Raw genomic sequence first — 143,367 nt, 5'->3', positions numbered from 1 at the left:
AATAAGAGATGATCCAGCTGAATTCCCCAAGCTGAATTTCTAGCACTGGAAGTCAAAAGAGAAGAAAGAACAGAAGGTTTTGCTGTGTAAATTCAGCAAATGTGGTTTAGAGTTATTTAGAGAAGTTTGTGACTCGAAACAAATCATGCTGTCTACTTTCAAGAGAAAGATTTAATTCTCAGGGTATCTTTTTGTTTTTACTACTAGACCCTGAAGAGAATCAGGTTTTAAAGGTGATACTTTTGCTAACAATTTTGTTGTCTTTATTACACTTAGGGCTTGTTGTTACACTTAAAAAAGAAACAACAAAAAAACCCTAAAAGAATAACACCACACTTCAGATTTCGGTATTTTATGCTGCTAAGTGATCTATGGTTTCAAGGCAATTACGTCACAGGGCTCAGCTTTGCAGTGTGAGCTCAGTACATTAGAAAGAGAGAGCTGGAAACATGCAGAGATCTCTGATTTTACTGGAACTCTTATGTGCTGGGCACACCTAAGATAATTCAGTGCAGTGGAAAAAGAAGGACAAAGATTTGCAAGAATTCAGTGCAGTTGTTTTGATGACTTTGCAGTGTTTCAACAACTTTTTCAACTGCTGTAGGAAATGAGAGCATGTCTTGCTTTTGCTGGGTTGGAATTGCTTGCCTTTGGATAAGATTTGGTGTAGTAACAGAGAATAGGCACTTTCTGTAAAAGGTTCAAAGTGGAGGTATTAGGATCTTTTAAAAGAAATGGCATATTCCTTTTTTTTTTTTTTTTGTATGATTCTATGAAATACTGAGAAAAATTACCCAGCCAGTGTCAACTCAAGCGAAGGGGAAACGAACCATAGTAACTTAGCAAATAAACAGATCAAAGGCATCAGAGAAACACCACAATCTTCATTATTTTCCAGTAACACCAGGCAATTAGTAGATTAATGCAGATACTAATGGTTGTTTGAACTCTCATTAACCTACAAGGGCAGTCATGTGTGGTCTCCTTTCCAGAGCTCAGATAGCATCTGGCATAATTATTTGCTGCATCTTTTTCAGTAACGAGTTGATTGGGGTGGCAGAGACGCTTAATAAGCATCTGTATGGTTTCATCTGCAGGATACAGATATCCAAGTACGCAGGGAGCTGATCTGAGAGCCCAGATGTCCAAGCACCCTGCTGTTCTTGGGGAGGGCAGATTGGTTCTTGTTGAGGGCAAGCCAGAAGTTAAAACACTGAGTTGCTAGCTAGAGATGCCAGAAGCTCTTCAGCGACTGCTGAGGGACCCTCACTCATTTCTGTATTTGACACCGCAGGACGGGGCATTATTTGAGGTGGGAGCAGTTGTTTCCCTCAGACAGTGTGAGCTCTTTACAGTGTGGCAAAATGGAGCTCTGAAACAGAGCTGCTGAGAGCACCTCTGGGAAACTAGAGAGGGACACTGAGCACTGGCACTGCTGTGCCAAAATGAAACTTGAGTTTCATTTTAGTACATTACACGAAAGATAAATTATATAAATTTTTAATATATGGCTCGTAGGACCAGACAACCTGCAGCCTTTCTTTTCTCTCTGTTAGCTTTAACAGGAATGTCTCATGGGTTTACTTAAGTTGCATTTTGGCAGAGCCAGGAGAGCAGGCAGAGCAGTGTATGTGGAGTTTGTGTTTCTCTACATGTTTAGCAAGAACACTAATTTGATACCTAGCCAAGCCAGCCTGCCCATTTGTACTGTTGTGCAAATAACAGACAGGCAGGTTTCTTTCCAATTTGCTCAGGGCAAGCACATTTCTGCCCCTCTTTGTGAAGACAGTGCCTTGGGAAGTCCTTGGGAAACCTTTTGGTGTGTGGCAGCCTAAGTCTCGCCATCCCCCTGGCTCCATAAAGGGGTTGTTCAAGCTACTTGCCATCGAGGCGCTGAGCAGGCTCCCAGGGCAGGTGACAGTCGCCTCAGGAGGTCTGTACACAGAGCTGGTGGGCTCTGTTTTCCCCTGCTGGACTTGCCAGTTCCTCAAAGGACACTGGCTCTACATGGCTCTTCTCCTTGTGTTTGGGTGGAAGGATGGAGAGCATACCCAAGACTCGGAGAAAGCTATTAGTCTAAAGTAGAAAATGTTCTGAGTGTGAGGGGGAAAACCTGAGCCAAACCGCTTTGATGAGACAGACAGAAGTCTATACCTTCGAGTAGCCTCCATTTGTCTCTTGTTTGAATGTGTTTTAGGCAGGCTAAGCTGTGGTGTTGCAGAATAACCCTTGAGTGAAATACCACTGTGAGGTTTGGGGTGATGTCTCTCTGAAGATCAGTTTCAATCTTCCAGCCCATTTCAGCTTCATTTTGTGATCTGGAGGCTACCTTAGGCAGTGAGATGGCTGCTCTTCTCACTTTGAAGTTTCCTGAACACTTGAAATTACTTGATATGACAAACTACTAGAGTGAAATTTATTAGGCTTTCTTTGTGTTTGTTCATCCTCACATGGAAAGCTGTCTGGTTTATATTTTTAACTAATGTATTTAATCATAATGAAAGGATGTTGGACTGACTCTACAGGGCTCATGCCCATCTGTGCTCACTGTGGCCCCTTGTGAGAAGGCTGGAGACTAACTAACAGGGCTTGGATCTAGGCTTAGACCCTCCCTCAGGTGCCTTGCAGCTCATAAATCATGCATCATAAAAGCAGTATTATGAAGGCTATAAAAAGTTCATATATTAGATCCTCTACTTGCTATTAAACCAGTTGAATTTCCTTTTTTTGATGTTGTCATTGTTGAAAGTCTTTTAGAAGGGACTTCTTGGGCAGCAGAACTTTTCAAAAAGTCCAGCATTATTTTGATAGTACTTTTATAGCATTAGAAATGAGTTCTGTGCTCAAGCAGGCCTGGGAAATGAAGATGATATAACTCACCAGGCAAAGGTACAGGAAAAGAATTTGGGGAACAAATCCTGTGTGGTTTTGCCTGCTGGGAGTTTTTGTTTGTTTGTTTTTAATTGGGGGTTGGGTTTTTTTCCCTTTTGTCCAAACTACTTTTATGCTCTTCTGTCTTTCAATTGTGTGAGTCTATAAAATACAGCTTGGGGAATCACACTGATGGTTGAACAAATGCTAACTGTAGGATGTTGGAGTAATCTGCCATTGATGCCTTCAATGAAATGCCTTCAAGAAAAATCAGCCCTCTTCTATGTTGTGGGGTTTGGCCCAGTTGGAGAAGTTTAATTGGATAAAAACAAAATTTTGCTTCGTGAATATTCTCACCTGTGGCCTGAAACGGCCTTGTCCAGAAAAAATAGGGTTAAATACGGCTCCTCTGTAAGGTCCGTGGTTAATTGTGCAATTGTGGTTTTGTTCAATTCACAGAAGAGGACAGAACTGAAAATGTAATTTTTAAAGGCACTGTTTTGGTGTTTCTGGTTAGCACTTGATTTTTTTTGTTGTTTTTTTCCACTAAGACAGTGCTTCTTTGACTTTTTAGTAAAACTGAGGTAGTGGGAGGAGACCTGAGTATGTGAGGGGTTCACATTCAGGTTCCCACCATTTTTCTGTGTATTAACATCAAGAGAGAAGAAACGGCTTCTGTTGCACTGAACCCGTGTATCAGCTCAGGAAGATTTTCGGGTTTTTAAAATGTCAGGTGCTTTTCAGTTTTATTCATCATCAAAATTGCTGTGTATCTTCCCAAGCTGCATAAGGATTTTCATCGCTTTGTCCCGGTGTAAAAATACAACCAACTGGAGATGCTCCAGAGTTAACAGTGAATTTCACACAGGAGCCTATGTATAAAATCCTGATTTAGAAAGAAACGTATTCTTAGCTGCAGGTCAAAGACAGGACTTTAAGTGTATTATTTGAATGCAAGTTCACATTGAAAAGCAGTGAATTGAAAGTAACACCTTGCTCAAAAGACCTGTGCTTTTTTATGCTAAAAAATTGGACTACTGTAACAGCCTGTAAAATCAACACAGCTGGGCTCTCTTCCTTCTTTCTCTTCATTTCATTTTCATTTAATTTCATTTCATTTCTCAAATTACAAGCATGCTTAGAGAGGCTGCTCTCACTTACTTATATAACAGGCAAAATTTAGACAAATGGAATTATATATAAAAACATTTTAGGCCAAAAAAGAAGTGGCCCTGGTGGCAATAAATGGGAAGAAAACAGACCAGTTCAACTTCGAGATCTTGTAGTTTGGGTTTGCAGCCATGTACGACAGGAGCAGACTGAGCCTTGAGATCAGTAGCTCACAGTAGGTCCCACCACTGCCCGTTATTGAAGGCTGATTTTCATAGACTGACTTCTGTTTCCTTCATTGAGACAATGACATCAATTTCTTTCTGTAAGTGAAGTCTCTCCCTGCTTGAGTGTGCTGGGACTCTACCCCTGCCTGAGCACTGACATGAAGGAATTTTGTCTCCCTGATCCTGGCAAATCGAACTCTTCCCCAACCCTTGCAGATGGGAGTCCCCACACACTTTCCATCTCTGCCTCCTGCGTACATGCTCTTATTCCCTTGAATATTAGAATATGACCTTTTCCAAGTGATAAATGAGTTAAAAGTTGAAGGTACTGCTTCATTAATAATCCTAGCCTTGTGTGATGGGTCACAGTTGCTGCTGCTGAGTAATTTTTAGGCAGCTAGTGTAGGTAGAAGAGAATTATATACTGCTGTCAAACTGGGAAATTAAAATGTACTTTCAAATCATACACTTCACTTGTACAGTTTATTTGGTAAAACATGTTCTTTCTCATACGCATATTTTGTATGCAAAGTAATCTGAAAGGTGCAAAGAAGAAAGGTTAACCCATATTGAAAATCTGTAAGTTTCTGAATGATCGAGGCAGTAGCAAATAATGTTTAGAAAATCTACTGTTTTGGAAAACTCTTCCTCTTGCTGCTTTACAGAAAGCAGCGAAGATGATGATAAAAATCTTTCTTTGCCTTAGCTGTGGTCATAGTTTTAGTACTAAGAGGTTTTAAAATGTTAATATATTAGGCCCACTATAAGATATGTGCAGCTGCCTACTTGCACAGTCAATCATTTCTATGGAAATCAATGGACAGCAAATTGTATTTTCAAAACGGTACCCCTTTCTTTCTAATTTCCCACCGAGAGAAGGTAATTTCTTTTCACATTTTGAATAAAGGGACTACCTGTCCCAGAAACTTACCAGCAGACTGGTATTTTCACAGCTGTTTTAGAATGGCAAAGAAAATTATTTCTTTCTGTGAATGTGTTTCTGGCTATGAGCACCAACCACTCCTAGATAAGGGTTCAAGAAATTGTTAGCTTAAATTGCAACAAAGAAACCTTTAGATTCACAGCCGAACTTTGAAATAGCATTAGGGTGGTGACAATCCAGAAGTGCTGATCTGAAGGGTTCAGGCAAGCCCAGAGATGTTTTGAGACAGGTACAGTACAGGCTAAAAGGATTTCTCTAAGGAATGAGCTGGATAGAGCTGGTCCAGTCTTCCAGATGGGAGAAAGGATAATATCAGCCACTCCCTAATCTTCTGTGATGCAGGGCTTGCTTTCTTAATTCCCCTGCTCCAAGAAAGAGCAAGAAGACATGCAGAAGGATTTCATACATGTGTTATGTTATGTCTTTGATAGAAATACACTGATGTAGAAACACAGTTCAATACATTCAGTCTTTCTCTAAATCTCATATTTGAATGGGTTCTTTTGATTTTCATGGGCAAAGCCTGTTTTAAAATTGCAGGAGAAAACCACAATGATTCCTCAGCAAAGGTAATCAGGGAAGTTTTTTGCTCAGGAATTCCTGGTACCCAAGGTACTCCCTTGGATTTCTCTTCTGGGCAGCATGTCCTCCATGAAGGAGCAAAAACTGCTGTCCCTCGTAGTAAGCAGTCTGTAATGTTTACAGGAGGGAGGATTCAGTGCTGTCCCAGGCCGGCCAAGCTGCCCAAAGCAGAGGAGCTCCAACAGTGACCTTCTGCAGAGTCAGACTTTTGGCTGGATTCTGCCTTTTAACTGCCAAGATACCTTCTAAGTTAGAAAGGTTATGAATAGTTATTTCTGTATTTGCTCTTAGCAACACCTTTGTGTTGCATACAGGTAAAACCTTATAAAATGAAGGCCTTGTTGCCTTTGGAAAATCATGGCTCAGGCCTATTACTTCTGCTAGAGAAAGACTGTGGGAAAGAGGCATAGCTGAATTAGAGGTAGAAAAACGTGCTGCATGATTATTGTGTGTTCACCCAGTGGTGTGTGGTGATTGGCTGAATTAAGCTTGTGCTTCAAAACTATGTAAACAGCTAAGAAACTATACAAGATGCTGAGTGGTATTAAAGATAAGCTTTTTGCCTTCTGAATGGAGTTGGTGTGTGTGATTTGTGAGTGTCGCATCTGTCTCAACTGTGACATTTCTGATCACACATGTAAAAGGAAAACTGGTGCAGCTATGACAAAAGCTGATGTTAAATGGCCTTCCTGTGATCTGGTCAGTTTTCCTCTGGCAAGCCTTTCACATTTTGTAGATACCTTCAAGGTTAATGCTTCTTTTGGTGTCAGTCTGTCACTTTGCTAATGCTGGTTCCTTAATCTAACTTTTTCCCCCCACCTCTTTAAAGGGAAGAAAAATATGGAACAGGTTTGCATTCACTGGAAAAACATTGTCCTTCTCCTTATGGCACCATCCCTGCCATGTCAGTGTCCTAGCAAGGGGCATTCTCCCACTGCTGGCAGTCCCATTGCATAGCACAAGGCTTAAACACAGGACACAATGCAATAACCCTTTTCAGGTGTGTTTTCTTACGGAATTCCTTTGCAGCAAAATAGTAGAAGATGGCATCGAGGCAGCAGTTCAGGTTGGCGAATGTCATCGACACCTGGAGGAAGAGGCTGATGGTCTGTTTCAGACTGCAGTCCACGATCACGTGCTGCCTCACCAGGCACTGGAGGCAGATCCCAAGGTGGACTGGTGTGAAGCACACCAAAAACACCACAAGGTTGATGACGATTACTCGTAAGGAGCCACTTTCTTCTACCTTCTTTTTGACTTGACTTTTGTGATTCAGAAGAATCCAGATGGTTTGAGCAGAGCAGAAAACCATCACTGCGAGTGGGATCAGAAATCCAAATATTTCCACAGAAACAATTAATGGGACACTCCACGTCTCGTCTGACATGTTGTGAAAGCATGTAATAAGATCCTTCTTGTGAAACACATATATAGGGGTGCTGCAGATCCAAGCTACTGCCCAGATGAAGCAGCAAATCAAGACAGCACACCTGGGGGACTGGTTAGCTCGACCTTCAAATGGGTGCTTTATGCACCTGTACCTGTCGACAGTGATGCAGACAATGATGAAGATGCTGGTGTAGGTGTTGACATAATAAGGAGCCTGTATGAAGGAGCACAGCAGCCCAGGCACCATGGTGGCAGAGGAGTACAGCTTCAGCGGCAGCGAGAGCAGCAGCAGGACATCTGCGAGCGCCAGGCTGATCATGTACACGGAGGTTTTGGTCTGCTTCCTCCAAAAGCAGCAGAACACAAACAGGGCCACGGTGTTGAGAACCAGCCCGAGGATGAAGGTGGGGATGGAGATCCCCAGCTGCACGGTCCTTGCCAAGCTGTCGATGGCTGTAAAATTGCAATTCTCGCTGTTGTTGGTCATTTCTCCACTGAAATGACAAAGACAGCGTGTTGGAAATGTATAAGGCTCACAGTTAATGATGTGCTAAAGCCAAACCAAGATACTTTCAAACACAGTTCTAGAATTCTTTGGTTTTGAGCTGGACACTTGGTCAGCCTTTGTCTATTACGGAAAGTGAAACCTTTCAAGCACAGAGCTTTCTATTCCCACTTTGAGTGCTTTGATATGTTACAAGGAAGTCTGATTCTCAGGGGAAAGTAGTCAGCATCCACTGATTACCATCCCATATAAGATAATCCCATTCAGATATTGAAGAGACTGACTCCTTCAAACACATATTTTCAAAAATTCTAAGGACTACTGGCTATCTCTAATAATTTGTACAACTGTTGAAATTTCCCTAACACTTATGCTTAGTTTTGTTGCTACACAGAAATGAATGAAATTATTATTCCATATTAAGGCATGTTGATCTGATAGCTGGAATTTTACTCTTATACCTGAATCCCCATGCAGCAGTAGCTTTTTGCTGATGTGCTTTTACTGCACCCACATTTATATGATATTTTCATTTCATACAGTGCTTATATCCAATGCAGTATTTTAAAAGGTCAACTTAAGAAGACTGATCTTTTATCTAGGTGCAAAATGAGTAAGTGTGTTTTTTCACTTATGTTTAACTTTCAGCATTCTTTAAATTTGGGGTTTGCACTTTAAATTTTAACTGATTATCTTAGATAATCCAGCAAAGATTAGCAAATGGAAGCCATGACATCTTCATAATGCAATTCTTAAAAAAAAATTAATTTGTCTTGAATAATTGTTATCACTGTTCTTAAAAATATATGTATGCTTTAACAAACTATGCCTTAAAAGTGCTTTTTTATAACCTCTTTAAATCAAAATCACAAAAAGTCCTAATAAAGCAGAAGAAATTGGTAGTTAAAGTTCCCAGTCCAGTTCAGCCAACCAAGTAGCTCAAAAGAAATTTTAGGAGTAAGTGAAGATGTTTTAAGAAGATTTTGATCAAGAGGAGAATCTTTGCTTTGGAGGATGTAAAGTACAGCTCTTAAGCACTGCCAAATGGAGCCAAATTTTGCTAAAGAAGCCAAAAACCAATTAGTGAAAGTTTTTTTTCTCTTTGTGTGGCTAAAATAAAATATTTAAAATAATAGAGAAACAGAGAACAAATAGATTTGCTAAAAATTAACTGAGGAGATAGATAGCCTTGCATTTTGCTAACTCTTATACTACTAATTTGATGGGAATGCTGACATTGTGCTGGAGGTCAGAGGTGGGATGACTTGTGGGAATCAGTGAGTAATAATTGAAATAACTGTATCTGAACACAGAATGCACTCAGAGCTTAACATGCTCATATTAGTGAAACAGTTATTTTCCTGCTCAGACTACAGAAAGAATAGGCACATAAAGCTGAAGGTCCAGCCCAGTAATTGTTATGAAGTATGGATATTATTAGTGCGGCTGGAAAAAGGTTCAGTCTAGTCTATCTGTTGAAGGAAAGAGTGTCAAATTTGATTAAAGCAATTCTGTAACTGTTGAGTCTAAGCTTCACACAGATTTTTAAAGAAAACTGCTAAATAAGTCTTCGATAGCTCTTACCAGCCACTTATCTTTGATGAAGTACCTGCTTTTTCATATAAGGGAAAGGCTGAGGATTTCAGGCACTTGCATTTTAGCAAAGTGTACTAGAAACAACTGAATAGCACTAGAAAAAACAGGATTTAGAACAAGGGCTGTTCAGTAAGTGGGGAAATGATCGCCTGGAAGCTGATGAGGACTACAGACAGACTGGATGGGGGTTACTAAGGGGATGCACAAATTCACCCAGACTGTCCTTGGCTGTGTTTCCCTCAGTGACCCCACTGTAAGAGTGAGGGTGACCTCTGGGGAGGTGCTGTTGGTCAGGGGCTGGGTACCACTGCTACCTGCAGAGAACTGGACAGAGCCACATGAGCTGGGCTGTCACAGTGTTGTGAACTTAGGAAACAGCAAAAGAAAAGCTGGATGTTATCAGTGGATTTATCAGTCAGAAATGAGAGCAAAGAGGAAACCTTGGTTTGGTCATCAAGATGAGGTTAAATCAATCCATTTGAGCCAGCAATATGTGGCAGCTACTTAGAAAATCATGTGTTTGTGGTATGTGAGAGAATCACACAGAACAGGGAGCTGAGTTGGTGCCATGTGTACAAAGGATCATTGTAGGCAGATGCTGCTGTCACCGGAGGGCAGGACAGGGAAGGGGACACGGGAACACGAGCTTTGGTGTGAGCATGGGCACCCATGCAAGGGCACCCATCTACCTGGGGAAAAAATCAGGCAACATGAAACATTTTGGGGTAGTGACAACACTTGTCAATCCAGCACTTTGCAAATGTATCAGAAAATTGTGCATGATGACTCTTAAAAGCCTCAGGTTTGGTGCTACTGTTATCATATCTCTAGCTCACTGAATGCATTTTCTTTAGAATTCATTGGTACCAAATTGCATGTAACATTACTCCACAAAATTATAAATTTCAAGAAAAGACAACCTTTAAATTGATAATTGTCTGATTGTCAAAAACATGATGGTTTTTATCATTTTAGTCTCTCAAATTTAAAATTTACATCTTGAGTAATCCATGGGAATTGTTTGCAACTGTTCTAGACTAAGTAATGTTTGCTCAGAGTTAAATGAAGAATCATTTTCATTGACAAATAACCTTGTAGTCATTTCGTAAGCATCATCTTTACTGCATTGTCCAAATTATTAGTAAAAATACTGATAATACTCATCCTGAAAGATACTGAACTGTACCAGAGACATCTTTCCTATATAGTAGACACTGATTGGTATCTCGGGGGGTACTCACAAATCATATAGAAGTTTTTTTTTTTTTAGATGATTCATACTGATCATATTTCCTTTGCTTATGAGAATTTCTTTAGTGTGTGAAACCTGTTTCGCCCTCCTACACCCCGTCTCCCATTGCTGACAGTGTCACTGAGGAAGTCAAATTACTTCTATTTCAGTCATTCTCAGATTAATCTGTGCAGATTTTACCTACCACTGAGTTGAGTTCTGCGTGCTTGCAAACAGATTCTTTGGTGGGTGATTCCAATTCTTTCAAATACTAAAGCTGGGATTAGGGATCCAGTTTTCCCAACTCCTTCCTTTCCACCTTCTTAAGAGAGGTACCGCATTTGCTCTTTTCCAGTCTTCTGAGGAAAATTTCTCTGTCCTCAAAAAGTTTTTTGAAGGAATCTCCTGTGGCTTTAGGATTGTTTCAGACAACTCCTAGAAACCAAAAGATAATATAAGAACCCGTGATTTACAGTACTCAAGAGAGTGTGTCTTAGCTGGTCCAGCCTCTGTGTCATCGCTGCTTCATTTGTTTCCAGTTTCTCCTGCTGAGGATTTTCCACTTCCTATGAACTCGTTAAACATTAATTTGGTTTACCCATAGCAGGAGCTTGTGGTTTAGTGAGCAGCAAAGGTGTTCTGACCTAGGAAATGTACAGCAAGGTTTTACAGTAATAGCTCTGCTGTTTTTTTGCAGGTTTTTTGCAGTACAGCAGAATTCACGAATAGTTTCCTCTTTGCAGCTTGGATCTGAGTTCATCTGGCTCTAGTTCACACAAATCTGTATGAGAGCACAGATGAGGGATGTTACATTAAGGGTATTCTTATCCATGAACGCTTCATTAGCAAAACCATGTTTTGTTTATATCTATTTCCTAGAACATTATTCATGGTAGATATAAGTTACTCTCTCGTGGATGTACTTGAGAAGAGTAAGATGGCTTAGTGCGATGATGAGCAGCAGGTCCCACAGCTGCCATATATTTCATCTGTAGCTGGATAATTTCTTACCATTTTTTTCTAAGTATTTTGATTACAACAGAATAGATTTATATTTATCACTAAAGCAGAAATCTTTCTTTCTGCTCTAAGCTAAGCAACACTACATGTTTGATCTTATTGTTTGACCTTTATAAGTAATAATCATCTAACCAGACTAAAAATAGTGTCTACAATCAATGTTGCTATTAAATTGTCAGAAAAATAAAAGTCAATAAGTAAAATAGGAATTACTTTACCTGAGCCCCAGCAAGCAGATCAGCAGCATTGCTTCAGTCCAGGTTGTTCTACAGAGCTTGAGAATGTTGTCTTACAGACCATGCCTTAGAAGTGTTCTAAGCGGCATAACCAACCACATCCTTCTTTTCTTCTCTTTTTTTCTCTTTTTTTTTTTTTCCTTGTCTCAAGATACACTCTGTACTTACTTATATAGGCAAGTGAAGGTGGAAAAAGTGTAAAGATTTGAATCCTCCACTGTTTTCAGTCAGTAGTCAAAATAGGGTGGGGAGCAATTCGTCTCTGAAGTCAGGGGGTTCGGCGTGGCCTTTACCTGCTGTGATGCAGATGAGAGCTTTTGTGAGCTTGTGGTGGCTACCTCCAAATTTCCAATTATTCCTTGATCTGGGGAGGAGCTGGAAAGCGGGAAGTTGTAGGAAAGATTGTAATAAAAATAGGATTTCTTCCCCCAGTTTCTGCTCCATTTGCATACTGGAGATCAGTAGTGAAGTGCTCAGTGGCTTTTGAGAGATACAGCTACTTACACACACGCAGCTGTTAAACTATTTAAGGGGTATGTGCCAGTTTTAGCCAGTTCAGGTGTATGATTCATATCTTCAAGTTGGCAAACAAATGTTTATCTCTGGGAGGACTGAGGTGTATCAAGAAGCAACCTAGTGCCTTACATGTAAATTACACAGTAACCAAAATACACTTTTCTTGAGATGAGCTTCCAAGGCTTTCTGGAACCTCTCTGGCTGAAGTGTGAAACTCACTTGCTAGTGCTGACAGCCCCTCTCCTTACGTGTGGACACACTGCAACCCTTTTGTAGAAAAATACAGGAAGAAATATGGCTCTAAGTGACAGTTTTCAAGCTGCAACCTGGCTTTGGAGGTAATTTTGTCTTTCTATAGAAAAAGTAGCATCAGCTTCGTACCACAGGACTAGGAGAAGAAAAAAATCTGCAATTTTCTTCCTGTCTCATCTAAAAATGGGGTTTGGGAAAAAAAAAAAAAAAGCAGAACCCTAAACAAAGTTTAGGTAAACCTCCTCAGAAAATGGTGAGGCAGAGGAAATGAAAGCAATATGATTCATAGCATTTGGGAAACACATTCTGGAATTGGGAGGTTTCAAGGGCTTTTCAACTTCTGTCTTTTCAGAACTGTGGTCTAGCTCCAGCTCAGCAACAGACTGAAATAAATCTGGAGTCACAGAAAGAAACCTAAGAGTGCAACTACATATTAGCAGAAAAGAAACACCCTACAATTCCGAGTGACTTTTGAACAAGTTATTCTGTGTCATGTTGCACCTGAAATGGTTGAAATGGGTTTGCTTCTTTAATCTTCTCGCCACAGGCATGCTCCAGACTTAGCTTAAAAATGAATTTTAATACTTTGTGCTGCCTTCACTCCCAGCACTAGATTCATTCCTTGTGGCTCTATGAATTTCCCACTCAGTATCACTTGATGCATCAGACCTAGACAAAAAAATCAGCATTTCTGCACACATCAACCCCATGTTTGCTAAGCTGGCAATTTTTTTGTGATACATGTGGGTTCATTGCTCGTAGGTGAGCATGTAATTTGTTGGTATGCACATAAATCTTCCTTTTTCAGGTTGGTCTTTTTGGCCTAAATGAGGACAACTTCCATCTAGAGGATATTTAATGAGAGCAAGTTGTGAATGACTCAGTCCCAGGCTGGCAGATACATTATTGGCTGAGAAATTTGGGCTTGTTTCTCCCCGTCCTTGGTGATTGCTTTTGAAGTTTCTCAGGTGCTATACATGAATATGCTCAGCAGGAATTACTTCAGTGAATCCTTTGTGCTTCAGTGCCTTATCACCCAGCACTGCTGCTTGATAAATGCTGTATTTTGGGCATTCAGGTGGCTGCATGGCTCTGAAGTTTTCAATGGGAAAGAGAAGGCCTTCAGGTTTTTTTTTAAGTAACCACTAAAATGTTCTGAATGTATCTTTTTTGTGCTACCTAGAGACAGGAATCTTAACAACTTTATCTGTTTCCCAGTATTGTGTTCATTTAGCAAATAAATAGTGGCTGGAGGAGCCATAATCCAACCGAAAGGAAGTGTATGACCAAAAAATTCATAATGTTTATGGCAAAGATGAGTAGGGTTTTCTCGCTGGTTGATTGGTTGGTTGGTTGGTTGATTTTTTAATGTTTGCTGAACTTTCTCTACTTTTTATCCTCTTGGTGCCATAAGTTCTGCTCTTGCTAAGTCAGGCACCAGCATTTGTTGTTTTCAAGGAATCAAAATCTCTTTCAGAGGAAACATGTTCATACAGTGCAAAACCACATTCATTTGCATTATACCAGCATGAATTCTTCTGCTCTTTTTAAGTGGAAAATATATCATAGCAGCTTTGAGGTCCAACTTTCACAAATGTCTAAATTACGTGTTTGCTTGTACTCAATGGCCAGAATGGAATGAGTTGGACCTCAGACCTAGAATTAGGATGCTCAAATGTAAATTAATCAAAATTCAAAGGAAGGGTTCAGTGTATTTCCGGGCCATTCTGAATGAATGTGTTATTTGTTCTCCCAGACAGCTCTAAAATATCATCTCAGATAACAAGACTTAATCATCCAGAGTAAAATGAGTCAGGAAAAGACATTGCTCAACAGACAACTAGGAGGTGAATAACAAACTGTCCTTGTGAAGAGTGCTGGGTGCAGTGGGGAATTAGAAAGCTGATGAACTTAGGGGGAATCAGAAACCTGAGTCTAAGATGTCTTTTATGCTGTGCTGTGAATGGTTTCTGATATTTTGGTGTGTTTTTCAAGGTTTCAAAGACTGCATGGCCATAGTGAGTTAAGCTAACAAGTCTTATTCTAAGCAGGCTACCACAGCTTGCTACCCCAAAAGGAATTTGCTGCCTTCTTTTAAGAGGGGAGACCCTGGAGACTTTATCTAACTCCAGCGGAGCAGCAGAAAAGCCCTGGAAAGGAGAACTATGCCAAGAGCTCATGATATTCTCACCTACCTGAAGATGTACTATGATGCTCTTTCTGTCTAAAGAACAAGTAAATAAAAGAACAAGCTTAGTTTTCATTAGTGGCTTAAAAATAGTTGTTTGTACTTGGGTTGGAGTACAGTGTTTTGTTTCTCTGGAAACCTTCCACTTCAGACTAGTGCTCTTTGGGTTGCTCAGTACCCTCTTCCTCATCTTCATAAGCAGTCAAAGCCTGACAAACAGTGAGCTATCTTAACTGTGCAGCTGGGAGCTTTGAATAGCTAAGGTGTTGTGTTTATTCTCATGAAGCCAGCTTTTTGAGTTCAGGAGACTGCAAAACTTAAAACCAGAAAACCTGGGAACTGCTGTATTTTATCGGGAACAGCTGCACTCAGCCTCTTCAAGGTGAGGCAAAGACTTAAAGGCAGCCCAGATGGAGCAAATATAGTATAGTATAGTTTTTTTGGAGCTGGCCAGCTATGAGGGTAGGTTTATTTTTACAATTGAGAAACCTTACAAAGGCTTGTCAGGGTTGTGTGATGAGAAGAAAGGAACTGGGCCGTCTGGTGAACAGCCAGTCTCACTCTTATGTAGCTGAGTGAGCAAAATCAGGGGAGTAACACTTTGAAGTGCAGAATATCTTCAGCTGTGTCTGACTCAGAAGTTCACCATCTGAACACCAAGCATGCAGGATGCCATCTCCTTAGTGACTTCAGATACCCACAGTCTACAGCTGATGTTCTAATTTTCCACAGTTCAGTTTGGTCTTCCACAGCCAAAAAGGCCAGTTAGACATGGACAGTGCCAGTGAGGACATGTTCTTCATGGCCAGTCCATTCCTCCTCTAGGCAGGGTCAGAATAGCTTGTGTGTGGCCAAAAGCAGTTCTGGTTGTGGGCTTAGCAATAGGCTATAAATTTTTCTTGGGTATTTGTAGGAAGGAGCAGCCAGTCAAGCTGCAAGTTCAGCTTTAGTGAAACTGTGTAAGAATAGACACAGAGCTTCCTGCACCCATGAGCTTTGCAGTCTGCCCTCCAAGGTTCACAGCACACCGATCTGTGCCAGCTGGCAGATCAGGGGGCTCTGTGGTTGTTCAGCAGAGCTGGGCTGGTGCTGGTGAAGATACTATGCTCACTGAGCCGTGACACTGCCAGGGGAAATGGTAGGTGTGCACAAAGCCAAGGCTTCAAATGAAACCACCAGTTAATTTCACAATCAACCAGTAGAAGGAACTAATGGTTAGGAGTGGTGTGGATATAAACCCAGCACCTGTGCAGAAGACCACACAGCTCCTAGCAGGCCTCCTGAGCATTCAGGCTTCTGCAGGAGCAGTTAAACAGGCTATTTATCTGCTCTCCCTCACCACTCCAGTGCCAGTGTGTGGTTATTGCACACTATTCTTTTTCCTGACACAGGCAGTGATCAGATCAGTCATGTAATGCTCACCCATCTTCACCATATAAACTCTGATAAGTGATGTTATCTAGATTTTCTCCCATAGAAAACATTTTCTTCTCAGCCTTTGCAGTGCAGTAAGTAATGAAACACAAAAGGAAAATTATTTCCTTTGCATTTTCATTCCACCATGTATTACCTGAGCACTGTAGACTGGACCATCAGTACAAGTTACCAGCCATCACTGCAGGCTGGCACAGAGGGATGCCAGTGCAGGAAAGGAGCAGCAGCTGCAGGGCACTCTTGCGCCTTGCACAGTCATTCCTATACTTCCCACAGACAGCCCGGCACCAGGGGTAGGAGCTGCCTCCTCTGCAGGGTTTATGCACTCTTGATGCTACTACTCTCTGAAAGACTCAGTTCTGTTGAATGGCTTGGTCTGAAAAGGAGCTGACTTGTGTGTAATGAAATGACATTTTTTTTCCTTTTCCTTTAGCTTGTCCTCATCCACCCCTCCTCAGTGTAGGGACTGGCTTTTCTGAAAAGAAAGCCCTACTCACTCAAGCCTATGACTGCAATGGATAAGCGTCAAATGAAGATCACAGATTGGCTTAAAAGGAACATTTTCCAGACCTGAGATGTGCCCTGTTTCATTAATGCATGTCATCTTTGCACTCGGAGCCTTTCCAATTTTAGCTCATGTGCTGCCAAGCACATTTAGTTGTTTTAGGAGTAGTGCACCAATAAGGCACCTTTCAAAGCATGTCTCAAGGATTGCAGAGAAGTTCTGACCCCTCGCAGCATAGCCAAAATGGTTTCTGTCCCAGGGACAAGGCTGTTTGAGCTGCCAGCTGAGGATTGTTTCTCACACTGATTTTGTCTCACCTGGGTGATGGCAGTTACCGCACCCATGGCTCTCCTGTTTGCCTGGCTTGGTTTTCCCTGTGGTTTCTGCAGACAATGGCATTCCTCCACCACAGCCCAAGTGTACTGCTAGGGTGTGCAAGTCGATGTCTCCAGCCTGTGTCCCCTAACACTGAGATGTGAGGGTGTGAGAACTGCTGTCAACATCGCTGCTGTCGTAAGTGTCCAGACAGGTCCCACCAAAGTCCCAGTTTGAACCACAGAGTGACTTATCATGGAGATGCAGTGAGTGTGGCTGAGAAATAGGGGAAAATGGTTCAAGAAAATGCTGGGAGGGATCCCCGCGTCTACTTCAGCGTCGCAGTTTTGAGTGGTGCTGGCGGAGGCACTGCTGCTCGACAGTGCCATCTTTGGGTAGTTCATGCCTATGTTGGGCAGGAGGCATCAGCGTGGAACTGGACTTTTCCTTTGTGGGGTGCTCTCTCCCCCATGTGTATATCTGAAAAAACGTGCGTGTATGCATTTGCGTGCACATCACTATCATAATGACTTATTAGCAGTTGTTACATTGCACATGTGGGTTACAGCATGAGCTTCATTTTGTTCTCATCTCTCCTAATCTGTCCTGGCTGAACGCTTTTTATTTCAGTAAGATAGCCAGCCTTTGAGACCTTGAGAGAGAGAACTTTGTTTTGTGCTGCTGAAGAAAATGTCCTTTTGTGAAGACATGACTTTGTCTGTTCTCCTTTGGAAAGGGCAACTGAGCAAATTTCCTTATTTTTTCCACTGCAGAAGTGGTCTTTGCATTGAAGAGAATTGGCCATCCTTAAATCTGGCATCTGAAAAGAACAGTGATGGGGGTAAGTTCAATCAGTTATAGCTTGTTTCTCCTATGCATGTAGGCTATCTGCCCTTGCTATCAGCATATGATTAATATTTAAAATATAACCAATTTGTCTTGGTCTCAGGATCTTGGGTGCTGCAGAAGGTGGGGATGCTGCAATGTGCTGCCAGCCCAGCTTTCTCCCCAGGGAGAAAAGCACTCTGGCTTGTTTCTCTGAGAGTGGAACTCATCCTCCTTTGTGTGCAGAGAGGTTGTGGTGTTTGAGCCTAATGGTGGTGAGACACTTAATTCCTTCTGATGTGTAATGTTAGTCTAGCTGAGTCAATATGGCTGGCTTTGTTCTGGCAGCCTGGCATGACCCAGTGTCTTCACACACAAGTTTGACGGAGTGACTTTGGAAATAAAAACTGCACTTCATTTGCATATAATCATACCACTTACACTGATAATCTTCTAGCTTTGCACTTCAAGTGTGAGTGCGAGACATTTATTTGAAATGCTGTAAAGTTCTCTTCCCTTTAGCAAAGGTGTATTCCTATAAATAGCTTGTAGAGAAAAGCCACATAACATAAACAGGCTCAAAAAAGCAATTTGCAGGAAAGTGAAAAACCTCGAAGAGATGAAAACCTTTCAAATGAACTACAGCTAGAGTGGTGGAAACTATCACATAATCAGTGCAAACTATTTTTGGTTTGGTTTTTTTTTTTTTTTAAACAAAGAGAAAAGCTAAGATTTTAAAAAAAAGCCTTGAGGGACAGAAGTTTTGCTTACTGAAATATCAGCCTGAGATGACAACTTCTGAGTTTCAATGGACACTGTCTCCAAAAGATCCAGCAATTATTTGAAGCTCAGAGTGGTCCAGCCTGCCTGCAGACATAGGTAATGTGTGTGTGTGTGTGTGTGTGTGTGTGTGTGTCTGTGGCAGCCAGGATGCTCTGCACTTTAAAAATGTGCTTTTATCACTTTGCATCCAGCTGGGGGTGTGCTGATCTGTGCCAGGGGAGGAAGCTGGACACCAGCATGGCTGTCCTCCAGGACTCTTAGCATATGTCACGTAGGGGTCTGTTGTGCTGGAGTGTCATGGGCATGGGGGCCTTGGAGGAGCCAGATAGAGGCCCTGAATGTGTGCAGGCTAGCCAGCTCTCCAGGATGGATTGCCTTCATTTCTTGTGCTAAAAATCAGGATTGTCCTAAGAGACTGAATGCCTCCCCTGTTTGGGGTAGGATGAAGGTGTGTGAGCAGCCTCTGCTAAAAAACCCATTGTGCTGTTATATTAGGCTGCTCTGAATAAACCCCATTTCTGCCTGTGTTGGGTGGGAAGAGTGATTGCTGAGACCAGGGTGGTTGTATAGGGATTGTATCGAGGTGGCCAAGAAATTTGTGAAGGTAGGTTATCGTGTGGGAATTAAATGGTAGGATTGCCTTGAAGTCTTGTGCTTTTGGACTCCTGCCTGACCCCAGGAAACACCTTACACACGTGCACAAGTGTGACGCGTTTTGTTCCTGCAAACAGGGGCTTTGGCTGCGATGCTGGCCTTAGATTTCCTGGGCCAGAGGAAAATCATTTCACTGAGCCTAAATGTCCACTCAGAGAGCATACAGGTAAACAATGACAACTGGCCAGATGAGAATTGGATATTTCTCCAATTCCACCCTAAATCTGCAGTATTCCTCAATCAGCAAGCCTTTACCACCCCAGATCACAGAGAGAGGGTCATCTCCCAGCGTGAAAGAGCCAGGGTTCCCTGCAGGTGTGTAGTGGGTTGATGCTGCCTGGTTGCCAGGCCCCCAGCAAAGCCTCTGCCTCACTCCCCTCTACAGCTGGACAGGGGAGAGAAAAAACAACAAAGGGTTGATGGGTTGAGGTGAGGACTGTGAGAGAGAAATCACTTGCCAGATACCCTCAGGGGCAAAACAGGCTCAAATTAGTGATATTAATTGACTTTATTACTAACAAAACAGAGCAGGATAATGAGAAGAAAAATTAAACCTTAAAACCACCATTGCTCCACCCCTCCCTCCTTCCCAGATCTAATTCCTGCCCCCAGTGATGCAAGGAGACAGGGAATGGGGGTTATGGTCAGTTCATCACCTGTGGCTTCTCCCACTGCTCAGGGAGAGGAGTCCCTCCCCTGCTGCACCATGGGGTCCCTCCCACAGGAGACAGCTCTCCATGAACTTCTCCAACGTGAGTCCATCTCATGAGCAACAGTTCCCTACAAACTGCTGCAACATGAGTCCATCCCATGGGCAACAGTCCCCCCAAAACTGCTGCAGTGTGGGTCACTCTTCCACAGGCTCAGCCCTCCAAGGACAGGCTGCTCCAGCCTGGCAGCCGGGCCCCTCTTGCCACAGGCCTCCCACTGGATCACAGCCTCCTCCAGGCATCCCCTGCTCCAGTGTGGGCTCCTACACAGGCTGCAGGTGGATCTCTGCATCCCTGAGGATCCCCATGGGCTGCGGGTGGATCTCTGCTCCCTGAGGATCTCCATGGGCTGTGGATGGATCTCTGCATCACCATGGATCTCTGCATCCTTGAGGATCTCCATGGGCTGTGGATGGATCTCTGCATCACCATGGATCTCTGCATCCCTGAGGATCTCCATGGGCTGTGGGTGGATCTCTGCATCCCTGAGGATCCCCATGGGCTGCAGGTGGATCTCTGCATCCCTGAGGATCCCCATGGGCTGCAGGTGGATCTCTGCATCCCTGAGGATCCCCATCAGCTGTGGGTGGATTTCTGCATCACCGTGGATCTCTGCATCCCTGAGGATCTCCATGGGCTGCAGGGGCACAGCTGCCTCACCATGGGCTGCACCTTGGGCTGCAGAGGAAACCCAGCTCTGGTGCTTGGAGCACCTCCTGCCCCCCTTCTCCCCTGTCCTCGGTGTCTGCAGAGCTGTTCCTCTCACATGTTCTCACCCCACTCTTCTTTGGCTACAATTACAACTGTACAATAACTTTTTTCTTTCTTCTCAAATCTGCTATCCCAGAGGTGTTACGACCATTTCTAACTGACCCGGCCTTGGCCAGAGGCACGTCTGTCTTTGGAGCTGCCAGGGATTGGCTCTGCCGAACATGGAGGAAACTTCCAGCAGCTGCCCACAGAGGCCACCCCTGTAGCCCCCCTGCTACCAAAGCTTGGCCATGCAAACCCAATACTTCAGCTGGTGAGAGACTCATAACCTGCCAGAGTCCAGTCCCAGCTCAGGCCTTTGCCTCTCCTCCAGAATGGGTGTGGGAGTGTTCCCAGGGCAGTCCCACTGCTCCCACAGGATGCAGCTGCGGTCTGCAGACTGCTGGGATGGAGCTCCAGAGCCCTGCTCAGGGCATTGCTGGAGAGGGCTCAGGGCCTCCTCTGGTGTTAGACAGCAGAGGGCAGCTGTAGCCTGGGGAATGCGTTCATCAGTCCCGTGTTAAACACAAGGGCACGATGTGGTCGCTTCAGCCCTGGCAGAGCTATCCTGTTCTGCATGAGGTGTCGTGTCCCTCTCACCTCGCGCGGGGGTGGGTCAAAGCACCAGCTTTTGCAGCCAGCGGGAGAGGGCTCTGCCTTCATGCTGCCTCTTGTAGATCTCTTACAATGTACAGTCAAGAAATTGGTGGGAAAATATAAGAGCTTTTGCATAGAAAGCTGTAGTATTTCCAGATAGCTGTGTAGGCTGTCCACTAACAGGGGCTAGAGTAATTCATTATGGTATAAAGAAAATAGCTGTAGTTTATGACTGTATGAACAGACTCTTTTAGAATTATATTTCCCTATATTATTATTAATGTAATGAAAAGTGCTCCTCTGTGTGTGGCCACCTAAGACTTACCTCTACATACAGTATGATTAGTTATTTCATGAATGAGAGAGACTACAAGATAGTGGAAGCAAAATTAGTATTTCAAATGGTGTTGACAAGTTGTGTAAATGATTTGGAAAAAAAGGAATTCAGAAAGGCAGAAAGACATGCAAAATTTTACACATATTTAGAAATAGTTGTGGGCACAAATGTGAGATATGGGTGAGCTTGATATGCTGCAGATCTGAAAAAGGGGATCTGCAGCTTAGAACAGATTGTATATGGAGCGTGACTGGAAATGAAATAGAAGATTATGCTGTTGTAGGAAAAATGTCAATGTGATTGTGGGATATCAATTGTTTGAGCTTGTAGAAGAACTATATTCAGTCTTGGGTGCCTCTCAAGAAAGAAAGAAAGAGGAAGAAAGAAAGAAAGACCCAGCTCAATCCAAGAGAGAGCCAAGGAAATGGGTAAGCAGAGCAAGTTACATCTGAAGCACAGAAGTAGCTGAGGGTATTTAGAGCACAGATATTGGGGTGGGGAGGGCACAAATAGGTCTTCAAATACATCAATGGCAGCTATGAAGGGTAAGGCAATAAATAGTCTGCTATATCCACTGCAGACGGGAAAAGAAATAATGGCTTTACACTGCACTTGGAAATACTCTGCCTGGAAATTCAAATAAACCCTTCTAATGCTGAAGATAGATGAAACTAGAAATACCCCTTCCTGTGAGTTGTTATACAAAGCAGGTTAGACAAAATTCTGCCAGCTATAACATGGGAATGTTGAGGTAGCCTTTGGTTAGATGGTCTCTTCCAGCCTTTTCCACAAGTCTGTGCTCTCTGTCAGTCTGTGCAGAAGACTGAAGTGATTATAAACCATCTTGGATAATGTGACAGCTCCGTGTGTTACTGCTGAGGGGGGCAGAGAAGTGTGCTTGCACACTTGGAGTACAGATCAATGTAATCCCAGAGTGGCACAAACCCCTCCCTTGGCATGAGTCCTCCTCATTCTCTACAAGTGGACCATAGCCCTTTACCAGGTGGTAGAACCCTAAATTGCTTTATTCCACACCCACTTTAGCACAGGCTTGTTCCCTGATCTCACCAGTGGCTACAGCTGACTGAAGTCAGGAACTTCCCCATACATCACTGCACCCTATAAAAAGAAATCCAGCAAGAGAGGGCAACAAAAAATGGGGAAAAGAAAAAAGAGATGTGAAAAGAATTAATGTCATTTTCTTCAGATACTTCTTTGCCAAGTATCATCTGGAGGCCAGAGTAAGCTGTGCTGAAGCAGTCCTTTCTGGGTTATTGGCTTATCACCAGGGGTGAAAAAATGCCTATGAGAATTGTTCTTTTTTTAGATTAGCCCTCTGAAGCAGAATGGAAATTCAACATTTCTCGGTTATGGTTAGACCCTGCTTCCCATCCCTTCTCCCATGATAGTGAGCAGAGTGAGAGCATGAGCACAAAGGCATTTCAGAGGAGCTGAATACATTTCAAATGCATCAAAACTGATGCTAATGCAGTTTGCTTCACACTCATGTTTCCTTCCCACCTCCCTTTCATTTAATCCCAACTTGGGTTTCCCTCTTGCCCCAAATCCCTTTTGGCTTTGAGGTGAGCTGAGGTCTCCCAGGCTACCTGCACAAACAACTGTGGGAGGAAAGAAAGTAGCTAAAGGAGGATAAGGAAAAACATTTAGGAAATAAGTTTTTAGGTTATTTTTCTCTTCCAAATGTGTTAGACATACTGTGAATGAGTAATTTTAAAAGTCTTTGTAGACATCCAAGCAAAGGTGTAAGTTCCCAGGGACCCTCCTTTGGGCAGACCAGCAGAAATCTGCCTCAAATACCTTTTCCTTCTAAGGTGCCCTTCTTCCCTTCCTCTCCCAGGCATGCTGGAGTTAGTTTCAGACAGAGGTGAGGTTCCCCTTTAGTGGTTTGACACTTTGTTCAACCCGGCAGTGTAACAGCATAACTCAGGCCTTTTGGAGAGCAATCTTCAGCTTTGGCAGCTCTGGGTGTGTGCAGATGTTTTCCATTCAGAGCAGTAGGCAGCTCAGGATCTACCTGGTGGGCACTGGCTGCACTTTGGCCCCTTTTGCTCTGCCTGGTGTGATGCTGCACCAAGCTCTAGCAGGTGCAGGGATGTGCTGACTATGCTGCAGAAGCCAGATGTGGATAGAGTGGTTAATTTAACGTGTTTCTGTGTGCTCATGGAAAGCAGAAATGTCCCTGGTGGGCCATTTTACATAAAGAAACAGTCTCTGGTTTGGGAGGTTCCTGAACTACAGGCTGCAGTAGCCTGGGAAAGTATCCAGTGGTTTTCCAGCCTGGCACAGCAAGGATGGTGTTCCAGGGTCCAGGGCCCTGCAAACCCAGAGTTGCCTGGGCTCAGGTGCTGTAGACAGCCAGCACTGCAGCAGGGGGACAGGGACAGCATGGGCTCTGCTGGATTTCTGCTTCCTATCAGCCTGAGCACAACTGGAAAAAACCCTTGTGGGGAGGTGACTTGTAGGGTGAGAGGCTGATTTCTATGCAAGGCTCTTCCTCATGAGAAGGCAGTGAGTTCATGCACTTGCAGTCTTTCTCTGGCTGCCCACAACCAGGAGCTCTATGCTGAGAGGGGGGGCCCAGGAGCTCACAGAAGTTGCTAATATGGTGTGGCAGAGTTGAATGTGAGACAAAGGAAGAAGTTCTGGCTACCAGTGAGAGAAGATGATTGAGTTCAAAAGACCCAGAGTGAAATTTCCTCAGACACTTGAAAAGGCAGCTTAGCACAGAGATTAATCACTATATTAAAAAAAAAAAAAAAAAAGCCTACTTTTAGTCTGAAAGTCCCATGTGGAGAATATTAGTAAATCTTCAAGTTCATGTGGAACATCTTAGAATTGGGAGTTCAAGAAAAAGCAGCTTATTTAAAAAAAAAAAAATCTATAGTCAACTACCCATGCTCTCTGCTGACAAATATTAGTCATGGGGAATTCCCAATTTCTCTGGTTTTACAAGCTTAATGCATTGGGAAATAATTGTGTTTTATTTTCCCTGACTGCATGCTGCAGCCACTGCCATGTCTGCCATGTTTCTCCTAGATGTGTACATGCTTTCTGTTCCTCTTATGTCACACCATACTTTTTGTCACCAGCAAGGGGGAAAAGGCAGAAAAAGGAGTTATTTTCTCTTTATTCTGACTGATGCATTATTTAATTTTCCACTGGAGACTGAGGTTTGTGTCCACAATATTTCTCTTCAAACCAGGATTTTAGAAGTTATAAAGGATCACTCATGGAGACTTGTTCTTTAACCATTGCCTTAAAATGAAACCTCAGATATTTTTTCTTTTTTTTGTGACAACTTTCTGGTTGATTGAACTTCCCTAAGTTACTGAAATCTATGGTTTTCTGCTCTTATATGGGTCATTTATTGAGCCAGATGTGCTGGAAACAAACCATTTAGTGGCTTAGTCTTTGCTGATCAGAGGCAGGCTAGAGAAGCAAAAGGTCAGAGGAAGAAGGTTGAAAGGTGGTTCCTCCTTCATTTTGCAGGTTGGTGGTTGGTAATTTGTCAGTGGAAGTTGGTAATAAAATAGGTTAGTGAGGGATGCTGTGCAGAAGCAGGGACTCGGCGCTGCAGGGTGTTTCACTCCCCCATGGCCTGGTTGGAGGGACAGACCTTGAATAATCACTGCTCCATGTGAGGAAGAGGATTGCTGGTTGGGGTCTGTTAACCACTCGCCTTCCTCTCTCTGCTGCTTTTTTTCTCTTCGGCTGAGGGCTGTTTTGTCAAGCTGTGACAGTGAAGGGACTTTGCTGAGCCCCAAAACACTCTGAATTGCCAGTGCCCGCTTGAGCAGAGGGTGATTAATGGTCTTGTGAAACCACACTGACCCTGCACTGAGAGAGGTTAGACTGGTCTGTGTTGTCACTGGGAAGGTGGGTGAGTTTGCACCAGAATAAGCTGTAAATGCTTTAGAGAAAACCAGTGGATCGTCATCAAACCAAGGCCCCAACCACCTATATCAGCATTGCTTAGAAACATCTTTAATAACACAAGGGTGAACACAGGCCTGAGGAAGAGCTCTGGCACTTCCTGCCCTTGTTAATTCACCCTGTAGAGAAGAGAAAGCATGTTTTTACCTTGCATGCCAAAATGCTGCTGTTTGCCAGGCCTGCTGCTTATCCTTCACGATGTCCCTGCCTCGCAGCAGTGCCACAATCTGCAGCATCAGGAGAGCATCTGGTGGATGGGCAGCAAAACCTGCTGCAGGAAGAAAGGGGCTTGCACAGCTCAAGTTCACTGGTGAAAAGAAATGTGTTGTGGTTTCAACTTCTGCCTTGGCAGATTCAGGCTGTCAGCATGCTCACACCTCCATGATGACAGCTGGGGCTGTAGGTGCACAGAGCAGCCTGGAAAGATCCTGACTTTGGTGGTCCTGTTTGTAATAAATCTATTCTGACCATTTCATCTTGGCCTTAGGTTAGGAATGGTTATTCTTAAAAAAGGAAAGGGAGTGTGAGACAGTGCCAAAGAGACAGATAAAAGTTGTGTGCTTCTTGCAGAAAAGTATTTTTTAAGCTTTTGTTTGTTTGCTTGCTTTTAGTGGTTTTTTTGCTTTCTATCAGATAAATTTTGCTGTAGTTGATAACACACCAAAAATGCCTTGGGCAGGGATGACTGATCCATGCTGGGGCAGGATGCTTGGCACTGGTCAGGATAACTCAGTAGCAGCAACCAGTTGTGACCACCAAAATCTGCCTCTGAGTGCTGCAAAAGCTGAGCTGCTTCTGGGATCATTTAAAGAGGATGATGATGACAATAAAAGGGGAAAAAAATCCCCCAGACCTGGAAAGGGTGAGTCCAAATGGCTGATGGAAATAGCCATAGTTTTCTAAGGAACCTCTTGTTTCCCTGTTTAGTGGCCCTATCTCTGCACACCCAAGAATTTGTCATGAGTCACCTTTTCCATAGCCAGTAGGTAGATTAGTTTTCTTACTGTTGAGATTTTTTTGGTTTTGTTTTGTGTTGTTTTGGGTTTTGTTTGTTAGGTGAGCTTTTTGGGTTTTTTTTCTTTTCTTTCTCTTTCTTTCACTTGCATTTATGGAAATTCTTGTGGTGCACATGCTTCCTCACTGGGAACTGCAGGCTGGGTTGGAAATATCACAGGGCTACGGAATTAAACTGGCCCTGCAGACATGGGAACTTCCCTTCCTCCTCCACGGTAGCCTGTCCTCTTTCATTGCCTCATCCTGCTCATGTCCAGCTTTTCCCAAGGGAGGGGGAAGCCACTGTGTCTGCAGCTGGTGGCAGAGGAGGAAGGGTGGTTTTGCTGAGCAACTGGATCCTGTGTGATGGTTTGTTGGTAAGTCCATCTTCTGGCATGTTGTGGTGACATTGGGTGACCCTGGCAAGCACTGGATTTTGATGAAACAGAACAACCTGAGGAAGGAAAGCCTCTGAAAGATAAAACTGCTGCACAGTTCACTCTCTAGAACGTGTCATTACTGAAACAGCAATTTCTAACACTTGGTTTTCCTCTGGACCTTGTTCCCCATTTCTCTCCTCTGAGAGCAATATAAGGCAAAAAGACAGTTTCCAGTTGCAGCAGGATCCTGAGACTGGCTGGGGGTGAAAAGTGGCACTGGGTTGGATGATCCCCATGACAGAGTCTGGAGGAGGAACGGGAGGTAAATGCACACCTGGAGCCAAGGGAGAGCATTTATTGCATCATGGATGGGCCTGAAAGAATACCAGAGCTTTCCTACGCATCCTTCCAGGGAGAAGAGGTTTGTGGGATGGCTCCAGTGCAGATCCAGGAATGAACCATGCAGGGGGAGAGGCCAGACCAGTGCCTGTGCTGGGGCCAGGCCGTGCAGACCAGTACCATTAGAGCCAAAAGCAAGGAGCAAAGTGTGTGTGCTGCACGGGGGAGCTGCGTGTCTCCTGCGACCCCAGCTGAAACCTTTGCACTGTCAGGGCCTTTGCCAGCACTGGGGGGAAAGTCTGAACGGCACAAAAATCAGCTTTTGTGATTTCTTTCTTCTGTCTATGCCATTTGATGTGCTGTGCCTTTGTGCAGCTGGAAACTGAAGAACCTTGGCCAAACCCAGACGTGACTCACACTCTTTAACCTCTGCCTAATGCAGCCCCATGCGAAAGCAGAAGGTCCCTCCTTGCATCACTTTTACAAGGAAAATAAAACTCTTAAAATGTTAAACAGGGAAATGTTTCAAGGGAAGGTAAAGTGAGAAGTGAGCATATGTGTTTATGAGGAAGAGGAAAGTGTTGAAATACACTAGTGAAAATAAGTCAGCCTGGCATTCACTGGCAAAAAAAAGCCCATGTGAATTGATTAAAAAAAAAACCCAAAGCAATCAGAAATGGGTTGGATTTCATAACTGGCTCCAGTATTTTCACTTGAAATCTGCTTCACAATGATCATGTAGATAAATTGTCATCAGAAGCACAGTCCAAACCTGGGCTGAGTCTTTAAATGCAAATTCTGGGAAACCTTAACCTTTTCAAAACGGAGTGCTTTTTCTGCTGTGCCTGCATCTTTGTGGGAGGCCTTTTCTCTCTCTCTCTCTCTCTCTCTCTCTCTCTTTTTTTTAATCTTTATTTTTTTTGAAAACCAGCAGGGAATGCTGACAGGTTAGGATCCCTGTCCCAGGCAAGCAGGTGGTGGGATCCACTTCTTTTTCACTGGGGGAGGGCAGTAGGTGTCCAGGTGGTCTTTCCCTGGGCAACCCAGCAGGAGCTGAGCATCTGAAAGCAGGGGAGCTCATTGCAGGGCTTCCATTTCCTACACTGTGCTTTGCCTAGCAAGGGAGTTGGTAAAGCCTGTGCCTCTACTGAAACCTTCCTGCTGCAAGTGAAATAGATCTGAGGCCCCTGATGTGAGGGGTGAGAACATAAGAATCTTAAAAAACAAACAAAAATCCCCACCAAAACCCAAATGTGTGTATCTGGAGCAGTTTTGTTGTATTTCAGCTGGGACCACTGCAGACCATCCATCCCCCAGGAGTCAGGAGGTGAGATCATCCCTTGCTGCTCTCAGCCTACTGAAAATATCATCTGCTCTTCCCAAAGGGGCAAAACTCACCATTTGAGTCCAACCAACTGGCAAAAGAAAGAATTCCAGCCATGTTATTAATTCCAGTCACTTACCTTTTATTATTGCCCAGTTTATTTCACCTTTAACATGTTTCAAAGTTCTGTTTCTTTAAAAACAAAACAGAAGCCACACCCACTCCCTCTCTAAAATCACTGAAGCGCTGTGAATATAACCATGCGACTGGAGATGAAACCCTGGAACTGCAGTGGCAGAGAGCAAAGATCCAGTGGTGGTAAAGAGCCCTGACTGGTGGGTGTGCTCCTCCCAGGCACAGAGCCTGCTCTGGCCCCTGGGCCAGGCAGCGGGGACAGGGAGCAGCCCCAAGGGCACTCCAGCCTGGCACGGTTAGTGCCCAGAACGTGACAGGAAGCAGCCTCGGAGTGGTAAAATAAAGGGCTTAAATCTCCATGATTGCTTAGTTGTCAGTGGGGGAGGAGAAAGGTATTGGAGTATCAGCTGCATTCTTCCATTCAGCAGAATAATCAGCAAGGAAAGGAAGAGAGCAGCAGTAAAAGATGTTACTGTTAAATTAAAGTTTAAACAAGAATCCCTTCCTTCCTTCCTTCCTCAAGATCGCTCCTGGCTTTCTGCCTGCTCTGGCTGCTGAGCAAATGCCCGTTGCTGCCTTTCTGCCACAGAACCAGATCAGATCAGGCAGCTCCTTTCCTTCTGCCACCAAGGGCTCTTCTCAGGAAAAATTGTTAATAACCTTTGTGACAGGCAGAAGTGTAAATGTAAGCAAGTCACTAAATAAGCGATGCAGAGGAGCTGTGTGACCTGTGAGGGGTGTGCATGATGGTGTGGTGGAGACATGGTGTAGAGTCTCTGCTGTGGCACTGAGAAAAGCTGGTCCTTTGGTCCCCAGTCAGTGCAATGTGACTTTTGGTGCTCCTGGAGCCTGATTTTGTATGGCAGCATAGAGCAAGGGTTTAACAAGGGACTGTGGGCTGTGGTACCCACCAAGGGCAAGAGGCTTACAGAATTGCACTTGCAATTTTGAGGCTGATGGAAGTCAGGCTTGAAATATCCGTGCCAAATTTATACTGAACCAAAGCAGGCTGGAGAGCCAATGGCCAGAAAGGTAGAATTAGAGAGTGTTCACCTTGGTAGAAAAATGTTAGCAGGCAGAAATGGAATTCTGAAGTCAGTAAAGCAAAGCTGCTGGCAGACTGCTGCCAGGGTTTCTGATGGACAGGACTGCAGATGCACAGCCTTTTAGCATGTTAAGGAATGAGGAGTGCATGGTGTCAGCCATGGTTCCCAGCTGGTGCATGCACTGCCACACGGGACAGCTCATCCCCTTAGACGTGGTGATGTCTCTGAGCCTTCATTCAGAAACTGAGAGATTGCTTCTACTTCAAGCTAACGATAATGAGCCACCCCAATTTTCACTTCCTCAGCAGTGTCCTCTTTTTCTGTCTTCGATAAAAATGATTTTGAAGTATGTCACAGCTTTTTGGTAGCAGCTTTCACACTTTCCCCCCACAATTGACATTCAGTTGAACTCTCATTTTTCAGTCAGCCGTCCTGGTTGGCAGCAGGGTTCGTTTAAATTGTGACAACAAAAGAAAATGGAAAACCCCAAGCAAGAAATCTGGTGTAAGATGTTAGCGGTCCTCTGCCAGCAACAACATGAAAGTCAGAGAGAGGTTTAGATGTGTACCTGCACTGTGTGTGTGTCCTGCCTGTGCAGCTATCTCCACTGCTGCAGCTGCTCTACTCGTGCTTCCACCTGGTTTTGTAACATGTCCATTCAGTGTTTTTGACAGGTATGACACTCGCTGCTTCCAGCTTTGTCATCAATTCATAGAATCATAAATTAATATAATGTAAGAGATGCCCGTGTAAGAGATGATTGTGCTGCCTGTGTCCTGCCTCTGCCTGGGGCCAGCATGGCCTGATGAGGGCAGGATGAAATCATGCAGGTTGGGAGATGCCTGCTCAGCCAGTCTGAGAGGTGGAGGTTCCAGCCCTTCTCACACCTGTGCCCTCATCACCTGGCAAGCACAATGCTGGTGTTGTCCAGACTCGGCTCCAGAGAAATCTGGGAAATCTGAAAAACAGAGTGCATCTTATACTATGAAGGTTAAATTGCACATACTCGAAAGCTGGAGGATGTGGAGAGAGGTTTTTGCAGCAAGATAAAAGCAAGCCAGGCAAGGCCTGCACCGTCTGGATAGTTATGATCTGCCCGTGTGTGGGGTGAGGGCTCTCTTCCTTCCAGGCAGTGGTGGAACAATCAGTGTCTTGTTGGCAAGTGCTTGGATTCCCCTCGTCTCCCAGAGCTTTCTGAGCCCACCAGAAACATCTCTATATCACTGCTGCCTCCTCATTGCACCCTTACCTCTTCTCTGTATGGGTGGGAGAGCTTGGCCAGGTGGGTCATGAATTTAGAGGACACTCTTTCTACTAAATCAGCCCAAAAGCTCCAGATGGGAAAAGCAAAAGACAATGAATAAACAGAACAGAATAAACCAGTTTTGTAGCTGGGGAGATTGAGGGGGTTTCTTGGTCCTATTTCAGCAAGCACTCTTGAATCCCGGACTGCCTTGCCTGAATGGGGGAGAACAGAAATTTCAGTCCTACATCAAAGGGATAGTTTTTCTAAGAGTGAAACATGCTGTGCTACCTCTTTGCCCTCAGTATGCCAGTTGCTCCTGGGCAGCCATCAGGAATGGCGGTGTTGGTCCTGCTGGGGATGCTGCAGAGGTTGGCTGTGGCAGTGACACCAACCCTGCACTCCCTGCCCAGCACCATGTCGAATGTGCACAACCCAACTGTCTCCTGCACAGCCCCTCCAAGGCTCCCCCCCTCTAAACCTTGGTAAGCACCTGAGGGCTCACAGATGTACAGAGGCTCTGCTGTGAGGTTTCTGTGGGGAGGAAGCTTGGCTGCCTCAGGCCAGGCATTCATGGTGTGCGTCTCTGGGCGAATGGCTGTCAGAGGAAGAGGCGTTACTAGAAGTTAGGTGGGTTAGCAGAATGTGCTCGGAAATGCTTTGTTTATAGGCTGTTTTGTATCTCCCCCACCCTTTTTATTAGCGGTTAGTGGAGTAGAAGTGTTTTTTTCTTGCCCATCTAAAACAGCAGTTTTGTTTGTGCAGAGCTTTCACCTCTGAGGAGCGCACATCCATGCTGGTGAGACTGGAGGTATGGAAAAAACACGCTGGCAATCAGGTTATCTCTCAAATCACTGTGCTCTCACCATATAAATCCTATACTGGGGAGGTAATCTCAAATATCTGTTGAGCTTTACTGGGGAACAATCCATCAAATCACAAAGGTGCATATGTTATACAGCGATACAGGAGAGCCATCAGCACACAGGGCTGGGGAAGTAGGGTGTGAGCCCTTCTGAGCAGGGCCAGGGCCCTGCCACCCCTTGAGCTGAGCCAGCAGCAGATAATCCATCTCTGCATGCACAGCATCCTTCATTGCTGCATTGATCTTTTCAAAGAAAATGAAAGTGCAGAAAAGGGGAGATAAACCAACCTCCCTAAAAGGTCTTTGCAGCCAGAGCCTCTCCTCCTTTCCCTCCCCCTTGCATAGTAAGCAAAGGAGACATTCTGCTTTCAGATTTTGGTGATTACAGTGCAGATATCCCCATTTCTACCTGAATCTCTGGCAAGTGTGCTGAGAAGCCTGCATCCCCTCAGGAAACTGTCAGGGCTTTGCTTACTATCCTGTCCTGCAAAACAGCCTCTGCCCTGGTGGATGGAGGGCTCTGCTCAACCACGGTCTGCAGCAGGGGCTCTCCTTGAGGGGCTTCCTCCTTTTGGAATTGCCTTGAATAGCAGGAGACACAAAGGCAGGGCTTGGTGTGGGAACTGTAAGGATGTTTTTGTGGCAGCACTTTTGAGCCCAGCACATACAGGTGGATGGCAGCCCAGGCTGGGGTCAGGAGGTGTGAGTGGAGGTGTGAGTGGAGGTCTGTGCGTGGTACATTCCAGCCCAGGGCATGTGGTCTGAGGCTATGTAGTGGTTTTAACTGCTTAGGTGTTTGTGGTAAGTGCATCACAGGGTGGGATGCGCGGCTCTGCCATAGAGAATCCCAGTCTCAGTTGGAGCTCACACCCTCTGCCCCTGGCTTGGACAACAGGGAGCCATCCCTCCTGAACAGACAGAAGAGCAGGTCCTCTGACACCCAACCTCCCACCTTTTCCATTTAACTCATTAAGAAACTGACTTCCATGCTAATGACACAACTTTATTTATGTTGATTTCTTTGGAACAGCTTTGCTGCCACTTTCTTTAGACAGTGCTTTACATTATAAACTTGAATAAAGTCCTAATACAGAGTCCTTATTCTCACTGCCCTGCACCAACTCTTCTATTTAATTTTAATGCCATTTAACGTAAACATTTTTGATATAAGTTTTTCCCCAGTACAAGCAATTGCAATTTATTCTGACCTTGTATTGTAATGACCATTTTGTACCTGTTACATTGCTGTAAAGTTCTCTAAAGCAAGCTACATATGCCTTTGCTATGGGATTGTGCATTATTAGCAACTAAAAGTCAGTATGTTTGTGACTTATAGAAACACCATCCTTTCTTTTTCTGCATGGTTTCACTCTGATTTTTTTTTAATTTTTGATATTTGAAATAGCCTGTTTCTTTGTGATAACTGCACAAACACTGATCCGAGATGGGGATGAGGGACAAAACCCAATCCTTTACCATTGCCTGTGCTTCTTTTGGGTTTCCTGAGAAAATGAGACAGTGAATTTTTGGCAGGGGAAATCTAACATTTTACACAAATTTGCATAAGGCAGAGAATTGTCAGCAGCAATCTCGATCATTAGATTAGGATCTGGAACGCTGTGGTTGTCTGAATCAGAGCTGAATCATGCATCTGAATGTTTCCCATTAGTAGTATGTCCCTTCAACCCACTCTAATAAAAAGCAAGTGTGAAACCCTGCTAGTGAGTCCCAGTTGAACACAGCAAATATAAATTGTGTGCTGTATGTGTTTTGCATTAATGTGTTACATGTGGGAGCTGAATTTCAGCTTCTTCACTGGATTCAGATTCGGACTTTGCTAGCTTGGAAGATGCTTCCTTAAATTCCTTGTTGACAAAGTAGTAACAAATGGCATCCAGGCAGCAGTTGGTGTTTGCGAGGATGGAGGCAAAGTGGACAAAGTTGTTAATGCTCTGTATTGCCGAGCAGTCGGAGCTGATGGAGTCCATTATGAAGCGGAGGAGATGCCCGAGGTAAAGAGGCAAAAAGCATACAATGAACACAGCCATGTTTGCAGATATGATGTAGACAGCCTTCCTGGTTAGCTTTTCATTGTGACAGTTTCCATTCCTCTTTCTCATGAGTTCTGCAATGGTTCGTATGGAGCAGTAACTTAAGATGACCAGCGGTATGAAAAACCCCGTAATAATGGTACACAGTGTGATCACCGAGGGCGTCACAGAAGATTTCTCAAAGCAAAAGTCATCTTGGCTTCGGTCCTCTAAGCTTTTAATGAGGGAAATCTCACAGATGATGACTATCCAAAGAAATCCAGAGGCAAAAGCTGCCTTCAGCGGTGACCTCAGTGCCTTGGATCTCAAAGGATACTTGATTGCAAGATACCTATCAGCAGCTATGAAGGTGATGATACCGATGCTCATAAAGCGGTTCATGAAATAGCCACCTTCCAGAACCAGGCACCATGCATCTACCTTCAGGTGCTGGAACTGGGACAAAGTTTTAAATGGCAAAGTGAAGAGCAGCAAGCAGTCAGCCACAGCCAAGTTGACCATGTATACTCTGGTTTCTGTCCATTTGCCAAGTTTGCAACAGAACACCCACAGTGCCAACACATTCAGCACAATGCCCAAAACCAAAACTGGGATGTAAACACACAGCTGGACAAGCGAAAATACTTCGTAGGCTGTGATATTGCAGCTGCTGTGGTTCATTTTGGGGGTATCAAAAGGTACAGTTCCTGCAAAAGCAAATAAAGCCTTTTTCAAGGGAGGTTCTGGACTGAATCAGTGATCAATACTAATTGAGAGAGTTCAGGGCTTTACCAGCCATGAAAACCTGACAACTGAGATGGCTGTGCATGGCTGGTTGTAGGGTACCTGGTGGGAAGAAGAGGGACAGGGACACAAGCCTGATCAGTTGTGAAGGAGAGAAAAACGTAGACTCTCCCTGGGTCCCATGCGGGGAAGACTGCTCCTGGAGGATGGCAGGGAAAAGAGCTTGGGCCCCTATTTTGGCTCAGAATTGGATCAGGCAGCAGCAGATATCCTGCAGCAAGGAGTTATGTGAGCCATTGCAAACATTTAATAATGGAAAGGGGATGCCTAAACCCAGCTCTCATCCCCTCCCTTATAGCAGGGCTCAGTGCAAGCCAGCCAGAGTCCTCACAGCTTAAAATGTTCCAGGACATGTGTAGCAGAAGGACAGCTGTCCTCTCCTTCAGTCCTGAGATGTCTCTGCATCACCTCTCATTAGTGATACAAGCAATTATTTGTATACCTCTTATTAGTATATCTCTCACTAATTTCATCTGCCATCGAATCCTGTACTCAGAGGTCTGCAGTGAGAATTGGAGAACCTTCACTGCCTTTCAAGGATTGTCAAAGCTGGTCTTTATCCCAGAAGTATTACAGCAAACTGCCACAATTCCAAGACAAAAGAAACTCACTGATGCCATGGCAGGAATGTGATCAGCAGCCATGTGAAAGAAATAAGCTGTGTTTGGTCTAGTGGGTGGTTTCCTCACCTTGGATCTAAGGGCAATATTGCTGTTTGCCCTCCAGCTTTGGAGGAGTTAGTGCAGAAGCACTTCCCAGGTGCAACAGTTCATGGACAGAAAAGACCCAGGATGACATGTCTTTGGGTTTCCCCTGCAAGGGAAGTGTACCTCCATGGGTGAAGGTTCCTGGGTCTCAAAAGCATCCCCAGCGAGCAAACCATTAAAGGCAGTGCTGCAGCATTTATGTGCATCTGTGGCTCGTGGTTAGCCTTGAAAATCATGCAGCAGAAGAATCATGCCAGGAGACCTCTGAAGAGGTGAGGGAATGTGGTACAGCAGATACCTGCAGAAGCTCTGTCCTCTGGACATGAGAAATGCGTTACAAGCCCATAAGATATAAGGGAAGATCATAACAGGGAGACCTAGCAAAGGCTGAGACAGCCCTTAAGCATCCAAAAACATGTCAGATGTGGCCAGTATCAAAATGATATTTTGAAAATACATCGGCTCCAGCCCTCTCTTTCTCCATCACTATTCTGGTGTCCCACCATGGCTGGGGAAAGGTGATGCCTTGCAGAATTCAAATAACCTTGTCAGTAAATAGCCAGGAGAATTACCTGTTCTCTTGCTGTCCTTGGAGAGAGCGAGTTCCTCCAGCCCAGGCGTGGAGCGCTGTGCAGGCACGATGAGCAGTGCTCCTTGCACATGACCAGGAAGGTGTCCTGTGATAACCAATTTCTGGTGGCTGTGAGAGCAGCAACGGTGCCTGAGGAAGCACCCGTACCCCTCCTGAACATTTCCCCAGGGTAGAGCTTCCTCTGTCAGCACTGGTGTGGCTTGTACCACCTCCTGTTGACTGAGGAGCCTGCGAAAGTCCTGCAGTGAGGTGAAAGGCTTGTCTGCTGTGCATCCCTGCAGCAGTTCCTCTGGTGATGGAATGGCTTCAGGTTTTTCCTTTGCTTTACTTTCCATTGCCTGATGTCTCAGTGGGCAATGCCTGTTGACACTCCTTGCCCAACAGACTGTGCTTGGAGGGGACCCATCACCCTGGAAGGTCCTGAGGTCTTCTCTCTGCCTTCCAGAGTGCCAGCCCTGCTTGGATTGGAACAGGAGTGGCTTCTGTTGCCACACTGGCTGAGCCCTGGGACAGAACAGCCCTAACAGGCCCCCAGTCCTGCAGCTGTTGGAGAGGTGAGGGCAGTGGTTTGCAGGCAGTTTTGTGATTGTTAAGAAGTGTTTCACTCTGAATCACAGTAGTTCTCTTGTCTTCCATAGTTCTTCTCAGCCAGCAATTCTGAGAAAACGTGGCACCATGACCCTGTGACCTGCTGGCTTTGTGACTGTTCTGTGACTGCAGGCACCTGCTGCCCAGGGGCTGCTCTTGGGCTCCCCATGGCAGCATATTTACCAGAAAAGCTCAGACAAGTTGATCAGTGAGCTTAAAGGTCCTGATATTAGTGCCTTGAATTGCTGTCTTAGGCAAATGTATTTCCCCTTTCCACTTTTCGCATCATCTTAGACAAGCTTCCAGAGTTTTTCTGCATTGTCTGTCTGCACATCACAAGCCAGCCCTTGAGAATAATTCCGTGCCAGTGTATAGCCAGTGTAGAGCTTACCTTATAAACCCCCTTTCTTTGGGGCGGCTTCTTGGTGAATGCTTACAAGTAGTTACTGACATATTAATGTGCCCAGCTCATTGATCCCCAACCAACAACATTCTTATGTCATGGTCCTTGTTGGTACTTTAGTTTTCAAAGTCATCCAGCTTCTGGGTTGTGATAGCTTCATCACTGTACAGAAAACTTTGCATCATCCTCAAGTGTTGTTCACACACTCCTCTTGTCTATGCCCCGGCAATCACTAGTGGTATAAACCACGAGCAGTCAAAATCAAGCTTGGAGGGGCTCAGCTCATAACACGTCTCCAGTGTGATGGTTCCCATCCAGAGCTTGGTGCTGTGGTTGCCAGATGAGGGTCTCATCAGCCCAGTGAGGTCTCAAGAGAGGGACAAGCCATGTCACCAGGCACAAAGCAGCTGGCTGTGAGCAGCAGGTTCATCAGGATGTGTCAAAGCAAACTCAACATCAGCTACCAGTAGGCAAAGCTAGGATGAAGTGCTGTCCGTGGAGAACTTACATGTCTCCTGCTGAGGCTTTTGGGTCTTTGCCTGATTCCTGGCCACCGCTGAATCACGGTTCCCATCATTCTCTCCACCTCGTCTTCCCATCAGCCACCCTCGTCTGCAGCTGCTCACGGTCCCCTCCTTCCATGCAGTCACAGGTTTCATCACCCCTGCCATGGACCAATGATGCTCACTTGGTATTTCCCCTGTCTCTGCAGTTCTCAGCCTGTCTCAATGCCTGTGAGTGCTGTCACCGTGTGGCGCAGTGGAGGTGACACTTGTGCTGTGTTCTCACTTCCCTGCTGGCAGCTCTTGGGCAGAGTATTCCGGGGCCCAACAGCACTGCAGAGCACTGGTGCCTGTACAGGCTGCAGTGCTGCCTGCAACAAGCTCCAAAGGACTTTGCACTGACACCAGAATCCACCACATTGTGCCTGGAAAAGTGCTTTTCTTAATGAAAGTAGTCAGTGGGGTGAAATATTTCTGTAAGGTAAAGAACCACTGGTACAGCCTGCTGACAGACAGATTGATGGGCTCCTGCCTCCTTTCCCTGCCAGGGAAAATCTCCATGCTCCCTGCATCCCAGAGACTGTGTCCTGCTGGCTGCAGCTGCTGGTATATCACAGTGGGGCAGAGCCTCTGGCAAGATGGGAGGGGTACCGGGACCACCTCCACACATGGGAGAGGGACACAGGACTCTGGGCCACCCTGCAGCACTTGGGCTCTGCAGTGCCTCTGCCCCGTGTGTGGTTTGTTTCCTGGTTTTCTCACGGCAAGATGGGATGGCGCAACATCTTGACCAAAAGAGAACTGCGGGGCTCAGAGCAAAACGTATCAGTGTTATTTTTAGCATGGACAGCCTGTGAAATGGCAGTGTGAGGCTAAGCACACCAATCCCACACAGTGCCCAGCCCTGGCTGTTGGGGCCGTTTCCCCTTTCCCCTTCCTCAGCACTGCACGGAACTGTCTGTGGCAGAAAACGCTGTCAGGGCTCTCTGTGCTGCAGCCCTCCCCACACTCCTGCAGCAGCAGGGACCAGCTGCCCACACACTGGGCAGGGCATGGAAAAGCCCGTGCTTCCCAGCTGCCTGACGCTGCTTCAGTGCTTGTGGCATTCCCTGGAGGCTGCCGGGCAGTGCTCACCACTGGAATAGCTGTGCTGAGCCAAGGAAACAAAGCCAGAGATACCTCCAACACCTGAAAGCAGCACCCAGCCCACAGCTCCCCAGTATGTGTCCTTCAGTCCCCTGGAGCTCAAACCTCTGGTAAGACCTCAGGTTTCAGGCCTGCCCAAATGCCACCAAAGAGCAAAATACTGTCTTATGCCAGCCCCTGCCTTCCATGCATAGGAGGGCCAAAAATGCTATATCCGATGGCTACTCACTCAAAAGCAAGATTCTGAATTACTTTGTAGCCTTTTCCTTGTGTTTTTGTTCTTTTTTTTTTCTCTCAAGCCTGAAGTGGAAACCATTATTAGCATTTTTTTCTTTTAAGGGACAGGAAAGTTATATTTTGCAGAAATGTTGGTAAAATGCAGTGATTCAGCCTTGCTGCTTGGGGCAGCTGATGGACTTTGGCAGCTGTGGCTGGTCCCCACTATCATTTCCCAGACTCTTGTGCTAGGAAATGGAGAAGATTTGGGGATAAGCATGTCGCCATCCTCCTGGACTGCTATTGGATGGTGGCCATTAGTTTGTTGTGGCCCAGCATCTGATAACTCATCTGTTCCATTTACTGGGAGCTCTCAGGGAGCTGAGGCTTTGTTCAGACTGAAGAAGGATGCCAGAAACCCATCCTAAACTTGACATATAAACCAGATAATAATTTTTGTTCAAGGTAGAACATACATCTTCAGATAATCAGAAAGTTCCTTGCCCATCTTTGGGTTTCACTGTTAAGTACCCTGCTGTAAGGCAGATCTTATATCTTGGAAAAAAGTCTTTTTTCCCAATCTCTAATATAAGTTTAGCATTAGTAGAGGACTTTGATGTATAACAGTAATAAATGAATATTTATTTATAGATATATTACTGTGACACACCTTTATTTTCACTTGCAAATGTATGGATTTTTTTGTTTTCATACATTCAGTGAAAACAGCAGAAAATATTATGTAACGATGACAGGGATTGAGAAGTCAACTAATTTCCCCTTTACAATGAGAAAAAGGAACACTTACACTAAACCATGAGACCTTTATGTGAGGCCACATGTATAAAAGCATTGCTGTTCTGTATTTCAGAGTGGATGACCTATTTGGAGCCCCTTGGAAACTGAACAAGTTCTCCTTGTCAACTGGGAGAAAACATGAGCATTACTGGATCTGCAAAAAAAAGCACATTGCTTGCTTTCTAGATTAACAGTAGGTTAACAGCTTGATATGAATCTTCATCTCTTTTTTCAAAATAATAAAAAATTTCATAGTAATCTTTTTGGAACACGCATTCATTATAAGCAAGGTCCCAGAAGGGAATCCCAGATCCAAAAATGTTTTTGAAGGCCCTCTGTGCTGTTTCTGAAGTGGAAGTCCTTTTTCTTGCTGAACACCACTTGCCTGGATAGTAAGTGGTGTCTGTCAAGAAGCCTCTTGCTCTCTGAGGGTAGTTAATTGCAACACATTTGTTGATGGCTACGAGGGTGACAAGACTCACACATCTCCTTAAGGAATAGATGGTTGTTAAGATCAGGCACTATTTGTCTCCCATATCTTTTCCTGTCTTTGAAAAGAGAATTTAGAAGGCAGAACAAGGGCTAAACAGTGTGCAATGATTAAATTGGTCACATACACACACAGGCCACTTGCTCTGTTTGCAGTGAAATACCAGTAATGCCAGAGCATTAAAAAATACAGCAGTAAAGAAAATTGGGACATAAATTATCAGCTGAATGACCTGAGTAGTTTCATCTGGTTTTACGGCACAGTGGCTCACTGCAGCTTCCACCGCGTTGTCTGCCAAAGAATTGACACAAAGCAGGTGGATCTAATGCTTGGATATGGGATACTTTCTGTGCTGGGAATAGTCCTTTGTGTGTTTATTTGACCAAAGTCTAGTCAGTGGTTTCAGACTGTGATCTGAACAAGTGTCACTACATGGTGACAGACTTGTAGGGGAACTGTATGTCAGTTGTCACTAAGGAAGTTAATTGCCTCTAAGTTTAAATGAGCAGAATATGAGCTTGCAGTCCCAGGAAGAAATTTTTTAGAGGTTTGAAAGTCAGAAGACACTGAAATTGAAGGACCATGAAGCCAACCAAGACAAGCTGTCACCAGGAGGCGCCTGGAGCTGTGATGCAACGATACAAGACAGTAGTCAGAGCTGGAGTCAAGTCACTGAGGACAGCAGGACAAAATTCAAGTTAACATCAGACCCTTTGGAGGGTCTGCACATATGCCTATTCCTACAATGACTGCAAATACTGTAGGTGGTTCCTATTCCCTGTGCCTGAAAACTTCATGGCACTTAACACCTGCCGTGCACTACACCTTGTTTATGCCATCACTTGATCCGTGGGTGGCTGTGACTCTTCACTTTGGTTCATCTTGGACCTCATAAATATACACTTGGGGAGCATAGAAGAAAACTCTGGAAATTCCTTGGCTGCAAAATAATAGCAAAATGCATCCAAACAGCAGTTACAATTTGCTAAGCATGCAGAGATCTTAATACAGGTTGTAACTCCCGAGAGCAGAGAAGAAGCTCCAGCAACTTGCATTGCAAACCTCAAGAGCAGTGTGATGTAGAGAGGTGAGAAACAGGCAGTGAACACACACAGATTCACAGAAACAATGTGCACAGCCTTCTGGAGTAATTTTGTTTCATAAGGGTTCGTGGCCATCTTCTTTTTTAGACATCTGATGACTTGTACGGAGCAAAAAATCACAATCCCTAAAGGAATAAAATACCCACAGATACTGGAGAATAATGAGAAATACATAGGTTGACTAGATTTTCTACGAAAGCAGCAACCTTCCCGGTCACTGTGAAGTTGTGGATACAAATTGGAAACAATTATCAGTGTTATCCAAAGAAAGCCACAGATAGAAGCTGATTTCAGTGGGGATCGAAGAACTTTTGCTTTTAGAGGGAACTTGATTGCAATGTATCGATCAATCGCAATCAGGGTGATGATAAGGATGCTCATAGGCATGTTTGTAAAATAGATGTTTTGTATGGCAAAACACAGCCGGTCTATGGGATGTTTGTACTTGGTAAAATACAGCAGGAAAGGCAGGGTGAAGAGCAGGAAACTGTCTGCGATGATGAGGTTGATCATGTACACCTTGGTCTCGCTCCACCTCTTGAGTTTGCAGCAGAAGACCCAGAAGGCAATTGTGTTCAGTGGGATCCCCAAAGTGAGCACTGGGATGTAGACAACCAACTGAAATAGCACAATGCCACGCTCCACTTCAGTGCAGTTGCTCATGGTGGGCCGTCTCTGCAAGGAGAGAGTGCAGGCATGAGACTGAGCTCGGCGACTGGGCTGGGTCCTGAGGCAGGGCCCCCCTCTCATGGCCCTGCAGCTCCTTATGTCCCTGCATTGCTTATGTAGGCAGCCTCTGGAGGGATTCAGTGGCTCATCAGCGCCATCAGTCCCTCAGCCATCCAAGTTACACTGTAACTCACTGCCAGCTAAGACAAAAACACAGAGACAGCCCTCTCTTGTAGCTGTTGTAGGGTTAAGCCTGCCTCACCCTCCCTCCAGTCCTGGCATGAACAGTTTGGGTCACAGCAAGGCAGAATGGTAATTTTTGTGGTCCCTTACCTTCGCCTCCACTGTGGTTGTCAGAGCCACTGGCTTTAGGGCAGCCCACACCAGAGCTGGGCAGTGTTCCCCATTTGCCCTCTACAGCCCTTGCTTTGCTGCTGAAGCCACCCCATGGGTTTGCTCTGGGTCTTGCCAGGCCTGAGAACATCCTCAGGGCTTGAGCCCTTCCACCTGTGGGGTAGCTCAGGTGGCTTTGCTCCCAAGGGCAGTGGGAATGCTACTGCAGGCTGCCCCCGAGCACAAATCCACTCCTCTGCTGGGGAGGAACAGCTCAGCAGGTGTACCACTGGCCCTAGCAGTGAAAGAAGGGAAAGTGAGCACATGTGTCTGATCTCAGCCTTCAAAGGTAGGAAGACAAAATTTTGCTATGTCAGGAAACATGAATCTGAGAACTTAGACTATCTCCTGCTCTTCCGTTAAATATTTCAGGGCATTCGCCACCAGCAAGGAGAATGAATCAGACTGTCTCTGCAGCTCAAAAAGGAAGTGTTTACAATGAGCCAGGCATGGAAAATGCCCAGATTCCTACAATCTCTCACAAATGCATTGCCTTATAAGTCAGCAGCATCTAAACATGTATATGTAATTTGTAGAGAAAATACATGATTGCATGAAGTAAGTGAAATGTTCTTAGTGTCCAAGATTGGGAGGCAGATCTGACAATCCCAGAGGGAAGCACACCACCTGCCCTAACACCAGAACTGGTACAGGAATACTGAACCACAGGTGTACAGTCATTTTTAGGATGGAATTTATGGAGAAACTAACATACAGCTGGTGCCCTAGTGCTCTTGGGCTTTCAGCCTCATAGGTTTTGGCCACTCTGTGGTTTCAGCCTACCCTGCAGCTGTTCCCCAGCAGCCTGCTGTGGTCACCTTGCAGTGAAAAAGCCACTCTGCCTGCATACCCCTGGCCTGAGGAACAGCTAAGCCCACTGGGCTGGACGTCCCAACCCCACTGAGTCCCCCATTTAAGGACAGAGCTGCTGGCACCTCCCAAGGCTGCGTGCTTGGGGCCAGGTGTCCCCACACTTGAGGAGACAGCATGGTAAGAAGCACTAATGGGAAACCTCAGCAAGGGGCAAGGACCCCCCTGAATGGAATGTAGCTGCAGAACAGTGAGGCAGAACAGCTGTGAAAGCAGGAGGAAACCAAGGCACCCGCTGCTGACGGACCCACCCTTATGTTGGCTAGCAGGAGCCTTGGCAGGAGGTGAGAAAGCACACCCTGAAGGGCCGAGCTGAGCACACTGCCACGTACCGGTGTGGGGCAATTAAAAGCCTTTACCTGCTCCCTGTGAGGCCGACAGGTGGGTTGAGTCCTCAGAAAGGCTGCAGGGTACACGCAGTGTCTCGGCAGGGAAGGAGATCCGAGGCGGCCACAGGTGTCGGTGCGGGGCACAGCTGTCCCGGGGCCGGCTGCCACAGCCCGGCAGCGCTGAAACCCAGCAATGAACTCGTGCACTCCACAAGCGCTTCATTTATCATCTGCTCTCCTGGCAGATTCAGAGTCTCTGGTGCCCTCTGTTGTCCCGCTTCCAGCAGCTCAATGCTTCACCGCCAGTTTTTCCACCCAGAGTGCACTCCTCCTCCTCGCCTCACACAAACCGGCAATTAAAATTTAATATTTTCAGTCGTGGGAAAACAATTTCTGAAATAAAACCCATAATGGTTGCAAATTGCCCTTCTGGCGGCAGAAGGTTCCCCAGGGAGCCCGGCAGGCTGTGCAGCCTCTGGTGCGGTTGCAGAGGGTGCCCCGGGCGGGGACAGTGACCTTTCCGAGGGGGCAATCGGTGCTTGTGCACCCCGTGACAGTGAGCCCAGAGACCCAGCTTGCTGCTCTTCGGTGTCTTTACAAGCAAGGTGACAGATATTTTGGGCTGGCTCCCCCTCTGCACAGCAGCCAGGAGCGTAACACTGCTCATCAGCATCGCTGGGAAGCCAGGGCTGGTAATGACCGCCACTGCCCACCAGGCATGGGCAAGACACACTAGTGTGGCAGTGAGGTGCTGGGACCTTTAGGAACATGGTTAGGAGCATGCCCCAGTGGTATTTCACAGACATTTTGATGGTTTTTTTTGCTGTCCACTGGCTACAGCAGTTGCAGTCCCATCTCTGTGAGCCAGCTGACAGGAGCCAAGCTGACTCCCTCAGGATTTGTCCCATTAGTTCTTGTCTTTGGAGCTGTTGTGGTTTGACACTGGCCAAATGCCAGGCACCCACGACAGCTGCTCACTCGCCCTCCCCTGCCACAGCTGGGCAGAGGAGAGGAAAATTTAACGAAAGGTTCCTGAGCTTGAGATAAGGACCAGGAGAAAACACTCCAAGGGAAAAAAGGCTCATCTTACAGATACAAAGTGAGTTTATTACTAACAAAATCAGAGGAGGATAATAAGAAGTAAAATAAGCCTTTAAAAACACCTTTTCTTCCCCCAGCACCTCCCTTCTTCCCACCAACAGTGCAGGGGAGAGGGCATGGGTGTTTTGGTCAGTTTGTCACCCGAGGTTTTCTTCCAGTGCTCAGGGAGAGGAGTCCTTCCCTGTGAGCCCGTGGGGTCCCTCCCATGGCAGACAGTTCTCCCTGAACTTCTCCAGCGCGGCTCCAATCTCAGGAGCAGCAGTCCTCCCAAAACTGCTGCAAGGTGAGTCCCTCCTATGGGCAACAGACCTCCCAAAACTGCTGTGGTGTGGGTCACTCTTCCACGGGGTGCAGTGCTCCAAGGACAGGCTGCTCCAGCCTGGGAGCAGGTTCCCCTCTCTCCACCGGGTCTCCTACTGGATCACAGCCTCCTCCAGGCATCCACCCCCTCCAGCACGGGCACCTCCCCCACGGGCTGCAGGTGGATCTCTGCATCCCTGACGATCTCCATGTGCTGCAGGTGGATCTCTGTATCCCCCCTGGATCCCCATGGGCTGCGGGTGGATCTCTGCATCCCCCGTGGATCTCTGCCTCCCTCGTGGATCTCTGCCTCCCTGAGGATCTCCATGGGCTGCAGGGGCACAGCTGCTCCACCACGGTCTCACCAGAGCCTGCAGAGGAATCTCAGCTCTGGCACCTGGAGCACCTTCTCCCCCTCCTTCCCCACTGACCTTGGTGTCTCCCTGTTGTTTCCCTCACATGCTCTCACCTCCTCTCTTCTCTGACTAGAAAAACACTGTGTCCCACTTTGCTTTGATTTTTCTCTTAGATATGCTATCACAGAGGTGCTACCATCACCTCTCATTTGCCCAGCCTTGGCCAGCAGCATGTCCATCTTCAGAGCCATCAGGAATTGGCTCTGCCGGACATGGTGGAAGCTTCTAGCAGCCTCTCACAGAAGCCACCTCTGTGGCCCCCCCGCTACCAAAAACCAGGCCCTGCAAAACCAACACAGGAGCTCATGGTCTCAGAGATGACAACAGCAGATTAAGTACTAGCTGTGGGCTCACAGAGTACTAGCTGAGGGCAGAGGTAGGTCACAGGGGAAAATGTGTTTGTGGGCAGGAAGGACTCTCCCACACTGTCTGGTGCCATGCTCTCAGAATTGCTGGGGCAGAGCTCAGTGCCATTTTTGAGATTTTTCAGTATTCAGAAAGAAAAAAAGCCCAGTTCTAGGGAGTATTTATCCACTTCCGCTCTCCTCTGACTTTTTTAGGTTGCTGGCTCATGGGAAAATACACTTCCCTAAAGGAAATGATAGGGGTGTCAGTATGGGCAGGCTTTGGAAACCCAGCCCCAGCTGGGTTCAGCTGGGGGATGATATTCTGAGCCTGGGCTGTGGCGAACCTGGGGGCTGGCCTGATGCCACAACACAAAACCAGGGAAGAGCAGTGCAAGGGTGGCAAATGCCGAGGCAGCAGTAAAAGAGCCTTCCTGTGGGTGGGAGGGACAGGGACGGCTGCCCTGAGGAGGTGTCTCTGTGCCAGGGCTCAGCAGTGCAGCTGGAGGGGAGCTGGCAGGAGGACCCAGCTCTGAAATCTGGACTTTGTGCCTTTATGGCATTGGACAAGTGTTGCTTTCATCCCAAAAGTGTTCCTTCACACCTATCTGACCTGTTGAGTTGAAGGGCAAGGAGGTCAGGACAGCATAGGCTGTTTTGTAGGGACGTGTACTTAGTACTATGCCAGAACCACCTGAACACCCACCCAACCCACCCTGCCAAAGGAATAGGATAAATATAAACCAAAGTATTTTAATAATGCAAACAGCCTGAAATACTTAATGAGGTAAAATATGGTATATGCATTTTTACATGTTGGCGAGAAGGATCAATAGATTTTAGCTGCAGTATGAACTAAAACAAGAGGCTCACCAGTCTTCCTGTAAGAGTAACAAGTAGGTGCTGGAGGGTTGAATGGAGGCATGTTAACAGCTAATGATCACTTTTACACATCTCTGTGACCTATTTGTTTAACAGAAACATAGAGTAGAAATTGTAGTTAGTAATGCTAAACCTAACAAAGAGCTTGCTAGAGAAAGAGCAATAGTTATCCCAGCAGCCCTGAAGCTGAAGTATTTCCTCTTCATGTTGCAGATGTGGGGAGGTGTGGGTTAGGGGGATTTTGTTCCCCTTTTTCCTTTAGCAAGTCTGTATCTGCAAGGCGTGGGTTGCATCTGTTTTTTGAGTGCTGGGTTTGGGCAGTAGAAAGGCTTCATGGAACTCCCTGGTGACAAAGTAGTAGCAGACACTATCGAGGCAGCAGTTGGACGTGGCAACGCACCTCATCACGGAGGAGAAGTTCTTCACGACACGGAGCAGGAAACAGGTAGCTCCAACGCTCTCCATGATGAACCTGGCAAGTACCCCAAGGTAGGCTGGCAGGAAACATATTAGAAATACAATCAGATTTGCATAAATAATGTGTACGGCTTTCTGGATTGATTTCTCCTCCGGTGAATTCTTATTCAGATGTTTCTTGAGGTTCCTGATGACTTCTGTGGAGCAAAAGGTCAAGATTGCTAATGGGAGAGTGAAAACGAAGAAAATGGCCAGGAGGCCGAGAGCAGCAGGCATGGGGGTGTAGGTCTGGAAGCAGAGAGCTGCGTGTCTCTGCCAGAGCTGGACGGTGGCACTGATTATCACCAAGACCCACAGAAGCCCACAGAGGAGGGCAGCCTTTGATGGGGACCTGAAGGTCCTGGCTTTCAAGGGGTGCTTTATGGCAATGTATCGATCAATGGAGATAAATGAAATGATGTAGATGCTCACTAACATGTTGATAAAATACATCGTCTCTATAAACCGGCAGAGCTCCCCTCGGGCTGACTTACTCCAGAGCAGATAAATCATGGAAGGCAAGGTGCAGATGACAGAGAAATCTGCAATGACTAAATTGATTACATACACTCTGGTTTCTGTCCACTTCTTCATCTTGCAGAAAAACACCCAGAAGGCAAGAATATTAAATAGTGCTCCAAAAAAGAAAATGAGGCTATAAAGGACAAATTCAGTGAGGTGAACATGGTGATGCAGTTCTAGATTTGTGGTGCTGCAGTTGTTGGACACATTCATTGTCCTGAGTTACAGATGTTGTAAGATGTTCTGAGACCTGAAATGGGAAAAGACATGGTAAGACCTCTTAGTAGCTGTAAGAAAAGCACATATAAGTACATATGTCCTTTGTTAAAAATGTGAATTTGAGCTTTACAGAGCTGTCTTTCTCAGTCAGCCTGTGCCATCCTTTGGCATCCTTTGTCAAGCTCTGTTCATGTTCACTCTGTTTATGAGTATCTCAGGGTACACTTCCAATAGGACATGGCAGACAGCCTTTATTAAACAGGGAAATCTTGAAGTGTGTGAGGGCAGGAGGCAACATGGCACTTAGAAGAGCCCCCGTCGGCAGTGTGCACATCCTGTGACAATGGGAACACTAATTCCTTAAGCCAGGCTGTGCAGATGAAGTAAAATTACCCTTAGCTTGGTGTTAAGCTAGGCAGGGATTGCACCAACCAAAACTAAAGCCCAGCACAACCTATGAGCAAAAGCTCTTCTGTCAGTTCTGCGGGCTTTGGATTCAGATTGGGGATGAAGGGCTGGGAGTGCACAGCAGATGTCAATTGATAGGCATCCTCATGCTCTGGCTCTAACTGGGAAGGTTTCTGAGCCTTTGGACCACCTTGTGAACCTGGAGCTCCTTCTCCAAGCTGAGGAAAACAGCTGAATCTGTGTTCCTGCTTTCCCAAAAGCATGCTAGGAATCGTGAGGGTGAGTGAGGTATGCTGCTCTCCACCTCACCAGGAGGGGAATGGGAGATGGAAGGATTACCCTGATTTTAAGCCCATTTGTTCCAGGAGAGAGTATGAGTCTGCAGATGCAAAGCAGAAAGACACATGTGAAAGAGGGAACACCACTGCAGAACAAGGAGCTCGCTGTTAAGGGCTGTGTTGGATGGCTCCTGCTTCAGGCAGGCATCCAGCCACCCTCAGAAATCCATGGTATAGGTAGTAGCTATTGAGCCTCTGTCACACTGGCTGCAAGATGTTTTGCAAGAGTATTAGTTGTGTGAAGAGTGTGAGCTCATGGGCTGATAAAAATCATCTTTTGTCAGACCCCATCCTGTGCAAAGTGGCTTCATGTGACGTGCCCATGGAACAATTCTCCGAACTGGTGATTCTGAGTACCTGTCACTGGATTTCTGCTTGCATCCAGACACACTTCGGAAAAAAAAAACCAAACCTTTCAATGTAAAATAAGTTTTTTACCACTCTAACAGGAGAGTGAAGTGGGAAGGGACACAATGTCTGCCTGGTTAAGCAGTTACTTGCCTCCACCAGCAATGCAGACCTTGTGGCCAGTTGGTGAGGGCACTGCCTGCAAATCAGAATTCAGTTCTGAAGTGACTGAAAAATACACAAATAACTCACTTGGTGCGGGGATATGTAAGTGTCTTGGGCAATAGCAAACACTAAGGTGACTGCTGCACAGATCTCTCTCCCAGTTCTATATGCTGAGGTCTGGGTTTCCCAGCAGAGGCTTGCTGCTCACTGCCTGTACCCTGGGAGGAAGGGGACACTCTTCCCCTGTGGAAAACCTCTCTGAACTATGGTAAGTAGCAGCAGGGAACTGCCACTGGTTATGGTCACGAACTGCACGAGGCAGAAGTCTGACAGCTGCACTGGTGCCCAGGTTTCTTTCCGCTGCTCTGGGATGCAATGCCAGCAGCAATGCTGGTCTGCAATGCCAGCAGCAGCCTCTGCAGAGGAACAACACAGGCAAAGCACACTGCTGGGCTCTGCAGCATGAGAGGGCTCTGGCCAGTGCTGCCTTTGGAGCTGGAGACCTGGCAACCTGGCCCAATGCAGTTCCCAGCAGCAGGGCTCACAAGTGCTCCAGGCCACAAGGCAGTCCAGAGGCTGGGAGAAGGATGGAGGAAACAAGCAGAGGGTTTAAAGCAGGCCAAAAGCACTGATAGGGGATGTTCAACAACAAAAAATCTTTAAAGAGATGCAGCTTGACAAGCTAGCATATCCTGTGGCTGCTGGAAATGCTTAATTGGGGTAGATGAAATGCCTGCAGCATCAGAGGGGCTAGGCAGCAACTTACAGTTGTGACAAAAGGATGGAGACAGCTGTGAAACTCGCTGCTGGAAGACCAGGAATAGGCTGGGGCTCAACGGACAAGGTCACCAGTACTGTGCAGGCTGTCCTGCTTTCCCCACCATAGGCTGGGGAGAGCTGGTCAGCAGCTGTCCCCCAGCATAGAAGCTGGTGACCATGTGGGGAGGAAGGCCAGGGCTGGTTTCCTCCAGCAGCTCAAGAAGCAGGAGACTTCTGCCAGTCCCCAAACAGAGAGGCTGGAGGAAGAGATGGAAGGCAGAGGCTGAAGGTGCAGTGGATGTTGCAGCAGCACTGTAGTGGTTGCATCCCGTGCTTTTCCAGTGGGAAAGCAGCTGTGCTGAAGAGAGAGTCTTACACATAAAATCCTCTTCTTTCCTTCTGGGGGGAGCTCAAAAGTGAGCAGGCACCAAGGGCTGAAGGGTGAATATGGTGGGTGAAATGGCTAAGGACAGCATGGGAGCCATGGTGGGCGAGGGAAGGAACCTGGAACCGAGCAGAGGGAAGGAAAATGGGGGTGAAGTTGGGTACAGCACAACATCTTCTGCATCAACTGCCCTCAGACCTGCCACCTCCATGGCAACAGCCCTGATTGTCACCAACATTCCTATAAATGGAATGGGCGGCTCTCAGCAAATATTTAATGAAGATGCAGCACAGGTATGAGAATAGACCTGGACAGGGCAGTACTTCCCAGACGTGTTAATGTACCCACAGCACTGCTGGCAGGCCCTGGGCAGGTGCATGGCCAGAAAGAATGAGCAGGCAAACTGCCCCCGTGGCAGAGGAGACCCAGGGGAGGGCCCTGCCATGGTACTGAAGTGAGGAGCTTTTCCTCTCTGTTTCCAAATAGCATAAAGAAATCTGCAAACTGCCTGCCCCAACTTTGCTGCTGTTGTTCACACCTCTCTCAAATGCAGGGATCTAAGGCACAGCACTTTTTTCTCTTCTTTTTTGAAACTTGTGTTCTTTCAGGCTCATCTATCACTGCATCGCTTGAAAACTCTAATGTGGTCACCTTAACCATGATCTGCTTTGATAGATGCTGGAAGGGGATCTCTTAGGCAAAAAAAATCTCTTAGAATCACTAATTTCCCATGTTGGGATGAATTAACTTCCAGTTCTCAGCTGTTGTGATATTCCAGATAAAGTACCCAGAGAATACCTTGGCTTAAGAACAGAAACTGAAAGGGTCAGAGATCACAACCCACCCCATGGACTCCTGCATCGCAGGGACCTCACTGCCCTGCAGAAATCATGCTTAAAGCCTCCTCTGCCTCCCCCCAAGCACAGCAGGACCCTGATCAGCAGTTCACAGCCAGCAAGAGAGGAGGGAACAAAGTGATCTTACCTGCAGATTTAATGTGACAAAGTCAGCAGCAGGTGCCACCCAAGGCAGGGCACGCAGGGTCTGTGCAGCCACACAGCCTGTGCAAGATGAGTGGGGCCAGTCGGTGGGGCTGGAGGACGGGCACAGGCTGCCTGTGCAAGGCAGGTGCCTGGCACCAACAACTCCCTGGTACTTGAGGGTTTCCATAGCACCTCCTCCTCCTGCGTAAGAGCAGATTTCACATCAGTTAGGCTTTGAATGCCAATCTCCTGGCCAAATCAATGGTGGCAATACTTTATGTGAGCTCTAGCGCCTCACCACTTGGCGCTTTCTAAAAGGGTGTGTTCTGCGGCTAACTGTGATGTTCAGCAACGGGGGATTTGAAATGCTGTGCTGAAGTCTAAGCTAAGTAAAGCCAGGAAGGTGCAATATCTGGTCTGGATCGCCTCATGCAGCTAGAGGTATTCCTGAGTGCTGAGTTGTGCTTGCACAGCTCTGGGCATGGAGGTGGGCACATGGAGCAGCTTGGCAAGTCGTGTAGGCTCTCTCTAGGCTGCAGAAAGCCTCCCCAAACCCTCCTCAAATGCTGCACTCAAATGGTCCCTTGGGTTGACTTCGGTGCCTGGGGCATGGATGGAGCAGGAGAGGGTCATGCTGGGGCCAGCATTAGGACTCTGGCCTGGACTCCTCTTTGAGCACAGGTACAGCCAAACCATCGGAGAGCTTCAGCTGGCAACTAAACCAAGGCCTTGGCATCTCACATGGGTGGCAAAGAGCTTCACTTGTTAAAGTCTGCATTGGCAGCAGTGGAGAGGGCAGACAGAGCTGTAAGCCCCAGAGGGCTCAGTGATGGGCTGTTTAATTGGTGTCAGTAATCAGCGTGCTCTACAGCTAGTGGGGACTGCCTCGCTGCACACTCAGCCTCCGTACCTGGGCAGCTGTTGCACTGCTTTGTTGCAGTGATGCACGTGGTGGTTGGCTGCTCTTCAATTAGCACAATGGGTGCTCTCCTGGCTATGGGAGCTGTGAGAGAAGAGAAGCTGGCTCGAGCTCAGGCTCTCAGGCACTGGCGTGGTGAGTGATGGCAGGATGCCAGCATGGCCCGCGTGTCCCTGGCTCAGGAGGCACCAGGTGGCACCAAGCAAAGGAAGCGCTGCAGCACAGCTGTCAAACGAGGCTGTGCAGGGGAGAGGACCAGGAACAGGATCCTGAAGATAAGACCCACTCGCTCTGCTCCACCACAAGGCTTATGCAGCTTGCAGCCATCCTGTACCCACAGAGATGTGCGTGCTGATCACAGCCCTCAGGAGGCAAACAGGCATCCAAAGTCCTGGGTGTGCCTGTCACGGGAGGAAAAATCAGTGTGCAAGGCAGGAGCCAGGTCAAATATCTCTGAACCACATGCTGATAAGACCTTCAGATAGCATCTGGCATTTGTAAGGTGCTGTGGAGGAAGAGGGCAGGGAAGCATGGTGACATGAAATGCTGCAGTGGCTCTTCGGGTCACAGTGTCAAAGAGGGACAGGAGAGTCACTGCAGGTGTTCAGGGGCAGGAAAGACCTGTGTGAAGAGAGCCACAAAGCAAAGGTGGTCAGAGCTGTTTGCCTGTGATAGCTGCAGCTGCATTTGCCAGAGAGGCTGTGAGTTATTTTTGAGTTAGAGCCCACGGTGATGGCCTTGTTCACGATCACTGAGGCTTGAAGGAACCTCTTGAGGTTTCCACCAACCCTTTGCTCAGAGCCATTGTCTGAGGCCATGTCCAGTTTGTTTTTGAATAGTTTGAAGGATATCTCCACACATTCCCTGGGCAACCTGTTCTAGTGCTTGATCATTCTGAGACTAAACTTTTTTTATGTCTAAACAGACTTACCTGTATTTCAGTTTGTGCCTTTTGCCTCTTGCCCTCTCAGCAGTGTCAGGGAGAAGGCAGGAGGCAAAAGGCACAAGCTGAAATATAGGAAAGTCTGTTTAAACATAAAAAAAAGTTTACTCTCTGCCATTAGGTGTTTATACACATGGATCAGATCCTTGAGAGACTTCTCTTCTCCAGGCTGAATAGTCTCAGCTCTTTCAGTTTCTCCTCATACAGGAGATATTCCAGTCCCTTAATCATCTTTGTGGCTCTTCCCTAGACCTGCTCCAATAAGTCCATGTCTTTCTTGTACTGGGGGCCAGCACTGGACCCAGTGAAAGTGATAGACTGAGATAGTCTCACCAGGGCTGGGCAGAGAGGCAGAGTACACCTCCCTTGAGCTGCTGGCGGTGCTCATTCTCAAGCAGCCCCAGATGCCTCTGCTTCCATGGCACACTGCTGGCTCACAATCAGTTTCATTTCCTCCTGGAGCCCAGGTTCTTCTCTGCCAAGCTGCTTTTGCAGCTGGTCAGCCCCAGGCTGTACAGATGTATGGAGTCATTCCTCCTCAGCTGCAGGAATCGTAGGGACTGACTGTCTTGCAGTTCTCTGGATGCTCTTCCCTGCCTTTCCTGAAGGGTGGGTGACATTTGAGGAAGACAGCAGTGCCGAAGGGAAGAGCACACCATGAGTGTCAGCTCACATGCAGACCTGGCTGTAAAAGGTGAGGAGATGAGCAGCAGTGGAAAATTGCTTTGTGCCACCATGATCTGCAGGGGCTGCAGTTGGTGGTGGGGACTAAAAAGTGCCAGTGCCAGAAGGAGATGGAACTCAGCCTGTGGAGGAGAGAGTAGGGAAGGAGCAGTGCTCCATGGCAGGGAGGGGGAGGGACAGGTTAGAACAGCTGATTTGGAGGTGGTGACCCAGGAAAGAGCCCCAAAGAGGGGTGTGAACCAAGAGATTGAGGTGGCTGGGGGAGAAGACCATGGATGTGGGACAGGGATGGATACAGGCTGGCCGTACTGTCCAGACTGATGAGCTCCACCACTGGAAGGGGCCAGGGGACACAAAGACATGGCAGTAGAGGACCTCTGGGATGGTGGCAGTCAAGCAGCACTGGGGGAAGGTCAGTCTGTGACAGTGGCACCAGCCTGCAGCAGTGTGTAGCCTGGACAGAAGGATTCATTCCTCCATGGAAGACAAGAGCAGGCTGCTCGTGCTGGGTCTTCCTGAGCACCTGGCATTTTTCACCTGTCTTCTACCAAATCTCAGTGCTGGAAGAAGCTAAACTGATCCAGATTACATCTGTTTGTGTTTTGCTAAAATACGGTACACTAAGTAGGACTAAACAAAGGGGGTTTGGTTGTGGTGTGAAACAGGGGCAACGCCTTCATGGGATGCTGCAAACCTTCACAAGCCAGCCTGGGCAACCTTTGAAGGTACCACCTTTTCCATGACAGCAAGGCAAAAACACTCTTAAACTTGGTTTGGGTTTTTATTCCCCTTCCCCTCTCTCAATCATGAACATCTCCTTCCTATATAATCAGTTTGAAAGGTCACTTTGTTATGCAATCCTCTGGGTTTGGAAGGACTTCACCTTCATTAATATTCCAGATTCAAAGCTTAATTTATTTACAGTTTACGTTCATATGTCCAAGAAGGAGGAAAACAGAGATGGGCTAAGGATGGCAGTGTTTGTAGAGCCAGCCATGCTTTATTCAGGGTGGGCTACAGCAGTACCCCACTCGTACAATGCTGTACAAATACATCCCACAGGTGCCCCTGCTTGGAGTGAATTTTATGTATGACCAGCACATACTGGACCAAATCCTTGGTGCTCTTCAGGCTGCCCTCCAGCCTATCCAGCCTCGTTACATTGATGCTATAGACTCACATCACTGATTTCCTGAGATGAAAAACTCCCTTTTGCTCTCTCCCTCTCCCTCTCTAAGAATCATTTTGTTTCTGGGTGCCCTGTGCTTGAGTAGAGGTAACTAATGTTTCAAGAGCTCCACGAGATTTTTTTTCACCACTTTCCCTCAACCACAAGACACTCAAAAAAAAAAAAAAAAAAAAAAAAAAGGGTTTGCTAATGGGAAGCAACAGAGGAGAGTGGAAGTAGGTCTGGTAATTGTAACCCATGCTCTGACCTTGTCTAATCCCAGGGAAGCAAATCAATTTATCCTTGGCTTTCACAAGAAGTCTGTAATTTGCCTGTAGTTATCCTCCCCATTTCTGCATTTGGTCAGAGGCACTTTCAGCCTGGGAGGAGCATCACTCCTGCGGTGTAGTATGTACGAGTGTTAGAGGCTTTTGCTTATACCTTTGGGCTTTGCCTCCAGGACTGCTTTGTTCTTAGTCTTCTAAGCATTACTAGCATAGATTAGGCTGAAATGTGTATATACTGGTTTCCTGAAATAAAAGTGTTCCTAAAACTCACTGGACTCATCACCCTTCTTCTCCTGCTCATTTTTCCACTTGTCTTCTAAACCCCATTGCATTTTGTTTTTCGTAAGTGTGGATGAGAACGAGCAGCTTAGCTCAGAGGTTTTTCCCCTTCAGAAGTGTCTCCATTGCCCCATGTGGGGGCATTTTCTACAGGACACACCCCCAGCCCTTGCCTCTGTATCCAGCCCTGCAAAGGGGGGGCCTGGCACCACTGCTGCTGTCCCCTTGTCCCCAGAGCAGGGGGTGGCTGCCAGCACACCCCCAGCCTTCCTGGGTGCTGAGGTGGCTGGTGGCTCCAGCACAGCACTGCTCACGGGGTGAGCAGACCTGGAGCACCACAGGCACACACCTTGGCATAGGGAAAGAGCCCAGAGCTAATGATGCAGGGCCATTTTCTCATCTTCAGCCACCCCTCAGGGTCCCATGGCCTCAAGTGTTCCTGCCTTTATGAACATACCCTGCCACCCAGACCAAATACATTATTAAACTGGGAAACTTTCGCTGCAGGAGGCAGGAAAATCATCAGAGGGTCTGCAGAGGTACGAGGAGGAAGAGTGCTCCATGAACATCCACTTTTCAGAAAGAAAATTATCCCATCATTTAAGAACTAGAAATAACCTGGCAAAGGAGAGGTGATAAATTAGATTCAAATCTGTCTCACCTCATTTGGAAAGGTGATGATGAATCTGTACCAAAAAGATGTTGTTACACCAGACTTATTTCCATTTCCTGAAACTGAAAGCAAATTTAGAAATACATTTTAATAACAACTTTAATAAATAGAAATTTAGGAATAACTCGTTCACCCTTTGATTCAGTATTTCCAGAAGGCAAATGAGCTAACTGACTAGAAAGGGAGGTTTTGCAGAGAATAATCATGCCAAGGAATTACATTTTGGTTTCTTCATTACCCTTTTTTTTCTGCTGGAGAGATGGGCCACACAAAGAAAGGCCACAGAACAGCACGAACAAGCAAAATTCAGTGTGGCAGGCTGGTGAGAGGTACGGTGATGATGGCTGATAAAGCATCTGTGTCACAGCATAGCACGTGGCACTGCTTGCACACAGCCACTGCTGCCTGGCAGGGCTTGGGCTGGGCTCCTCAGCAGCCAAGGGGAGGTGGAAACCTGGAACAGAGTGTTTAGTGGAGGGTCCCTGAAGGACTTGGGCACAAGCTTTACCTCTCCTGCATGAACATTACACCACACGAGCACTGCAAGCACCTGTCCCAGTTCCAGTGAAGATCGATGTCTCACCAAGGATTAAGTGGCTGAATACTTGTTCCCTACCAGAGATACACGAGATCTGTCAATAGCTCCAAAGCACTGGGGACAGGGCAATCAGCTAATGATGACACATGGGTTTTGCTTTCCTGTGCTTGCTACTGAGCATCAACATCATGACATTGTGCTATTGGAATTGCAGCACTTAAAGCAAATGACACCACCTTGATCCTGCTGGATCTGGTCTGTGCAGTTATTGAAAATGTAATATGTCAGTGATGGGATTGCTTGGTAACCATTGCAGGGCTGCCTTGTAGAGTAAAACAGTAAGTTGGTCATGTTTGCTTTGCTTTTCAGGCCAGGGAAGCATATAAGCATATCTAAAAATGTTAACCTTTCCCCTTTGCAGGTCTGTGCTGACACACTGTGCACAGAGTATAAAACACAAGAGCAAGGAACGTGAACTTGGCTGAAAAACACATCTGTGAGATGTGCATTTTTCTCACTTGCACAGACACGAAGCAGGGAATATGTGGTTTGGTAAGGTCAGCTCCAGCCTCAGACACTGGAATTTAATTTTGAGCTTGGACATCTTGGCTTTCAGCATCTCACAGTTAAAATACATGTACAGCTGTGCACCCACAGAGAGCCACTGATTTACACTGAGGCATTTTCATTCCTCCTTAATCAGTCTGTTATCCAACCACTCATCAGTGGTAAGAAATTGACCTAGCACAACACTTACAACCCCCTGGCCTCATGCCACAGACAGCCTTTTGCCCAGAACCTTGACAACATTGACAGCTCTGCCAGCAAACACAGGCTTTCCATGGGCCTCCCACTTCCAGACCTCCCTGTTGTCTAGGAAAATAAAAACCAAAACTGGGTGGGAAAATTGGCCAAAAAAGACCCCATGTGGTGGTGGTGGCTGCTCCCCTTCCCAGCACTGAGCAAGCAGGGGCTGTGTAGGACAGTGAGCTCAGGGCATCAGAGAGCACATGAGGAGGGAAAAACAAGAACCCCATAAAGTTGTGCTGGACCCCATTTAACTGCAAAGTTCATTTGTTGGCTGGGTCTGTGTCTGCTTTGCTCCATTACTTTTCTCCTGTTTGACAGCCTTTCATCACAGCTTCTGACTCAGAAAAGCAGCAAATTTTCCCCCAGCTCCTTTGCGCAAATATCTGACCGCAGTGCATATTCCAGATGTCACTGATACGGCCCTGAGCCTGCACATAAACAACCGTGCACCTCTTCGTGCCTGTTTAGGGCAGGGCTTCCCTTGGTGCTAGACAGTGATATCTAGACCTGCCCAAGTTTTGTGGCTGCAGTAGTGACAGTAGCCCATTTACCCTTATTTGGGTCCCTGCCCTTTACCTCTCCCTAGCTTTAATGGCTGAAATACTTTCAATGCTTTAAAATACTCATTTATTGCAGTATTGGTTCTTCTGGAGAAGAGAAGACCTCCTGTGGGAGGTTGGTCCTTTAGAAGCAACACAGGTATCTCCCGACCTGCTTATCCAGCAGAACACTGAAGCAAAGTGATGTGACCAACTTGTCCAGTTGTTTCCAGAGCCCTGAGGTGGGTTGAAGCACTGTGCCCCTGTCCCAGCACACCAGTGCTACCCATCTGAGAGAGGATATTTTGGGGTTACTTGCTGGGAGTCTCCGTCTGCTGTCCCTGTCACTGCTGCTGCACACAGAGCAGGCCCTGAGAAATCCCCACCTGAAACGTGAGGCTTCTGAGCAAATCTGCTGCTGGTGCTGCCTGAAATGCACTGTCCAAACTCACCCTCTAATGCAATACCTTACAGAGAGCAGGCTGTGACCCCTTGGGTCACGCTGAGCAGGAACTTCTGGGAACACGTGTGCTGCTCTAAGTTGCTGATGCAACTTCAGGCTATTGCTTCATCCCAACAGCCCCTAAAATATGCATTATTTCTTCCATTGCATCAGTATCTTTTTGGCATTTCGACTGAGATGTCAGTCACTCTACTCACCACGGCCTTGAGCACAGTATGGTGTGTCCCACACACAGATGAAACCTCTCATCTGGTAGTTCTCCTTTCCTCCCTGAAGTAAAGGTCAAGGAAAAATCAGCCTCTTCCGCTGGTATTACCGGAAGGTATAAGACACAAATGAGATGTGATGTTTATTTTCTGCCTCCTAGACCCCTCGGTTTAAAAACTTGCAGGCACAGGAAGTAACCCTCCGTGACTTACTTTCTTTAAATTTCAAAGCAATTTCCCAGTTTGCTACAAGGTGACAGTCTCTCAGTTTATTGAAGTTCTGGGGTGCCTAAACACAGTTCCTATTAATGTGCCCATAATCCTTCATCCCACAGGAAGGAGGACATTGATCCTGGATGGCTGTGAGCGCACACCTGCCCACCTCAGCCCAGTGAACCTGTGTGTGTTCAGGGAGATCACCACCAGCCACACAGAGGGAATTTCCTTCCTGTCCCCTGTGTTGAGGGGCTGGAGCAGTGCATAAACTGGGGTGAGGATAAAGGGGGGCTCTGGGCACAGCAGGATGGGGAGCTGGGCCAGGCACCTCCAGCACCCACCCTGCCCCAAAGCCTTCCTCATACCCACACCTCTGTGAGCTGCTGCCCCACAGCTGCATTCTGGTCCCTCTCACACTAACATAAACCCAGAGCGACAATTTATCAGCCAGACAGACATAGATCCTCAAATAGAAATACCCAGGACCAGTAAATCCAAGCAAAACCACGTCCTCTCAGGGAAAGAAGCAGGGAGCAAGGAAGAAATTATTTGCTCATCTTGCTTATGTGTTTAATGAAACCAATCATGGTTCCTCCTTTCTCTTCCATTAAGTTACACTAATTTCACTGTAAACCTTTTGTCACAGGAAATCTCTGCTTGATTTGCTTTCCTGATTGTAGATCACTGTGTTACTTTTCCTCTAAACAGTGATCAATCTCTATTTTGCTTGCAGCCAATTTGCAGTAGCTCTGCCAGGACTTAATACTATTTTTCTTATCACCCTGCTGGATGCTGTAACACCTGAGGTAAGCAGAAGGTTATAGTCAGGGGAAAATGGTGTCTGAACTAGGTGTCTAAAGGTCATTTTTTAACTTTGTATCATCATTTCCAGATAAGACAGTCTGTAAGTGCAAGAACTTGTACCCACTCCAAAATTCAGATTAGCCCCACATTGTGTGGGCAGATCCTCATGACAGTGATATTTCCTTTTGACATTTGAGCACTTGCAGCTCTCACGACCTCAAGCCCCTCTCTAGGGAAAGATTCTTCCCATCCCTGGAAGGGACACAGGACCCTGTTCCAGTGCAGGAGCACCTGAAGTCCTAAACCTGATCCAGGCTGCTTTTAGGTGCTACACCTACATAGTAAAAGTAATTCCTGCCTGAAACAACTTGGGGTTTAAAATTGCCAGTTCTGAAGACACCAGCATCGCCATGGTAAGCCAAAACACAGCACAAGCAGCCCTCCCTGTGAGCAGTGCTGGAGTATCTGCTGGGCAGTGTTCCTGCTGAAGCTCAGCTCTGGTACCTTCAGTTAAAGTGCCTTGCTGACACCAGCGTTAAATTTGGCTGGGGAAACTGATGCTCAAATTATTTTTAATGCAGCCAAAGAGAGGAAACGGGCTCATTTGTGGTGTTAAGGTCTGTCTGGCAGACAGCCCCTCAATACCACAAGGATCAGGTATGGATAACACCAAGCTGTAGTGCAATTCAGGCTTCTATTTCAACCATTTGAGCTGGTTATTTCTGAGAGCAGCGAGTGTGACATCTCAAATTCAGGCTGCTCTGGTGGCACCAGGACCCACGGTGCAGCAGGGACCTGGGATGTCATTTACACAGACCTGCTGGAGGACATTTTAAATACTTGCAGCTGGACAAAACAAAGTTAAACAGCAGGTCCAGAATTATTCTCGGGGTCTGGCTGTGCATAGCTGAGTGCCCCAGGACACCCAGGTTGTTCATCACCTACCCCATAACCTTTCCTGTGGCACTTGTGCACCCTTCAAAGGGGATGGGGCAGCTGACACCAGGTTCACCTGGGTTTTGCAGCCAGGAGTGCAAAGAGGTGAGTGGGTAGTGTGGGAACCTACTAAATGGCCTTGTGTAACTGGCAGCAGGGAGGTATTTTAGGGAGTCATTCCACAGACAGTGCCTCCCGAGCTCCAAGCACTGTCCTGCCAGGAGCCAGCGCTGTGCTGCTCTCAGGGCACCAGGGCACCCATGGCTGTGGCAGCAGGGCAGCTGAATGTGCACCAGCAGCATCTGATGGCTGAGAGATTCCCCCTGTATTTGTCCTTGCCCAGTTCTGGGAAAAAAAAAAAAAATTCTGGAAATGTCTGTAACATGCAGAGCGCAGGGACCTCTCTGCTATTAGCACATCCCAGGAGCTTTAATAGGCCTTGAAAAAAGAGATTGAGGAGAAGTCATTAAGCTTTTTCTTTGTTTCCACAGCTTATTATCTACCTTCTTCTTTGACAGCCTCTTCTGTGGTTCAGCATAGGGCAAACAGTGCAACAAACTGCTGTAAATGCCAGAACCTCCCTGCACTTTGCTATGGGGCTGCCTCAAATGCAGGCTTGCTGCATGGGCTGGGGGCTGCCAGCTTCTGAGAGGGGAGCAGTGACGCCTCCTGCATCCCAAAGCACATCCAGCTGGCACTGCCGAGTGGGAGCGGTGGCTAAACAGCAACTGGAGTCCTGCTGGGGCACTGGGGGAGGGGACAGAGAGGGGGATGTTCGACGGCCTCGTGCGAGGCAGGCTGGCGGTACAGCAGAAATTGCTTTGGAACTGAACCATGATTTTTCCACTCCTGTACTGAACAACCAGGCACATAAGAAGAAAAACAAGAAAAAAACCTCAACAAAAACCCAAGGAGAAAATAAGAGTTAACTGTTTTAACCCTTGAGACAACAACATTTCTGAACAGATGTGTCAGTGACCAATTTCCTAGGATACATTCCTCACAGCAGGGCATCCTAAGGATCCCTTTCATATCACAGCTCTTCTGTAGCCTTTGAGCTCTGCTTCAGGAGCTCTACCTGCCATGCTCCCACCTGCCTGAGCCACAGGGAGTGGGAAGAGGCCAGTGACTCCAACTAGCCAAAGCCCTTCCCTTACTGCCCTGGAGATTTTTGCACAGGGAACACCCTGTTTCTGTACCAGGTTGTCTTTCAGACAGACATTACTGACTTTAACATCTTAAGCAACAAATTTATTTTGCTTTTTCTTTGTCTTTTTGGTGTCTATTTGCCCCCAGTGCTAAATTAAATTCTCTTTTAAGATTTGATGTGCATCATGTTTAATTTCCAGGTTCCCTGAGACACACATTCCTCCCCGGACTCCTTTCCTGGCATGGAGGAGCACTCAGATCTCCTGGCTCAATAAGGACCACAGCGCTGTGTTCACCTGTTCCACCACATCCCATCTTTTGGGGAAGCTGAAAGGCTGGAGAGGAGCACAGACTACAGGTCTCCACTAATAAACACAAGAACAACGTTTTGCAGAGAGATCTGAAACCCTGTGTCAGCAGAGGGATCCAGGCTGGTAGAGCCAGTACATCTCTGAGACACTTAGGGGCTTACAGCCCTACAACCACGTGATGATTTATAAAGATCTTTTTTAATAAAAGAATCTTTAAGAAATAAAAAACACAGTCCCAAAACTTAAAACAAGCATAAGAAGGACTATGTAGAAAATCCTGTTCTAAGCCTGCCATTTATAGCAAAGAGTAGCAATTGCTTCCATGGGATTTAATCACACAATCATTAGGAAACTCATTAGCTGATAGATTTTATTTTGGCAACTAAAGATAAGATATCAGCAGGGACTACAACAGAAAAAAAAAAAAAAAAGATAGTATCAAATGTTCAATTACAAGCAGTTAGAAGAGTGGCTTTTGAAGGACTTAGGCTGATCTGCCAGCACAATCATATCTTCATTACCCTCTCTGGCCAACCCCAAAGAGCGGAGGGCAAGAAATCCTGTGCAGTAATTGGCATTATGGAGTCCAGGAATCCAGGACAAGGTAAATTACTGGTAAGGAGGCTTTATTGTGCATGTTCTTGGCAGACAGGCATGTGCAGCTCTGGCAGTGGTCATCCTGGTAGGTGTTACCATTCCTGACCCAGCACAGCGGGGCTGAGCACTGCAGGTGGTGGCCAGAACCTGCACCTGCTTGGTTGGTCCCTACCAGGGTTTTGCAAGTAAGGATGGACAAGGCCAGAGAGCACCCCAACCTTCCCAACACACATCCCAAAGAACCAGGGAGCTGCCTCCAAATCCACACAGATCATGCAGTGCAATGCCAGGGAAACACCCAGAAAGCAGTCGGAGTTCTGAGCCTTTGGGGAAATTACACTGATTTCTGAGAGCAGCAAGAGGAGCTGGCAGTGGGAAGCAGAGCTGTCACATCCTTTGTGACAGATAACCCAAGTTTAAGTCAAAACCAACCAGAGTTTTGCTTCTACAGAATTTTCCAGTCCTTTTCCTGCAACAGTCAATCCTCTGTGATTAATTACACCCTGATTTACTGAGATCAGAACAGATGGGACCAGAGAGAGCCATGTACAAAATAATAATCATTATTCACATAAGCCCCTTTCTTCATGTAAACTGTAACTTTTCAAATGCTGGCAAAGGGAGTTCTTTGCATTAACACAATTTCTCTGGCTGTAATTAGTCCTGTAGGAGGATTATTACTTCTCTTATCATTAGTAAGAGAGAAAAGATAATTTGCCACAACGCTCTTGACTTCAGTGCCATTGGTGGCTGTGGCTGCTGTTCAGGGCCATTGGGAATCTCTGCAAGGGTCTCACTCACCCCTTCAAGCCAACACCACAAGCCACGAGATCCTCCCTGCAGGATTTGCTGTGTGGTGTTGTGTTAAATAGCTAAAACAGCAGTGCAGGAGGTTACTCTGGGTTTGTTCCAGCCAGCCCCTCCACCCCCACATGCTGCACACAGCCCCAGCACACAGCCCCGTGCAGCCACCTACACCCCACCAATGCCTCCCCCTGACAGCTCTCCACACGCTGGGTGAAATTTATTCAACGTCTCCACAGTCTATTAAACGACCCAAAAATTCCAGCCAGCGCCCCACGCAGCACAGGCTGGATTTCCACATCAGGACAAGGGATTTACAGGACAGCACAGCCCAGAGAGTGGTGCAAACCAGGGGGAATTATCTGCGTCTCTTTCCTGCCCCTTTCCAGCCATTATCAAAATATTTGTGTAGGAGATGTGTTTGGATACTGGCTGGACGCTGATACTCGATAACCAGCAGAGAGGCACAGCAGCAAAGCTGCCGGCACCGAGTCCAGCTGCGGATGCCGCGTTTTAGCGCTGCAGTGCCGCCACTCCTGCGGCCACCGACAGAAACGCCACCTCCTTGGGTGGCCGGCATCGTGCCCTCGGACCCGCCACAAAGCCCCGGGGATTGCCCGTTCTGCTGGCACGCCAAGCCCTGCCCTTGGCTCCCCGGGCTGTGGCCACCCGCCAGGACAGCTGGCGCTGGGCAGAGCACGGCCCCGGCACGTGGGTGCTGCCCACCCCACGGCAAACACGGGCAACACCCAGCCTGGCAAGGAATTTACCCAGCCCCATGGGTGAGCTGGGGCGCCAAAAGAGAGCCCTTGAACAAGACAGTTATCTGGAGATCACCTTCTCCCAGCAGCCGCTGGCACTGCCGGAGCCCCCGGCACAGGGCTGCTCTGGGAAAGCCAAGGCGACACGAGGGACAGGCCACCCTCTGCCCGGCTGGTCCCAGACACGGCCTGAGGCCACGTCTCATGGGCATCGTGTGCCCGGGGCTTGTTTTCAAGCTCTCAGCCAATCCTTTTCCCCAGTGGTGCAATTCCCACCTTACTCCGGGGGACCCTGTGCCATCTTGTGGCCGGTGCTAAAATTGAGGGAAACGTAACCAAATCTCTTCAGATTTCACATTTGGTTTTAGGTAAATCCTATCCTTTTTTCAGAGGGTAAACCAGTTTCACCAGCAGCTGTGAAATTCCAGCCAAGTTCCTAGATGATCAAGTAGACAGAGGTGCTGCAGTGTAGCACCTTTCCCCCAAATGAGGTGCCAAGTCCCTTTACCATAACAAATAATAAGTGGTGTGATTTTCCAGGTGACATGAAACATCAGAGCAATTTTACATTACCAAAACGGCTATTTGACGCATTTTCAGAAAATGGTCTGAAACATCCCACAGCATTCTCCTGGAAAAACTGGCAGCCCACAGCTTGGACAGGCACACTCTTCACTGCATTAGGAGTTGCCTAGATGGACGCACCTCAAATCCTTTGTCCAGTTCTGGGCCCCTCACTCCATGAAAGACATTGAGGGGCATGTCCAAAGGAGGGCAACAAAGTTGGTGAAGGGTCTGCTTTCCGTCCTTATTTTGTATCTAAATGCACAGGCCCAGGTGACTGACCTCTTGTGCTACCTGCCCAGTTACATTCTTGGTCTTCAGAAATGCTGATAAATAGTATCATCAGCTGGACCCTGTCCATCCCTAACCCACCATACAATTAGCAATCCAGAGGAAAGGCAAAAAGCAGCCAGCCTTCCCAAAGTGCAGGGGTTTGGTTTTAAAAAAATTAACTTGGTCATTACAAGCAGAAATACTCTGAACTGCCTCCTCCCCATCATAAACAACTGATAAAAAGAGAAAAAAAAAGAGAGGAGGATATCAGACTTCACATCCTCCTTTTCAGTACTAATTGCTCATAGCAACCAAGCTTCAGGAAATTAGACAAATTCACTTTTTATCTGCAAATATAGAGAAAAATTCCCTTGTGAATAGAACAGTGGGGGTGGTTTTTGCTTCTAGGACAGCGCATCAAAACAATAAAATGCCTGACAGTGCTCTCCTTACTGAGGGATGGGATATGACCAGAACTTGGCTCGGTTGCAGAAGTGCCCAATAGATTTTAAGGAACTTTAACTGATAAGAAACGCTTTACTCTCTAGCTGGTTGGCAGCTCAAGCTTCACCTTTCTTGCACTCTAGGAAAGTCTGGGTCAGCCCGTGCTCTTCACAGCGTAACTCTGAAAGCTCTACTGGACGAGCTGAGACTCACACATCACTCAGTGCTTTAGTTCCGTGTGTCCAGGCGGTGCCTGCACCCAGCCAACGCTGTGGCTCTGGCCTGGATTCACCGATACCCTCAGCTTTGCCGCTGTGCCCCCTTGCCCCACAGCGAGCCCTGGGGTCTCCAGGGGCGCCGCAGGACGCTGTGTCCCGCACAGCGGGCTCGGGGTGCCGGGCTCGGGGTGCCGGGCTCGGGGTGCCGGGCTCGGGGTGCCGCTCACCTGTGCTCAGCTCAGCCGGAGCCAGCCCCGGGCGGGGGGAGCGGAGCAGCGGCGGGGGCCGGGGGCGGAGCGCGGCAGGCGCGGACCTTGCGCCTCTTTCCCCGCGGTGTCGGCGCGGAGGCAGCGCGGGGATGCCGGCGCCCGGCGCCGCTGCCGCCTGCGGGGACGGCCGGGACGAGGCGGGCCGGTGCCTGAGCCCCGCGGGGCGGCTGGCGGCCGCCGTGTGCCTGGGCGCCGTGGGCAGCCTGGGCTTCTGCAGCAACCTGCTGGTGCTGCTGCTCTTCTGGCGCTTCCGAGCGCTGCGCTCCCCCATCAACCTGCTGCTGCTCAACATCGCGCTCAGCGACCTGCTGGGCTGCGCCCTGGGCACCCCGCTCGGGCTGACCGCGGGGGCCGCCGCCGCACCGGGGGCCGCCTGCGCCTGGCACGGCTTCGCCACCGCCCTCTGCGGTGAGTGGGACCCGACCGGGCCGGGGGGCGGCCGGGAACCGGGGGGGGCTGCGGGGGCTGCACCCGCGGAGCGGAGGGCACGGCTGTGCCCGCCGGGGGGGCGACGGGACAGCCCCGGCAGCTCCGGGGAGGACAGGGGAGGAGACGGGCCAGCCCCTGCAGCGGGGGCAGAGCCCCACACCACGGGCAGGTGCGGTGGGTGCGTGCCCGGGTGCGCGCAGGCGGGAGAGCGGCGGGTGCGGTGAAGCTCGGGCTGTGCGTGGGGAGCGGGACACCCGGCACGCCAGGAGCACAGGGCTGGGGTTAAACTTTCCCAGCTTCAGTGGTTGTTTCTCTGGAAAAAGCCCACAAGCCCCCAGGCAGCGTTAAGTGTGAGTCCTCATTCAGCCTCCAAAGTGTGTTTTCAGCAGCTACGGAAGAGCTGTACAAACTTTAAAGGATGAAAACGGAGCGTAGAATCATAGCCTCGTTCAGGTTAGAAAAGACCTTTAAACTCATCGAGTTCAATTACTAACCTAGCACTGCCAGGCCCACCACTAAACCCTGTCCCTGAGTGCCACATCTCAGCGTGGGCAGCTCTGAGTCTCCACAGCTGCGATTTCTTGGAAAGCTGGTGGCTTCCAGCCCTGATCCCAGATCCCGCTGCAGGAGTGGGAAGCACTGGGCTGGACAGGCCAGCAGAAAAGAGCAGCCCTGTGTGCCCCTACCTTTACCCAGCCCCATCTTCACCTGCCAGCCAGGCACACAGAGGGAGAGCCCCGGTGCAGTGGTGGTGGTGAGGGGGCTGTGGGGACAGCAGGTACAATATAAATCATGTTATACATAACAATATCTCATGGTTTAAAGCTTCCCAGTGCTGACAATCTCTCCCAGCCTGCTGTACCACTGCAGACACTGGCACACATCGGAGGGGCTCTCCCCCAGCCAGCACTCATATGGAGCAGAGGCTTTACCAGCAGAGCATCCCTCTGCCCATCAGGACAGACCTGAACAACGCAAGGACCACAGCTCAGCCTGGCATCCAGAGCCACTTTAGGAGGCACTCACACTGCTTATGCACACTCTAAAGATGTATTTGCAGCAGCTGCAGTTCAGATGTTTGCTGCCATCTCTTTCCCTCCTGAAGTTATACAGGGTAAAAAGCCAGTTGTGTGCATGTAAAACCTTTGCTTGGCAAGGAAAGTTTACCAGGAGTATGTCAGCATCCAGCAACATTCCCTTGTACAGGCCAGCATCACCTGTACATCGGGAGGTGTGTGGAGGGAAATTGCAAACTCTTTTATCAGCTTTAGAAATTAACACCCCTCCCGCATTTCTGCATGCAAAAGAAGCCTTTGATTTGCTGCTGGTGGTTTTATTGCCCCATTTGTGTCTTCTGGGAGTACCCCAATTGCAGGAGACCAGTAACTGGCTCTGCAAAGGCTCATGAGCTGCTTGCCCCCCTGAGGGGGGCACACCAGGGCACTTGCTGGCACAGGGGGCTTCAGGACAGGGGTTTAATCTACAGCTCTTCATTGTGCAGAGCATGAAATCCTTATGAAAACCCTGTGGGACTGCACTTCCCCAAGAAGGGATCAGAAAGCTGCACTTTGGAGCTGGCAGAGGAGCACCAGATCAGCTCCACACTTAGGGCAAACCTAGATAATTTTCTCTAATTTTACATGTGCAGCAAGAACAAAATCTGATGGAGAAGCCAGGATTTTGCTGCAGGTCACACACACACACACACACACGTATCAATTCAGACAGATGTGCTTAATTATTGATCAGCATTTATAACTGACTGGCTTTGGCTGGACACATGTTAAAACACCCCCAGCTTTTGGTGAGTGGGGTCAGGCACCTCTACTCCCAGTCCCAGTCCCACCGAGTTTCCAAAGCCAATGCTGTCAGGCTCATCCAGAGCTTGAAATATTTTGGGAGAACATACAGCAAAGCCTTCATTCATTCACTTTTGCTGATACATGTGTCTGGTTTGATACAGGCATCATCTCGCTCATCTCCCTGGCTGTGCTTTCGTACGAGCGTTACTGCACCATGACGAGAACAACGGAGGCTGACACCACAAACTACAGGAAAACATGGACAGGCATCATCCTGTCCTGGACATACTCCTTGCTCTGGACTGTTCCCCCACTTTTTGGCTGGAGCAGCTATGGGCCAGAAGGACCAGGAATAACCTGCTCTGTGAACTGGCATTCCAAGGATGCCAACAACGCATCCTACATTGTCTGTCTTTTCATCTTTTGCCTCGTAATCCCTTTTGCCATCATTGTCTATTCATATGGGAAGCTGCTCTGTGCTGTGAGACAGGTAAGTTGATTCCTCAGCTGCCTTTTGTCTGTGACCCCAAATCAGGCAGAAGCCAATGATCACCATTTTCCACCTTTAGAACTCCTCTGCTGTAGCATGTGCTGCCAGCCCTGGAAACTGCCTCTCCTGTGACTGTCCTGGTGACAGGCTCCAGTCTACCAGGGCTTTACAAGTCACACTCAGGTGTGTACAGCTGGAGGTCCCTATGACAGCATCACAGACGAGGGAAGTTTGCTAGAGCACTCTAGATACTTCAAATTATCCCTAATTAAAACTAGGAAAGATTGATGAGATTGGTCCTAGGATTTAAATCTGCAGGAATGCTATGGAGAGGTGAGCATTATCAGCAGGTCCAGCAGCTGCATGGTCAGTGGAGGGTGTGGGAGCTGTGATTTCTGAAGATCAGCGGAACATTTGGTACCAAGCACTGTCAGGGCAGCACCATCAGGCAGCTGGAAATGCCAATGCAGAGGTTTGTCCTCCTTTGTGGAGAACATCTGCCTTTAGCCACGAATCCCGGGGTGTGATGGACCAGCATTGCCTGCTCATGGCACAGTGATGCTGGGAGAGACCCATGAGCATGGCAGCCCCTCTTTTGGGACCAGTCTGTGGACAGGCTAGGACTTTCTCTCAGCACAAAAGGGTCGTTCACCCCCTAAACACCTCCACATTGGGTCCCTGCACCCTAGGAGCCCACCCCAGGCTGGGCCCCAGCTCCATCAGTGTTACCAGACCTCACCTGGGCTCACCTCATGCAGTGAGCACCTGAAAGATAAGAGGGAATTAGATAAAGGTCACTCTATGAGCCACATTTGCAGATGTAAACACTTAATTTAAGTTTGTTACCATCAGGGACTTTAGGCAGAAGTAAATTAAATCAGTGGAGATGTTTAAATTAATCCTCATACCCCCCAGCCCATTGTCTTGTTACAAGTACCTTTTGTTCCCCCTGAAAGCCAGCTCAGTCCTCTCTGGTCACCCTTTGCTGGGAGCAGCTGCTTCTCCTGCACCACCATGGACCAGTCTCCTGAGTGCAGGCAAGGGCTGGCTTTCGGAGGACTTCAATGTTTTTCCATCTTTAAGAGCTAAAAATACTGTTTCAGAGGTGCTGCTCGTTGCAAGGTATTCACAGCAGCTGGGACTGGAGCAGGTCCTGCCTGCAAGAGAGGCTGTTCCTCTCCAAAGCTCTTCTAGGGGCAAGAAACAAGAAAACCTGCTTTCCTGTCAAAGGCTGTGCTGTCTGGTGTGTCAGAGTGATCCCCACAGCTTGGACAAGCTCTCCTGGCTCTGCCCTCCCCAGTGCCAGCAGAGCCTTTATTTCTGCTGGAGCTGCACCTGCGCAGGAGCACTGGAGGGTGTAAGTTTTTACATTAAATACTCTTCCCACTTATACAGCCATCACATAAAAAGTTACATTTGGGCTCAGGAGAGCTGTCTGTCTTCAGGACAGCTGTGGCCACTAACCAGGGTGAGTTACACCAGCAGTTCAGGCAGCAGCAGAGCTCAGCAGCTTTAGCAGAGCCCTCTGTGAATGCAGCGAGCAATGGGATCCCTTCAGTGATGTGAGCTGCTCCACCAGGGACCAGAGTGGCATGGAAAAGGGACAGGGTGGTGGCAGGGGCTGTTACCCTCCCTGTCAGATGGGTGACAACTCTTAAGGTCAGGAGCTGCCTTTCCTGGGCTCTCTGGTCCTGCAGAAATCCCAAGACATGGGGAAATAACATGAAAATTACTCTTTTGTCTGGATCTTAACTATCCTTTCATGAAGGGGGATTTTCCATGAAGAGGGAAAGTCAAAACTGGATGGTACTGTGGATGCACCTGGGCTCATTTGGGAAGACAAGAGGGAGGGGAGGTGCAGGGGCAGAAGCCCCAGAGCCTCTCTCCTGCCTCCTGCCCTGGCCCAGGCAGCGTCCCCATTCCCATCCCCAGTGCCATGCCCATTCCTGACCCAGGCTGCTCCCAGATGGTTGTGCTGCTGCCCAGGATCTCCCAGGGCAGCAAATGCCCTGTGTGTGTAAGAGAGAGAGAAAAAAAAAAGGAACAAAATAAGCTTCAAATGCCAGCTGAATATTTAAAGAATTGAACAACAGACATTTGTGGTTTCAGTGGACCCCAAATTATAGGCAACACTCTGTAAGCCTTTAATAGTGCTTTCAGCTCCTGCCATGAAAAGTTGCCTTTAACTGAGATTATCTGCACCACTTACGGGAGTAAAACTGTACTGGGAGATCAGGGTGTTTGGTTTCAGCCAGGCATGAAAAATTGTATCCTTTCGCTTGACATTTGTATTTTCATGCTCTGATTTCTGACCTGATTGTCATCACAGGAGATATGCAGGGATGCTCAAACTCTGGGAAATTGGTCTCGGCTCCCATTCCCACTGTATTGCTTCAAGGTCACAGTTTCAATAAACTTGAAGACAATTGTCACCAGTAAGAGCGGGTCTGCTTTTCCTCCCATGTCTTGTTTTAGGCAGGGGATGGTCAGAAGGAAGGGTTTGCTCTGAGCCATTTAAAATGAATACCACAGGAGCTGGGATGTATTACAGTACACTGTTGACAATAAATCGGAATTCTGAAAACAACTATTAGAAAATGAGGGCTATCAAGGTTCCCAAACACATTGAGCTTTAGTCTTAATTATCTCATTTCTGAGAAGTCTTTCTGCTTTGATACAGGTCTCATACCTCCCCTGTGAAGGACTGCAGAGGGCCCAGGCAGAAGCAAAGGCTGCTGCTTTCCTGGGAAAGCAAGAGCACGATGCAGTTGTGCACTGGCAGCCAGCTGGGTGGGGGGGTTCATCTCTGCTTCCTGGGGTTCCTGCACAGGGGCTTCACCACAGTGCCCCAGGGGATGGCAGGAGGTGGCTGTGCCCCCCATGTCCAGTCCCATTCTTGAAAGGGACCTGCTAGCAGAAATCTGCCAGCTGGGGTTTGCTGCAGAGAGCAGGGATGCTTTAGGATGGCCTTGGTTTTGTTAGCAGAGCCTCAAGACCGTGTTACTGCTCCTACAGCTGAGTATGCGGCCCCAGAGGAGTACACAGGATCTCATCCATGCTCCATGCCGCAGCAGAGAAGCTGTAATCCCTCAGCTCAGATCACCTTGGGAGAATGACAGAATTTATGAAGGTTTAGAAATGACAGAAGTGAAGCAGAGCCTGCAAGGCAGCCAGCAACCAGGCTGAGCAAGCTGTGAGAAGCAGAAAAGCACATCTGCCTCTTCCTCTGCAGAGCCTGGTGCCCTCAGAGGGCCTGGCAGCCAGGGTCAGAGGTTGTTGGGGTAACCTGCTCAGTGCTCAGGGGGAAGCACACAGTGCTGCTTGCAGCAGGGCAAACCCTGTGGGACGTGAAGCTGGGCAGTGCAGGGAGGCTGGATTCATCCTCATCCAAAGCCCCCTGGCTGGTTTGAAAAGCTTGGTCGTGTCTATAACTTCTGCAAAAGCACTCCAGGCCAGTAGAAACAGTGCACATGGACTCTCAAAGACAACTTTGGCAATGCAAAGTTAAGGGGCTACCAAGAAACAGTAGTTCAGAATTTCTTCTAGTACAAGTACTTGGTAGCCAGCATTGGGTTCACCCCGAGCTTGTGGATGTCCTGAAGAATGAAGGGCTCTCCCTGGCCATTCCTGTGTTTCAGCAGTTTGCACAGCCCCAGGTGTGGTGTGTACAGATGCCCAGTATGGACCTGCCTGGGTAAACCACCTGGTCAAACATGAGCTGCATCCCAGATTCCAGCTGGAAATAGCCAGCTCACTGAAAGCACCACACAAGCAAAATCCATGAATCCTGCAGGAGACAACCATTCTGCTACCAGGTTTTGGAACAGCTGTAGTCAGCACATTCAACCTTAAAAATGCTCGCTGGAAACAGATAAATCATTTTGTGAGCACAGGGATTAGAAGGTCATTAATTAGAGTCATTGACAAGCTTGGCTGAGTCCTCTCCCATGACTTGTCAAAACGCAAATATAATCGATTCCAGCTTTTGTGTCACTACATTACAGTGTGGTTGGGTTTTTTTCCCTTTAATTCTCAGACAAGCTACTCTTCTATTATCTCTTTGACAAATGAATCCAAGGGCCTGCCTTCAAATTATTTACCAGTGTTCATCCTAATAGATCAGGGCAAGGCTCAATATTCTGCTTTTCTGCACAGACTCCTGCCCTGGGTTGAGTCACATCAGGGTAAATCTACCTCAAGCAGTAATCACAGGCAAGGCAGGAAAAGCCAACACCTTGGCATGGTTTCCACCAGCCCTCTGCCCCCTTGGTCCCCCAACTGTTACGGAAAAGAAAAAAGTGCAGCAAGTAGGCATTTGATATGTTACATGTTAATTTCATTATGTCAATTAGCAAGCCCAACAGTTTCTAATGCTGGGGTAATAGCTTCATACAGCATGGACAGGAGAAACTGGGGGAGAACAGCACTTTTCCAGCAATTCCCTTCCAGCGGCAGGAAGGGGAAAGGGTGATTACACTGCTCCTTCAGCATTAATCTGGCCAGTATGAATAGCAACAATAAACTGAGACTGAACTGGGCATGTGAGACAGACACATTCCCAAAGGCAGGAACCATGACAGGTTAAGCACTGGAACATCTCAGACACCAGGGAAGAGAAAATCAGTCTTGAGACAGCTGAGCCCAGAAGAGCTGCAGAAACCATGCAGGTCAGTGATCAAAGAGGTCAATCACCTTTAGAAACGGGATGGATCCACCCACGCACAGGATAACCAAAGAATTGGCTTTCTTTGCTTCAATTGACTTCAGTCCCAGTGAAAATGCGGCGGGGGGTGTTTCTGTATTTCCCCACTCGGACGGTAGCAGGAGCTCTGCCCATTCGAGATGCTCGGATTCGCGTTCAGTTGGTCTCTGCTGCAGGTTCGCCTTCTCAGAGCTGCGGGAAGGGCTCTTTCGTCCCTCGGCGGCAGCAGCAGCAGCAGCAGCTGTGGGCAATGGAGGATCTGATACCTACGTGAATACAAAGCACGTGCGAGAGGAGGGCCAGAGCCCAGGTGCTGGCTCTGGAACCACGGACAACATTTTCCCCTTCGGGATACTGTGATTCCCTGGAGGATTTGCTTAAAGAGGGGCACTGCCTGTTCTCAGCTTCTACAGAGAGCTGGAGGGGAGATACCTCGTGCTGTGCCACAGCAAGATTTGTCCAACAGCAGTCGTGACCTGGTGAATACATTAAGGATTTTTCTAATTTTTTGAAAACAAAGCAGCTGTAACATTTTTTTTTCTCCTGAAGCGCAAATATTTTTCCATAGGAGCTTCCAAACCTCCGATGTGTCCAAGCCCGTGCAGTGAGGGAAGCAGAGCCTTGCAGAGCACTCTCCCTTAGGACAGCAGGGAGCAGCCGTGCCCCGCGGGCTGAGTTCCCCTGCCCTCCTGCCCAGAGAACGCATTCCCTCCTCCACTGGCTCCTCCTGGTACTCCGCTGTGTATCACAGGTAACACTTGAGAAGACCTCCACTCTCAGTGAGAAGAACATACTCTCACCACAGTCATTACTGATTAAAGAATCAACGCAAGATGCAGAAGGAGGGGAACCAAAGCTGTGTGAACATCAGTGGTGCAGAGATGTTTTAATAACCATTCTCACTGACAGATGGGCTGTGCAGATTCCTAACTCTGAAGGACATCCCTGCACAGTAAGCCCCCAAGCCTGGAAGCACCCTGGCTGTGTTACAGGGAACTCAGTGACTGAGAAGGATGAGGCCACACTTCCAACCCAGCAACCTCCCAGCCTGCACTCGGTACTCCAACCTTTGCAAACAACAACCAGGATGAATTATTCTAATATTCTGGTATTTGAGATTAAAAATTTACCCCCTTTAGTGATTAAAATACCTCTCCTTACAGCCCTCTATGTTTATAACAGCAAGAGAGGAACTGAATTTAGATATAAATCTTGATCTTAAATCATGTGGTTCACCCTTGAGAGGACAGAGGTGGGTGTGAGAGGATGCTGTGAGCACTTCAAAGGATGTCTGAGCCATAGAGCTCCTCCCTTGCACACCACAAGGCCCTCACTGTGACTCCTTTAGCACCTTCCAAGCCCTCTCAGAAATGAGGTACTACAGCAGAGGTGAAAGACATCAGCACAGCAGCTGGAATTGGATTTCTTCTCTCTCTCCTCTCACATCCCTATAAGCTTTGGCAGAGGTCTGTGTTAATACTGGAAACAGCAGCTTCCAGAGAGCCATCAGTAGAGGATGGTCCCTGCATGGGCTGTGTGATCCCCTGCCAGCAGGACACAGCCTGAGACCACCTTCCTTTGCTTACAGCCAGCTTTAAGTGCTTTTGGCCAAATTTCCACAGGACCATTCTTGTTAACATACCACAGGAGATTTTCCACAGCCTTCACTTATGGGAAAAGAAGAGATGATTTGCAAAGGCAAATCTTCACCCAACTCTTAGTGCTGGGCAGCACCAGGAGCACATCCTGAGGGTCAGAATTTTGTTTGGACCCACCAAACTAGTGGGTGTCCTCTTTGTATGAACAGGCAAACTTGCGATATTTTGGTGCAAACCCAGCTCATTAAGGTACATGAACATATCCTGTATTTAGGGTTGAAGCTGAGGCAGAAGCATTAGTGGGATTTGGAGCACAAGACATTTTGTACATCATGAATGGTCACATTTGTCATCCGGTTCCCTTTCCTGTGACACAGCCAAGTGAGGTGGAAGTCTCCACAGCATTCCAAAAGCAAGGAGAGGCTCAGGGCAACCCAAACTGTGTGTCAATTACTGAGGGAGAAAAAGGTAAAATATCACAGGAAAAAAGCAGGGGAAAAGGAAATGTTTGATTAGAAGAATCGATAATTTATGTGGACTGTTGTCAAGCTTGAGTGATACAAATGTATTCATGCGGCTGAGGATTTCTCTGCCTTTTCACAGGCCCTCAGAAGAGAGGGGGCCATCTCTCAGCTGTGCAGGTCACAGACATCGCTCTTGAATCTCTGCATGGGCAAGAAGTGGGCATGGAGCAGTGCAGGGGAGCCCAGAAACCTTGAGCAGGGAAAGCAGAGCACCTCATAAGTGAAGCCAAACTTGAGGCTCAGCTCACAGCCTAACACCTCTTCTGCAAAAGAAGGATGGAATTCTGGTTGAAATTATTTACCAGTTGGAGGCAAAAGCAATTTCTTACAGATGTTTCATTCCTTCCTGTGCATAAGGTGTTCCATTATCCATAAAAATACACTTAGTCCCAGGCAAGAAACCAAGAATCAAGAATGCTGTGGTTATGGAAGAAAGGTGCAACTGCTACTGCAAGGCTCTCCACAGCCCACAGACAGGCTTTCTTCTGCCCTGGAAATCCTGAGGTAGGATTTCCAGCCTTGAGAATAATTGTGGGGGTTTGCCCTAGAAACTAATTCCCACTGTTTTAAATCAGTTTCCATTTCCACTCTCCACTGCCAGCTCAGCTTTGCTGGGTGTGCAGCTGGGGCTGGCAGAGCCCCCTGGTTTCAGCCATGGCACAGCAGGAAGCTCTGCTGCCCTTGCAGAAAAGGGCGCTGCATTTTCTGTGACTTTCAGAGGACTGATAAACCCTTTTCATTTCACATCTTCTACAAAACATCACCCCCACCTCACACTCCCCCATCCCCCCCAAAGCATGCAGAAATACACATCTATATGTCTATGTAAATCAGAGGGGCTTCTAATTGTCCTCTTCCATATAGGAAGGACCTGGGCCCCAGCCAGTAGGGACAGGGCTTAGCTGGTGTTGCACAAAGGGCACTGCATAAGGTTTGTCTTTCACTCAGACAAAGGAATTTAGGTTTTTGTCATCAATGACAAAGCTAAGGCTCACAGTATGTCAATTTACCAGATCTAGTGCAGGTCATCAGCACACTGGGAAGCCAGGAGGCAGAGGTTTCCAAGTGACAAATGAGCAATGAAGCTGCTTTTTGCCTCACGTCATTTTGAGTCTCCAGCTTTGCTCTTCCCCATCTCCCCCTGTGCTGTCCTGCAGACTGATCTGCTGGGCTCAAGGCTGTTTCCTCACTGTTTGGTGGGGTAAAAGCCCCAGGTCTGTCAGAAGCAGAGCTCTCCAATCACAAGACAAGCATTAAAACAGACATGGAACAGAGCTGGCAACTTGCTTTCCTCACTCTCATTTTCATGGCAAGGCACTGAATGGATGGGACTTTTAAGAAAGCCAATGCTTCACTGTGAATGCAGGTAATGAATTTCTAGCTTCTATGATTGCACTTAAAGGCTTTTAAACATAATTCAAAGGTTTGAATGCTAGGAGGGATAGAAAAAAGTTCCTTCAAAATAAAATCTAACTTGTTCTTGTAACATTTCTGTATGGGAGCGTCAGCTGTTTATCTCCTCTCCAAGCAAAACTTTTAAAATTAATATTTGGACAGATCATGAAATACTGTTAAACCAGCACTGAATGACTGCCCACTGTTTTAGAACTTCAAGGAAATTCTCATATAATCATAGAATGGGTTGTGTTGGGTTTGAAGGGACCTTAAAGATCATCTAATCCCAGCCCCAAAGGGTTGAGGGTTTCCTCTGAAGCATCTAACTTAGCTACCTACATTTATCAATTCTTAGAAGCAGTGCATATGCTGATGTGCAGGGACCACCAGGAATTCTCACATCCTCTTCAGAAGAAATCGGACTGACCTTCAGTACACAGGCTATGCAATTTAATTGCTTCTCCATTAGGTTATAGTTTGGTTCCTCAGTGCATATTCAAACAGCCACAGCCATGAATTCTCCAGGGCCGAGCATAACTGAGTATATCTGATTTCACAGCTCTTGGGTTCTTTCTAATGAACAGGAAGTGATGCCTGAAGGTGTTCAGCTGCTGCCACAGCCCAGGAGTGCCTGTGCTGCCCCTTTTGTCTCTGCTTTGCTCACATAAGACAGGGGCTCAGCTGGAGTGCTCAGGCCAGCACATACACAGTTTGGTTGAGGCTTTTTTCCCTTTGTCTCCCTTATTCTGACATTTCTCAAGGACCATCCTCTTACTCCCATGAGTGTTGCTGCCAGTTCTCAAAGCTCTAAATAGTATGGTGGTTTCACAAGACAAGAGAAGACATAGTCAGTCACTCAGCTGAGATTCTCACATAACCCTGAAGATTCAGGAGCTCTTCACAGTGGGAGCTTCATGGCTGAACCTCCCAGCTGGCCATGGGTACACTCTAGCTGTGCTCTCCAGGCCTGGATGTCACTGAGCAATTTCCATATCCAGTGCTGAAAACACGTATTTTACTTTCCTAGTAAGGTGATGACTCTTATTTCTGCACAGTGTCAGCAATATCAACCAGGAATTTGCTGTGTCCACAGTGACCTCTGTTTAAACCTGTCCTTATTGTTTGTTGCATTAGTCACTCATCCATGTCCTTGTATCTGTGACATCCAATGCCACACTGCACAAACACTATTTGTGAGCATTTTTGCTCCTATACTGGGAGGATGGTTGTGTAAGTTCCCAGTTACGGTCAGCGAAATTTTAAAAAAGGCAAATTAATCACTTCTGCAGGCTGAATCACCACCTTGAAGTGCTTCTCTGCAGTAGAAAACACAAAGTAACTTTGCCAGTACATGACAGATCTCAGCACAGGGACTGTCCTTCTCCTGTGTTCATGGTCGCCTCCACCATGGGACCTGTCTGACAGCAGAGGATAATACATAGCACAGGCACAGCATGGTTCAGCCTGTCCCTGGCAGAGGCAAACAAGGAGCACAACAAACTCCTGCTGCCTCCAGCAAGCCCCAGAGTCATGGGTTGCATTGAGAGAGTGCATATTCCATGGAAATGCCTCTATAATGTAGGGGATTAACTACTGCACTGGCCACAGCATTTGGCATCTTTGTGACCAAGCTTCAGTGGAGTTTTACTGGAAAGGGCACAGCAGAGTGAGCTCTGGGATGAAAAGGACAGCTTACGTGCAGAGTGAGCACACAGTAACATTTCCACTGCGTTAACCTTCCTCCTGCTCACATCAGTGGTCGTGGAATGTGACTCCAGCCCATGGGGAACCATCTCTTCACCACCGTCAGCCTTTACTGCATGCCCATGGCAGGGACTGGGTGCTGAGCAGAACCCAGGAGAAACAGGGTCAGCACTTTACCTGGGTGTGCTGGGTAGGTGTGGATATGCCCAGCTCTTCCTGACCCTTTCGTTGGCTTCCCATGGGAAAATCAACACCCATGGGAAGCAAAAGAAAAGGACATTGTAAGAGCAAGATGGGGCCAGGGCTTCCAACTCCCCAGTATCGCTAACTCAGTACACTGGGCCACACATTCAACACATAGAAGGCGTGATACAGAGGCAAAACAAATTTTAGGAAACCGAAAAGATCATTTTAGAAGAAACAGAGACTCAAATTCCAGTGAAGAAAATACAAAGGCTATAAAAGCACACTGTTTCATGGCTCTTTTCTATACCAAAACCTACAGAAACAGATTTTAAAAACAAATTTCTTGCACATGAGATCGAGGTTTAGATTTTTGACCAAACCAGAAGCAAAGGACAGTGTAGAGCAGGTCAGTGCACTGCCAGGGTACCCCTGTGCTAAACTCCTGCAGTGGCATTGCTGCTGGTAACCCGAAGCCAGGAACAGCCTGAGCTGACTTTCCAATCTCCATGGGCCAGCAACTAAAGGCAAGCATGGGCCAGACTTGTGCTCTTACCTTTCCTGGAAGTTATCAAGACAAAATTAAACTAAAAACCCACAGCACCACTCACCAGCATAATTTTTACATAGCTCTTTGCTTTGTCCAGATACAGAGGGTGATCTGATGCCAAGTCTAGGCACAGCCCACAGTTATATGGTATAGCCAAGTCACCATCTTGGGTGATGGGGTGCAGCAACATTTCAAGGTTGCTGGGTTTGTTGAGTTTTGCAAAAGTTTTCTGTGTGTGTGCCAAATATGAATATCTCAGGTTTCCTTGACTGACCAAGAGAGCCTTGTAGTTGAAAGCAAAAATGCTTCAAGAAGAGTTACAGCAGTGGGAGCATGCTCAAACTTTCTGGCCTCATAGGATGAAAATAATAATTTCCTGCTGCTGGCAAGGAAATGGAAACCTTTCCTTGCTTACCCATGAAGCCATTCCCTGACATCAGCAGTCTGGAAACTGCAAGCTTTTCTCTTTTTTTCAGGAAAGCATAAAATACTTCAGAAGTCAAGAGAGCAATACCTAGTAGAGTTTACCTGAGAAGGGAGCACTGCCCAGGCAGAACATGCAGCAGCTGAAGTCCCCTGCTGGCTTTAAGTTCAAGCCAGTGGCCAGAAGCAGCTGTTCCTCCCTGTGCAGCTCCGTGCCACACCGCAGCAGGATGTGTAGGAGGAGATGTGGAGAGCAAGCATTACACAGCTCCCTGTGACCTTAGCCCTGCTCAAGGTTATTAAATGAGAAATGCCTCCAGAGTCCTCCTCCCATGCCCAGCCTCAGACCAGCCTGATTTTGATCTAGAAAACATCAGTTAAACATTTGTCCTCTCTGGCCTTATCTGAAGGAAGAGGTTGTTGGGTTTCCTTTTCTAAAATTTATAGAAATCAACAGAACAAAAAGGAGCTCTTGGTTTTCCTCGAGGTGCTCCACAGGCAAGGCATCACCCACCACCTGCCCCAGGTGTCTCCTGGCACAGGGGGTGGACAGGAGGATCTCAGGAAGGCACAAAGAAACTGGGATTTGTGTGGGGATACAGAACCCTGGCAGCTGGTGCCAATGCCTTTCAGTGCTTCTTGTCAGGAGCCTTAAATACCAAGCGCACATAATGCAAAATGCAACCCCTCTCGTCTCCATCCTTGTTTCCACTCCAATCCAGCTGTTTGGACTTCATCACACAGCCTGAGTGTAGTTTTGTACCAAGGTGTGGCAAACTCTCAGAAAATCCACACACAGGGAATGTGTCGTACAAAATTCTTATCAACACCATGAGATACAACATAAAAAGATAAATGTGAGCTTTCTGTCTCAGATGTCTGTGAATAAATCTGAGCTACTGATGCCTGTGGGTGGCTCTGAGAGAAATATTCACTTCTCACTAAAGGAAATATTTTGATTAACAACTTTATTTGCCTAGTGGCAAATACCACTTTTTTTCCTTTTAAATCACAGACAAGTGTCATAAAAGATTTCATTTGCACGTTAACAAGATATTTATAAAGTACTTGGTATTTGAGTTCCCTCAGCAGGCAATTACAGATATGTTCTATTTTTTGAACAGTTTTGGTTAGGTTTTTTAATTAGTCTCAAGGTGACTTCCAGCACTCAAATACATCCCGACGGATTCCCCATAAAACTGCTCATAATAATTAGTTCCTCGTGCTTACTGCAGCACTTCTCAGTGCAAGCTTTACACAGCCATCACTGAAAGGTCAGGTTTTCAAAGCACACTGAAAACTAGGAAACAAGGGTGAGGCATAGGCCAGCAGTGTTTATATGCAATGTGATTTACTTTCAAGTATCTGTGAACCCAAAGTCCAGAGGAGGAGCCTGTTGTAAATCACTTTAATTCAAGTGCTGCCTTTTCCCATGGATTCAGGGAAGGAAGTTCTCTCAACCCCCATTCTTCATGTTCTCGCCTGCCCCAGTGCCCTGTGGGTACAGGGCATTTCATCCTTGCTGGGGGATCACTCCTGGCAGGACTCGGGCAAGCCGTGGTTCTGGGAGCACTGGGAGCAGCTGTGCTCTGGTCAGACCAAGGCACATTCCTTCTCCTTGCCTCCAGCCCAGGATACTCCCGTTAAAAGCTGGGATTTAAAGTAAACTGGAGAAGGCTGCTGTAGATGAAGAGCACTTCTGCTGGTCCTGTTCCAGCTGTCAGGGACACACTCTGAGTACACAACACACCACCCTGCCCACGGCCAGGCAGCTCCTCTCCAGCCAGAACGGTTCAGGTGATGCTGCCAGCCCTGCCCCTAGTGCAGCTGCTCCAGCAGCTCCCATGCACCATCACCTGTGCCCAGTACAAGCAGTGCTAATGCCTTACTTGTGCCTCTGTCCCACCCAGGGGAGCAGCATCAACAAGGGGCTGGGCGGGAGCCGGGAGCAGCGCATCCTGGTCATGGTGGTGGTGATGGTGGTTTGCTTCCTCCTCTGCTGGCTGCCCTATGCAGCTGTGGCACTCATAGCTACCTTTGGGAAGCCTGGGCTCATCACCCCTGCAGCCAGCATCATCCCAGCCATCCTTGCCAAGAGCAGCACCGTCTACAACCCCATCATCTACGTATTTCTGAACAAACAGGTCAGTGAGATGCTCTCCTTCTTTGACTCGGGTTCAGTGTATGCAAGGAGTGAGGAAATAGCAAGGGGAGGTAACAAGAGTATCAGTGACATCACTCAAATCCATGGGAGGGAAGCTCTAAAAAAGGGCTCCAAGGACCAAAATTATTCAACAAATCTGCACTTTTGGAAGATGGATGACCAACTTCCCACACGTGCATATAGCAAAAGATAGGTCCTTCCTTTCCATTGCACAATTTGACAAAAAGAGAAGAAATTTGTGTTCTGGCAAGAGAGAAAGCACCAGAAATTATCTGAGGTGACTCAGATACGTGAAGTCTTGTAAGGATGTGAGCTCTTGCTGCCCCGCACCGAGCCCCAGCACAGCACATTGCCCACAGTAACTCCTCTTCTTCACAACATCAGCTCTCCCCTCCCTGATTTACTCTTTTAACCCCCCTCAAATACTTCAGTTGCTCTTTGGTCCTGCTCTCCCCCGCTAAGAGCTGGTGGGAGCCATGACCAGCAAGGATTTGTCTGAAAGCACTGCCAGAGGAGCTGGCCCTGGAGCAGGGGACAGCACACAGCAGGCAGGAGCTGGGGTACCCTCAGCCAGGTCCAGCTCCATCAGCCCACTCACTCAGGAACATTTCACTGATTTTTGCATTGCTGGGATTATAGCAGGTGGATCATTTGTTCCTCAGAGTCCAGCAAATCCTCCACTTGAAATGAGTTTTGGAAGCTGTTAGGAAGCACAGGCAGTAAATTGTTCACTCTCTCTTGAAAACAAATGGAGATAGTGAAAGATTGATTTAAGTCTGGCTTAAATTAGCTGTGGGTGTTTTTTCCTGGGACATGAGAAATTCCTAGGGAGGGAAAGTTTCCATGATACCATCCATCATCTCCACACCATCCATCAGCTCCACTCACTGTCACAAACAGCTCAGGGGGGTGCAGTCCCTTTTCTGCTCATGCTCAGCCACCTGCAGAATTCCCTGACATCTTCCCTGCAATAGGAGCACTTCTTTTCCTTCTCCTTTATTATTTAGCTTTTAAATAAACTCTCTCATGAAACTGCCTGGAACGTTGGAGAGCTGTTGCCATCCCTTACCAGGGGAAAAGCCCCAAGCACACCAACACATGAAGGGTGACTCTGACTCACTTCAAACACATCCAACCCTGCTTAAATCCAGAGAGGCAGTTCAAAAATCACAGACTGATCTTAACGTGTGCATGGGCTGGAAAGAGCACTCCAAAACAACACAGACTGTGCAGAGGAGTTTTCTACAGCAACTCTTAATTAATCTTTTTACTAAATAGCTTGCTGAGAGGCAGCAGCTAGACACAAATTAAAGTGGGTTTATCCATGTCAGACTCCTTAAGTTCACCATAAATTTTTACTACTAGTGCTCCATACACACTTCATTTTGTTTGTGGAGGGGCTTTTTTATGTTTTTGGTTTGGGATTTTTTTAAAATTCCACTTGGTTTCCGTTGCTCAGTTAGTATTTTAGCAGCAATCAGTGCTCAGGGTTTTTCTCTACTCAGTGCAGAATAAGAAGTCAATAGTCTGGGTTTCTCTACACTCAGGAGAGAAGGCAGTAGAAGCACCTCAGACCAGAAGATGCTGCAGCCACCCAGAAGTGCCAGGCAGGTGAAAGCAGGACGTGTTGGTCATCCAGAAAACCATGTTCAACACTGACACCATTCCTGAGGCTATGGAAATCTATAGGAGATGCCTTGACAGCTCACACAGCTGACATTTCCCTCTAGTTATGTGCTATTTCTAAAACAATTCTATGTCCAGGCTCCCCCCCTACTTTGGTAAATGCTCACAAATCTCTAATCAGGATGGATAAAATCCAAGAACAGGACAGATAAAATAATATTCACATGGAGGAAATGCATCCAGGCAAGGACTAGGTGAAGGTTAAACAGATTGAAGAGGCTCTCAAGCTGTAACAGAAATTTACTGGGGATTAAACAGCTACAGAAAGGTACCTGGGAAGAGCCACGTGAGCTTGACCATGAGGGGAGGGGGCAAAGCAAAAACTAGAAAATAGACACTACTCCCCACAAGTTTTGAAGGTGATTAATGTTTCAATGCTCAGTGGTGAGAAGCTGGTGAAAAATTTATGATTATTACAAAGCAAGTTTTTAATCCTGAGAAAATGCAGTTTTTCATTAAAAAAAGCAACCTCAGCTAACACAAAAAGTGTGTAAAACTTTTAAAAAGCCCTTTCCCCAGCACGTGAGGCTGCTGATGAAAAGGCGGCCTGATTTTTCACTTGGCTGTTGATAACAAGAGTGGTCAGAGCTTGTTGCTAGCAGCTGCCTTGTACAAAGAATTACCAGTAATGTTGTTTTGGACTCTTGAGTGTAGAGAGATTGGTTATCAGTGTTTGACCCTGCAGCTGTAGGGAGGCCATGCACACAATGCATATCACCTAAAATGCCTATTTTTCCAGCTACAGGCAGTTTCCTTACCTTCATGCTTAGCACATTCCCTCTGCCCTCAGATACACAGAATGTTTTGCCATGCAACTGAAAAAATCTCTCCAGTTATGGATATTGAACAAACCCCTTCTGAGAGCTTAAAGTTTTCATCTTTTCCCTGGTCAAACACAAATCAAACCAGCCAGCATCAATTTCATTGATTAGCCTCAATTAGCTCAATCCATACCACACTTTTAGCAGTGGGATATATCCATAACCTGACTGCAGGCCAGCATGGGTGATTGTCAGCTCCCCAAAATCTCCGTGCCACAGCAGTGTTTGCATCAGCTCAGTCAGCTGACAGGATCCTACAAACCTGAAAGCAGGCTGGAGAGCATTTAGTCCCTTCTATTCTCTGCATTGCCACAAAGTCAGTAATATTTGTAATCAATTCAAACACAGGACAACTGTTGCAGGCCTGTAACCTGTCCAGGAATTTTGTTTGTGGCTCTCTCCCCTCTGTACTACTTGTGCTGAGGTCAAGGTCTCTTGGCACAATGACTTTTTTCCCCCCACAAAACATTTCAACCTCTAATACAAAATATTATTACATCCATGTTGTTTCAGAGCTATCCCAGGAACTTAATTAATATAAAGACCATGAGATAAAGCCTGTCTTATAAAACCTGAGATGAATTAAATTCCTGCTAACTTGCTGTTCTCTTCCTGTGACAGTTTTACAGGTGCTTTGTGGCGCTTCTGAGATGCAACAAATCCACCGAGAGTTCCACCAGGGCCTTGCCCAGGCCCTGCCGTGCCCTGCAGCGGGGACAGGGTGGTGTTGGCCCTGCAGGGACTGCCCTGGCTGGGCAACCCCTGGCTGGGCAACCCTTGGCCAAGAGCCAGTGCCCAGCACCGTGGGACACCGTGGCAGCTGCAGGAGCCGTGCCCAAGGCTCGCTGTGGCACCTGAGCGGGGTTGCCAGGCCAGCAGCCCTGCCGGCCACTGCCTTTGGGGCCTCCCGGCCTCACGGCAGAGTTGTGTCAGATAACTTCAGTTTGCAGCTGCATTGCTAATGGAGAATTGCCCCTCTGCTCCCTCAGAGGCTGGTTTCACCAATAAACCATTGATCTGCTTAGCAAAGGCTCTTTCTCAATCAAATAACAGGAGTTTTATGGGAGTTTTGGAAGGAAACAAAAACCCACAGATGCCTGTAGGAAAAAGGTTAAAAAAGCAACAACAAAACCCAGGTTCTAAAGCCCTTCTGCCAAAGCCCAACCAAACCCACCCACCACAAAACAGAGATCCAGAGCATGGTGCTGTATGACAGCCATAAGAAACAACCTGCACTTGAAGAGAGGAGGCAAACAGGCTCTCCAGGAGGGAATGATCAACTTGCAGATGGTCCCTCTCTCCCTGGTTTGGATTATGCTCCTCAATAAATTCTCACATTGCTTTTCAATACAAACCTGAATAGATTATGAAGAACTGTGCAGTTACAAAGTAAAGCTCTACTAAAATTTAAAGTGCATATATTGATTATGTTCCAAAGTCTAGAAATTGCAGCTGAAGCTTAAGAAAGTAAGTCTTTTAGGGACTTTTCTTTTTAATTATCAGCTTACAAAGTTACTGCAGCAAAAAATAACTTCATCCCAACAGTGAAGAAGCAACTCTGAATACACAGCACTCAGCTGGGTAAAGCCCTTGTCTCTGGAAATCTGCCAGTTTGTGAGCATTAGGGAAAAACAAGAGTGTGTCCAGCCCTTTCTGGAAGCGTGGGTATGAGGGCATTTGTGGAGCCAAAAGGGCCAGGCCAGTCAGCTAAGGCTGTGAGCAGTGAAGTACATCAGTGAAACCCTGCAGCACCGAGCAGGAGTGGGAACAGAGTGGTTTTACTCAGAACAGTCCATCAGGAAAGTTGGTTGGGGACCTTCTACAGGATCTTCCTCCTGGACCATGTTTGGGAAGGAAGGTGACAGATGGTGTCTCCTACAAACAGAAAAGCATTGGAAAGCTGCAGAAGTGCAGCTGGAGGAAGAATTATAAACAGACAAACAAACAGGGAACGACCTTCTCCCTCATTAACTCTGAACACAATTTCAATATTTTGACAATATTTTCATCCCAAATTGGAAGGAAAATAGCATGAAATAGCACCATTCTGTGGAGAATTACTTTTCAAATCCCAAACTACATGAAAATGCCTTCTTTCAGAGGAGTTTCACACAGAAGCAAATCCACAGCCCTGACAACACAGCTGTCAAAAACTTGTACCACAGTGCTTTAATTACCATATATTAGCCAACACAGGGGTCTGGGTGAGTGAATGCTCTGTGCATAGCACTACCAGGAACTACCTATTCCAAAAGGATATTTTTGATTTTTCAGATCATCAAAGCTGTCTTTTTCTTCCAGGGATGTGGGTGTTGGTTTTTTTTTTGTTGTTTTTTTTTTTGCAATATTAACAAAAGCTTCCTCATAGTCACAGCATTATTTCACAACCTATTTCTTTGTTTATCCCTAAACCACAATTGTACTAATAACCTAAATAATACCAAATGTTTTAAAATACAGAAGCAGAACCATGAATTGAGGCTTTTACTGAGGTTGTATTAGTGGATGAAATCAAAGCAGTGGATGCACTCACTGCTAAGCAATATTAATCAATTATTTATTCCCAAGTACATATTTTTAAAGGGTAGTTTGTTATTTTCAGATTAGAAAGCACGCCAGGAATTTTTCAGTTTATATTTTCCCTTGATATTGTCTCTAGGTGGATTGTTAAATCCCAGTATGAATTTTTACATTAATAATAATATTGCAGCTCTGTGACTGGTGGGTTTTGTGCATGTCTTAGAGTATACAAATCTGGTGTTGGAAGGTGCGTTTGAGGTGTTAAATAGTTCACAGTTTGTGATACAAATGTATGTTTCCAACGTGAATTGTTAGTTTCTGTTCTGTAACCCTGTAACCTGCTGCAAACACCACCTGCCAACTCAGCTCCAGAGAGCAGCTTGGAACTGCCCTGCTCGGAAACACGCAGGATGTTGCAGCTATAAATAAAAACATTCTCCTGTGGTACCTCACCAGCCTTATCTGCTGAACAACTCACTACCACAGCCCTCACACAATTCTCAGAACATGGCACCAGAGAGACAGCAACTACACTTGACTTCATTTGGGATACTCTGGCCAATTTGCTGGATAATACGATCTAGGTGATACCAATTTAATAAAAAACATACAGAAAAGGCCACCCACACACACCAGCACAAGCAAAACAACACAAAACCAAACACAGAAATCCCCAGATTCTAATTTACACTTCTAAAGTGAGAGAAAATTCTCCTTGAAAAGGAGGTACAGCTCCCATTTTTTCAATGAGTGTACAGCTCTATACTTTCTGAGATTTATGAGCAGCTTGTAATTTCATTTCAGCAGATGGATTTTCTGTCTGCAATGGCTGTCATTAAAGGGAATGATAATTTCATAACCATTTACCTGAATTTTTTTTTTAACAAAGCACAGTAGCTGTGTAACCAGCAGTATCACGGGGTGTTCAGCCACGAGTCAAGCCTTCCCTTACCTGTTTTTCAGCACGTTCAATATATGAAAAATTAGCTAAATGACCAAAATTCACTCCTAGCACTATTTTGCATCCTTTTTTTTTTTTTTTTTTTTGTGATAAGGAAAAGCTATTTGGCTTTAAATGTAGGCATTTCACTGCATGCAGACTCAATCCCTAGTAAACCCCTAGGATATCCCAAGAGAGACTTTGCAGAGTTTTCAGATGCAAATCCAAGAACTGGTTTTAGAGTCAAGCAAAACTGATACCAGAAAGGAAATGAATATTAAACAGTTCCAAGCAGCCCCGTTTCCTTTAGAGCTCCCCCTTCCTAGCATCAGGCAGGAGTAACAAAGGATGATGACAGCACAACCACCATGCATGCACATGAGGGGGCCTTGCAGTGTCCCTTGGGACACATCAGATGTCACCTCCCAGAGGCACAGAACCCCTTGTACTGATTAGAGAAAAAGCCTTCAAATACTCTTTCATTTTTTATCTGGATTGTGTTGGCCCCGCTTCAGGAAGAAACGCAAGGAAGCAGCACTGAGGAAAAGTCCCTTCAGGCAATGGGAGTTTTCTCACCACTATAAGGGAGCTTCAGGCCCACAGTCTGAAACTTAATTTTAAGCAAATCAGTTCTCAGACACCCTCTGCCTCACTTTGAATTGAACATAAATACCAGCTTAACTTTAAAAGACCTAGGTCCCAGATTAGAAGCAGAACAAGCACAAGTCCTATAGGAGAAGGAGGAACACCTGCTGGAGCTGCAGGGAGCTAACTCCCAAGGAAACTTAGGGTTACTGGCCCCATGCAAGAGGGGACAACCAGCACTCATTCTGGAGTTACCCTGCAGAGTTTCTGTCAATAAGCAGGCCAGGTTTCTGAACAGGACAGCACCCAGAAAGGTAGGAAGCTGACATACATGTTATTTTTACATAGCACAGTACCAGGGGAGAACTAAACTTAGTGTGATTAACACTCACTGCAGTTGCTATAGTGACTGATTTCATTTGACTTCTACATGGGCTAGATGGCTTTTTTCTCCCCTAAGCCTTAGAGAATATTGCCCAAAAAAATGGTGTTCTTGAGTCACACTGTTGACAACTGAAATGACATCCAGCCCCCAGAAAATGTTTTTATGTTTATTGGGTTTTCCCATCAAACTATAAACCAGTTCAATAACAGATTAACAAATTACAGCAGAATGACACCAGTACTTTAAGCAGCCCATAAAGGATTGTGCAACACTTTCATGATGTTTTGGCAATCCAAGTAGAGAGAATATACCAGGCAGCCCCTTTTCTTTTCCTGATTCCTTGATTTTCTTGTTTTCACTGAGCACCAGCAAGTCCTGCTGGCAGGGCCAGTTGAACTTGCAATCTGTGAACAACTTTTACAGAGCACCTTTCACTTCCCCCCATAGGTTTTCTTGCAGAAGGCCTTTCAGCACCTTTTCTTAGCAGGAGAGAGAAGGCAGCATCAAATTCTCTAGCTCTAGGTCATCATACATGTGCTTGCATGTAATTTTACTTTAGAATATGTTACTAGTTTTACTTTGCCAGAAGGCTGGAAGGCAACACTCAGCTAAGTGTGAACCCTGTCTCTTACATGAAGTGTAAGTTATCAGTTGTGATTTAAATGTAAAAGGACCATCTTAGCAGCAGTGTTGGGACTGCCAGTGAAATTTGTCACTGGGATGATAGAGACTGAGAGCTTTTCCAGGTCCTTCCACAAGATTTTCCAATTAGAAGTGGAGCAGAGAGTGTCTTGTAGGCAGCTCTTTAATTACAATGCTGGCATTAATTGTAACGTTACAATATTTGCTCCTCAGCAGAAAGAGAGGCTGTTTCCAATGAGGGAAAAAGTAAAGGTGAGGCAATTTTAGGCCATCAAATTCCTTTACTTAAAAGCTGGTTCTGCTTGGGAGAGAGGAACCACTCTGGAGGGCACTGGGGCTCTAGACCTGCCTGCACAGGGACACCGAGGGAAATTGATTTGAGTTAACTTAGGGGTGTGGATTTAAAGTGAATGGGTTGATCTGCATTAAGTTGCTTTGATTCTGAGTTAGTGGTCCTTACTCTACTTTCAGATATAATTAATCTGAAGCACCCGATAGTAAAGCAACACTATTTGAAGTCCAAGTCCACAGGAGGGTTTAACCAATTTAAACGATATCCATCATGGAGCCCTGCTCCTGCCAGCGTTTTCCCATGCTTCCCGTGAGGTGAAGACCACTGTAGTGATTTGGTTTAGTTACTCAGCAGAGGCAAGGCTGCACCAGCAAGGGTCTGGAAGCAGGATTGCTGTGAGCAGAGAGCTCCTTCCCACAGCTCTGCCCTGTGGGCACAGCACATCCCACCCCAACACCATCACGGGGTGCCACAGGGCTGGCCTGCCCCAGCCACTGGAGATACCCCAGCCCACAAGAGTTTTTATGAGGCACCACCACTAATTTGCTGAAGGCCACAAGACAGCGTGATCCAGCTGCACACCTGCAGCTCTCTAAGCCACAGCTATAATCAAAGATGAAAACGAAGCCGAAGATTTTAACAAGCTCACAGAAGGCCTATTGCTACATCCCAATGACAGCACATTTGCCATGCCACATTTGGTGCTGCTAACAGACCACATTTCTCATTGCTTGCAGTCCCACAGCAGCCAGCCTCACACACAACAGACATGTTTTCATCAAATAAATCAGAGCCTGCTGCTCACACCTAATGAATCCTTGCAAAGTACCTCCTACAGGTGAGATTTAAAAGCCTGGAGTGCTTTTGAAGGTGAAGATGCTGAAAAAAGCTCCACTTACGAGGGTTCATAAAAGTGTGACCCTTGTGATCTAAATGTAGTAAAAATGCACTAAGTGCCAGCCACAAATATTTCCAGCAGAAGTTGCTGTGATCCAAGAAGAAAAAGTCCTTTCAAAGGAGACATGGGAGGAATGAATAGAGAGGATCCTATTCCACTTGCTCTAAATTATCAACTGACACAGTTATACAGCCCAAACTGATGAACAATGGGGAAGGAATTTCAGCATCTATTTAAAGAAAGATGGAAAATAAAAGAAGATTATTAAAGTCAAAGTGCACACAACCCTGTTCTGTCACAAGAACTGCAAACAGATTTATACAGACATTATATGACCAATTACCTGCCTTTGCTTTGCTGAACTGCCTGGGTTTAACAATTCATTCACATCAAATTGGAATTTGAGGAAACACAGGGAAAAGATCCTATCTTGTCCATCTACATAACCCAAATACAGTCAAAAATTTGAGGTGTTGTTGCACAGTGCCTTCTATAATGACCTCAGAGAGGACTGTTTGTTTCTTTGTCTTTATGTCTGCCCATTGTTGCTTAATCCTCACGACAGAGGGGTTTGCTTTCAGAAAGAAACCTCTGCATGTGCACTACCAAGCAGAAGAGGGATTTAACTCTCCCCTTAAGCTCCAAAACAATGAATGCAGTCTGGCTGCAAGTCTTCCAGCATAACAGAAACCAGGTTGGAAACTTCTGCATACTGAGTTAGTCAGGTGTGAAAACTGACTTCTCCAAAATAAGTTGTCCTTGGTGAGGATGTATGTGGTCTTCTAACTTTTTAGGAGCATGGCAGCTAGAGAAAATCTTCACTCAGCAGCCTAGTTTTCAAAAGGTACAGATTTTGGGGTACGGGAGTCTCTTTGACCCCAGTCCCACATGCATCCATACACATACAAGCCTTTATTTGAAGTCTTTTAAGCCGTTCCCTCAGCATCAATGTGGTCAGTCCAAGCTGAGAAGCTGCCTTAAGTCTGCAGGATTCACCCTCTTCAGTGAGCTGCACATTTGAGTATACTTAATGAAAGACTTGGGTTCCTGGCGAGCCTCCCTGAGTGAAGTTCTCAGGCTTGCTCTACAGAAAAAGTCCCTCTGGGCCTTTGAAGAGCCAACCAGTCTATAAACAGTCCATGAGAAACATCTTACAAGTTTAAAATTAGCATGAACAACACTGAGATCTCAAGTATCTCGGCAGAAATAAAAAAAGCTCCTTCTGTGGAAGCCCGACACTGACCTCTCTACGTGCGCTCCATGGAGAGCCCTTCCCTCAGCGGGGCTCTGCTCCCCCAGCAGACCCTGCCAGAGCACCAGAGTCACCAGCACACAATGCCCAACTCAGCTGGGACAGGACGTGCCAAGGACCAAGTGACCCCTCAGATCCAGGGAACAGTGGGCACTCTCCAGTCACATCAGGGTTCTCCATTGCTAAACCCCAACATCAGTTATGGCTTTCATCTTGAAGGGCCTATCTTACAACTGAGATACAAATGAGGGAGAGGAAAACAAAAGAAAAAACCAAGATAACTGACTTATAAATACGGTAAATAACAAAAATGTTTCCTCCAATCCAAAATGATGATGAGAGAATAAAAATATGTTTATGGAATAAAGGAAGATTGATTAGCAACAGAAAGCTTAATTCAATCTTAATTCTACGTGTTGAGGTTTTTAATATAATTTGCCTTAAAAGCCCCAGCACTTTGCATTAAAAAGCAGACAACGACACAGTGGTAAATCAATGAGAATAGGATTAATCAGACAGGCTTTCCAATGCCAAAACATCTTCAGCTGAGTCTGAAACTGTTAATGGAACCAGGAGCCCTGGCTCCTGATTTGGTGTCAGGAACCAGCTCAGTGACATCAACAATTCCCTGCTTCTGGAGAGGGGCACTCGCTGCACACAGCTTCCCCATGCAGGCAGCACTCTCAGGGCTGCTCACCACTGTGCACATTTCCAAGGCCCACTCAGCAGGAAGTGCCTCCACCTCCTGAATTTCCCATATGACACCGAACTAGAGGAGAGGTTTACCCCCACGCTGCATTAGAAAGTCACTCAATTAACCTGGGAGGTCATAGGCACGTCTAACAATCAGGGATCAGCATTTCCAAGAAATGAGAGGGCATGTTTATTTTAGTTGTACTTCTCTGAATTCACTTTCAGATAAGAACAAAATAATTAAGACAAGGGGGACAGAGGAAATCCATCTAGACCTGCTGGAACTGACCAGGCAAGTGAGGGGGTTACAGAAATGAATGTGCTTGGCCAGGCTGTGCTGCTCTTGAGTGGGTGCAACCTGAGGCAGGAACCCCAAACCCCCAACTCGGAGTTCTGACCTGACCCATCTGTCAAGGCAGAGGTTTATTTACAGAATAACTGTCAGATCCAGGCAAAGCCAACCAGCTGGCTTTTAATGAGCAGCTTCCCAGGTCAGGTGTCAGTTCTGCCTTTGGGTGATGTGCAGCCATGCAGTGGGAGCTCCTTCGATGCAGTTCAGGTGACCCCAAAGGGATTTTAGCTTATGCCTTTTCACTGATGACCCAAATATGCAGCAGGTTCTCATGCAGATGCCCTCCAGATATTGACTTACTGATCATGGCAGTTCTGTGTCTTGGCAGACAACCCCAAGGCAAATGCCATTTCCCACATTTCAGGCATATGATTTCCCTGCAGGCTTCCTCAGGACAACTGGCTCTGTTACTCTAACAGGGATTCTCACCAGTCAGTCCAAAGTTTGGGCTACAGACACTGCAGATTTCATTGTGGTGGAAACAGCTAAAAGCTTTTTAGTAATTTTTCCACCACCTGTATCTTTTAAGAGTACTTTTAACAGCTTTTTCTATTTTGAATAACAAATAGCCAAGTATCTGCATTTTTTCCAAAACCAGTGAAGAGTAATCTTAAGCTACCCAGTTAAACAAACACTTCTTTTGCAAGTTGCTGTTGGTCTGCAAATTGGAGCACTAAGATGCCTTCAGCAATCCACATTCTCTCCTGAACAGGGTAGCAGGGAGAAAGCCAAGGCTGATTTAAAAGCTGGTGCCCCAAGAGTCAGCGAGGGAAGGTGAGGGGGAGAAGCCTCAGGGAGCTCTCCTGCATTGGGGGTTTGTCCCACTTGCACACTGTAAAACTCCTTGGAGTAAATCAGTCAACACACTTCCCCTATTGCCTTCCCAAACATTCAGCCTGTTTCAACACACCTCTCATGAAGCTGAGCCCCAGAGATACACCACAGACATGTTACTTCTTCCCTTCGGCAAATTTCAGTCTGAGACTGGTGCATTGCTCATTGCTGCTCATTGCAGCAAAGAGCAATACTGGATAAATTAATTTGTAATTGGAAGAGTGATTCAGAGCTGAGCAGAGGCATTCAGTCCTGGAAAGATAAATGTTAATAACTTTGGCTTCCAGGAAGTATGTCAGAAAATTATAATTAGAAAAAAACATGCAAGAGGGGAAAAGCCACACACATACATAAATGGTTGAAATAGAAGGGTATAAATTTGTTCCCAATTTATTGAAAATAGACAGGGACATGAGTCTCCTGACCCTGTACAACAGAGTATCCCCCATGGAAGAGGGAACTCTCCTGCCCTGGGAACCTCCTGGCAGCTGGAACCACTGCCTCTGCTACCCCAGCAGCTGCCCTGTCCCCCTGCCCAGAGGCAGCAGAGAAGGGGCTGGGGGGCCAGGAGGCAGCACATTCCCAGCTGCACTCCCTTCTCCTGTGCAAGTCCTCAGGAGAACATGGAAGAATCCATCATGTGTTATCTTTCCCCACCATCCGTGGTCCAGCTCACCCACCAGTGCAATCCCACCCCTTAGCTGACTCCACATCTCTCAAGGTGACAGAAACACTTCAGAATTTGAACAGAAACTAATGAACTGGGGATAGGAAACTCCCCAAACAAGGACAAATGCTGTTCTGAGGTGATGCTAAATTGCTTCACGTGAGAAAACTATCAGGCTCCAGGTATTTTTCCTCAAACAATTCAAGTTTAAATACTCACTTTAAATATTCAATTCCTTAGCTTTGTAATGAGACAGTTGCAATTGTGCAAGTTTTTATAACATGTACCAAAAATTGTTTTAAGTGCTTCACTGTGGAAAGTATCTACTGCAGTTGGAGGGAGGAGGCTGTGATTTTATCCCATTTGATATATTCAGGCTGGGTTTTTTTCTGAGTTCTTTTCTTGCAGCCAGATATCTAAAAGAATCAGATTATGAATCTTGAGAGAGAAACTGAGGAATTGCTGTGGCAGCAGACATGAGAAAGCTGATTTTAGACTACACTAGTGGCTTTAATTACCTCAAATACTGCAAAACCAAACAGCCAAAGGGTGGCAGCCTGAATGGACTGGAAGCACTGACCTTGGGAACTCAATTAAGGCGGGCAAAATTCATTAAACAGCAGTTGCATGAAAGAAATTCATTTTCATTTACACGTGGCCTTTAGCTGAAGTGTGAAGATCCCCACTGGTTAGACCTGCTCACATTTTGAAGCATGAGCACATGGTTCCACTACCCAAATTCCAACCTGTGCCCCATCCTCCCAATGGATATTGCTGTACTGTTAGGAATCCTGAATACTGGATTCAGTAGAGAAGCCAGGAATGCCCCTCGCTGCCATTCTTGCTCAAAACACCATTGCTTCACCCTGCAGTTTCTTGCTTCTTCCCCTTATGCCTGTACACACACACATCTCATATGGCAATAAAAGCCAGCAGAGTCCCAAGTGTACACAAACAACTTAAATCACATGGAACAGCACAACTCTGGCAAAGTGAGAAAGACCCCAGCACTCCAGCACAAAACCCCTCCCTGCAGTCTCCACACGGAGTACTGGCTCCTGGCATCAATCACCCAAGGGGAGATGCTCCGGTTTCTGCACCAGGCAAGGACTTGTTCACGTTCGCAAATGGAAAGTTGCTGTAGCACTACAGGACTTCTTACGGATGCCTGTGAATTTGCTTCAGTAAAGGAGCTTAAAACATTAATACTGCGGCAAAATCGCACCGACTCAGGACACTCCTGAGTGCCAAGTGTGAAGGTGCATGTCAAATACTTCGTCCATTAGATATGCTGCTGATAAGATCGGTTTGGGGCTTTTGTTTTGTTTGTTATAAAGAATTTCCTGAAACTGATTGCACAAGCTCTTCCCATTCTCACCCAACATGCCATCTCCTGGTTACTTTCCCTGATGTTGACTAAGCTTTTGTTATTGATTGACCATGAAGAAGTGCCAAGTGCTGCTCTTGGTAGAGTAATCGCCTTCTGATTTCAAAGGAAGAGCTGTTTTTAAGAGCTGTGTTCTTGGAAATACTGTACTTGGTTCTGCCAGGTCACTATCTCTATGAATCAGAGCAAAAGGTACATCAGCAAATAAACAGAGTGCAAATTTTTAACTTGACCAGGTCAGACAGACGTCACTGACTCTACCTGTTTTCATAAGCACTGCAATTCTCAGGCCCGTACTGAGCAGTCACTGGAGGCTCAGCCCTGCTTGAAAGGAAAATGTAAAGTGTTTCTGGCATTTGCTGATCCATAAAAGAGCTTTGAAGTGCAACTTCATCACAAATGAAAACCTCAAGCAAGATACTCAGGTGTTCCCAAGGGCTTTGGGGAGTTTGGAGGGATTAAGCTAAGCTTTGCAGTGCAGGGATTTTGTAACAATATGCTTGGCACAAACAGCTGTATCCACCTCCATATGGTTTGTATCAGAGATGAAAAAAATCTGCCCTTCTAGTGTCCTTATGCTGAAAGCAACGTGGGGCACAGCTCCCACATACACTTGCTGTACAATCCTGGTATCTCCTCCTTAGTACCATAAAATTCCTTTAGAGTTGCATCCCTCACCTTTAATGAGCTTCTTGCTGCATTACAACCTCAGCTTCATCTGCTTCAGCAAACTACAAGGCTGAACTTTTCTGTATTTATTGTTTTTTCTCTAAGCAACTTCCCTGTGACACCCCCCCAGCCACAGTTACAGCTGGGCACAGTGGGGAATTTAAGAGGTGTGTGCTGACAAATTACACTTTGCAAAAAAACAAAGCATGACTTCAGGTGATGGGATGGCTCAGCTGCTTTTAATCTGTGTATCAGCTTTTCCAAAGATGCTTTATTGCTTACACTGGAAGATTAGTGAATAAAAGCATCCATGTAATGCTGAGGCTATGGAAATATCAAACACAGCTCTACAGAAACCATCTGCTCCCAAGAATGGATGGATAGAGAACAGTGAGGGGATTAGACCACAAGCACACACACAGCTTTCATAAAGGAGAAGCCCACAGGTTTCATGAAGGAGAAATCCACAACCATCACTGTCCCTTTCCAGCCCCTTGGAGACTTTCTGGGACAGGGGAAGGTGCAGTGGGGAGACACAGCTCCTCCGTGGAGCGGGAATCCCCGGGTGCCAGCGTGGCCATTGACGCGCTTGGGGTGACAGGGTTGGACAGAAGGGGGGGAAGCAGGGGGCAGCACAAGCTTTGTTTTAATATGAATAGTTATTCAAGAGAACTGAAAATTAATTGAGCCTAAAACTATTTCCTGTACTGTTAATTTTATGGCAAACAGTGATAAAAATAGCAGATTTCTTGACATACCATTTCCTTGTTCATACATACCACCAGGGCTACTCATTAGCTATTTTTTCCATTCTCTGCCACATATGATAATGCTGCATTATAGCACCATCACTATATTTCTTTATTAACTAAATGTGTAAAGTGTAAATGTATAAACCAGAGTAAATCAGAATTCCTTCAGGGCACAGGTTTGGGTGTCTACAGGCAGGAAGGCATAAGAAAGCCAGGGACGGGCATTGCAGAGCTGGATGAAACTTTCACCATGAAACCTGGAGCAGCACAGCCTCACCAAAGCCCAGCTTCCAGCCCCAGGTGTCCCTACATACCCCAGACCCACTCACACTCACTTATTCTGCCCTCGTTTGCTGTACACATATCAAGAACTGAGATCTGGAGAGACCTCCTTCCTTCCTTGTAGGACACAGGCAGGGAGGAGATGGTTTTATTGCTGTGTCACCCAGGGAAAATTTTTGAGTTCCATACTAGTGAGAAACACCAAGGTTGGCATCGCTGCAATACAGGTTTGCCCAGAGCACCCCCCAGCCCCCCCACCTCGCCCCAGTGTCCCAGCAGGGCCTGGGTAATGCCAGTGAAAAGTCAATCCAACAGTGACTGCGTGGGCTCAGCTTATGAAAACATACCCATTTTATGGCTCTTTTTTTGCATCCCTCACCAGTATGGGCAGTCAGATGGTGGAATGCAAAACAGCCAGCTCCAGCTACAGCTGTGTCACCTCCAGCTGGTGGAAGAATGACCCAGAGCAGGAGGCAGTGTCTACCCTGGGGCGCAGGGACATCTCAGACCTCCACAGGAGCTCAACAGAGAAGCTCAGAGGCAACAGCTCAGCCGTGAGGTGAGCTCAAAGACAGCTCAAGCTCTCTCAGAGAGCTCAACCTTCAAAGCCGATTGAGCAAGACTACAATGGTTTTGAAATGATGGGGCAGAAACAGCACTCCACACACCTGGCACCTCTGGAGACCAGCTGGACACAAGGAGCTCAGACTGCTGCCAGGATACACAGCTTACCCACACAATTACCTCATGCCATTCAAAGCCAAATCTCCATCTCATTGTCCCAGTCACTCACCGATCTCCCTACACAAACAACCTCTAGAACTGGAAGCAGGAAAGAAAAGCAAGTAAGAGACTGCATATCTTATTTATGCAAATTAGAACTCTTACTTATTAAAAATAAGAAAAGAGTTTATCTAACCTATGGGTCACAAGTAGCCTGGTCAGACTCAAATAATCTGCCATGACAGTCCTACTTCAACAAGATTAAGTTGCTTCTTGTCAAAACTGCTTTGAGCATCTCAGTTCTAACAAAACAATTTTTCACTATTGTTTCCCTTAAACTCTTCGGCTTCAGTCCCTGTTCACACATCCTGTACAAACTGCCTTAAACTGGCACCTGGGACAGGACAGCACCTTCCAAATTCCCTATAAAACTCTGTTCCCCAGCAAGAAACTGTTCTGCCTTTTGTCCCAAGCACTGGAGGTTCAGCCTTAACTGTTTGCTCAGCCTTCTTCCTAAATTCCAATGCAAATGCCCCCTCACACATATTTACTTAAGAAATTTGTGCCTTTAAGTTATCTTTGGTAAACCAAGAAAGAATCAAGTAGGATAATGTCTGTGAAGATACACAAGGAAAAAACAGGCAACTAAGAGGGGAAACAGATTCTTGGTTCATGAAAATGATTTATAGCTTCCTTGAAGGTAGGATACTTCAGTGGCTTATCCCAGTTAAAGTCCAGCTTCTGCTTTCTGGAATTGTTTTAAGTGGCAATGCAACTGTTCAGCATTTCTGAATGGGTGTGGAACACTCAGCTGAGCAGGACAAAATGAAGGAAGTTCCCCCTCCATACACTGGTTAAAATTAGTGTTTATATAATACTTCAGGCACCATAAATAACAGTAATTTTGTAATATATAAACTACACACCGAGCATGCAAGTCAGTTTTCCTATTTTTATGCTGCTGGCTATACCTAAAACTGGCTTTTAACGAAATACAGCCTACTTTCACACATTAGTGATTTTTATTTTCTTTTGGTAAATGAAATGAGTGCTACAAATGCTGGTACCACTTCCACCATCCAGGGCCCTGCATTTCATTTGCCTTTAACTATCAGAGAAAGACTCTTATTCCCCATTTTGACAAGTTATGTTTATAGACCTGAAATGGCCCAGGGCATTTCAGCATCACCAGAGTGGTACGAGGTAAGCACCCAGGGAGGGCTCTGTGTGAATTACTAGGGGTTGGAACAGGTGATAACCCACACCAGAGCTGTCCTGGAGCAGGATTAGCAAATGTTTGGCTGATTTAATCCCCTTGTTAGAAGGATCCTTTTGTTTGTCACAGGTTAGAACCAGTGTTGGCCCATGGAAGCACCTCACTGTTGTTTTTGTAAAGGATGCCAGGGCCAGGCAGGAAAAACATTGCAAGGTATTTGCAGGAATGGAAATAAAGACATTCCAAGTTGGTTTTGTTCCCATAAGCACAGCTTTCCATGCACACTGATATCCAAAACCAGCAGCACACTCAGACCTGGATGGAAACAGCAAGCCAAGATGACTGGGTTTGGGAAGTATCTGTTTCTACTCCAAACCACTTTCTGTCCACTCCCTCTGCTCCTGCCCTTCTCTGGCTTTCAGAGAATTGTTTGGAACAAACTGAACTAAACAAACACTTTTTCAAACCATCTCTCATGCCTGATTTTCCCTGCTCACCTTCCATTCTGCTTTTGCAAACATCCATTTATCTTCCTAAAACATATCTTGAACTGAAGAAATTTTTATTTTTTTCAAATACTCATTGCTTAAATTTTCTCCCCAAATTAGTCTTCTTCATTGTACACTGAACACAAGTCAGTGGCAGAGAACTCAGCTTCAAGTCCACCTGGCTGTCAAAAGGTGCAATTAAAGTTAACTTCTCCCTTTACCACACATGAAGTTGCAAGTTAAGTGTAAGCAATGAACAAACTCTTGCAAAACTTGGAGACACAAACATCCTCATGCATCCCTTCTGCAGAGGTGACATCCTGGAGGATAAGGAGCAGCAGGAGCCACCTACAGAGGGAAGTATTTCATAGGACTTGGGTGAAAGATGAGACGTGCCAAGGCTGGCCCCTACAAGGGCTCCTTCCTCTCTCAGTGGGGATGGTGTGAGGGTGCTGTGTTTGCAACCCTCTGGAACAATCCCCTGGAAGATGCCTTGCACACACACCGCCAAACAGCAGGCAAGCTGTGCATGACATGATCTGAGCAGTATCAATCCCAAGAGACACCAGATCCCCCTCCACTGTGTTACCTGGATGACCAGTCACAGTCCTGTGTATTGAAGCCATTTTCCATACCTTTCACAAGACAAGGCTGTTAAGCAGCTCACTGAGTTTCAGTCAAAAAGAGAAGCAACTGTTTGCTTAGAGCTGCAAGACACAATTTTACTTTCATCTGCACTTCCAAAACTAAGCTAGAAATAAGCACATCCTCTTCCTTGCAAGTTCTGTCTTCAAAAAGGAGTCCTGATCTGTAGCTCCTTCTGGAGTGAGGCACAAAGCCAGCTGGGTCCCAGCTTGCTCCCAGCACTTCCCAGGGAACTCATGAGCCATAGGTGATGCCTTGCTGAACACAGTGACACCAGGTAACCCCACAAACTCCAACTTTCACCTCTCTTATTAATGGACAAGGACAGGAACTGAGGCATGTATAGCCATGCACACCAATTATCTGCTCCAAAATGAAGCCTTGTGCCTTGTATCATCATCTGATGAAAGTGCTGGAGTTTCCCTGCCAGGCTGATACAATTCACAAGTGAAATCAAACACCCACAGCTCTGGGCAAGAGCATCAGACCTCACAGAGCAGAGGAGGATGAGCCATCCTGCCTGTACCCTCACCTTCAGCTGCATGCATGCACAGAAAACAAAGGCTGGGGCAGCTTGTGTTTCTCTTCAGGGAGTGCCATTTTTAACCATCACTGTTTACATACTGGTGCGTTGTCAGATCTAGTTCCCACTCACCCACTCCATTCTTCTTAGGGCAGCTAGGATGGGCATGTTGACTCAGGTGCATACAGTTTGAATTTCTGTGACTTTTTTTCCCCTTTTCTTTAGTGAAAGCAAACCATAAAACCCACAAGCAGCTTTGGTAGCCCAGACAATGAAAAATCGTTAAAGACAACAAAGTCCAGTGTGCCCCTGCCAGTAACATACTGTCATTCCTGTTACATCACCCAAATACTTCCTTGTCCAACCATGAACTCCTCATAGTGGCATTTACCTCCTCTGGGTTCTGGTCCAACCATATAACCTTTTCCCACCCATGTCCCTGGCTCTCTAAAACTGCAAAGCCAAAGAGGGGTAGAAACTGCTTCCAGCTGGAAATATTTTCCAGCTTTCCCATATAATTACAGAGCATCCTTCCCAGCACTTAGTCCTTCAGTGGCTAACTGGAAAGGGCAGTGTTGCCCCTTTTTCCCTTTCTACAGGGGCAGAAAGCTGTTCACTCTGGGAATGGCAGAGACTGCAGGAGGGATGAGGCTTTGTTACAATCTAGCTATTACTGCCCACTTACACCTGGCTCTTCTAAATACCCCATTTGTCATCACTTGCAACGTATATTAGATTTGGATCTAGGCAGAGAAAAAAAGAAAAAAAAAGAGGGTTACCACTGGCCTATTTTAAGCTCTGTCATAATTCCTGTAAAACTCTGTTTAGACTCTAAGTGAATCACATGCTGCATGTAGCTACAGCTGTTAGCATAACATTTGAAATTCCATGCCCAGTGCAAGACTATTGCCCCTAAGCAACTGAGGGTTCTGAGAGATCTGGGGAATCTGACATTTTGTCTTCCTGCAGGAGCCCTGCAGGGGGCCAGGTGGGTTTGGAACCCCAGGTGAGCATCAGGCAGACTGTGCTGGCTTCCCAGAAGCCACATACCATCCATCCATTACACAGCCTGAGCCAAGGAGGGTGGCCACTCTCCATAGAGGGGGCGTTGATGGAAAATAATGCTGTGAGAAGTAACAGATGAAACAGCCTAGGAAAAAAGTCAGAAGCTATTTGAATCTCAACTAAACACATAGTAAGAAGGCAAATTACTGTGGCAGATACCTCCTGGATCCAAGAAACAAGGGTAGGACTGTCAAAACCCAAGACTGCAGGAGAGGATTACTGTGGCCCTCCCAAGCAACCCCTGATGGCTTTTCCTCTGTAAGCTCTCTCCTCCCCTGGCAGTGAAAAGGAATGCTTTCCAAGACACAGCTGCCTTCATTGCATTCCTGTCCTCATGGAAGGTGGTGCTCCTGAGCAGCAGTGCAAGGACCTGGATCTTTTTACCTGTATGATATTTGTAAACACTGACAGATCCAGTCCATCCCAAGAGATGGGCATGCAGAAAGGCAGGCTCCGAGCTGGAGGAGCAGCAGGACAAGAGCTGAGGGCTCCCTGCAACAAGCAGGGAGCAGCTGTGCCTGCAGTGGTGCAAGGCTGGTACAAATCCCCCGAGCCATGGAGACAAGACATTAATGGTTCACCAAGGCAAAAACAGGCCAATGACTTCACAGGATTTATTCAAAACAGGAGAAGAGAAAGCTTTCTTTACAGCCCTGATGAAACACACCAGTACGGAAGACAGGGAAGGTGTTCTCACCAACACACAGAGTTTACAGAGCTACCACTTCCACCATGCTGCCACAGGAGTCCCTGGCGCAGGAAGAAGCTGCCCTTCTCAGTTCTGCCTGGGTTTTAGCATGAGAAGCAGAGCACACTCTCCCTCCCCACAGCTCAAGAAGCACGGAAGTGGCAAACCTGCTCCCCACCTCTGCAGAAAAGCACACAGCAGTCAAGAGATCCCCTCTGTCGGCTTGCAGAGGGCTGGAACTCATCTAGCAGCAGCTCTGTGGCGTTTGTGTTACTGGATACAGCAAGTAGTTCACCAACAATTGCAAAGGTAGAGCAGCAGAGAGCTGGAAAAAGGCACCAACTTCCAGTGAGTTCTCCCATCTGTGCCTTGGAACATCTTCCCAAAACCTTTCTGATGTAAGGGTTCTTCTGTACCAAGCCCAGCACTGTACTGGAAATGATCACTAAAATTTATTTTAAATTATTAAAAAGAAAGTAAAAAGATTAAAAAGTCTTTCAAGATTCACTGAATTATGAATTGTTTCCCTCTTCCTTTGCCAAAAATGTCACCTGAGCAGTTTCAGAAGTCTAACAATTTGGAAGGAAGTTCACAGACTGTTTATAAAATCAAATATTTTGGACTAGAAGTTTAGCTTATCATTACACAGCTTGACAGCATTTCCGTAAATCAGCCCTACTTTGAAGGGCTTCTGACTATGGGAACAAATTTTAAATGATTTTTCATGTTTCCCAATGGACCAGGGTTTTGGCTCTCACAACCCCTTTGAAGTAAACCAAATTATGTTTATCACATGGTCCTGACTTGTGCAATCTCTGCTTAGAAAGCCTCTCCTGTGCCTCCCCTACACCGTCATCAGCTGAGATGAAGCCAGAGGTATCCACGTGCTGCATGAGCCTGGCTCCACTGGGAGTCCATTTACTGCAGTGACTCATGCAAGTATGGCCTGGCTGTACCACAGTGAGCCTTACAGCTCAGAGAGTTGGTCAACAAAGTCCTAAGAGCAAGGCTGCTACATGGAAGAGCTGTCAAAACACACCAGTGCTTAGACCTAACAAATCTGACAACCCTGATTTAAAAAGTGGTTTGAAAGTCAAGGAAAACTACACACAGTAAAACCAATCCGTTAGCAATGCACTTTTCGGAAGCCAGGCAGGGTAACTTTCCCATGAGTGTAGATGTCCTCATCTGTGCCCTGGTTCATGTGCTTCACCAAGTTCTTCTCAAACAGGAGTGGGTGGTAAGCTCCCATGGTGCAGGCATGGTCATGAAACTTCTGGTAGTAGTGGCAAATGTCCGTCTGCCGCTTGGAAGGGAGAAACTCGTACACATCCACTTCGTCACAGAGCGTCATCATGATCACTATGCCTGGGGAGGGACAGAGAGCAGACACCCCCACGTCACACCAGAGACGGGATTAAACATTCCAGAGGGACAGGCAGCCAGCAAGGAGCAGGCAGCTCCAAGGGGAAGGGTTTCCTTTATTAACATTCAGAGCAGAGGGGGAGAAAAGTCTGGCCAGACGGGGCTCTTTTCTGAAGCCCTCCCTTGCAAAGTGTATGATCAACGTGATTTCAGCAGATTGTTTACAGTGACAGCCATGCCAAAAGGACAATTTTTAAGAGTGCTACCATTATCTGTGACCTTCATGAAAACTTGGGTGTCTGCCAAGCGTGCACTGCATTAGCTGATCTGAGCAGCCCATTTCAAACCTGCTTGGATAAGCAGAGATGAGACCTTTGCATTTGTCCCACCTGCCTCTTGTGAGTGCAGGGAATATGAAGGGACTGTGCTGGGAGATGCTTGGGGAGACAGAGCAGCCTCTGCTCTTCAGGGTCCTCGGAGCAGAGCAGTGCTGCCCTCCCGTGTCTTCTGACAGGCACAGAAAGCACCCGAGGACATCACACCAGTCAGTAAGGGCACAGCCTGCCAGCTTTCTGGCCAGATCAGATGGAAGCCATAGTTACTGGCTGCTTTTCTTCTAAGTGCAAGAAATAGCGAAAATATACCAGAGAAACAGAATCAATGTGTAACATCCCAGAAAATTCATGCAGTATCTGAGACATCAGGGACCATGCACAATCTGAGGAACTGCAAGACATTAGAAGAACCTAAAGTATATTTTAAACAAGTTTTCATCCACCTTTTCAAATGAAAATTTTCAATCCCAGTCAGGCCTTCCAGGGAACACAGAGCTGGAAACTGGAACTTATCTATGCCCTTGAATTTGGCAAGGTAACTTGTTTTATAAAGCAAAAAGTGAGGTAACTAGGCCCAAAGTTACGCCCTGGAGGAACTGCTGTCTGACTTGTGTCTTTGAGCCCGTAACTCCAGTTAACAATTCTGCTGCTGAAGTCATTGATTATGCTGTTACACAGCTGCTCTACACATATCCAAGCAATGATTTAATGGGTGCTGGGCCTGGCAAAAACATGAAGCAACTGTTTACACAGAGACAGAAAGTGCCTCTGCCCCAGCAGTGATGGAACAGAGATGGGAGCAGACAAAGGGCGGAAGCACAGCAGTTGGACATTCCATGGCAAACAAGACTATACATCTATGCCGTGATTTCAGATACATGGCAGCTTCCCCACAGGTTCACTCCTTTTTATTCAGCTGGTCATGAGATCTGCTCTCCACTAAGTAGGAAAACTTCTGCAACAGCAGAATGCAAAAATGAGTTTCTTTGCTGAGAGGCTGAATTTAGCCTGCTGACAAGCAAGATGTTGGCATGCTTAGTAAGGGGGCATATCTCTGACCTTTTCAGGGCAACTATTCAGTCTGACCCTCCACAGACCCCCAGTAAGTCTACACACACACATATTTATATATAAATAATATATGGAAAAGAAACAGGCACGCCCTTAGAATTCATTTACAGTAATCAGATTTAGTCGCCTGACCAGATCTGAGCCTGCAGGAGACACATCCTTCCTCTCGCACCCTGTGGGAACTGCTCTGGCACTAGAAGCTACAAATCCTAGAGACCATCCCAGTGTTGCAGTCTGCTCTCCTGTTTCCACCTGGAACTGGGCCATGTTTCTAACTGCTGTTTCACAGACATGCTGCAAACCACTTACTTTAATACAACTGAGCTGCTACTCTGAAGACAGGAAGCTTAAATTTTGGCACAAGACAAACACTGTAAAAACAACTCTGATAAGCACCATAAATTTGTAGCTGTCTTTGAAAAAAGGCATCTTGGAGAGTTCCTGCTTGCAAATTGAACCCGAAGTTTAGAGGGCAATTATCTTACCAAGCATTCCTGATGATGGTGGATTAGGCTGAATATGCTCCAGGGAATTCTCCTGCAGAATATCCCAGAGTTGCCACTGCATTTTGGGATTCAGGATATAGAAGGGCTGCTCTGGATGTGTACTACGATATGCCTTATAGCTTTCAAAAAAGTTGTAATCTGGTTTCCTGTACCACTGCAAAACAGAAACAAGAGGTCAGATTCTTTATTTCTGGCCCACTTTACTGTAACCACCAGGAAAAAAGGATGAGTGAACCTGCTGCTGCTGGGGAAAAAGATCCTGCTGCACACTCTCACTCCTCACTCACTGTCACACTCACCTAAACATCCTCACTCACTGTCCCTTTGGGTCACTGTGGTGAGCTGACTCAGAACACAGAGCAGGGAAACCCCAAATCTCAGTTAAGGACCATTAAATCAGATCAGCATATTTTGTAATTTCATTCTGCACTCCCCAACAGCAGACAATTTGAGAACTCTGCCTTAAATGTTACAGACCCAGATCCTTCTCCACATTGCAATACAAAGCATCCTATTCTGCAGGCAAGTGTTCTCAGCTCAGCCTCCTGAACCAGGCTGAGCTGATTTTCATCCTTAAATTTCCTCTTTCAGTAAAAACTTGGGAATGGTTTATGTTTTCTTAAAGTCATTTGGAGATTTTTTTTTTTCCCCCCTATGCTATAAATATCCCATCCTGGTTTTACTGACTCTTAAACATAGCCCCTTGTGCCTCCTGGAGCCATGGGACCAGGCACAGAAATAAACATCAGTGAGAAAATAGGAAATGGAGGCCAAAGAAAGGAATGCAAAGACCCCTCAGTTACAACCAGAGCTTAAAATAAAAGTCAAGAATGGACTACTCACTCCTACCTGCTTCCACCATGAACCTCCAAAGCTCATCACATATCAAACAACACTCTTTTGTACTCAAAATCAAAGCAAATGCTAGAAGGATTGCACACCCACACGTCAAAGCTGACAGAGATCTTCAGAGGGTTTCCCAACCCGCTCATAATTCATCAAGTATATCCCATGGCTGACTGGTGCTTGAAACATCCAAGCATCAACCATCAGCAAATCTTAGATTAACTGTCAGAGAGAGGAAATCATCCTCTAATGAGACAACTGCTGCAGCCAGCAGTGACCTCCTCCCTGTGCCATCAGCCCACAGGAAAGTAAAGGTGGTGACCCATTATACTTGGCCTGAGGCCCTTCACAGGGATCAGGAATAGGCAAGTGTTTTCTTAGGAGCACTCATGCATGGGATACTCCTAGAAGTACACATGGATATATCCATAATAACAAAAAAGTAAACACGAATGGCCTTAAAATGAGTGATTGCCCACATTAGGAGGAAGTGGTTTAACAGAAGCACTTCAAAGAATGTGAATCTGAATTTATTTACAAAAACCTCAGCCTTACCTCATGAATTTCTGCATGATATGGTGCTGGATCCCAGACAATTAAGATTCCAGTGTTATATAGTGGTTCCCTCAGGAACTGCTGCTCTTCAACAGTCACAAGCTTGAATAGCAACAACAAATACAATGTTATGCAGTATGCTGTCAGAATTAGCAGGCAGCCAAACAACAAACACACCTGAAAACAGCCAGAGCCACCCCACTGCTGGTTACTGAGCACAGCCCACTGTGTGTGGCAAGGACACAGCCCCAGCAATGCCCTTCCAATGCCCAAGCCAGTCCTATCTAGCAGCAAAGGACTTCGTGGAGAGTCACAATAAAAACTGCCTTTATGCTTTACAGGGCTTTCTATCCATCTCCAGTAACACACTAAGGACAGGACCTGCAGAGTGACCCAGCCTGGCTGGGGGATCCCATCACTACAACTACCAGAAGCAGGAGGGAACACCAGTTGCTGCCAGCAGTCACCAGGACAGTCCAGGCAGAGCCTAATGAAAACACACTGTTGGCTTTATCAAGAACCTTCATTTAACCCAAAATAAAAAGGCCTGCATGTGGGTGGCTTCCCCTCAGCAACAGGAACCCTGGCAGCCAGTGCTCAGCCTCCTGTGAGACCATCACTGCAAGAGATGAGAGACTACAGCACCCCCAGCCAATCCTGCCTCATGCCAAGCCCCCCATCGCCTCTATTGAGTGGGGAGGAAGCAGCTCAGGCAGGTTCAGGGTTGAGTCTCCTGAGAGCAGCAATGAGAAGGAAAGCTTCAAGCAGAGTTGTTCTCTCTATACTCTGGACACAACCACCACTGCTTGGGACACCCAAGGGTAACTCAGGTCTGCAGCAGAAAGAAAACAATCAGAATCAATTAATCTCCTGTCCTCCCCACCCAAAACCACAACCTGTACAGGCACAGCTTGTAAACACTAATCATAAATCATAATCATAAAAATCAGCTTCCATTTGTCCTGATTTTCTCCCCAGATCTAATTATGAGCTAGCCAATTAGTCCTTGAGCATCCTGGCTGCCTCAGAAGCCGGCTGCCTGCATGGCTGTCCCTGTAACCAGAGCACAAGGATGCAGCAGCCAGCCCAGATGGGAATTATTCCAAAAGCAAAAAGAGTTTCCTCACATCTGTTCTTAACTCTATGGGATTAGGCCTTCGCCTTGACCACGTGTACTGCCTGGTTTCATTTCCTTACAGCAGCTGAAATATCTAGGCCACTGTTAGCTGGAGTGTGCAATGCTGCAGGTGTGAATATCTGCCTGCAGCCTGTGGACACCAGAGGCAAAGAGGGGCACAGCAGCTGGCACCAGCCATCCCTTCAGCTGGGTACGAGCAGGATGGAGCACTGCAAAGGGACAGGGATATGGCAAGGAACATGCACACTTTATTTTCATTTCATTGTTTCTAACGCCATGTGAGTTGGCAGAATCACACAAACCCTGAGAGAGCTGTGACAGGCACAAAAGCAAAGGGATAAGAAACCAGGAGAGGAGCACCTCCACAGCCACAAGCTGTTTGCTGTGTCCTCCCACACACTGGGGTTGGCTCTCGGTACTACCTGCTAGCTACTAGTCAACCTGTTTGCTGAAGGAATCTGGCCCCCCATTTACCTTTAGTGTCCATTTGTTGTTTAATAGTGACCGATTCTTTCTAAGTAATAAAATTCATTCAAATTGCTACATGACTTACTTGTCTTGCCCAGATTTTGGATCCTAATTAGTTAACTGATCTATTGGTTACCTGATTTCTTCTTTAGCCAGTTCACGAGGTAGCAAGTATCTTTTTAATACAGCCCCTACCCTGGTAGTGCATTTATTGTCCATATCACAATGATTTCCTCCTTTCCGGCTACCAGCAGTCAATGTCCTGTAATCTAAACATGCTCTCCTTTCCCACCACAGCCTTCCTCCATTCCACTGATGTGCTATCTCCTTTCTCTTCCTCCCTGCAGACTGTTAGTGCCAATAACAGCAAAGGCAGGCAAAGCAGAGTGCTCTCTGTGACAGCAAGAAGCCAGCCCAGGAGAACAAGGGCTGGGAGGAACAAGGTACTCTAGTCCTTGGTGAGCTCTGCAGAAAGGAGCTGTGTCCTCCAGAATGACATTGGCACTCCCCTCACATGTACTTCAGCCCTTATTTTTGCAAGATGTAACTGCCTTCCCAGGGCCAATCAATGCCTTGTGTCAGACTGCAGGAAAACATGCCATTAAAGGCAGCAATACTGATGAACCAGTCAAGGCCTGAGAAAATAAATGAGGCAACATTAAATAAATTCTTTATTTAGAACAACTACCAAGTTTGTGGACCTACAAGCATAGCCTCAGATCTGGAGATCCCAAATTTTTTGCCTTCCTGTCAGTACCAATCCATTAATCTTTCTCTATGCACAAAGATGTGCAAGATACTCCACTCTGCCGTTAAAACCATCCACCCCCACGTATGTCCTAGAGACTGGCCAGCAAATTACAGAAAAATATCTTAAAATAATTATTAAGAAACTTAGGGCCACTGGCCATGTATGCCAAAGGGATATTACTCAATACAGACTAGCTTTGACAGATCAGATTCAGGAGATCCCAGTCCCTTCACTTTGGCAATAGACTGACAATTGATCAGCAGTAAGAGCCAGAATAAAAGCAGCCAAGCCCCAAACCCATTCATTTTCCCAGTTAAAACATAAGAAAAGCCAGTCCAGAACAAGAAAAAATTACAGCTTGTCCAGCCAGTACCTGATGCCTGTAAGAGCTCTGGGCAAGGCAAGATAAAGCACAGCTCCTGCAGCGAGCTAAAACCAGAATGTGACCAGGCCACACGACTAACAAGAAGATTTAAATGATATCACCAAGACTAGAACAGCACTGAACCATTCAAAGTGCAAATAAAAACATGTAAGAAAACCAGGCTTCCAATACAGTGGTCACTGAAGTTAACAGGGACTGCAGTCAGAGCTGTTCAGTTTAGAAACCTCAGATGAGAGACTCCTGCACTACTCACATGGAAAGCATCTTTTTCCTTGGTCAGCAGCCAGATCAACGCTGCCTTTTGAGTTAACTTTAGCCTCTAAAAACTGCAACAATATTGTTCTCCCTGTAACTGAAGTTTTCTAAGCTGGTGTCTCCATTCAGAGGGAACATCGCCCATGACTGCAGGCTGATCTGCATGGAGAACAGAAGCACTGTAATGATGTGGCTGTAACTACACTTGGTCCAAAGTATGAGAATCCACATGGAGAGTTATATTACAGCTGTACAACCACACACTAACCCTCCCTCCCTGTGCAGATAATACTGATAGCACATAGGTCATGGACATATTTTCTCTTCATATCACTGTAAGCTTGGCAATGAGCACATCCTCCAGAGAAAATTTGCTTAAGTGATAACACCTATCTGACATCACAAAAATACACAGAGACGGGAAAGATAAAAAAAAAAAACCCACAAGATGTCAAACAGGGCACAGAAGTCAGCAGCCAAATCTGTCTGCTCAAACGAGACTGGTTCAGAAAGGACAAACCGTCCCCCTTCTGACTGGGGGTTTAATGCAGAGGAATCGAGATGCAGCAAGCAACAGTAAAGAGCATGGCAGCAAGTGAAGAGAGACCCAAGAGCAGAAAGAGGTAACAACAGCATTCACACAAGAAGCAAGAAAATCCTTTAAAAGACACACAAAATGAACTAAGGAAACTGGTTACATGTTAGCCCATTGTCTCTTGCCTTTGAAGAGGATGGTCAAGCTCCTGTTGCTGTTTTGAGAAACTTCACACCTCGTTACACAGAAGCATCCATGCACTCCTCACACAAGGGCAGGTAAGAAAACTCCAGGCCTACAAATCTTAGCTTTGGGGTAAGGAAAAGAAACTGCCTTTTTGGTTGGGGATGACAAAAGATACACTTCAGCCACTCATCTCTCCCTCACTCAACTCCTCAGCCTTCGTGCGCCTACAACCTCCTCCTCCTCTTGTGGGGTGAGGAGATGCTTGTACTCAGTACTGCAATGCTGCACCAGGTCTTTTAACCAAATGACTCCTGGCCTGTTTGATATTTTATTGTCCTCCTCCATTCCCTCACCAGCACATACTACTAGGATTTCTTCTTTTCTCTGCATGTCTACCCTTGAAGATTTCTCTCCTCAAAATAGGCAAACATGAAGGGTAACAGCTCTAAGGAGGAAAGGTGAAAACATTCTGATATGTACCTACAAGAGCAAGAGTCTCACTCTGCTGCTGGCCAAGTGGCAGACTAACTCTGCTGTGTTACACATAGCCCTAACTCTGGAGGGTCTGCTTCACAGCCTACTGATGGCCAAAGGGAATCAGCAAAGGGACACCTTGATACCTATGAAGAGCTCTCAGAGGCAGGGGAGATTTAACTCTGTAAGCAAGGCCTTGCATTAAAGGCACTTTTTGCCATGCTCTGCAATAAGGTCCTGGACCCACCAGAGCACATCCCTCTCCTGGCTGTGCACAGGCTACAGCTTTAAAGGTGGGTTTTTTGCGAGTGTCTTCAGCCATTTAGCAGCCCTGGTTCATGTGTTATCTGGAGTCTGTACCACTGCTGGGCAGTAAAGAAACATTGTTCTTTCTTAAAAGCCAAATAAACTTTTTTCATTCTTCACACCCATCTCTGGGGCAGGCACAGCTCATCTCTTGGTGCACTCCTCCTTGCTGACCTGTGGTGTTGTTCCTGCCTCTCACTCCGAAGGCACAGCAACAGCATGAAGCTGGCCTTCCTGTGCCTCCATAGAGCCTTTGAGCAAAGACAAAACACAAATTACCCTGTGCCTGCTGTAAATCACAAGCAGGCTACTTCAAGTTTGCAAGCACATGCCAGTGTCACTCCAGTCACCTCAAATTTACCAACGGTTCCCCATTCCAAGGGGAGACATCCCCATCCTACAGCTATGTGGTAGGGACAGGAGAAATCAGATGGACAGCCCTGTTCTTCTCAGCTCCCAGACAGTGCAGCTACACAGCTCTGCCATGCTTGGCCTATTCAGCACAGGTTCCTCAGACTTACCTGGGAATTCACAAGACGAATTGTTGTCTTTTGCCCCACATCATCTTGAAAGCCCCTGACAGGAGCCCCATTGAATCGCAAGACGGCATCGTGGCTGTCTGAAAGCCAAACAGAGGGAAAACCTGTGAGCCAGCACCTGGATTTGAGTGATACCAGAGACAAGTAACATTATTCACCTGCACTTCTAATGCAACCTGGCTAATGCCTGGGTTTCAACCTAACATCTAGAAGTAGCAAGTCAGACTCTTTGGAGGAAGTTGTGGCTCAAACTTCATGATCAATACAATTTTTAAAATCTACTCTTTACAACCCACTGTCAGGTTGGAGAGCACAACCCTAGCATTTTCTCTCCTTCCTTTTTTCAAACACTTTACCAGGAGATAGATCAATACTCAAATAATTTACCACATGGCTGGCTGCAAACTAAAAAACTAGGAAGTAGTAGAAAGCCAGTGTCCTCTCTTCCAGCCTGGAGGTTGACCAGCCCCAGAAACATACACCAACCACAGTGGAAAGCAAAGCTGACCTCAGCCTGCCAGCATGCCTCCCACAGAAATAAAACCACTGCTGTGCCTTCAACAGACACAGCTTCTTACATGCCTTGGAATTCACTGCATTTTCCTCTGCTGGCATCACCTCTTAAGATAGCACAGCATTCCTCCAGCACCCTCCTCTGCCTTGGCACAGCCAGCCAGGCCACCCTAACGCCCTGGAGTCAGGCTGCTGCTGTGCCATGCAGGGCATTTGTGCTTGTCACCCTGACATCCTGGCTTCTCCCTGCCTTGTGGCTGGATTTGGATAAGAAACCTTCCATGTGATCAGAGGGGCTGAGTTAGAGAAGCAGGGACATCTTTCCTGAATTCGCACTGAGGCCACATGACTGCAACTCACAGCTGCAGACAGGGTCTGTGAGAATTGCCAAGTTCCAGGGCAGAAGGACCTGCCTGGTCCAGAACTGGGTCTTTTTGAGATCATTTTCTTGAAAACAGGGGTGTTCTCACAAGCAATGCTGAAGGATCAGTAATCACTGGCAGCAAAGACTGATTTCTCAACTATTTTATTCTCCTGGAGAAGTGGGTCTTCTTAAGAGCCCTTCCAAAGCACCATCCAAAACCAAGAAAGGTGATGTTTCTGGAAAAAAGTGTCTCCATGCTGAGAAGTGGCTCTGCAGTTACCACTACAGACCCTTAGCTCCACATCCTACCTTGCACCAATGCAATACAGGGTTATGATTTCCTCATATATAACTTCAGCCAGACACCAAGCATTAATATGCCCCAAGTTTGCACATTAAAAGGGTGTTTAGTGACTGCTCAGGCAGAATAGCTGGCTTTGTCTCCAGGTTGTTGTGCTACACTTGGTATCTCTCACATCAGATTTTTCAGTGTCAATTTATAATCTTCAGTAATACCAAGAGCCCAGTAAAAGGTTGTTTACAACCCTGTGCTGCTCTGCCAGCCTCCCTTAGTTTCACTAATTGCCCATTTGATATCTTAACATGATTACACAGAACAAATAGTTCAGGGAATAATAACTCAGCAATCCATTGTGCTCATCTACACAAATACTTCATTTTAAGCTTGTAAGATTTAGTTCCTTTTCAACAACTTCCTCCAACAAAACCATGACATTTCCTACATAAAAATACATCAGGCCAAAAGTGGGACAAAATTTACAGAAATACACTGAATGCTCTTGAATCCTTTAATATTCACCCTGCCCAGCTCAAGGCTGCAAGTGTCCAAACTCTACAGAAGCATCAGCAGAGTTAACTGCTTGAAAAGAAAGGTGAAAGTTTGTGACCCAGGCATGAGGAACACAGGGTAGGGACACCAGCAGCCTCGGGCACACTACACAGTGACCTCACCAGCATCCACCCCTTGTGATCTGGAACAAACCAGTGCTTCAGTGTGGGGACGGGCTCAGAGAGCGGCTGTGGGAGCAATGAAAGGGCTTTGCCTGTCCGACGTACGTTCAGCTGTGCCGGAGCCAAAGCACAGCCCATTACACTTGGCTGCTCCCATACCCAATCCAGCGCTGCATGGACTGCATTCCAATGCTCCACACATCACCTCCCACTCTTGTGAGGGTCTCCTTCCAGAGGAACAAGCACTGCTGTCAGTAATGCTGGAGCCTAACACAGACAGAGCACAAGCCAGCTGTGCTGGGGAGGCTGTTCAACAGAACGTCACTTCTGTGCAAACCTTTAGCTCTGAATTTCAAGAGGCACCCAAACAAGCTGAGATAGGTACTTGAAGGAAAAGTCAGAACTGGCTTCCCAAGTCTTGACATATATCTCCTCAAACACTCCTAAGAAGCAGAAACAATTACATCAACCAACTCCCACCTGCAATTTGTACCAGTAGGGAATGCTGTTCTTTGCATATTTCATAGCACTTTAACACACTTGCTCAACCTCACTCTAGCTCCTGCTCGCCTGCCGTGTGGACACAGAGGAGTTTGGGGGAGAACTTCTGAGCAAGTACCAGACCTAAACACTGTCTCCCACGAGGGACTATGATTCTGAAGGCTTTGCAGAAGTTTTCCATGAATGATGCATTGAAATCCATCCATCTACCTGTTTCAGAAGATGAAGGCTACCTGCAGCTTAGTGCAGGCCAAAGGGACCTGATCCAACAGACAACTTATGAACACACCAAAGCTTGTGAACAATTTCCACGTGAGAGAAGACTCCCAGACTTTAAAACTTCTTCAGTGAAGCTACAGTTCAGCAAAGCATGAACCTTAACTGAGGTCCAAACACCAAATAATGAAGCAAGCTGAGGGAGATGCAGGCTCCGGAGAATTTTCTGCCTGAGCTGAAGACTGAAGAGCTGGTTTCCCCAGCATGCTCTTTTTGTAAAGACACAAAACGCTCTGGCATCAAAATATGCTTCTTTATAATCCACAGTAAAAGACCAAAGCTTTGGTATTTATTAATTAATGCATTAACCTCCAGTAAATACGGTCAGAGAAGACTGCAAAGCATCATCAAACTTTGTCCAAAAAGATAAAGCTCTGTAAAGTTTTTTGATGATCTTCTGGGCCACTCAAATTTGGCCAACTGCCTTATGGCTCAGAATGAAGCAGTGCTACTTTTGGAAAGCCTTGAGCAAGAATTAAAGAATCACTGAGGCTGGAAGGGACCTCTGAAGACTGTCTGTGTCCAGCCCTCTCTCAACACACACTGCTCAGGGCTATGTCCAGGGAGTTTTTTTCCCCTTTAGCATTTTCTTTTACTTCTTCTCTGAGAAAGTCTTCCTGTATGAAATTTTTTTTGACTATGCAATGAGCACTACGCAACCCACCCCAAACCCTCTCAACAAACAAACACTTGAGGAACCAAGATTGCTCTCTGGTATCAAGTATTTGTGCAACCCTCTAGTAATGCCAATAGGATCATGAAAATCAAAAGGACTAGCTAGAATAGAGCTACCTATTACTCCCATCTCCAGCTAGACTGAAATATTTACTGACTTTAGAAGTTTAAGGATAACATTTTAACTAATTTTAAACATCTTTTGACCACAAGAGACTTATAAGTAAGAGCATGACAGCAGGTTACTTCTATTCAGCCCAAGTTATAAAACAATGATATTTGACCTCATGCTAACAGAAAGATACCAACCTATCTCTTGTCCCAAGCGAGATGATTTCAGAGACCCTGCTGAGGACACGACAGCACAGCGACCCAGGTGTCCCACTGTTTCACTGAGGCTTTTCCCTGGCAGGTATTGATGCCATTCAGAGGTACCAAAAGGACCATCTGACCTCTGAATCATGGTCACATTGACCCTGTCACGCAGCTGGCAGAGCAACTTCTCTGGGCTGAGCTTAGCACTCCTCTTCCCGTTGTAAGTTACATTGTACTTGTTCATGGCCAGGTAGTTTTTCCTGACCTTCTGCAGCCTGGGTATGAGATTTCTGGATGAGCTGTCCTTATCCCATACCTTCACAAAGGCTGCTTTCTTGGACTTTTCAGCTGTTACAGCAGTGCTGTCTTTTACTTTGTTGGGGGTACCAAGCCACATTCTGGATATCTGCCCCAGTTCACTGGCTGCTTCATGGAAAAGGCCTTGTGATTTAACCGGGTTCCATTTCTCTGAACTCCTGTGCCCCTGCAAATCATCATTCCTGGTCTTCAAAGGATCATAGTAGCTTCTTCTTGTTTCTCTCCACAGGCAAACTGTCAGTGCTACCAGTATCACCACAAGAACACACATTAACTTTTTCAACACGTTGATGTGAACCATAGTGTACGGTGCATCCAGATGGGACACTGGAAGCTGGCCCTGGGAAAAGGAAACAGCTCAGTCAGGGCTGCAGGCACAGGCATGTGCACAGGTAAAGTCATGGAGATCTGTGTGTGGGCAGCAGGAGGGGAGAGAGATGACAAAGGGGCAATTGTAAAATGTCAGGCTGTTTAAAGATCTCATTTCAAAGTCCACCACCTCAAACACCAAACAGGAAGACCTGAGCTGGCTATCAGCCATCACATGCTATGTAATGGTGATCTGAGGCCACTGCCACTCAAACCTTTTTTCTATTCCCTTGCACAAGTGACAGCCAAATTTAATACTGCCAGTATCATACCAGCAAGCAGGGTAAATCTCCACTTCCCTTCATCTCCCATCCCTGACAGTAAATACCCAAATCCCAACAAATGCATTTCCAGAAATGTGTTTTTACTTGACCATAGGCTTTAACACTAATGAAGCACATAGTCAAGCACAGAACTGGAAAGGAAAAAAAAAAAAGCTCTGAGTTCATGAGCACCAGGAACTTCACCAGCCTGGTACTTTGGTGACTCTTCAGGGAACTGCTGCAAGTCTGCAGTGGGCTGAGTGCACTCTCAACAGCAAACCTCACTGAACAGCTACTGGAAGCCAATTAAGCCCCAGTAAGGTTTGAGGCATGTTTGGGCTCATAAATGCACTTGGATGAACATTACCCCAGGCAAGTTACCCCTAGAGAAAGCAAAGCCAGACCCTGTTGTACAAGCACTGCCTTTCCTCATTTGCACTGCCTCACACTAGCAGATACCTCCAGCTCCCATCATGTCATAAAAGGGGGAATCCAATAGGAGGTCTGCTCAAAAAGCAGCTCAAACTAGGCTTATTTGGGGGGACTGGTGCACAAAACATACACTGATGCATAAACACCTCACAAGCAGCACACAGGATTGCAGAAGACAGGACAGCATTTGCTCACTTCCCTACATGGCTGCTCCAGATGTGTCCAGAAGCATGGGAACAATATGGAGACTCCAGGTATCCTCAGGATACAAACACATGCAGATCACTGCCATTCCCACAGAGGTACAAGCTGCAACTTCCTCACTGAGGAACCTGCTGAAAGCACATAGTGCTATGCTGGGCTGCCGAGAGATTACTGAGCTACCAACACAGTACCTGTGGATAAAGCAGCAGCTCTCCAACTCAAGTCATTCTTGGCTGTTGGCAGATTTCTTCAGAGGGCTTAAGCAGGATATCCCAAAACACAACAGTTCTGTGATGTGCTGAAGAGCTCAAGAAACACCTGCAAAAAAAAGGAGGAAAAAAAGAAATCCTATTAAGGAAAAACCTCAGAGTTCTAGGGATGAGCAAGTGTTGCCTCAGCTAAACCCTGTGGTCCCAAAAAAGATGTTACCAAGGCCTGAAAGGACAGCAGCAAACACATGAACACCACATGAGCATTTTAAACACTTAAATTCCCATTCAAAATCGGCATCTTCCTTCTTTGTCTGAGATCTGCTCTCAGCTAGAGCAGGAACCAACTCACAGGCTGCCTGCTCTATGGTCCCACCAGAGTGACCAGATCCATTCAAGCACTGGATACACCCATAACACACTGAAGGAAATAATCTGATGCTGCTGCTTAACACAATGAACAGAGGAAAAGAAAGAAAAAGCTAACTTTTCCTAGGGAAATATCTTACTGCCTATTCTTGAGTAATTAATGCACTCTTGCAGACAAGACTCCCTGCTTTTTTGGAACAAGACCCATGGAAAGTTGCTTTATAAAACATATCTTAATCCATAAGTCTTCACAAAATAGATAAATGCGTTTTAGACTTTACAGTTTCACTTTACCAAGGAAATGCAGCAAGAGAAAGGGAGATTTGACAGTATTATCTGGGAAATCAAGAAAGTAGCTTGCTTTTACAGGAAGTCTGAGTCAATACAATGCCACATGAGCTAAATTACAAATGCTATCCTTTACAGGACTAAATACTAAATTATTAAAGCATCCTAACGCTGAAAACTTATATTTTAACTTTATTAAGGAACAATATTATTTTTTCACAGAGCACTCCACGATGAAAAAGCCAACATTGCTCTACCTCCAGTTCTTAAACAACAACAACAAAGATCCAAGAAACACAAGTGATTCCAGCTTTTATTGAAATTACTTCCCCTGCCCTGACAGACAGTATAGCTTTCCATTTCCTTAAGTACAAATGTGCTAGAAGGGCACACTGAAGTCTTTTTGAACCAGGACAGGTACAGCAGTCTGGAGAGGGGGGGCATCAGGAGGGGATGCAGGACACCCCTGTGCTCTGTCCTGTGAGGAGTAAGCCCAAGGTTCTCCACACTATTTATGATTCCTCTCCTGCTGCGGTCTCTGCCAAACTCTCACTGCTGCCTCCTGCCATCCCCTCCGCAGCTGGGGACCCCGTAGGGACAACTCACTCGGGGCCTGCCTGGTGCTGTGGAGAACAGAAAGCACCACGTGAAAGCAGCTGACTGCAAAGCCATTTGCTGATGGGGAAAGCACCGCTGAGTCAGCCTCCGTGCTGTCAGGGCTCTGCTGAGCCACACACAGACAGCAACGCTTTCCAAATCGAGAGCAACACCAAAACAGAGCTGTCCAGTGTCAGCTTAGTACAAAACTCTGAGACACGCTTCGTGCAGCCCCCAGCCTGACCTTATTCACACTGTATCCCTTTGTAAGAGGCAAAGACCTGGCTTCCAGAAAACTCAACTAAGACCTTCCGTGCAGGGAGGACAGAGCCTCAAGTCTGTCTGGAGGTGCCCAGCAGCCTACCACCCTGCAGAGCAGAGCTCTTTGCTCCAGGCCCTGCACAACTCTGCTCTGCTTTTGACTTCAAAAAAGTCTTCTGAGGGGTTCCCAGGTGGAGGTGATGGCAGGCACATCTCAGTAACCATCAGCTTTTGCTTCTCACACTTGAATCATATAGAAAGGTGGCAGGTTCATTACAGTGAAACAACTTTACAGCTCTCTGCAAGTTCCTGCTGGGACACTCCTCCTGGTCCTGCACAGCACAGGATGCCTAGCAAGTCACAACACCTCCTCTCCTTTCCAGGCCACTCAAAGGCACCTGGAAAACTTGCCTTCTGCACAAATTACCCCCAACTTTGACTGTACATGCCACTGCAGTGTGAACAGTTATTTTGCTTTGATTTGTGAGCTGGCAAAGTAGACTCTGCAAGCATGTTTTAGCAGAGCCACAACACTTCAAGAAACCTTCTGTTCCCCATGAATTCTTTGCAATTCAGCTTAATTATTACTACTACTTCACATGATAGGATTTTATTTTCTCTGTACAAGCAGTGCCCTAAGATGGGGTCCCTCTCAAGCATTCTGCCACCAAACCTCTTTTGTGGCAAAGGAAAGCATCTGCTCTTCCTGGCAAAGTATCATAGCCTACAAGTGGCCGCTTGTGTGTACTTCTGTCTGGCAGTGGTCAGTACAAATGTACTTTTCCAAAGATGATGGAAGCTTGCCACCTACACAAAACACAAGGTACCAGCTAGGAGTATGAAGAAAGAAAAGACAAAAAAAAAAAAAATCCCCCAAACCTAAAAAAATACTTAAACAAACAGCTGTCTCCTTGAAACCCAGAACCTGACACAGCTGTAGAGCTCAGCCAGCTGCCACTGGCTGGCAGGCTAAGCCCACACAGCAAGTCCTCTGAGGGTAAATTAATCCTGTGCAGAGAACAAGTGAGGGATGTGATATCTTCAGTCAGGGAACTACATTCCGTCCACACACCCTTATACTTAACCTTTATTGTCCAATTCTCTTGCCGGTCTCAGGTCTAACCAGCAAAGTACACAAGAGTGTGAAAAGTCCTGCTGCGTCTGGCATTCCACAGGCTGCTGTCTGTCCAGGGAGCTGCAGCCAGCAACGCCACAGCACAGAACACCCAGCAATCCCAATTTCCACATCCCACAGCAGATTAACCCTAAAAATGCTACCAAGTGTCCTCATCTCAAACAGCCCTTACCTGTCTCCTATAGTGTCTGACAGCCGGTACACAGACAAACCACACGAGTATGGACAAAGGTATGAATGGTTCTTCCAGGAAATGCAAACAGTTTTGCAAAAGTTGTGTCATCAGCTGTACCAATGCCCATCCTCTGCCCATGTTTAATTGGTTCTTGAAACCACTCACATTACCCTAACAGCCCGAGGCAATGAACTCTACAATTGCACACAGTGCACAGACAACCCGTCCTCTCTGTGCTTTTTCAGGCTCTGTCCCACTTGTTCCAACTCCTCCTTGCACAGCAGCTTTTCCATACTTCAGATGCTCTTGGTCAACTTCCCCAGCACCGTCAGCAGGGCGTGACATCCCTCAAGGCAGGCACAGCAGCCACCCCCGCTGAACACGCTCACACCACATGGTCCAGCAGCAACACAATAGTGGGGCTGATTTGTACTTCTTATGAAACTTCCTCCCTTTATTTCCCTTCCTGACCACTTCTGAGCCCTGATCTCTACACAGTCTGCAATGACTTCAGGTTATTTTGCAAGCAGCACTGACTCACCGAGAGCTGACCCTAGTGCAGGGCAGGAATAAATACATCTGAAAGAGCTGTATCTTACCTCTGCTAGCAGAGGATTCCTTTGTCCCTGTGCTGCCCAGCCACCCAGAATCACCAGAACCCTCTGCAGCTGCTCGGTGTTTCCCCTGGTCCCAGCAGCCCCTCTGGAGATAAAGCCAGCCAAGCTCAGAACTCAGCCCTTCTCTCCTCTGCAGATCCATTACCACTATTCAAGAGTGGGGATCCCAGAAAATCCCTGAGGGACTTCTGTGATCTTGTGAAACCTGACCGCTTGCTTTCCTACCCGCTAGGCAGCCACCAATCCACAACAGGAACAGTCTCATCCCATGACATCTTATAGTGGCTTTTTCTGAGGCTACTGGTGAGCAATCTCACCAAAACCTTGAAAATTCAAAGTCTCCCTCTCTCCATGTTCACAAACTTCTGAAAGTGAGAGAAGAGGAAATACGCAGATAGATTTGAAATGTGACCCTTCTTCATTAGTTCTTACATATTCTACAGGTGTTAGTTACTTTTATTATGTTTACTGGTCTGAAGAAATGGACCCTACTAGAGTCCCTCTGAAACATAACCATGCCAAACAACACCTCTAATTTAACTTAAATGATGATTTGAGAAATATAACCCCTGGGGAGGGGCATATGCAGGAATCACAGCCACCTGGTCTACCATGCCTCTCCTTGGTACTGCCATTCATACATTAGCATCATTCAGCTGCAGTTTTCTTCTCTCTGGTGGATGCACAAAAGCTTTTTACTTTAGCAAGTTGTTCCTCAATCTTTTTTTTTTTTTAGATAATGTGATAACTATTTCATATTTAAACTCAGAGCATTTACATTTCTTTCCAGATTTCCTTCATTTATGCATTTCCATCTGCACCCACAATTATGCCATGCCTGCCCACAAAGTAGGAAAGCTTTGTTCCCAGCTTTGCTGGTGTATTTTTGAATGTTTTTATGCTGCCCTATATGAACATTTTATACTTAACTACACCTTTCTGGTCTTTTTTTTTTGTACATTCTCAATGTACAAAACCCTTTCCTCCACCCAGCACTCTCTGCAAACTATCTCTGAAAAGAGCAGTGGTAGGTACCAGATGCTGAATGAGTTCCGATATAAGTGTGTGGAAAAGAGGAAAGACATAGAAGTGTAGGGCAGGAATTTTTCTGTTCAAAATAACATACTCAAGGAAACCTAAGAAGAGAAAAAATTTGGATTCAAAAAGTAACCTCAAAACCACATCTGCTCTTAAAATTCCCTATTCCTGTCCTGAGGAAAAAAACAGATATCAAGACCCTTAACAGTATTAAACAAACTATGCTCATGCCATTTTGCAAATGAAGAAGCTCCACTTTCCACATGCTTGATACACCAAATGAAAGGTGATAAAACGTTTTCCAAGCTAAAGGTCTGTCCCTCTGGAGCCAAGTTTCAGATCTCTCTGATACCTTATTTAGCCCAGCCTGTTACTTCAACTGTGTGTATCATGATTTTGTAAATATATAAGCAGGGAAGGCTTGCTTCTAGCAATTCTTGGTTTCCTTCCAAAATATCACTGTGTGTGAAAATAAAACATCTGTTGAGCCATACATTTAGGCATTTCCAATGCCACCAAACAGAACATAACAGAAAGGGGAGAATGAGGAAACTTTACATAGAGATTTGAGGGGAAAAAAAGCATTTTACATGAGAAACATGGTTAAATTTCAGGTGACACATTAGGGAGCTACACAGATCCCTTGCAATGAAATAGATCATTCCATTAGTCCTGCCTCCATTAAAAATCTCTGCATGTGCCTGTGAAAATATGCTGCTGTCACAGCTGAAAAAAAATCTTCCCAGGAGAACAGGAGAGGCAGATTCTGGGGGGAGGCACAGGGGAAAGCTTAAGCATGTGTTTCATTTTGGTTTTACATGTCAACAAACACTGGGATTTAATATAAGTCAGAAGCCTTCATTTCTGGCTGTGTCAGCCCTTTATTCCTGCTCTTTTCTACGTGCCATACTGGTTTTGGAGGGTGGCTCTGCCTAGCAGCACTCTGCCTCCCCCTCTGCCCTCATTAAAAGGCAGCAGCTTTGCTTTCACTCCCCACACAGGCTTTGCCAGGCACCTGCAGAACCACAGTCACCACCAGCCACTGAGAACCAAGGAGAGAGGTGACCTGCACTGCTGTGGCTTCCCACCCCTAGCTGCTACCATCCCAGCAGGATGCCACCACAGCTCTGGCCCTGGACCAGCCCACATCAGGCACAGTCTTAAGTGAAGTGAATGTTTGGAGCTGCTGGAGCTCAGCTCTAATAAAGCACCTGACATTAACAAGTATGACATATGGGATGACAAACCCACCCCACTTGTGCTATGATCAGATGACAGTAATCTTGATGTTTACGGGGGAATCCACTGAAACCATTCTTAATACATACTGCTGTGCTCTAAATGAGTATTTAAACCCTTCTTTCAATAATTCCTAATGGGTATTTTGTACGGACCTAGTACCTTAACCATGGTGTACATGTATTTGAGTTTTACCACGTAAGTATTCTAAATAACAATAATATTACTATTTATAAGTTAAAACTGCTTTCTGAGTCACAGGATATCAGATTTATCAGTGCTTCATCTAACTAGAGGTTTACATTTTAGTCTTGCTAAAGAGGGTGCTTTTAGTGTCTCATAACATGGACTCCAGTTACGAAATACACTGAGCTAATTAATGAGTGAATGCAGTGGACCATGCTTAGCATCCTGTTTGCTGGGTTACTTGCCCAGAGGGATAGCATGTTTATGAACTCCAGAACAGGATCAAGCCCTCAGCTGGTGGGAGCAGCACTTCTCCCTTACTAAACGCCACCTCCTACCCCACAGACAGACACCTGCTGAATATTCCTTGTTAACAGCACTGGACAGGAAAGAGACCCCATCTGCATGGGGTGTCTGCGTGCCCCGGGCCAGCCCTGTGCTCTTGCCGCACACTCCCACTTGGATGCAGTCAGCCAGATTGCCACCATGGCAGCTCCCAGTGCAGCTCAACACAGAAGCCATTTCCCAATGGGCACATGTCCATGGGAGTCTTGCTCAGCAACATACCTGGAGACCCCTCTTGGTAAAAAACCTTTTCCATTTCTAAAACTGTCAGTTCCACATTCAGTTGGAGAAAGACGTACATGCATGAACAGTAGCAATTCCCGAAAATGCTGCTTCTTCTCCTGTATCCAGAGCCCCAGTGTCAGGGCTTTACAAGTGAGGCTTTCATCATCAGTCAGCTTTATCACAGCCATTCCCACACGGAGGCCAGCAGTAAAAATCCCCCAACCCTGCCCTACTTTAAAGACCAGGATGCAACCGCTCACTTATGACTACTTTACATGGAACGTTACACCTTCAAATCATTCCTCCCCAAGCATATGTTTCTCTACAATGTTTATCCTTCAAAATGAAAGGGGGAAGCTTCTTTATTTTAAATTAACAGCATGTGGCAGGTCAACGCTTTAACGCCTCTGCAAATATCACTGCACACCGGGACATGTAATTGGTGTTCCATGGCCCCAGGACAATAAAACTCCCTGTGTGCCAGCTGCAGAGACACTACCCTTCAGGATACTATGCCTGACACCAGCCCTTTGCAGGTGAGGACAACGTTCTTGTGTCTCAAGGACAATGCAGTAACTCCTCACAACTTGCGCAAAGAAGAATCTAATTCAATTTAACCTAAAACCTCATCTTTAACTAAGTGAAATAAACTTGCACTAGTCTGGATCTACCATTGCTGGTTTTCAGTCCAATAGCACTACCAAGATTTATTTTTCTCTACATATCCAGAGTTCATCCCTGTTGAGGATGGCAGGGCTGGCACTCAACAGCAGTGTTCTACCACACCAGCTTCACTGGAAGAAAGGAGTAAAGTGTCAGTTCTGGCCATTGACTTCAGAAAGCCCTACTCAAACTACTCTATGTTAAGCAAAACACATCCTGCATTACATTTAAAATAAACTGGTTTTCACTAAGAAGTTCATATTTTATAATGCAAAGACATATACAGCTGTGAAGACTGTTTATCAAAAAGCATCAGGTGCTGAAAAAAAAGGCAGGTCCTGATGGCAATTAAGAGAGCACTAGAAAGGACACCCACTAGAACCCAAAGCAAATAACTAACATGTAACAAGCAGTTCAATTATTTATCCAGTATAAATCAAAGTAGTTCCTTCCTATGCAAGGAACTTGAGGCATGGAGTACAAATGGAAACTTCAAAATTAGCATTAACTATTTAGTCTCTGATAGAAAAAGAGGCAGGGGAAAAAAAAAAAAGTGTTATGATAATCAGATGTTTTTCCACTATTCAAAACCACTTGGTTTTGGTCTCCACAGCCACACAATAGGAAAGCTTAACTGATACCACTTCTGCCATGCATCACCATTTCTAGTGGTTAAACTGAAGAGTGAAATGACCAGAGGAAAGCCAGGTATAACTCAACACAAGCTGGTGAGAAAGGCCAGGTCCAAGCTCAGTGTCAGGCTGCAGCAGAGCAGCCAAGGCAGCAGATACACAGGAATCAATATACCCCAAGATCCTGGATATTGTTCACTGTTGAAGCAGTGGCCAGGTTCTCAAAAGTCAGAATATCTGCAGTAGCAGATGCCAAATATGTTTTGCCAAGGGGTGTCAGCAATTCACATCCTCACACAGTGAGCTCTTGGGGTGCCTGAACTTCAGTAATAATAGCAAATGATGCCCTGTTTTTCAAACACATTCATCTGGGAACACTATCCCCTTGTATTGGCATTTCAAATACATCTACTGTCAATAAGCCCACAAAAATATTTCTAGGGAAGCGACCTTGCCTAAATACAATTCAGTTTTATAAATCATAGGCAATATAAATGTAATGCACAAATCTAGGTGTCTAGACATATTCAAAGACATTTAAAGAGCTTAAGACACACCTCCACCCTCAAAGTTTTGCACACGTATTTAGAACGGAAAACATTAATGCAACTTTCCTGAGAAAGCCTGCATTTGAAACCTCCTTGCTATTTTCTTCCCTCAGCATCCATCCAAATGTTTGGGAAAGGGAAGCAGGTTCAGCAGTACCTCCTACCCAAGCCCAAGATTATGTCCTCTGTTTAAGGATCTGGCATGGAGAACACTTTGCTGGAACAAACAGGTGCCTCTCTGATGTGCAATGCTCACTCTTTGGTGGGATGGAGGACTGGCAAAGCCTAGCACCCCCTCCAGCTGTAAGCTCCCAAACAGAGCATGCCACCTATCTGGCAGCTCCATGGTGCCACATACAACACAGCTAAAGAAGTCCCTTTTTCTTCCCTACTTACACACCCTGACAGCATTCCAGCGATGAATCAGTGTTGCTGTGGGCATGGCATGAATTAACCTGAAACACAACAAGCCTACACAGTTGCTGGAGGGAGGAAAACACCATGCTTGAAACACATGTAAAGGTTACTGGGATTCTGAGAGGTCAAGAAGGCAATAAAGGCCATGTTAATGTCTTTTATCACCTCCTCCCAGTGTTTTTAGCCTGCTTTCTTCCCCATCAGAAAATCAGGCGTAAAGCCTGGAAAGCACTACCCAGCTCCTGCTCCCAAACACATCATTCACTTCCTACAGTCGGCACTTCAGAACCAAGTCTGGCAGCAGAGCTTGCAGATGACAAGTGGATGGATCTGTTATGGATCTGAACCACATTCCCACTCCTTGAAGCAGGCAGCTTTCTGCCCTCTGGTATTTAAGACATTTCATGTACGTGGGACTTTGTGCCTTCCCTATGAAGGATGCCAACCCATTGTGCCATCCCTGTGGATGAGCAGACAGGAGTAACTTGGTCACTACCCACAGCAGCAGCAGTTCTTGAAATCTGCAGGATTATTGCTTTCCCAGGGTGGCACGAATGGTGGCCATTCTTCCCCAGGTATGCACAGTGCCAGGGAGAAGCACAGCCATAGTCAGGCCCCTGCTGTTCTCCTGGGCCCCACACACCCACGAGAGGCTCTGAAGTGCTGCGGACACAAGTGCAGCCAGCACGGCCTGAGCCTGAGCCTGGCATCAGCACCATGGCAAGGCAGCTGAGTGTGCAGGGGGTACAGAACACAGGGCAGGAAGCCTGAGAAAGGAGGGGAAAAGGGAAAAAAGGGAGACTAACAATGAGCCTCAGCACAAATTTGTTTTTCATCAAAGCCAGGTAACAACTTGCAGCATGGAGGGAGAGATCTAGACAGATAATTCCAACAAAAGCATAAGTTACTCCCTAAAGCAGTAAAGGAGGCACCAGACATTTTTGTATCTCCTCCATTCAATATTGGCTCTCATACTGCCAATGTACAACATGTTTCTCAGTCTTAGAAAGTGGTTGTAAGACTTAAAAAAGCTCTCTGAGCCTCCCAGAGCAATGAAAGGTCCTCATCTACTCGCACAACCAGCCAGCCTTTTGCTGGAAGGATGGATGAGATATGAGAGGAAGGATGATACATGGAGGAATGGCAGGAGGATGTTATTGCCAAGGGCTGCTCCTGCTCACAAGCACACACAGCTCCTTCTTGCCACCCAGTGCCACCTGGCCACATAGACACCAGACTTCCTCCTTCACAAAGGGAACTCTCCCAGACACAGAAGTCAGGCATCTGTCATGCCTAGAATGGATGCACTCCTGTGCAGACAAGGAGCCTGCAGAAATCCAGCAGAGATGTTCCACGGGCTGGTGGTGGCTGCCAGCTGTGGGGGGTGACTCACAGGACACCATGCCTAACTGCTTTAGAGCAAGAGCTGGGTGTTTCCAACAGCAGTGATCTCACTCAGTGCCACAACATCCACAGTGTTCCAGACTCGGAGAGGATCCGATATCACCTCTAGCACAAGGCCATTTCTTCTTGCTGCTCAACAACCAATCCAAGCCCAAAGTGGAAAAGCACCAGGCTTAAAGTTCACTCAACATTAAACAAGGCTGACTTTTGATCCAGCTCAGACCAAGTTTTAGGTTAAAAGTTACTCATTCATTTTATTTAAACAAATCTGCCTATCTTTACTCCAGTACATTTCTAAGGGACAAATTTTTAAGCACTTCAGATGGGAATGCCACCACAGTCTCATGGGAGCTGATCTTAGGTGACCCTCCATCTTCCCTTTCCTTCCTTTCCTGCCAAAAGAATCCTTAACAGCAATGTACCCTGCTCTCCTCTCCACAAACTCCCCTCCAGGTTAACAGGATGAGAGGTTGGCTGCTACCATACTGTGTTTTAAGCTTGCACAAGCATCTGAAGATACAAAGTCCTGGATATCTCCTGACAACAGGCACACAATTTCCCCCCCCCCCATTCTGTCATACCAGTATCCCCTGAGGCTAAACTGGCAGAGAACCCTCAAGCCCTGGGTATGCTGGTTAGAATAACATGTAGGAAGAGCCACAGCACTTTAATATTAAAGCAAAGAAAAACAGCAGAGCAGCCCAGCAAAGTTGTCTTAAACTATTTTAGGATTTTTAATTTGTGTTTCACTGGTCTTTTTGTTTGTGGTTTTTTTGGTTTGGGTTTTTTTCCTAATTATTTTTAAGAATCAGGCCAGTTCAGCTAAGGTGGTTCTGTTCCACTGAAACACGTATTCTCTCTCGGATTTATAACAAATACATGTACTTCTATATTTACGTACATATCCTCATCTATTTTTGAGTTAAGTAATAATGCATTCATAATACAGTGATATTTCAGAAATAAAAGCTTTTTCATAAGCTGTCCAACATGCACGTAGGCCAGAGTTGTACGTTGTCAAGGGAAATTACTTTTACATGGCGTTAGCTCTGAATTTTTCTTCCTCACTCTAAAGTAACAAATATAGAAATCACTAGTTAAAATGCATCAGCCTGATGAATATTTTCTGAAGTCTGCCAGAACAGCAATTTAAGGGTTTTTTTCCCCCAAAGTGCAAGGCTAAAAATTATAAGCCTACCCCAGTTCACAGGTTCTTTATCTTGTCTGGATCTCTGCATGGCATTACCTGTAGGCATTTCAAGGAGGGGAAGCACCAGTACTTCAGAAACTTGCAGCAAACCTCCTATGCCATTTTCGGGAGGTCTTTAAAAGCTGACTGAACATGAGAGCTCTTCCAGAGGTCTCAGAAGATTATGGCCCAAAGAGGTGAAAAATCATTTGTGTGAGAGCAGGGGAGCAGAGCAGAAATTCCCCACACACTCGTCTGGAGGCGCTGGCTCCCTCCCCCATAGCCTTTGACGTGGCCAAGGCGCTGCTGCTGCTGCCAGGGCAGATGAAAGCCCCGTGCTCTGCTCTGCCTGATCCCACAGAGCAGCAGCGCTGGTGCTGAGCGCCCGTCACCAACCGCAGTGGTTCGTGCAAGAGCTGTGCTCAGAGCCCAGGGACGCACAGCGCTGCATGGAGCAGGGGAGGGAGGCTGGAGGTGGGTATGTGTGCTACCCACGAGGAACTGGGTGCTTTCCTACTGTGTCTGCACCTCCAGGACTCTCCTCTTCCTCCTGGGAAATCTGCCCTAAGGCCCCTCGCACCCCTTCCAGCATCCACACAGCACAAGGAGATGCCCTAATTTCTGTGGCCTTTCCCCACAGTGCAGCAGCAGCAAGCTGCTTTCCTGCCTTGGTGAGATCCCACCACCAGGTCTCCTCCCACCCTCCACTAACCTTCCTTCTTGGAAGTCCTTTCCTTATTTTCAGTTTTGGTCAGCTTTTCCCCTCCATCTCTCCCAGATCCACTGCATGCAGTGCTCGTCCTGGGCTCATATCCTCTGCTCACCCAGGTATTTCAGAGCTCATGTACAAGTCCCACAAAATGTTTCAAGTGCAAAGCAGTGTCTGAGACGAGTATCACCTGCCACAGGACGTCACAGAGAGGAGAAGCCACAAGTACGCGGAAACAGGCTGCTGCCACCAGAGCAGCTGCAGAGTCACCAAAACCCAGCTCCTGACAGAGCTGCCCCAGACTGAGCACTGGTGGGACTCTCTCTAAAGAATACATGAAACCGCAGCCAAAACTAGCACATGGGCTCACACTGCACTTCAGCAAAAGCAGGATTAGTTGCTCTGTTCACCTTACACAACACCATTACATGTGCATCATCCCATTATCCTGAAGGGAAACTATTCTAGTACATGGTTGAAGGCTTTGCTTCTGGTGTCCACTTACCTGGACACCCAACTTGGAAAACCACTCCTAAACCTGAACACAACACACCAAAGTGCATCCCTATCCTCTCCTCTGCCTCTGACCATCTATGCCCAACACACAACAAACCCTCCTCTCCAACAGGCAAGCTCTACCCCTTTCTAAAGCAGGAAGGGGTGAGAGGCTCCCACACAGCCACAGGGGAGCACTGAGGCACGTAGGGTGGTATGTGCCTGTTTTTGGTTTTACTTCCCTATTTCACATGTGCCCAAAGAAAGAAAGGGAAGTCCCTTTTCCACTTCAGATATTAACATATAAAACAGTGTAACTGGTAAGAGGGTGGCCAGAGATACAGATATTACAGACCAAATACATCACTTTGCTGGTTTTCAAATATCCATCTCTTCCAGCAGCCCTGCCATCTTGCAAGCCAGGCCTAACCAGGCTGCCTAGTCTGAAACCAGACTTAGTCACAGAGGGCTGGGTTTGACTGTTCAACAGGAAGACTTCTGAGCGTTTCAAAAGGGGATCAAGATTTTGTTCCGGCACAAAAGGTGACTCTTCAGTGCTACCAGTGCTCATTAAGAGAAGGAATATCACCATACAAAAGGTCTATCTGAGCTTGAAAGATAAGTTTGGCCTTGGGTTTCAGCTGTCCCAAAGGCAGGCACCCAGTCAAGGCCAACAGTCCCAGTCCCTGCTGCCTATCTGTGCCTTGCACATGCACGTGGATTTGCCCTGTGCTGCCACAGCCTCAGAGAGGAAGGCTCCCATGTCCACATGGGATCCCGCTATTTCACCAGCTCACCTGGCATCACATCCCAAGTCACATCTTTTCCCAGCGAGGAGAGGATTTCCACAGAGGAACAAGGAAGAAAAACAGAACTAAAAACCCCTTGTTTCTGTGCAACAACCAAAACCAAGAAGTTTTGCAGCAGAAGAGCTCCATGGCTGACCTGCTTCTTTAATCCTTTGTTCTCCACCCAATCCCACCTAACCAGAAATCAAGCTGTCTCCAGTGTAGTTTTCTTCCTTCCCCATGAAAAGAGCAGCTGCCAGAGATGCCCAAGGCAATGGGCCATGCTTTTTCTTTTCCACTCACCTACCTCCTGCCAATGCTCCCCAGGCTCCATACTGCTGTCTTGACCTCTGTGCAGATTTTGGCTGCTCTCTGCCCTCTTTGGGACTGGAAGTTCAGCAGACCCCAGGCAGGCAAGCTGCTGGAACTCCACCACCCATGCCCAAGCATTACAGTTTGCAATGCTAAAGGTAACACAACTCTGGGAGAGGGAGGTGTTGCTCAGCCAGAAAGTAAGAAAGGGTGGTGCATTTTCCATATTAAAGATCAGGTTTTAAGTGGAGGAGAGGACATTAGCATGTTTCCAGCAGAAGAGGAAGTAAAGAGCAACAGCTGGCACTCTTGATGCCAGCAAGTTAAACATTTAGAGAAGCAGCTGTACGAGGTCCTCCCAAACCTTCTTCATGCGTGAAAACAGCCATAAACCCAATACTTACATTTGCAGTTGCCTCTAAAAATGCTTTCTACCAAGTTAGCTTTCCCATGCATGAGAGAAAAAGGGAGGATCCAGCACCAGCAAGAGTCACTGCAATGGCTCACATGATACTCATTATCCTTGAGGGCAACAGCCAAAGGACTGCAGTGCTGTGATAAGGGGCAGGATGCCAGTGGGGAAGAGTGGTAGGGAAAGTAGTGGCACCACCAACAAAAGCACTTCAGGCATGATCAGCAGAGGTCAGCTGTGTAAGTAGGCAGCTAATTACTCTAACCTAGAGCCAAAGGCAATGTCCCCAAAGGGTTTCACAGAAAGCCTTTACCAAAATGAGCCCCAGTACACATCTCATATTTATTTCATGCAAGTCATAATAAACACTGGATATCACTCTTATCTCTGGTGCACAACCAATACGCATCAGCTTCTACAGGGGCTCCCACAAGAAGCAGAATATATGTTTTATTTCACTTTAAAGCAAAATATAGGATAGTTGCTAAGGGAGTATCAGGGAACCCTCCCTGTTTTCTTTACCATCCTCCCAACTTTGCATGTAACATGAGACAGCCTCAGTGCAAACAGCAGTGCCTCAATGTCCGTGGCCTTGTCACATTGACAGCAGCCCTGCTCTTGCTGCAGACATGTGGAAGTGAAAAAAGGGGCAGGGGAAAAAAAAAATAGGAAGAGCCATGATCATCACCATCTCCAGGTTCCTTTGCTGTCCACAGAGGTTCCTGTCAATCCCTTCCAGGCAGCAGCAGGTTGCCACGTAAGATCTGTAGGAGATGCCACCGCAGGCAGCACATCAGTGCTCTCCATGCAATTCTTCACGCTCCCATGTCCCCCTCTAGCCTAGGAAAGAAATTAAGGTGAAGACGTTAGACAGCCACATCAGACTGGTCAGAAACACTGGACAGGAGACTACAGCCACCAGCTGGGACCACACAGCAAATCAGCAGTGGCACAGAAACACCCAGAGCATGCGGAGAGTGCTGTGTCCACACCGTGTGTCCTGGATAAGGCCAACAATCAAGCTGGTGACATCTTGAAACATTACTTGAGTAAAACAGCACATAGAGCCTTGTTTTGAAGACAAAATCTGCTGGTGAACACCTGCTGGCTGCAGAGCTCACCAGAGTCTAATGGCAGGAGCCAGGGCGAGTTGGTAATGCTGACATCAGGGCAGAAGAACTTGCCCTTAGTGTTGGAGGATGGGTCTAAGGAGATCTTAAGAATGCAGCCTGTACAAAAACATGTGCAAAGCCCTTCAAGGATCCTTCTCCCACTGAACTATCCATAGCAAAACCTACTGCCTACTCTGACACAATGGAATAGCGATGCACTGCAACTACCTGATGACCCTTGCTGGAAACACAAAAGAGCCTTTACAGAGCTTATATTTCTAACCTCTCCCCTACTTCTAAAAGAAACTCAGTGTAACTGCAGCACATGTCCTAAAATCCTCTTAAATAAGATATTAATCACAAGACTGTTTAGCAAGCAAGAGCACACGGTCCACTTGAGGAAACACTGGCTCCCCTAATTATCCTGCCCTGGGCAAGTTTCCAGTGTATGTGCATGGCCTGGCATATGTTCTACCCCGAGTCCAGCAGCTCAGCTTTCTGCTCTCAGTAGGGAGCTCAAGCACTTACAGTTTAGTAAGAGGTCTCAAGATGTCCATATCCCAAATTACTGCCAGCTTGAACCATCCAAGGGCCCTAACCCACAGCAGCACACCACAGCAGGGGAGGGAAAGCAGTGGGGAAAAAGTAAGCTTAGGTTTTATACATTTTGTGTGATGAAGAAAAGGAGGAAGATGGGGAAAAAGAGAGTAAAAAGCAAGAAAGGAGGAAGATATTAAAACAAGGGGTGCTGCTGCTCATGCAAAGAGACACTAGCACACAATGCCCTATCACGAGCACTGAGGTCCCACCAGCACAGGCTGGTGAAGTTTCCTGCCGGGTGAGACTGAGTGAAACTAGAATGATACTTCAGGGTTAGGTCAAATGAGGAAAAAAAAGAAACAACTATCTGCTAGACTGAAAAATAACATTCTTTGTGTTTGCCAGCCTGCAGCAGTACCTCAGCATAGGTGCATCTTTGAGAAGCACCTCACTGAGCAAGGGGTCAGCCATCACAGCAAGTGAGGAAATCTAGACAGGCAGACCCCAGGAGAGCTGTAAGGCAGTCCAGGAAGGCTGAATGAGTCATGGTGAGCCAGAGCCCCAGCACATTTACATGCCAGGCTAGGAAGTCCCTGGCCTGCAAGCTCAGCAGGATCCCCTTGCTGCAGGTTGTGTTCCCACCAGATTTTGTGGCCTGCAGAAAGGGTGCATTTAAGTGAGAAAAATGATGCAAACAGGAGATAAAAGGGATGCAGAGAAGCACAGACAACTGAAGAAGCCTGGCACACTGGTTGTCCAGTCAGGCAGCACTTCTTCAGGGACAGCAGTTTTAAAAACATACAACAATCCACCCCTGGCTACCTGCTCCCTGCTGAAGTCTGCCTTGATACATGACTGGAAAGTGAGCCCCGAGGTGCCACCAGAGGCAATGCAACCTCTGCCGTGGCAGAACCTGGGGAGGCACAGAGCTGTAAGAGGAAGCGCAGCAGCCAAGTTGGGGCCAAGGGAGCTTCCCAGCCATCCACCTACTCCTTCCTGCTAACAGGGCAAAATGCTCAAAAAAATTCACCAGCATCTCTGGGAGGCAAAAGGATCAAGGATGTGCCCCTCACCAAAGCAGGACAGCAAGAGTGCCTGCTTGGGAACACCTCTGACAGCCCAGCACCTTCCAGATGTGTACAGAGCCTATGCTGGGTGCTGAGAGCCACCAGCTGCAGGGTGGGCAGTGTCCCTTGGCAGAGCTTGAAAGCCATGAGCACAAGAGTGATCAGGTCTCCTTGCCTTCGGGTCAAACCAGAGTTTGAGAAATTCATCAGCACAACATTTCTACACTGCAAGTTTCCCCATCAGGAATACAAGCAGGTAATTACTAGAAGAGACAATAGCTTGAAAGATGACAAGGTTAAGTAGGGGCCCATAATTACCCCCTATTTCAGAAATGTAAAAGTTTTCATTAATTTATCATTAATTCTTCTCCCCTCCTGAAACAGAGGATCTATATGGAAAGATCCTGAATATTAAGTACCAATCCAGGTGAGTTTGTCTGCCTGAAGGGATTTAATACACTCTAGTAACATCCAGGCTTCAGTGTGACAGGTCTCTGCACTAATGGCCAGTAATCACCAGCTTGTGGGACCAGGAGGAGGAGGCAACTGCCTCCTCTGTCATTCAGCATCCCTCCCACTGGCAGTCAATGGAGACTTATGACTTATCTTCTTTCTACAGTGAGGAACTATTTCTCCTTCCCACCTTACCAGCTACAGCATAACCAATAGTCTGATGGATGCTGGATGCTTTGGCAGAGGAAAACATCCTGCTGTCTGTCGTCTTGTAAAAGAAACGGTATTTGTTTATTGCTTAATTGTTAATGCTGATTCATCCCAAAGTTAGAAATTTTGCCACCACAACTCTTCCAGAATGCAATAATCAAAGCTCTGCCTGTCAGGTTAATCACAATTAAATGGAAAATCATTAAAGCCTTTGCAGAGCACCAGCCAGGAATGCCCCCAGGCCTCACAACAGAGGCTCAGATGAGGGCAAGCATGGCTGGGAAGGCACAGACACTGGCTGGGGAGCAGGGACACGAACAATGCCACCACTAGCAGGGACAGCTGCACCCTCTGGTCACATCAGTAAGATGAGAAGATGTGAGGAATAAAGAAGCCAGGATGGGGCAGGTCTACCAGACACAGGGGAGTGGGATGTGAAACCCAGACATCATCTCAGACAAGAAATGAAATGAGACACTGAAGAGCTTCAGACCAGGACTCATCCATGAAGACAACTAAGGCAAGGACTGGAAGGTAGGCTGGGAACAAGCTTGAGGAGGAGCAATGACTGGAGCAAATACTTACTCTTGGGCCACTGGCAGAGCCCATGACTCCCCTGGTTGCTGGTGCCAACCAGCCAACAAATCCTGTCTGCACAGCCTATCCTCCCCACCGAGGGTCCATAGGGAGGACAATGTTTCATTAGCACTCCCTGTCGATCATTCAAGCAGGATGAGCCTATGTGGTGGACTTAGGAGCCTCTCCTCTATCCATAAAACACAAAAGAAGGACATTATAATCCTGCCCATCCTTTTGTCACAGCATACTCCTTTCACACAGCAGAAGCATTCACTGAATGACAGCACTGAAATAACATTCTACAAGGGTGAGTTTTTTCAATATTTTTTTTTTAAGATGTAGTAAATAAGGCACAAAAGCCAGATAAAGTCTTGAGAGAGGCAAACCAATGTTGACAAGGAAGTGATTCCTGCTTTGCTTCCTTTACAGTTGCTATGAAATCAAACAAACCTTAAAATAAACTTCTCGCATCCCTTGTTGCCAGACCCTTGCACAAGGACAGACTCATGATCAGGCCTGCACATGGGCTAAGCTGTCAGCCACAGAACTCCATTTCATGGACATCAGAAATTAAGAGGAGAGAATTCCTGGCAGCTTCCCAGAAGAGCACCCAAAATTGGCTGAGTACCCTGTGCATGCCTCAGCTCCCCATTTACAGAGCTGCTTTCCCACAAACACACCATGAACTGCAGCTGCTCAGACATTTATGAGCAGCACCACAGAGGAGCATATTGGACAACTTGTGTTTCTGTCCTTGAGGCAGAGCTTAAGTACACAAGTAAAGCACAACCTCAGAGCTGCAAAAAGGAAAATAAACCCCCCCACAAACAACCACAAATACAGATCAGTTATGCACAACGAGCAAGGCAGCATCAAGCCAAGCAGCAGCTGTGGAATCACGCAATCAGAACCTGCAGCACACACAAAAGTCAGATTTGAGCTGTATAACTTAAAAGCTGTCCTGCCTTCTGAGAGCCTGGCTCTGCAACCCCTTCTGTATTTCCAGGGAAAATACAGAAGTCCTTCCACTTTCATTAAAGATCCATTCCCTTTTATTAAAGCAAATTCTAGGACAAGTCAAGGGCTACTGCAGACCACTGGCAATTAATTCTGTAAGTTGGCAGCTTGTGCTTAAGCAGAAGAATGATCATCATCTCAGAGGAATTGGCTCTATGCAAATACTGTGCCTTCAGCAGCACCACAGAAGACCAAGAAACCCAAAAACACACCTTCTGCAGAAAAGAAGCTCGGGAACCAAGGACACAGAGAGCAGCAAAGGCATTTGGGCAGTGCCTTAGTCATCTGAGATTGATGTGATCACTGCTGCCAGACCTTAACCTCTGCTACCCAGAACAGGGTACAGCCTCAAGGGCAGGAATTGAAAATCCAGTTAGTGATTGCTAGGTTGACCACAGGCCTGGAGAGAGACACACCCAATTATCAGGACATTATCAGGATACCCTAGAGGGGAAATCCCTTGCTATTGCACTTCCTTCCCATGAACAGAGAAACTCACCTGTTGCAAGGCAAGCTGAAGCAGGACTTGATCTCCCACACATCACCAGGGTACAATGCAGCAACAGGGGCACAGCCAACCTCCCCAGCCACAGCTCAAGCAGGAGCTATTCCATGGCCATGGAGAGAGATGACCTGTGCAGGTTATGGCTGATCCAATCTCTCACCCAGCCACAGTCTTGTCCCAGCAATGCCCCAGCAGGACCCTTCTTCCACACCTACCAACTCAGAAGTTTCTCATTGCTTACCCCAGGTATTGCAAAGACCAACATTTCCAGTTCAAACCCATCTTACTCAAGATGAACTCAACTTCCCTGATCCTCCTCCCCAAACCAGAGCTAAAGATTCTCTTTCTCCAGTGAGCAACACCAAATTAACTTCTCCACAGGCCTTTTATAAGGGGGTAGTTTTTGCAGCTCATCTGCTCTGAACCATTATACCTACTTATTGACACAAACAGACAGCTAATAGTCTCCTGGTAACTGGCTATAAAAAATTTTATTAGAACTACAGATAACATCAACAGCTAAATTCAGTTCTGTGAAAAATAATAAGTGCAACTACAGAGAAAAGAGGCAGAATGTATTTGGACATTTGGAGAGTGGGTAGGGGTTCTTGTGGTGGTATTTTTGGTTTGGGATTTTTTTTTTCCCAGGAGTTTGTTTTCATGAAACCGAAAGGAAAGAAGGCCAAGGACGTGGAAAGGCTAAAAGATGCTCAAGGACCAGAGAGACCCAAAGCTGTCTAAGACATGGCTGCTTAGGAATCTGGCAGGAGCAGAAAGGGGCTAGAAGGAGCAATACTGGAAGGATGAGAAAGCTAGCCAGGAATGTGGCCAAAGGAAATGCTCTAGAACAACTTCAAGATTCTAAGACACAGCATTAAAACATGCCTGTGGGCCAATCTCAGACGAGGAGAAGCAGGATATGATCACCTTCTCACCCAGCCTTTTCACTTCAGAAAAACAGCCAGTGATTGAAAAAGCAAGCCAAAAACCCCTTCCCACCAGCATAACCTGTGGTTAGTGAAACCCTGGCAGGTGGGCTTAGGGCAGCCATCATAGCCCACGCTCTCCCAAAAGACATCATCACCATCCCACAGTCTACAGCATCAGCTGGCCAAGAACAGCACGAGCTGGGGCTGCACACCCAGGGGAATGTGGGGGGCTGGCAACACGCTCACAGCTGTTCCCCCCACTTACTCGGAGCCCTGTGTAGCGTTTAACCACACCCCGCGTTTGTTTTCTTCCAGATCAGGGAGTTACAGCAACCAGGGGAAATCCACGTGGGCAGAACGTGGGAAGGGAAACCAGGGATCTTCTGACAGCAGCGACTGGTTCTATCAGCTCAGCCCAGCCCCCGATCGGCTCCCGGCCGAGGTGCTGAGCAGGCTGAGCGCTGCCGAGACGGGCTCTGGCACACGGGCGCTGCAGAGCTCGGCTGCGCGGAGCTGAGCCACGAGAAGAGCCAGAGCCGCCCCTTTCCTGCCCTGCAGCCTCCGAGGCAGCCACCCCACTGACGTGACCTTCACCCCTGAGAACACCGCACAGATGCGAAGCGCTGGCAGCAGTTAAGACAATGTTTAGGTGCACGATTAAGCATTTGAAACATCACCGGCAGGGCTCGACTAGCTGTCCTCGCCCAGCGTAGAATCTCAGCGCAGAGATCGCAAAGGAATAGCGGGGAGAAAGAAGGCATTTCTGCAATACCTCAAATAAGTGAGGCTTCCAGAGTGTTGTCTGTGTGAAGACAGATGGGAAAAATCAAGCCAAATTAATGCCAGAAATTAATTTTAAAAGTATGAGTTAATATGCATTAATTACCTTGGTACACTCCCACATCTGTAGCTATGGTAAGCTTAAATTTCCTTAATTTCCATTCACTTCCAGCATGAACTAAACAAATTTTAATTAAGATGGTCCATGCTGAAACTTAACACCATTTCTGACATCAAATTTTCTAACCATTCCTTAATTAACCTTTCTGATTTTTTCTCCTTAGATTGCATATGATCATCTAATTAAACAATCCATCCATGAATATCTAATAAAATAGTTACCCAACTGTACTCCCCTAGTAACTAAGCAAACTTCTTAACCTTAGAACATGTAGTTCATCTGAAAGAGATGGGTGTTTTGCAAAGCCATTTACAAAGTGGTAAAAAGTTTCCAAAACTGAGACTGGAAAGGGAGAGGGGAGCTATATCACACTTGAAAATTAATTTGACTGTTACCCCAGGTGCAGACTTTAAGGAGTTCACCTCAATTTTTAAAAACGCACTTCTAACCACATTTGAAATTGCTGAGCCACATCCACAGAACCTAAAATAATTGCCACTCCACACCCATGCTATGTTATAAAAGAATAAAACAGAAGAGACAAGTAGCAACTGCTCTGAAAATCAGCAGATAAATCTACAGAAAATTACATCCCATCCATGCAGTTCCCCCACCTCTCTGCACTGTTCTGACCTCTTTGTTAAAGCAGGCAGCCTGGCAGTGGTCCATGCACACAGGACATGGAACCACTGCCCAACACCAAGGCTCCATCACTTTTTCAGACTCCTCAATCCACAGGTAGCTGCTCAGTCTGCAGGATTCAACACAGCTGTTCTTTAAACACACATTAAATTAAATTTGAAGAGCCTAAAAATGCCAGTGATCCCTCACTTTGTCCCATTAGCAGAAACCCATCACACAAGGCATTCCAGCCGTTGCTCTTCCTTCCTCTCCAACTGGGGACTCCCACATCTCCAAAAATACCCTTTCATGTCACAGGCACAAGCAACACTTACTTCTATCAATTCTATTTTTGCCTTTGGAAATCCCCCTGCCTCCAATACTAAAATGTATCCTTGGGACTGGTTCATCTCTGTTCTCAATTCCTTCACCCCGAATGCCATCCCTGTCCAACTGAAACCTGCCCCTGCAGTATTTGTTGGAGGCAAGTCCTAACACATCACTTACTTCCCCACCACAATGGGTTCTGTTTAGAAAGGTGCAAGGCAGCTCCCCATGCAGCTACAGGCTTCACAAAATATACATTATCAAGCTATGAAAGAAATTTGTTAAGACACAATCAGTCACTCTATTATGATCTTCCCAAGAAAGCAACACTCTCATGGACATAAGCATTTGTGGAAGTGGATTTCAAAACTGCAAGAACACCTGTTAATGGAAAACAAGCTTCATATTCACAGATACCATCATGTGGATGAGAGCAAAATCCATCCAGCACCTTCCAGACTCTTATAAAACATGTAAAGTATTAGTCAGACTTGCCTGTGAAATACCAGCCCAGAGAAGCCAGAACACAACTTTTCCATTTTTGCTACATTTCTGCTAATGAACTTCACTTACAAAGTGCCCAACTCCCTGACAATTATTTACACTGAACCTCTGCTGGAGAAATAAGAGCTGAAGAAGTACAAATATAAATTTATATAAAAATGTAAGCAACCCAAAAAATAGAAAGTATCATAGAATCATCATAGAAGGTTTTGGGTTGGAAGAGACTTTAAAGATCATCTCCTTCCAACCCCCTGCCACAGGCAGGGATACCTTGCACTATCCCAGGTTGCTCCAAGCCCATCCAACCTGGCCTTAACACCTCCAGGGATGGGGCATGCACAACTTCGCTGGGCAGTCTGTTCCAGTGCCTCACCACCCTCACAGGGAAGAATTTTTTCTCTGTCAGTTTGAAGCCATTTCTCTTTGACCTGTCCCTCCAGGCTCTTGTAAATAGTCCCTCTCTATCTTTCCTGAGGGCTCCCTTCAGGCACTGGAAGGTCCCAGTTACGTTACCCTGAGCCCCTCCTTTTTTCAGGCTGAACAAACCCAATTCTCTCAGCCTTTCCTCACAGGAGAGGTGCTCCATCCCTCTAAGAATCCTGGTGGCCTCTTCTGGACTCGCTCCAAGAGGCCAATGTCCTTCTGTGCTGGGGACCCCAGACCTGGTGGATGCAGCCCTCCAGGTGGGGTCTCACAAGACCAACAAGGAGATTTTTATCCCATCAATTACAATCTTGTACACCTAAATTTTTAATTTCCTTAAGACCCCTTGCAAGCACAAAGAATAGCAGGACCACAGTCAGGTCACAGGGATAACCAAGAATAAACAGTGATCATCCATCCCTGTACCAAAGTAAAATCTTGAATTTAGGAAGAACCAAACTGTGATGGAAGGAGATAAAAACTAAAATCAACTAAATAAATAAACATTAACCCAACTTAGTTAACAAAGGATCACACTCAAATTTTCAGTCTTGTTAGGCAATGCGACTCACAGCATGAAGGCATCTTCTCTGAGAAGTTTCTTTAATAATTTATTCATTTAAGATACAAACTAATTGCTTCTGGGATGCTCTGTGCCTTCAGAAGAGAGCAGCTCAGGCAACAGAGCTCTGCTTGCAGCCTTTCCTAAGGATTCTGTCTTGCAAACAAATTTAGAACAAAAAAGTCATTATTCTGATGTTGTGCATTAAATGTTATTTCAAGGTAAAAGCAGGTCCTTGAGATTAGCAGGGGGAAACCAGGACCACAGATGTCTTTTAGTCCCCAGGAGATCCATTTTAGAAAGCTGTCATTGCTGCACAACTGCTGTGGCATTTTCTATTGTCATTCCATCCCAGTGAGGGTCATCACATTCTCCCCACACACTTGGGACTCTGCTGGCACACACAGGGTACTTGTAGAAAATCCACTGAACACAGTCAGGTTGATTGGAACCCCTTTGATTTCCTAATCAGCAAACACTGTACCACAAAGACACAAATGCATATTAAAAAATTAATCACTGCTGTAAACAACTTTTATTTTTCTGCAAAATTTTACAGCTGAAAATCCAAACTGCTGCAGCCACTGTAAGCAGAATGGATGCAACATTTATGAAGGGAGCATTAGCTTGCTTCCAGTTTCCATCAGCTCTGGGAGTCCCAGGCACAAGCTCTGTGACTAACACCCACCAGTGACCAGGGATCAGTATGGGATGTACAGCCAGACAGATTGGCATCCTGTGCTGGGTGCATTCAGGTTCTCCACTTCCTCAGCAGCACTGAGGTACCAGGAGCAGCTTTGCTTAGCTCATTTTCAGTAGCTGCCTGTTCCCAGAGCTAACACACATCAGGAGCACAGAGAAAGGTTAGCACAGTCTGGCACAGAGCTCTCTTCTGCCTGTACAGACACCGCTTCCAGGCAAAGGGGTCTGGGGCACAGGAGGCAAGGTAGAAAAGCAGAGGCCTCCTGCACTTCAGCATCCTGTTGTTAGAAGGAGGGATATTATGTGCAAACAGACCTTTTTATTTCAGCTATTTATAGAAAAAGAAACAGCAAGATGCTGTGTTGCAGCTTTCTACATCAACCTCTGAGAGCAGAGGTTGCGAGAACTTCTGAGCAACAGACCACTAGTGAACATTCAAGACCATTGGATGACTTTGTGGCAGAGCTCTTAATTTCAGATATCCCAAGCCAAGCACCCCAGGCAGTTTCCAAATTCTACAGAGGGATCAGCAAACCCAAGCTAGGCAAAGGCACCGCTTGGAGCCTGCTGAGACAAAAAACTACAGGAATGACCTCCTCTGCTCTGATTTCACAGACAGAGCTCCTGGACACTCATAGAAACAAATTATGTTCCATACCCAAGATCTGCACATGAACATGCTGCTGTACACACACTCCACCTGCAAGGACCTTTACCATGGCCCATGCTACTGGTACATGCTGGGAAGCACACGCACACCAGTACACACACTTCTCCTTGCTTCCCAGAGTCCTTCAAA

General features: G+C 46.5%; 6 protein-coding genes across 6 annotated transcripts; 1 reads left to right on the top strand and 5 right to left on the bottom strand.

Annotated features, from left to right (window-relative positions):
- Positions 1-6,646: 6,646 nt before the first annotated feature.
- On the bottom strand, positions 6,647-7,609 carry GPR55 (G protein-coupled receptor 55; the record flags this gene model as incomplete). The annotated part of the gene is made up of 1 exon (XM_082288014.1): positions 6,647-7,609. One exon carries the CDS (start codon positions 7,607-7,609, stop codon positions 6,647-6,649), a length of 963 nt encoding a protein of 320 aa, XP_082144140.1.
- A 26,021-nt stretch (positions 7,610-33,630) lies between these two features.
- On the bottom strand, positions 33,631-36,261 carry LOC309576421 (G-protein coupled receptor 35-like; the record flags this gene model as incomplete). The annotated part of the gene is given in 3 exon segments (XM_082287704.1): positions 33,631-34,592; positions 35,969-36,083; positions 36,085-36,261. Coding segments are annotated over 3 exon segments (1,254 nt in total).
- Positions 36,262-40,872: 4,611 nt separating this feature from the next.
- LOC309576604 (G-protein coupled receptor 35-like) lies at positions 40,873-41,898 on the bottom strand (the record flags this gene model as incomplete). Its single annotated transcript, XM_082288013.1, is given in 2 exon segments — positions 40,873-40,962; positions 40,966-41,898. Coding segments are annotated over 2 exon segments (1,023 nt in total).
- Positions 41,899-46,797: 4,899 nt separating this feature from the next.
- On the bottom strand, positions 46,798-47,730 carry LOC309576828 (G-protein coupled receptor 35-like; the record flags this gene model as incomplete). Its single annotated transcript, XM_082288376.1, has 1 exon — positions 46,798-47,730. The coding sequence occupies one exon, from the start codon at positions 47,728-47,730 to the stop codon at positions 46,798-46,800; it is 933 nt and encodes a 310-aa protein (XP_082144502.1).
- Positions 47,731-66,066: 18,336 nt separating this feature from the next.
- LOC309576603 (pinopsin-like) lies at positions 66,067-85,306 on the top strand (the record flags this gene model as incomplete). Its single annotated transcript, XM_082288012.1, has 4 exons — positions 66,067-66,385; positions 68,370-68,698; positions 81,688-81,921; positions 85,070-85,306. The coding sequence occupies 4 exons, from the start codon at positions 66,067-66,069 to the stop codon at positions 85,304-85,306; spliced, it is 1,119 nt and encodes a 372-aa protein (XP_082144138.1).
- An 18,410-nt stretch (positions 85,307-103,716) lies between these two features.
- ST6GAL1 (ST6 beta-galactoside alpha-2,6-sialyltransferase 1) lies at positions 103,717-132,941 on the bottom strand. The gene is made up of 7 exons (XM_082288082.1): positions 132,805-132,941; positions 118,055-118,181; positions 116,268-116,935; positions 112,644-112,737; positions 107,625-107,726; positions 106,203-106,377; positions 103,717-104,314 (listed from the first exon to the last, which is right to left on the bottom strand). The coding sequence occupies exons 3-7, from the start codon at positions 116,894-116,896 to the stop codon at positions 104,073-104,075; spliced, it is 1,242 nt and encodes a 413-aa protein (XP_082144208.1). The 5' UTR covers positions 116,897-116,935; positions 118,055-118,181; positions 132,805-132,941; the 3' UTR covers positions 103,717-104,072.
- Positions 132,942-143,367: the final 10,426 nt, after the last annotated feature.

This window comes from Coloeus monedula (assembly GCF_965178545.1).
Source record: "Coloeus monedula genome assembly, chromosome: 10".
Classification (NCBI taxonomy): Eukaryota; Metazoa; Chordata; class Aves; order Passeriformes; family Corvidae; genus Coloeus; species Coloeus monedula.
Note: the sequence above shows the minus strand (reverse complement) of the source record. Positions and strands in the feature narration are given on the sequence as shown.

Bases quoted from the DNA above. Each gene is read 5' to 3' on its own strand.
- ST6GAL1 (XM_082288082.1), bottom strand. From the start codon at position 116,896: ATGGTTCACATCAACGTGTTGAAAAAGTTAATGTGTGTTCTTGTGGTG. The intron at 112,738-116,267 runs GTATCTTTCTGT...GCTTTCAGACAG, and splicing joins TTGGGACAAGAGATAGGTTG to CCACGATGCCGTCTTGCGAT. The intron at 106,378-107,624 runs GTAAGGCTGAGG...TCTGTTTTGCAG, and splicing joins ATCATGCAGAAATTCATGAG to TGGTACAGGAAACCAGATTA.